The sequence below is a fragment of the Stenella coeruleoalba genome (assembly GCF_951394435.1).
Source record: "Stenella coeruleoalba genome assembly, chromosome: 12".
Lineage (NCBI taxonomy): Eukaryota > Metazoa > Chordata > Mammalia > Artiodactyla > Delphinidae > Stenella > Stenella coeruleoalba.
This window is the reverse complement of record NC_137158.1, coordinates 16,018,063-16,162,241: the sequence shown is the minus strand read 5'-3', so window position 1 is coordinate 16,162,241 and position 144,179 is coordinate 16,018,063. Positions and strand designations below refer to the sequence as shown.

The 144,179-nt window shown below is 42.4% G+C and overlaps 1 protein-coding gene across 1 annotated transcript; it reads right to left on the bottom strand.

The window, feature by feature from the left end:
- Window positions 1-70,508: 70,508 nt before the first annotated feature.
- On the bottom strand, window positions 70,509-124,673 carry SH3BGRL2 (SH3 domain binding glutamate rich protein like 2). Its single transcript, XM_079938604.1, has 4 exons — window positions 124,442-124,673; window positions 94,355-94,540; window positions 77,717-77,797; window positions 70,509-74,755 (listed from the first exon to the last, which is right to left on the bottom strand). The coding sequence occupies exons 1-4, from the start codon at window positions 124,484-124,486 to the stop codon at window positions 74,744-74,746; spliced, it is 324 nt and encodes a 107-aa protein (XP_079794730.1). The 5' UTR covers window positions 124,487-124,673; the 3' UTR covers window positions 70,509-74,743.
- Between the last annotated feature and the right edge of the window lie 19,506 nt (window positions 124,674-144,179).

Genomic DNA, 144,179 nt, shown 5'->3' with positions numbered 1-144,179 from the left:
GGGAAGGGAGAAGACTAGAGTAAACCCGGTGGTGCTGGGTTATAATGGAGGATATTGGTGTGAACTCATGGTTTGTAAAGATAGTTATAGAAATAAGTATGGCATAAATATACGTCAGTGTGTGTGTGTGTGTGTGTGTGTGTGTGTGTGTGTGTGTGTGTACACATGGATTCCAGCTCTGTCCACTGGGGAGGCCTGGGAGCTGCAACATCTCAATAGCAATGAACATACCTGGTGCCTAGACATTGGTTTCTAAACACCAGTCTGTACTCAAAGGAACCAAAGATTCTTGAACAAATGGCTGATACCAGGGCTGGGGCAGAGAAAGTAAAAGCTGATCCCGAACACCTTGTTATGCAAAAAAAACAAGGAAGTGCTCAAATAATGGTGGGGTTATGTATGAAATAGAAAGCCAGCTTAAATGGATTCCCACTGACCAAATCTGGATTATTTGAACATCAAAATAAGTATTGATACTAATGGATTGTAACCTATTGAATAAACTAGGAATCCATGAGTTCATAATGATATGAATGAATGAATGAATGCATTGAATTGAAAGTTTGAAGGAGAGTGGGATACATACAGGGTTTCAAAATACCTCCCACAAAATACTTATTTATTATAAGAGGAAAAAGAGTCACTTGCCTGGTCGACATCCCCTTAATCAAGCAAATAGGCACTAATACGCCAAATTGAAATCATGCACCATCTGACAGAATGAAAGAGAAAACTGCAGTGACGCCCCTGTGAAAGCTGGAAGGGTGCACACCTGAATCTAATCACAAGGAAACAGCAGACTGACCTCCACCAAGGGACATTCTGCTAAATAACTGAAATCTTCAAAAGCACCAAGGTTGTGAGGGTCAAGGAAAATCTGAGGAACTCTTCCAGAGTGAAGAAAACTAAAGAGAAAACTAAATGCAACATGTGATTCTGGACTTGATTCTTTTGCTATAAAGAACATTTGGAACAAGTGGTGAAATTTGAATGGAATCTAAGATGAATGGTGTATGCTAACTTCCTGAATTTTGAAGTTTACGGCTGTACAAGAGAATGTCCTTCTTTGTAGGAAATACATAGTAAATTATTTGGGGGAACTGGGGCATCCTGTCAGCAACTTACTTGTATATGGTTCAAGAAAAAAAAAAATCCTTTGCACTGTTCCTGCAACTTTTCTGTGAATTTAAGATTGTTTCCAAGTAAAAAGCTAAAGAATGCATATAGGAATCCCAGCTTTGTAAGTTACATATGTTGATTTTTGTCCTATAGATATATACTTTCACATGTGCAAAATGTGTGTATAATAATATTCATTGCAACAAAAGATAGTATATAATAAGAACCTCAGTAAATAGAACCTTGTTCTTATTACTGCCACTGTTCAACATTCCAGCCTCCTGCGAGATCACAGAGCCTGAGTGGGACGAGGAGGACATCCTCGTGGGGAGGGGACAGCTGGACCTGAGAAGAGTGTCAGTGTGGGGGATTGGGGCGGCCCAGAGCAAGGTGTCAAACTGAGCACGGTTCTCAAAATCAAGTGTACAGAAACTGAGTTCCCTCTTCACCTGGCCTATTAGCTAAGTGGTACGCTTGACTTAGAATGTACGTTTCAAAAGTTCATCTTGGAACTCATCGTGAAGAGAAGGCAGGAGATCTTGTATCAGTGGTTCCTAGCTCTGGCCACACATTGGAAAGGGATCTTTAAAAATATCCATCCCTGGGACTTCCCTGGTAGTCCAGTGGCTAAGACTCCATGCCCCCAATGCTGGGGGCCCAGGTTCGATCCCTGGTCAGAGAACTAGATCCCTGGTCAGGAGACTATATCCCGCATGCTGCAACTAAGAGCTGGCACAGCCAAATAAATAAATAAAATAAATAAATTTTTAAAAATATCCTTTCCTGAGTCCCACACTCAGAGATTCTGATTTAATTGGTCTGAAGTGGAGTCTAGGCATCACTGTTTTTTGGAAGTTCCCGGGTAGTCCTAATGTGCAGCCGTGGTTGAGAACCACCTTCTGTGAGTGGAATGTACACATCCAGCTCTGAGGACTCTAAAACTTGGCTCTTGGGGTGCTAAATCAGTGTTTCTCAACAGTGTTCATTCGAACTCCAACGTCATGAATTTTCACCACGTCTGTGTGTCATCTACACTATTAAGTAGTTTTCTTCCAATTGACCCTGTTTTTCTTAATTTTATTGTAAAAATAATTTTTAAAAGAATATATTACTTCTCTGTGTGGAAAATCAAGACTGCTTGCCATAAAGAGAAGGTAAGGGTAAAAAGAAATACTTAAATTCCCCTCAAATATTGTTACATTCTTAATATTTAATATGAATGAAACAAATAAAATAAAGTAAGAATGATAAATTGAATCCATTTGTACAAAAAATGAATATCTGCAATACAGTTTCCCTCACGGAATTAAAACTATTTGAGCAGTCATTCATAAAAGGTAGCATTTGGTTGGATTTTATCTAGGTTAAAGTGCAAATGAGTTTCTAGGCCAGTGAGATGATTGGATTTTAAGTTTTACTGTTAGCAAGTTCAGAGACAGCCTACCAACATGTCGTACAAAACTGAAAAGGATGGTAAAGGGTTATGTGAGCGTTGATTTCTAAACCAAATGTTTTAAGAAGCTTTCGGAATACTGCTTTAGGAAGCAACTGTAAATGAGTTCCAGGTGCCACTAACAGACTAGGGGTCAGAATCACTCGACCTTCTTTGTTGCCCTCCTACCGCGACCCCCAAGTCCCAGCCACCTCCACTTAAAATCAGCAGGGCAGGCCCCCAGTCTGGGAAATCCTCGCCAGACAGTTATCTGCTAACCTGTTTTTACATGAGAGTGCACATCTCAAACACACCTCTCTTTCTTTCCTCTTCCTCCTTGGCTTTGAAGGAAATACTATCTCCTGAAATTCAAGACATTCCCTGAACCCAATTTCTAAGGAGACAGCTGTGCCCAAATGGTATTTTTCAATAGGGTGGCCTTTCTTCTCCTGTTTCTATTGCTTTTTTCTTTCCTTTGATCTACGTCCCAACCCTGACTCTGTCCCTAGGGGCCGAGGGTCTCTCTCTGTCTCTCTCTCTGTCTCCCTCTCTCTCTCTCTAATCAAGGTGACTCTCACCTTTCGGACACACAGGGGACCTGAGGAACCCCGCTGGCCCAGGAAAAGCTGCAGTGCATTGTGGGATACACGCTGAACTAGGAGCCAGAAAACTGGGTTCAGACCTCAGCATTTATGGGAGTAGAGAGGAATCCCTTAACCACTCCGATTCTTAGTATTCGCAGGCCAAAGTGGTGTTAACTGAAGACTATTTTCTCTGGCCCACCTTCAAGGCTTTGGGAAGGAGAAAAATGAAATGTATGAAAGCCCTTTGGAAACTGTAAAGTATCATGAAAATGTTAAAAATTACTACTATGAGGAGGTAGAAAATATGTACGCACTACAAAGGCTTGTGTCGTTCATACAGGGACATGTTTGTAGTTTAAGACAAGGTTTCTCAACCTCAGGCATGCTGACATTTGGGGCTGGTAATTATTCATCACGCAGGACTGTCCCGTGCAAGGTAGGACGTTTAGCAGCGTCTCTGGCCTCTACTCGCTGGATGCCAGTAGCACCTATACTGCCCACCCCACTTCCCCAGTTGTGACAACCAAAGATGTTTCCATTCATTTCCAAATATCCCCCACGTGGGGTAGGGGGATGCAAAATCACCCCCCAATTGAGGATTACTACTGTCAAAGTCAGAAGGCCTCCTTTGGGGAAGGTAATTGTTTCTAACAAATTATCCTGAAACAAGCAGAAATGTGCATAAATTATTGGGGTTTTCCCTCTTGAACAGATTTATGATATGCAAAAATTGAAAATGACCATCATGTCCAACAATAACGAGTTAAAATATGATCTGGCACAGCCAGATGACTGAGTTCTGCACAGAAGCTACATTGCAGAGGCACATTCACTGTCAGAATATTCTGTACTGCCTGCCTGTGTTTCCCGTCTCTCTGACAGTCGGAGCTGGGGGATGGGGGCATTCGGGCCGCCAATGATGGAACGGGAGGGAGTGTGTTCTCCCTCCTCCATCTCCCTCATCCCCTTTGGCAGAAACCATGGAAGTCGCGTGTAGAAGTGACAGTGCACAGGATGGAAGCGTTACCAAACCAAACGTGGGTCCGCTCTCCCAGTGCACAGCAAAGCCAATCTACTGACATGGGGTATGGTGAAGGGAAGTACAGAGCTTATCAGAGGCACCAAGCAAGGAGTACAGGCAGCTCATGCTCAAAAGACCCTTTTAGGGAAGAGTGTTTAAAGGCAAAAGTAGGGGTGAGGGTTGTAGGATGCTTGATCAGATTTGGACATTCTTCTGATTGGTTGGTGGTGAGGTAACAGCGTGATGTTTTGGGAATCTCAACCATCAACCTTCTGATTCTAACTGTTCTGGGGTCTATGTGCTTGTGGTCAGCATGCAGTTAACTTCTTCCACCTGGCAGGGGTTTTGGGATCTGCAAAACAACTCAGGGATATGCCTCAGGATATTATCTATGGCTCTTGAGAGGAGCTAAAGGTCCTTGACTTTGTTTTATGGTTAAACTATTATTATTTTATCTTGCTTGACTGTTTTCTTTTGTTTCTGTATTCTTTTTACTTCTCTGATTAAATTTTTCTTTTTGGAACTCAGGGAAGGCCTAGGAGGCTAAAGCTTTTCTACAAACAAGAGGCACAGGACACAGGCTGGGGAGAGGGGGTCTGTCACCAGGAAGGGCCCAGAGGGTCCTGCTTGGTTTCCTAAGCATCCTGGGTCCCTGAATCACTGCTTGGAGGGTAGCTGCTCTGGAGAGCCACTGGGCCCACAGTGGCTTTTTTATCAAGAAACAAATTTTGAGCCACTAAGATGACAGGGTTGTTTACCCCTCTTGAATGGCCTCCCCCAAGTACAAATATTCATCCTTATAAAAGACTGGAAAGCTAGAAAGCAAAATGTAGACAGTAGCTACATTTCAGTGGTGGGCTCATCAGTGATTTATTCACTCATTCATTTCACCAAAGGTTTCCTGAGTCCACGTGCACCAGTGCTGTTACAGGTGCAGCAGTTCAGTGACAAGCATGGTGCTGTCTCCACCTTAGGGAGCTCACAGTCCTTTCATATGACAGAAGAAAGGGCAGGTAAGATAGTCTTCAAACGAAGTTGAAAACATTTGTAAAAAGAAGGTTCTAAACTCCTAAAGGAGAATATCCTACACCCATAACCTGACGAGACAGAAATAACCGGGCACACCCTCCATGTATCTTTGATGGAGCCTATTTTGTACAACTTAGCACAAACTAAGATTAAAAACCCAGAGCCCCAGGACGTTCTGTCACGCTTGAGCAGACTCAGTTGTGAACACGGTTTGTTGAAGGAGGTTTCATTAGATTGTATAAAAGTGACACCTCTGTTTAGGACTAGATGTTTGTAATCTTTCTGCTCTATTTGCTGCATGAACATTCATTATTTTAGATGAAAGAAAACAGAGGAAACCACTCACACTTCCCCAGTGTCTCTCTCATTAAAATTAATTATTTTCCCAGTTTGGCACTCTTTGTTCACAATCATGTCCAGGGAGAGAAACAGGTCTTAGGAAACCCAATTATGTCTGAGGCCGTTTCAGAATCAGATAAAAGAGATGGGGGCTGGGGCTTAAGAAAGGCCTGGCAGGGAATATCATCACATGTCCAACGAGCTGCCATATTAAGAATTCTCCTCCTTGGGATTAATTTTGAAAACACTTTGCCTTAAATACTGGCATTCTCCAGTTCTAATTTCTAAACCTGAAAAGAATGAATTTCATTCAGAAAGGAATAAAACAGCTTTCTGTATTGCTTTAGAGCGCATGAATTTAATTACTACATCAGCTAATAAAGGGATCACAATGCATTCTGTGAAGTATTTTGGTAATATTGTGCACCTATGGGTTTCACTTGTTTTATTTAATGAACCCATAACATACATATAAATGATTCCTTCAAACACAGGGATGTGATTCTCAGCTCCCTGAGGAATGAATATATTGATTATTGTCAATGCATAAACCATACCCAATTAAATGTTTCAGCAGAAACAACCTCATGGAAATGAGGTCCTAACAGCACAACTTAATGTAGTGTATTTTAATTCTCATTTGTTAATAGAACATAAGAGCTCTGCGTTCCCAAACAAAAATGTGTTTAAGATTTCAAAGGAATGGTAAAAATGAAAAATTACTACTCTTACTTGCAGACTCATCTTGACAGGACAGGAGAGTGTCAACACCGAATGAATATCTGAGGAGTCCAAGGAAGGCTCTGGAGAGCAGCATTCCACATGCCACTGCGGCCTTCCATGCATGCTAGTTACCTATAAGCTATTGGTCTATATCTAGAAAACAATGACAACCCCCTTCACTAGGATGTGCAGCTGGGGCAGGTTTGCTGTGATGAATACCCTGGAAGAGGCTTATGTAGAATCTTCTCCAGAGAGAGAAAGAATGGTTTGAGTCCGAGTCTGGTTCTTAAAGGATATTACAGTGTTCAGGTGGCTGGGGAAGACCTCAGGAAAATGGGGGCTGACAGTGAGAAGGGGGGACTCCCTAGTGTTGTTGAAAGCATAAGCAGTCTGCTGTGGACTGAACGCTTGCTTGTGTCCCCCTGAATTCATATGTTGGACCCTAATCCCCAACATGATGGTGTATGAAGGCGGGGCCTTTAGAAGGTGATTAGGTCATGAGGGTGAAGCCCACATGAATGAGATTAGTGCCCTTAGAGAACGGATCCCAGAGAGCCCCTTCAGTCTTCCACCATGTGAAGACATGGCAAAAAGACTATGAACCAGGGAGAAGGTTCTCACCAGACACTGAATCTGCCAGCACATTGGACTGCCCAGAGTCCAAAACTGTGAGAAATAAATGTCTGTTGTTTAAGCCACCAAGTCTATGGTGTTTTTGTTATAGCAGCCTGAGCTAAGACACAGTGCAAATGTACAGTACAAATATTAGCAAGGAAATTTCGTTTTCTTACTTTTCATTACAAGTATTGGCTTATATTTGCTGTAAAATATTATATCTCCACTGTAGAAAATGTAAGTCATATGAATTGGCCAGAATAAAAAATAATTTAGATCATGTATATTCCCATTGTTTCAAAGAAATAATCATTGTCAGTATTTTGGAGTCTGTCATTCCAGACTTTTTCCTGTGTATATATTTGACATTTTAAGGATTTTTTTAAATTTGATTTTTAATTCAGTCATATTTCAATAACATCTTCCTATATTACTATTTATGTATCCACATAAGTTTAATTGCTGCATCCTACTGTTATGAAGCTATAACCTAATTTATATAAACAAGACTACTGACATTTGGTTGTTCCCATTTTTATTCTATTATATGACATTCCATAAAGAACTTTCCTGCATTCCTTTCTCTGTGCATTTGTTCAATTATTTCCTTAATGAGAATTAGAACTGATGTGTCAATGAAATGTACATTGTTTTTACACTTTTGACCCATATTGCCAAACTGTCTCCTGGGGTGAGCAGCCTCCAAGATGGGCCCCAATAATCTTCACTTCTGGTTCTTATGTCCTCAAATGTGTGGACTTGAATGTGGCCTAGATTGACATCTCTGACTAACAACCAGAAAGAACGGATTACCAGCAGGGAGGTGGACACTCCCCCATGGAGCCTTGAGATGACTCCACCCTCAGCCAACCCTGTGATTGCAGCCTTGGGAGAGTCCCTCAAAATACAATCCTAATTGAGTCTCATCAGTGGTGGACATGAGTGTACATTTCTCACACGCTCTTCAATGCTGGTTTTTAGTCTTTGCTGGACTGTTTGTATTTCTTTCATTACTACCAAAGCTTAATATTTAAATGTATATGTATTGCTGATTTGTATTTCTTTTTATTGAACTCTATTCATGTCATTTGCCCATTTTTCTATAAAAAGTTTGTCCTTTTTCTTGAAGATATGAAGAGTACTTTACGTATTGGGGATAGTGCAAATTTCTGTTCCACCCCTCTGCACACAGACACATATGGACACAGACACACACACAGACACACACACACGTTTTGTACTTAAAACCTATTTGAATTCGATATTGTTGTTACAAAAATCTTTTGCAGTTTTATGCAGATTTTTGCATAGTAGATTTCGTTCTTTCTGTCTTTGATATTGTACTCTATATTTTCTTCCAGTAATCTTATAATTTCAATATTTGTAAAAAATCTTAAATCTTTCTAGAATTTAATTTGGTGTAAAATGTAATATTTTTATATTTTATAAATATAATGTAAAATTTTAGGCTTTCCCCACCATAATTAATCAGTTGACCTAATACCATTTATTTAATCATTGTTTTCCCAATTATTTTAAATACTGAGAAAGTATAATCTGCTTTAATATCATATAGGTCAAATCCGCTATTATCATTTTCTATAAAATTTTTCTTAGATATTTTACCTATTTATTCTTATTAACTTTTAAATTATAGTTAATTAGAATTAACATCTTTATAAGGTAACTATCCCCATCCAGGAATATAGCATATCTTCATTTATTCGGTCTTTCTTTGTGTACTTCAGCTAAATTTTAGCGTTTTCTTTAAAATGATCCTGCACATTTTATTCTACAACTATTCCTGAGAATTTTGTTCTGTTTTATTTTGTTATTATTGTGGTTGTGGTGTTGGTGGTTTTGTTGATGGAGTTTAAGCTCCATGAGGGGAGGATATAGTTGGTTGCGCTCATCATTACATTCTCAGCACCGAACACAGCCTCTGACTCACAGAAAGCACTTGATTTCTACTTCTTGAATAAATGAATGAATTAATAAACAAATAAGTGATAAATTGACCAGTTTTTCATTATATTTTCTTACATGTTATTGATAAACACATAGGAAGGCAAAAGGTATGGAAGTTTTACACATAATAATACACAAACGTTGGGGGCTTCCCTGGTGGCACAGTGGTTGAGAGTCCGCCTGCCGATGCAGGGGACGCGGGTTCGTGCCCCGGTCAGGGAGGATCCTGCATGCCGCGGAGCGGCTGGGCCCGTGGGTCATGGCCGCTGGGCCTGCGTGTCCGGAGCCTGTGCTCCGCAGCGGGAGAGGCCACACAGTGAGAGTCCCCCATAACGCAAAAAAAAAAAAAAAATATACAAATGCTATTCACATCTAGAATACCATTAAAAATCTGCAACATGAGAAAAAAGATACTTACAAAAGGGGGAAAAAATACAATCCCTTCTATACAAACAGCTCTTTCAAATGGGAATGATAACACCAGAAAAAGTGGGCGAAAGACATCAGCAGGTAATTCATAAAAGAAGAAAGGCAAATGGCCAATATCTGAATATTTGAAGAGAAAAAAACATGCAAGTGAAAACAATACGAGCTATTACTTGTAAAGTCATGTTGGAAAAATTTTTAAGTTTGATAATAAAATTCAGTTTTGTGACGAGCAGAGAAGCAGATTCTTGCATTCCTGGCAGACAGGGTTTTAAACTGGGACAACCCCTATGGAGGGCAAATGTATGTCAAATTTTAAAATGAGATTATTAGTAGATGCAGTAATTTAATCCTAATTTTATATTTATCTTAATTTACATCTTTAATTTCATCAAAATAATTACACAGGAGAGTACATTTAGAAGAGATTAATAAAACTAACCATCAGGGAACCAGGTGCTTGGATAAATCATCTTGTGTATTTACAACAATCCATGTCATTGTGAAGTTTTTCTTTTATCGTCTTTTCCTTTCTCCTCCTCCTTCCCTTTTCTTTTTTCTTTCGGGCACAAATAAAAAATAGTGTTAAATAAGAAGACTAATAAATAGTGATTGAGAACAGTGAAGGTTTAGTTACTGTTTATATGCCCAGAAGTTTGTTTCTTTAACCATGATACCATCATTAATAATTTATATTTATGTCTCCTCTTTCTGTAGGATATTGAGTCTGCAGTCCTGCTTCTCACCATGACTCATGCACAAATACAGTCTCTCCATTCAGAATGTCAGCTGGAACTCAAGCCAGGGCATTGCCTCAGTGAGCATGTCCAGTCTCACCCAGAGCAGACAGGAGGAAGTAAACCTCCTGTGATCCAAAACATATGTGAAACCTGTACACATTTATGACGATTTTCTGCCTTTGAAACTCCACCAGCTGATTTTCTTCTTCCACTGTGTTTTCCTGACACCTGAGGCTAGACACCCTGGGACTCCCAGACGCAGGAACACCCCCTCTACTCCATCATGGCTCTTCTGATTTGAACAGGTCCCAGAACAGATGCTGAACAGATGCCAGGGATTTTTTTCTCTTCTTAATCGGAGAGACAGATCTTGATTGTTGCTTCCATGTTTCCTCCTCTTCCTCTACAGTAGGGTTTCTCCATCTCAGGAACTACTGACATTTGGAGCCAGATCATTTTTGGTGGTGGGAGGGCTGTCCTGAGCATTGTAGGATGTACGATGTAGTGGGCTTTACCCACTAGATGTCAGTAGCATTCCCCACCCCTGCCAACTGTGACAATGAAAAATGTCTCCAGACATTGCCAAATGGCCTCTGGGGGCAAAAGCTTCCCTAGATAAGAACCATGACTGTACACCCAAAGCGACATGCTAAACACATTTATATGCAAAGCATATGCTAGGTTTTTGGTTTTTTTGGGGTTTTTTTGCTAGGCATTCTTAAAACAAGTAGAGTGAAGGAAGGAAAGGGGAGGAAGAAGACAGGAAGAAAGGAAGCAGAGAGGAAGAAAGAAAGAAGGAAGTTAAGGAAGGAGGGAGGGAGGAAGGATGGGAGGAAAGAAAGAAAAAGATCAACCTAGGCCAACATCTCAAGGCACTCACATTTCAAACGAGACACTACACAGACATAAAAATACACAAAATGCTTGATATTATGAAGCCTAATCCAGCCTCTGTATCCTGACACCGAATTAAATCTCAGAAACAGAGTTTTGGGTGAAGTAGAAAAGAATAGCTTTATTGCTTTGCCAGGCAAAGGTGGCCACAGTGGGCTGATGCCCTCAACACTGTGTGTCCTGACCTGGAGGGGGTAGTGAGGAGTTTTATAGTACTGGTTCACGGGGGGTGTGGTCAACTCGTGGACATTCTTCTGATTGGTGGGTGGTGAGGTAAGTGGGAGTCAGCATAGTCAACCTTCAGGTTCCAACCGGTCTGGGGTCTACATACTAGCGGGCAGGGTACTGTTAACTTCTCCCACCTGCTGGGGGTTTCAGTATCTGCAAAACAGCTCAAAGATATTGTTGTGTGTATCCCTTGATGGGGAACCAGGACCCTGCCCCAAGGCTGCACTATTGTTTCTCTTGACTGTTTGTTTCTCCCTGGTCTGGAATCCTTTCCCTAATTAACAACTGCTTGAACCTGTCCATTGTAACTCAGGAAAGGTCATGGAGGCTGAATGAAGCCTATTTCCTGTAATCAAGAAATGGGAGACACAGAAAGGCTTTTGTGCCCAGGAGCCCCACAGGGACCTGCTCAATATCAATTACGGAATTGTATTTCATATTCAAAAGAAAACTAAGGTCAACTGTCAACTCTTCTCTATCCAAAAGAAAGATAACTCTTAAATTAATACCTTTCACATGAACCCAAGCAGAGAGACGGAGATCATTTCCAGATTTTATTTGCCTTGCAAATTAGTTTAAAATGCAGGACCGGAAGCTGAGGTGACCAGGTGTCCAATTCTAGTAATCCCACCAACGGTGAAGTTTTAACTTTTGTTTCCTCTGAAATATCACTCATCTCTCAGGACTCTGGTTTTTGGAGCATTTTCAAACGCATCAGATACCATCCAAATGGTGGGGACTGTGTAACTGTCCATCCTGAGTACATGTAGATTTTCTTCTCAAGGAAATGATGGCCTCATTTCCTTACTTTTTTCTTTCTATCAGCTTAGCATATATATTTAGAAGGCTCTAATTTTATTCAAGACCATACAAAAAAGTAAGGCACTTCTTATGGTATTTATAGGAGCCAGAGAGCAAAGTCTCTGAGATACAACAGGACGGCGTGGTGGGCTGTGATTCTGGTGCATGATTAAATTGTGCCACCAACTCCACTTGGTTTGACTCAGTCCATAGGCACTGAGAGGCCTTTGGCTTTCCTTAGGGAAAAATAGAGTTGAGGCACTCTCTGATGAAAGGGGCTGGCTTCATGGGTGTGCAACTTGGCCTTGGCTGGTATAATGCTCTGTGGTCACCATCTTGAAATGCTTGCTTTTTTTAACAGGAAGCCCTGTATTTTCCATTTTATTTTTTTAAATTTAAGTATAGTTGATTTACAATGTTGTGTTAGTTTCAGGTGTACAGCACAGTTTTATATATATATATATATATATATATATATATATACTTTTTCAGATTCTTTTCCCTTATAGGTTATTATAAAATATTGAGTATAGTTCCCTGTGCTGTCTTTACTGGTTATTGATTAATATATATAGTGGTATATAAATGTTAATCCCAAATTCATAATTTATCCCTCCACCTTTTCCCCTTTGGTAACCATAAGTTTGTTTTCTATGCCTGTGGATCTAAATATTCATTTATATCATTTTTTTTAAGATTCCACATATAAGCGATGCCATATGATATTTGTCTTTGTCTGACTTACTTCACTTAGTATAATAATCTCTGGGTCCATTCATGTTGCTGGAAATGGCATTATTTCATTCTTCTTTATGGCTGAGGAATATTCCATTATATATATATATATGTGTGTATGTATGTATATATATATATATATATATATATAAAAACACATACCACATCTTTAGGTTGTTTCCATGTCTTGGCTATTGGAAATAGCACTGAAATGAACATTGGGACGCATGTATCTTTTCTTTTCTTTTTATAAATTTATTTATTTTTGGCTGCGTTGGGTCTCTGTTGCTGCGCACAGGCTTTCTGTAGGTGTGGTGAGCAGGGGCTACTCTTCGTTGCGGTGCGTGGGCCTCTCATTGCAGTGGCTTCTCTTGTTGCGGAGCACGGGCTCCAGGTGCACGGGCTTCAGTAGTTGTGGCGCACAGACCCAGCCGCTCCGAAGCATGTGAGAACTTCCCGAACCAGGGCTTGAACCTGTGTCCCCCGCACTGGCAAGTGGACTCTTAACCACTGCACCACCAGGGAAGCCCTGTATCTTTTCGAATTATGGTTTTGTCTGGATATATGCCCAGTAGTGGGATTGCTGGATCATGGTAGCTCTATTTTTAGTTTTTTAAGGAACCTCCATACTGTTCTCCATAGTGGTTGTACCAATTTACATTCCTACCAACAGTGCAAGAGGGTTCCCTTTTCTCCACACCGTCTCCAGCATTTATTATTTGTAGACTTTTTGATGATGACCATTCTGACTGGTGTAGGTGATACCTCATTGTAGTTTTGAGTTGCATTTCTCTAATAATTAATGAAGTTGATAATTTTTTCATGTGCCTTGTATTTTCACTTTGCACAGGACCCCACTGCAAATTCTGTAGCCCATCCTGCTAATGAAGGATGTCTTCTCAGGGGTACTTATAAGCCAAGCTAATGTCATTTATCTCACTTGAAACCTCCAGGGATACACATAACGACATCTGAGCTCTTCTGCTGAACTAAAACCCCCAACAAATGGACAATGTTAATTACTTGATGAAGCATTCTCATTCCAGAGAGAAGGTCACAGTTTGATAACCTCGAGAACCACAGAAGCTCATCAGAAGACCACCTGAGACCAGATTAAAGGAATGCAGGTCCTGCACACACCCTGATCCTCATCAGCAACCCTCCCTTGAACCATTGCTATAAAGCTGCTCACCAAATCTCCGTGGGTTGGGACACACAGTTTTGAAGGCATGAGCCCTTTGTGTCCCCCTCTGCCTGGCAAAGCAATAAAGCTATTCTTTTCTACTTCACCCAAAATTCTGTCTCCAAGATTCAATTCAGCATTGCTGCACAGAGGCCAAGTTTCAGCATCACTACCACCTTTATGTAATTTCTGTTTCTCCTTAAAGGAAGGTAATTCTCAAAGAGCTGGGCCTCTGTTGTGTTCACGAATGTGTCGCCCACACCTGCAACATCTCCACGTTCCTAGGAAACATTCAATATGTTTGTTGGGCTTCTCTGGTGGTGCAGTGGTTAAGAATCTCCTTGCCGATGCAGGGGACACAGGTTCGAGCCCTGGTCCAGGAAGATCCCACATGCCGCAGAGCAGCTAAGTCTGTGCGCCACAACTACTGAGCCTGTGCTTTGGAGCCTGCAAGCCACAACTACTGAGCTCACGTGCTACAACTACTGAAGCCCACGTGCCTAGAGCCCGTGCTCCACAGCAAAAGAAGCCACTACAATGAGAAGCCCGCGCACCGTGACGAGGAGTAGCCCCCTCTCGCCGCAACTAGAGAAAGCCGCGCACAGCAACAAAGACCCAACACAGCCAGAAATAAATATAAATAAAAGTTAAAATATACATATTTGTTTGTTGAAGTAGCCAACGAGTGACTGAGTCATCACTTCTCATTTCCCTTCCATCCAGTTGCCTGCATCACCACCTCCCAACAATGACTCCTCTTTCACAAGAGAGCAGAGGAGAGGCCAGCATTACGGTAGAGAAAGATAAGGAGACTTGCAATAGGGAAGCCACTCCCAGATGAAGGAAACTAGATTCACGTCTCCCTCCACAGAGGTCTTGGTTGAGATTTCCACCCTCCACTTTGCCACTTCCAGCAACGCTTCCTTCAAGTCAGGAGTTGGCGGGAGAGATGTGGAGGCTGCCAGCTCCCAACCTCCTGCACCACCTGTCTGTCTGTCTGTGGCTTCAAGCCCAACACCCCTACACTGCCGAGATTTACGTAAACACAGATTTACGTAAACACAGGCCTCGTCCTCTTAGAAGAGAACAAAATAGGCCAGCTCTTATAAGAGAAACGGGTGGATTGGTGGGGAATTTAAGGCTCCTACCATTTGTAAGTGCAAATTTGTTCATCCTATAAAATTTGCTAGCAGACATTCAGCTAGCAGGCATCCCTAACTTCTTCAGGGAGAACAAAGAATCCTATGGTGCAAAGTATAGAAAATATTCTATTGGCAAAAGTAGGAGAGAAATTTTCTACACTGCTCTGTATAATCCGGCCACCCTTTCAGAAGAGCACAGGGGTAACACGGTTGACCCGGGGATGCCCCAGATGTCTGCCCACACCAGGCCATCTTTAGTTCACTCCCAAAGCTCAAGTCTTGGTTTTGTCATCACTTTGATCTACTCTACCCGTGGCGTCTCAGATTCTAACCCAGATACCCGCTGCTTACCCACAGACTCTCCCTACCTCTCCCACTCCAACAACTCCCACTAAGTCTCCTTTCCTTTTCGACAAGACCTCCCAGTTCCTTCCACCCTCCTTGGGTATCTGGAACATAGGATCACTCCCTATCAGCGGTTTCCTGAACCACACTTTAATTCCTTCAATTTCCTCCCCCGTGATCCCTCTGCCTCACCTGCCCTGCACCATCTTGCCCAAACCATCTCCTTTTTGTCTCTTCTCCTGTTCCAGCGTCCCACGTATTCTAAGGGAGACATTATATGCCAGGCAGCTGACGCTGCTCTCTGTGTGGGATCGCTGGTCCTGACCCCTCCACCAACACCCGCCCCCAACAGCAATACGGACAACTCCGTCACTTCCTTCAAGTCTTCGAGGACCAAGAAGGCTTCTGACGTGAAGTCACAGCTCCCCACCCCACACGTCTGATATCCTTTATCCTGATCTATTTCCATAGCGCGCATCACCTTCTAGTGTTCCGTTCTTACCAATCAATTATGCTTACTCTTTATTTTTAGTTTCCCTCCCCAACTAGAATATTTCCCAAAGGCAGGGATTTTTTTTCTACTCGTTCACTGATATATCCTCATCTCTCTCTTTTTTTTCTTAACTCTTATAATACAAGGCCTCTCCCTCCGCATTCCCCCTTTTCTGCAAAAGCGCTTCACCCTCACTTACTGTTCTCCTCACTTTTGGACACGACATCTGTATGTTTCGTAATGAAACATGGAGGGACACTGGCCCAAGTTCTCCCTAGTTCCTTTCCCTCCTAAAGCATCTACCCACACAACCGCCTTCTCTCCTTTTGAAGTCTGACCCCCCTATGTTCTGCCCTCCCCATTTCTTAGGAGGGAGGGGCTTGCTTAATAAATGTTCTGGCAAATTGGTGGGGTCTGCACCCTGAATGAGGCACACTTCTTTCTGTGAGAAGAACTGACGGAGAGGGGCGTTCCTGCACCCTGGGGTCGGGAGGGAAGCTCTAAAGGAGAAGAGGGCAAAGCCATGCAGCTCAGAGTTTGTGCCACTGAAGCAGGATTCCCGGACCCAGCCAGGACGACTGTGAACGTGTGCTTGGGGAGGTTTGCTCAGGGAGACACCCCTGAGCACAGTGAGTCAGCAGAGGCTCCAGGGGAAGAGGCAGGATCTAGGTTTCCAAATATCTTTCCCTCCTAAGGGAGGGGAGCTTGGCAGCTGCGCAAGAGGTGTGGTGGTGGCAGTCAGGGAGGGGCGGAGGGAGAGGAGCCAGCCGGCAACCTCCCAGGACTCTGGTTCCAACTCGGTGCCACCTCCCCCGCACCCCACCCCACACCCACCCACCCCCACCCCCCCACCCCGCCTCCCCACGGCCACTGGAGAATCAGCACCACCTTCTGGCCACAACAACACAGGCTGCCCCTGCAGACAGAGCTGGCCTCCCCATTCTCTGTGCTTCCTACCACTGTCCAATGGACGCATAGAGGAGGCTTCATGGAGGGGTCAGTGCATGGGCTGATCTTAAACGAGATTCAGGGGCCTTCTTGAAGGATATTCATCACACTGTCAATGTGATGATTTCTTCAGGTCTGTGTATTCATTTCCTAGGGCTGTCTTAACAAAGTAACAACAAACTGGGTGTTTTAAAACGACCACCAAGGAGTGGCTTAAAATGTCTTATCTCCTAGTTCTGGAGGCTAGAAGTCTGAAATCCAGGAGTCAGCTGGGCCATGCTCTGTCTGAAGCCTCTAGTGGAGGATCCTTTCTTGTCTCTTCTGGCTTCTGGTGGTCGCTGCCAATCCTTGGCATTTCTTGGTTTACAGATCCATCATTCCAGTCTCTGCCTCTTTCTCCCCTGTGTGTGTCTGTGTCTTCAAATTTCTTTCTCTTTGTAAAGATACCAGTCATTGCATTTAGGGCCCTCCCTAATCCAGTATGACTGCGTCTTAACTGATTACATCTGCCAAGGCCCTGTTTCTAAATAAGGTCACATTCACGGGGTACAGCGGTTAGGGCTTCAACTATATTTGGGAGGGATAACACAATCAAGCTCATAACAGCCTGTGTGTTGGTGTTTTATTACAATGAGAATGCATGGCTTCTATAATCTGATTCCATTTATATAAATTTCTAGTGAACGCAAACTAATCTATAGCAACAGGAGGCAGATCAGTGGTTGCCTAGAGATGGAGGAAGTAAGAAGAGGTGAAGGGGAGGGATTACAAAGGGACATAAGGAAACTAAGGGGTGATAGAGATGTTCATTATCTTGACTGTGGTGATGATTTCATGAGTGTATATATATGCCAAAACTTATCAAATTATATACTCTTAAGTGCGGTTTATTGTATGCAATTCCATCTCAATAAAACTGTTTTTAAAAACTGTTAAAAAACACGAAAAATTCATTTTTATCCTATTGGACTAGCAAAGATTAAAAAGAATGATAATGGCAATTAAAGATAGGCTAGGAGGGAAGAGGGACTCTAACACTATGGAGGAAGGTGGGATTGGTTCAATGTTTGTTAAAGGCAGTGTGCAAATAAGTTTAAAATTCTTAAATGAGCACATGTACACTTTGACTGGAAATTCCACTGCTGAAAATTTAAATTAAGGAAATAGATGTCCATTGACAGACGAATGGATAAAGAAGATATGGTACATATATACAATGGAATACTACTCAGCCATAAAAAAGAGTGAAATAATGCCATTTGCAGCAACATGGATGGACCTAGAGATTATCATAGTAAGTGAAATAAGTCAGAAAGAGAAAAGACAAATATCGTATGATACCACTTATATGTGGAATCTAATTTTAAAAAATGATACAAATGAACTTATTTACAAAACAGAAATAGACTTACATATATAGAAAACAAATTTATGGTTATCAAAGAGGAAACGTGGCAGGGGGAGGGATAAATCAGGAGCTTGGGATTAACATATACACACTACTGTACATAAGATGGATAACCAACAATGACCTACTGTATAGCACAGGGAAGTCTACTCAATATTCTGTGGTAACCTATATGAAAAAAGAATCTGAAAAAGAATGAATATATGTATATGTATAACTGATTCACTTTGCTGTACACCTGAAACTAACACATTGTAAATCAACTATACTCCAATAAAGTTTTTAAAAAAGAAAGAAAATATTATATAAAGCAACATGCTTTACTTTGGCATTTAAAACTTATATCTGTTTTGATATAGAGAACAAACAAGTGGTTACCAGCTGGGGGGGAGGGGCAATACGGCACGGGGGAGTGGGAGGTACAAAGTATTGGGTGTAACATAGGCTCAAGGATGTACTGTACAACACAGGGAATATAGCCAATATTTTGTAATAGCTGTAAATGGAAAGTAACCTTTAAAAACTGTATGAAAAATTTTAAAATTTTTAATTAAAAAAAGGAAATAGACAAATGCTCAAAAGAATGTATGTGAAGATATTCACTACAGTGTAGTTTTACGAAACAAGTGAAAAATTGGAAACTACTTAAAAATTTTTTTTTAAAGCAGATTATCAAGCAGTATTTTGGTGAGAGGGTGTGTGTGTGTGCACTTACAGAGAAAAAGGTATTGAAGGATCAGAATATAAATACTCAACAAGTGTGCAGTGACAATGTTAAAAGTGGAGTAGGAGAAGGGAGAGTCCATAATACCTGATCCTTACATGAAATCATTCTCACCTCCTTCCCTAACGTCCCCTCATCCATGCAGGTCCTCTAGAAGGCTGGTTCCCAGGCCCTCTCCTGATGGTTCTACCCTAATGGCTTTGCTGAAAAGCTACGATGGGAGAATATGTTTACCCTCCCAATTCTAGGCTTATTTCTGGGTGGTGGGTTTTTAGGTAGTCTTTATTTCTTTACTCTACTTCTCTGTACTTTTTGACTTTTTTGCAACAAAAATGTGTTATTTTTATAATTTAAAAAGTATTTCTAGTCTTTTGATAAGGAGGTGGGTAGGTGTTTCCCAGGCAGATGGCTGGGGGTGGGTGGGGGAGGGCATTCCAGGCAAAGGGAGCAGCAGAAGGGCAGATGGGTTGGAGGAACAGTGGAGAATAGGGTAACATTTTAGGTAAAGTGCACTTGGATCAACATGATGAGAGTTTAGGGATTACAATGAGGAAAGAGGGATGGAGAAATCAGGCAGAGGTCAGCTCTGGGAGGCTTTGTTTGCCGTGCTGAGTTTGCCTTTTTATATGGGTCACAGGAGAGAAAGATTTTAGACGGGAGATAATTGATTGGAGATTGCTTTAGAAACAAGACTCGGATGTATGATTGTAGGAAATAGATGAAGAGGGAGAGGGAGATGAGAATGGATGAAAGTTGGGGGATGACCACAGTATCCCAGGCCACCCTGAGGGTCTGAGACAAGAATAAGGGGTCGGGAGAAGTAAATGGATATGAGAGATACTAAGAATGGGAATCAAGCTAGTCCATTGAGGGGAAAGGGGAAGAGGAGGTGTTTGGCTTGAGTGACCCAGTGGATGGTGGTGTCAATCACTGAATTAGAGAATTGAGGAGTAGAAAGTACAGGAGTTCATTTTGGGACATGTTGGGTTCTGGGTGTCTGGGAGTCCTCCAAGAAGAAGGGCAGTTAGGCAATTCCATGTGCAGATACAGAGCTCATGAGACAGCTCTGGGCTGAAGATAAAAGCGAGGAGTGGGCTGAAGCCATGGGAGTGGGTGGGATGCCCAGAAGGTCATGTGCAATGAGGAGAGAGGAGAACTCAAGGCCAAATCCTAGAGTATTACTTAGAATTCTCTAGTTACAAGGAGAGAAAACAAGCCCAATAAATGCAGGCAGTGGATAACAAAAGAACATATTGGTAGCCTGATGGGTAGGTCACAGAATAGCTGAGTAACCAGGCTGTAGGGAGGACGGGATTGAAGGGAGCTACAGGATCTCCAGGCAGAATTTGTGGCCTGCCGCCTTTGTTATTTCTGGTTGCTATAATAAGAATATCATAGATCGGGTGGCTTAGACAACAAACATTAGTTATTCACAGCTCTGGAGGCTGGAAGTCCAGATCGGAGTTCCAGCACGGTCAGGTTCTGGTGAGAGCACTTTTCCTGAGAAAGAGAAAGTAAGTACTCTTTTTCTCTTTCTGTCTCATCTAAGGGACGTGTCTCTTCTTACAAGGGCACTAATCCATAGGGCAGGCCATCAGGAAGGGCAGGCCATCAGGAAGGGCAGGCTGGGTCTCTCCTGCCCAGTCTGAAGCTGCTGTCTGTGGGCAGAATTTCTTCTTTTCAGGGAAACCTCAGCCTGGGTTTTAAGGTCTTTCAACTGATTGAATCAGAGCCACCCAGATGATCTAGGATAATCTCTCCTATTTAAAGTCAACTGATTATGGACTTTAATCACACCTACAAAACACCTTCACCATAACACCTAGATTTGTGTTTGGTTGAATCACTGGGGGCTAGAGCCTAACGAAGCTGACACAGCAAAACATCTTCACAAACATATTCTAAATATTTAACATACCCTAATCATTATTCCAAATATTTCAGCCAGAACATTCTTTTGAGGTTCTATGCTTACTCTTTTATTTATTTTTTTTTTGCAGAAGAAGACATTAAAACTCTGAATGAGTGAACAACTTGTCTAATATTTTGCAGCTAGTAAAAGGTGGAGCTGGAATTTGACTCAGATAATCACTCTACAGCCAACCAAATGAACCATTTGCCCAGCTGCCTCGTTGGAGCAGAAAAGGAGTAAATACCTAGAAAGCAGAGACCAGCTATACTCATTCTGTATTCTTAGCACCTAGCCTGGTAGATAATAGGGACCCACTTGTTGAGTCAACAGTTAAGGTATAACATTTAAAAGTCTGTGTACACCCAAGGGAAGACCAGTGAAATCCATGTAATGGATACTTTAAACTGCAAACTCCTAAAAACAATTTTCTTAATTTCTGTTTAATTGTTCTTTGGTTATCTAAAGGAATTAAGTGATATTTAGTTCAGAGCTGAAGTTTTAAGAAAAATACTTCATGAGAGTTTTTTTCTAAATTGGCCCTTTAATTTTCTATGACGTGGCTTTATCCCTTTATGCATGACATGAAGCCAGATTCCATATTTAATTAAAATTCAATATTTTTATGAGACTACAGGAGGTATTTTTATGAGTTCTTTTTTGGATAACTAAATAGAACATGTTTAAATATACTTAGTAACAAAAATCAAATTGGGATTTTCAGTATTTAACTCTTTTACTGACAGTAGAGTCAAACAATGAAATTGCAAAACAAATTCTATGTAGCTCACAAAATTTCTTTCAATCAAGAAAAGAAAAACACAATTATTCAGAATTCTGGAAAATCCTGGTGGAAAAACACTTCACAAAAGAAGTGAGAAACGGGGCACATAAATCCTATTGTACTCATGAGACGTCTTTTAAAACTCAATGATAGGCCACTCTCACCTTCTGAGATGGCCCACACTCTGTCTGTGGAGTGTGTCCACTTCTTACCTATCGCTTTGTCTCTCACTGAATTCTTTCTGCAATGAGACATCAAGGACCCGAGCTTCATTAAGTCCTGAGACCAGGGGTGAGATCTCAGTTAAAAGACCGTGGGTTCAAGTCCCAATCTGAGTTACACGGTTTCAGTTCCAGGTGGTTGGTTTCAGTTCCTGGTGGTTATTCTCAGATTACCTCTCATGGAAAATATCCACAGCAAGTATAAATCCTTTAAAAAGAGCCACCCATGACTCTTTAGAAAAAGGATAGGTACTTCCCTAGTGGCGCAGTGGTTAAGAATCCTCCTGCCAATGCAGCGGACACGGGTTCGAGCCCTGGTCCGGGAAGATCCCACATGCCGCGGAGCAACTAAGCCCGTACGCCACAACTACTGAGCCTGTGCTCTAGAGCCGGCGAGTGACAACTACTGAGCCCGTGAGCCACAACTACTGAAGCCCATGCGCCTAGAGCCCATGCACCGCAACGAGAAGCCACTGCAATGAGAAGCCCGTGCGCCGCAACGAAGAGTAGCCCCTGCTCACCGCAACTAGAGAAAGCCCGCGTGCAGCAATGAAGACCCAACACAGCCAAAAATAAATAATATTTTTAAACAACGAAAAATGATAAACAATTAAAATATTGGGTTTGTTTGAAATACACCAGGGAGAACAAAGAGTTGATAATGATGCTCTGAACTGAAGACGGAAAGTTGGCTGTGGGAATGAGGGAGGGATGTGGAAATTTAGGGATTTATTGGCAGTTTTAGGAAGGGCTAATCTGGAAATTAGTCTGTATTCTGGATTTGATACCCTGCTCTCCAAACATTTGGAAAACTCAGGAGAAAACGAGTGCCCCCTGGGGAGAAAGGAGGGACTGGGACCCCACAGACCACAGTTCCTCTCACGCACGAACCACGGAGACGGAATCACGATTGTCCCCTGATAACCCTCCCCATGGTCACCACACATTCTAGAGGAGTCGCGGGGCTGTGGGCGCAGAGCTGCCCAGAGAGGCTCCAGGCTTAAGTCACCGCCTGCAGTGACGGGACAGGACGCCCGGGGTCCCAGCTGCCGACCCAGCCCCGCCACTGCGACAGCCGGAGGGAATGAGGTCTGAACGGTGCCCCCTGCGATTTTGGGTCCGCAAACTCCTCAGTTTACCGCGCTGGGAGGCCCACGTCCCGCCACGGCCGGTTCAGACTGTCCCTCCTCCCTGTCCTGGGACACCTGGCCCAGCACACTCACCATTTCCCGGCTTTGGGCTCCTCCGGCGTCTTCCCATAGACTCCCGCGGCCCCTGCAGCACGTATTTACCCTGCGGCGGACACACCTGAGACACGTAAACGTTGACGAGATTCCAGTCAAAGCGAGGCCACGAGCGTCCACGCAGTTTGCAGAGCGTGGCCCACCCACTTTCCCCTGCTGCGCCCCTGATTGGACAATTCGCAAGCACCCGCCCCCCTTTATCCTGAGTGGCAACGGGTCAGGAGGTCATATGATTGACCAGAACCAGTTTCCACAGGCGGGCGGGAGGTTGTCCTTTCCAGCGACCTTTGCCTTTAAACCACACTTGTCACTGGCCCTAGAGGGACAGTGGCGTCTTCCTCAGATCTTTCAGAATGTGGGGACACAGGTGTGCTCAGGGAATTCCAGAGTAAGATTCTGGAACAACCGACGTCCTTATCCAAAGCAAGCGGGGCGCCCTGGTCAGGCCAACTGGGAAAAGAGGGTTTCCGGTCCTCCACGGGGCAATACTTGGCACAGGCTGTGAGGCCACACAGGATACTGTGACCCTTGTTTACAAACACACTGAAAAATGACCTCACCATGTGTAATAAAGAGTCTGGCTCCAAAAAAAAAAAAACTCAATGATAGCTGATATTCTAGAAGAATAAGAATCTGAAAGAAATTCGGCAGATGAGAGAATCCAAAAACTCTAGCACTTTAGAACTGGAAAGGGGTCTTGGAGATTATCCAAGCCCATCTAGGGCATATGACAGACAGCCAAGACCTAGAAGCCCAGGAGGATAAATTAAGTACAGTGCCCAAGGGCATGGCAGGACAGATCCAATCCTGCCTTGTTGTGAGTCACCCTGCCCACTTAGGACGGCTTCTGTGGGTGGGTAGACAGTGTTGTAGGCGGGTGTCCACAGCTTCTGCCCACTTGCTCGTTCTCCCTCCTGACATAATGCATGCAGTTTCTGCTCCTGTCCGGCACCCTGGAGCGCTCCCTGCCCCTCTCCTCTCCTCCTGCCGTTTTCTTTTTCCTGAATCACCCCTTTCTCCTCTCTACTGAAGCTATGAACATGCACTAGAATCTCCCACCTATAACATCCCCTCCCTTGGCCCTCCACCCTCAGATCAGACCCCTCCTTGTTTTTAGCTTCTCTCTCTCCCTAGGGGCTTTCATCCAGTCTCGTGGCCACTCATACAGTCTTTAGATCACATTCTAAATTTCCATCACCAGCACTGACTTTTACCCTAAATTCCAGACAAGCTACCTGCCAGCTTGACGTATCCATTTGGAGAGCCATCCAAATAGATGTCCCCAAATTAACAACTCTCCCTCATCTCTGCACCAGGTTCTTTAAGCCTATACTAGAAGAATTGGGAGACTCTGCCCCCATCTCTCCTCTCCCCTGAGGCCCCTACTTTAAGCCACCCTCATGTAGCTGGACTATTGCAATGAACTCCTAGCTCTTTCCCTTGCACCAAATCTCTTTCCTTTCCCCACACAGTACTTAGAGGGATCTTTTCTTAAGGAAGAACAGCTGCATAAATAAGACTCTGACATGTTTCAATATAAAGTACTTTGATTACTTTTCATTGCCCTTTGTTCACTGGAATGAAATCTGAACTCTTCACCATGGTCATATCACACTCTATGACATGATTTTCTTTCCTCCAACTTCTTTTTCACTCTTTCCTTCACACACTACACACCCTTTAGCCTCTGCTCTCTTCCCGGATCACCCTTCTCCTCTTTGGCTCTCGGTGTCTCTGACGCAAAAGCTTTTTCTCCTTGCTGGCTTGTCTCCATCTCTTACATGTCCGTGGGCCTGTCCCCAGTGCAGATAAGCCTTTCCCGGCCATCCTTTACATGAAATAGACACTCTCCTCTACCTCCGGACCCAGGTCTCATCACTCTGTTTACTTCAGCCACAGCGATGACCAGGTTCTAAATTTTTCTAACTTGGTTATATGTTTACATTCTAGATTAGAAGCTTCACGAGGGTAGGGCCCTTGTCCAGCTCATTCAGAAACCCTGGAACTGGGGATGGGTCTCGGCAAAGTGAAGTGAGCAGTAAATATTTCCCTGCAGGAATAAATCATTTGACTTAAGCTCATATTAGATTTGAGAGGCATTGTCCTCGTGTGTCCTCTAGAAATTCCTAATATTTTTTCACCAGCACAGCTAGTTCATTTATCTTTGTTTTCTTGCTAACTGAGTCAGAGCTGTTCTGCTTTCTAATCTAAATATAACATTGATGAAGAGGATCAGTTTGGAAGGCAAAATGGAGTCCATTCCCTAATGGCCTAATTTCTTTGAATACGTGAGAACAATATATGAGTATACATGCTCATATATGATATTCTGCTCACCAGTGAAGCTTCTGTTGTATGGTAGATACTGTGTTATGCATTGGGATGTGTAAGATATGCATTTCTATAACTTATATATATAATTATGCATATAGAGAAATATAGACATAGATCAATGTCTCCATTAAATATGAATACAGATACTCTCCCAAGACCCAACTGTTCATCAGAATCAACAAAACGGGTCAGAATCTCAACCAAGCTAAACAAGCTAACAGGATTTGGAACGAGAAGGAAAGATGTGCAAAACGCGTTCTAATCTTGATTGCTCATCTCTCAGTTCCATGTCACAGGGTTCTTGTAAGCATTGGGTGAGATGCCCACATAAGCCTCTTGCCACACAGCCTGGCACAGAATACGTGTTCAGTAAAAGCTTGCTCTTTCCAAGGACAGTTTCTACTCATTGTATAATGGCCTTGCCTTTGTGACTGCTGGGTGAAAGGGCTTGGCCTCTGGAGGTCAAGGAGCTCTTATGGGGGCCTGGATGGTGGGACTGGGGCTGGACAGCTCCCCTCCACCACTTCCAGAGCTGGCGCTGCAACCCCTGCAGCAGCCAGCAGTGCCTGAGGCTCCTGATTTCTCCACATCCTTGCCAACTCTTCCTTTCTTCCTCCCTCCCTCCCTCTCTCTCTCTCTCTCTCTTCCTCTCCTTCTTTCTCCTTTCTTTTCTTTCTTTCTTTCTTTCTTTCTTTCTTTCTTTCTTTCTTTCTTTCTTTCTTTCTTCTTCCTCTCTCTCTCTTTCTTTCTTTCTTTCTTGCCAGTCAAACTAGTGGATGTGAATGGTGTCTCACCGTGATTGTGATTTGCATTTCCCTAATGACTGATGAAGATGTTGGGCAGCCAACTACTGCCCTACCTGGATGCAAATCCTGAATCTTCATTTCGTCCTCAACGTCAGCTTGCCCTGTATAGGCCACATTTCCTTTTACCTCAAATTAATCTCCTAATTTCAACAGTTCTTAGCATCCTCTGTGCCTGTCCTTCATTGATGTTCTTGGACATGGCAAAATCCATGGTCTCTACCTGCCCGTGAGTCTATCTGAACTCCCCATTCTGGCCTTTGTGATCTGACCCATTTCACAATACCCCGTCTCTAGTTAGGACAAAAGTAGTGAAAGGTCTGGGAACAAAGGACAAAGCTGAGAAGGAAAGAAGCAGGCCACTGCCCAGAGTCCCAGAAGCAATTTCAGAGTTTAGGGGTGAAACTGATATGGACAGGATGATTCAGCCTCGGACCCCCTTCACATATTTCTTGTTAAATGTGAAAAGAAAATTACTGAAGAAAGAACTTCAGCCAAGCAGATCACAGGTCAGTGTTTCTCAGACCTGACTGAGCATTGGAATCACAGGCAACACTTTTCAAAATCCCAGATGCTGTACCTCACCTCAGAGAATATGATTCACATGATCTGCCATGAGGCCAGTGAATCAGCATTTGTAAAAATCCCCCCTCCCCACACCTCCAGTGATTTCCATGAGCAGCGTGGGTTAAGAACCACCAGACTAAGGGGAACCCTGATTACGGTCAGCAAACAATAGGAAACCTAGGTGAGCAGAAGTTGCTTAAGTATGATAGCTGCGGTTTGAGAAGAGACATACCCTCAACCTCACAGAAAAATACAAGGGAAAACATCTGGCTCAAAAAAGCCATCAGGGGCTTCCCTGGTGGCGCAGTGGTTGAGAGTCCGCCTGCCGATGCAGGGGACACGGGTTCGTGCCCCGGTCCGGGAGGATCCCACATGCTGCGGAGCGGCTGGGCCCGTGAGCCATGGCCGCTGAGCCTGCGCGTCCGGAGCCTGTGCTCCGCAACAGGAGAGGCCATAGCAGTGAGAGGCCCGCGTATGCAAAAAAACAAAACAAAACAAACAAAAGCCATCAGTTACAATAGAACGTCATGTCGACTCTAGCCATTTTTCCTAGAATATTTCCTCTTTAGAATAAGCCAGGAGAATTTTTCTCTGAATTTTTATCTACTGCCTCACACCATCAGCCCACCGAATTATCTCTATTTTCTTGGCTTATTACTTGTTAATGTTTGGCATCATTCAATACACAGGTGCTGCTGGTGACAGGAATGGGGCAGTTATTTACCTCAAGATGGAGTAATAAGTAATTCAAAATTACTAGATTGTTTTTTAAGTATCTGATCTATGCCATGTGTGGTTTTGAAATGACTGATAATTTCAGGAAAAACTGAGACAGAATCCTGAATTACTTAGCATCCATTTTCCCAGGGTTGCCAGAAATGACTATTTTGGGTCTTGGGTCAATGAGTGCAATACATTTATGAGCAGAGTAGAAACTTATTTATAGATCTCTGTTAGTCCACTTCCCAGTACATGAGCCAGCATCTCTCTTTGGAGTGATCCTGTCTGTATGTCAGCAGTGAAAAGCAAACCTCTGTGTGCAAACCCTTGAGGAAAGAAACGTCTTCCAGTGATTCCCACGCTTTACCACTAGGGGCGCCAAAGAGCCAGTCATCCAGGTACAAAGCCAAGAGTCAACCAAAGAAATTGATGGACGTATTTCACGTAGAATTTGCCGAGTAATTCTGCAAAAGGCCATAAAATGTAAGCAACTTCGTTTTTCCCGAATGGAGTGTTCTCTTTCCCCATGCTTTTTCCCCACAGAGCCCAAGCACATGAAGGCTTAATGCCTTTCTGACATTTTAACAGAATTTCCATACATTTATCTGTTTAAATCTCTAGACTGTTTTAAGTAGCAAAAGAAAGGAAAATTAGGTAGTCTGAAGGAAAGTTCAATTCATCGCAACTTATCTGGGAGCTGTATGCGCCATTCCAGGTATGGAGAATCAGTCCTTCTCAGGGAACTAACGAGCCCTAGCTTCTGCATTAAATTGGTGCCTGCCATTTAAAATTATACACGGATGTATACGTACCTGCATGCGGAGTGCGTTATTTATATGTAAATAGCACATATACCCAGTTTTCCTAAAAAGCAATTCATTTGCTCCAGACTTTAAAATCTGTCTTCTTTACTCGTACTTTAAAAAAATATTTTATCAGAGCCCAAATTTATAGCTCTTTCTTCAATCAACAAGAGAGAGTAGCATGAAAATCCTTGAAGAGATATGTGATGCGAAAATAACATGACTGTTCAATAATCATATCTGCGTGACTGATCCCAAGCTTATGTCTGCCTCCAAATAGCAAGGGAAGGTCAAGTGTCCCCCTTCCCCTCCCCGCCAAAGGGTATTAACGTGTTGGATTCTTTTTCCATTTTCCCTCTTCGTCAGCACTGACATCCAGCTTCCATCACGGCTGTTAGGGCTACTGAGCTGAGCCACATGACAGGGTGTGTAGACCCGCAATGGCTCAGATGAAAACAAAAGCATAAATAAAAGAAATAGCTGCAGTTTCTGTGGGGGAGGAAGGTGGGGTCTGGAGTGAAGGCAAGCTCCCTCCACGGGAAAACTTGGGCGAGTCAGCACACCGACAGGAAGCTCACGCTCCCCGGATGGGAGAGGTTTAGACATCCCAAGAAGAGTTGTTTGATTCGTTTGTCACTTGGTTTCTATTCCACTCTAAAGGATACATACCACTCCTTCTCACCATATTTTTAAAACAATGTCTGCAAATATAGTGGGAAATGCTGGTCAGTGTTTGCTCCAGGGCTGTGTGTATGTATGCATATATATGTATGTGTGTGTGTGTGTGTGTGTGTGTGTGTGTGTGTATACATATATATATGTATAGATATATATAGATATATATATAAAGAGAGAGAGAGAGAGAAATCTGTAAGTCGCAAAGTGAATCACCCTCTTCCTCTATGGGAGTTGTCATGTGGTTGGCCTCAGCAAATACAGTGCATCCATCCAAATTTCCAGGCAAATGTTTATTTGGGATGATTTTTCCCTGTCCACACGCCATGTGGCCCATGCGAAATGGGGCTGTCATGGATGTCATGCATTACAATGAAACGAGCAGGACTTTTCCAGAACTTATAGGTTCTAGGAAGGAGGTAGGAGGCCGAGAGATTTCACTGAGGAGGCCACTCAGCTCCCAGCTTGTTGAGTTTATGAAAACTGAAGGCAATCTGTCCTCTGCGAATGCACTGCGTATGAGCAGAGAAGGTGACTGAAAGGGCCACCAAAACATGTACACGTGTTTAATGGGAATATGGAATTCTCAAGTTAAATGAGAATATGGAATTTATTCTACACCTTAAAGTTTAGACTTTTAGATTCCCTTAAAAATTTAAGTGTATGAACTTAAAAATGGCCGACCACATAAACTGTATAAGCAACTAGTGAGAACCTGCTGTATAGCACAGGGAACTCTACTCAGTGCTCTGTGGTGACCTACCTGGGAAGGAAACACGAAAAAGAGGGGATATATGTATACGTAGAGCTGATTCACTTCTCTGTACAGCAGAAACTAACGCAACACTGTAAAACAACTATACTTCAATAAAAATTAATTTAAAAAAATAAATAAAATGTAAAACAAAAACCAAAGATGGGTCATATAGGAGGTGGCGTCACTTATGGGGGGAATCTCCCTTTTCATATTGTAATTGCCTATACAGTGACTGCAGTGATGCCATGAGTCACGCAGAGGAGGTTTCTATGTGCTGGGGGCTGAGGAGTGTTCTAGGGCGTTGTCTAGGCTTCTCAGTGAAGAATTTGTCCGTGAGAAGTGCAGCCAAAGTTGTGGATGAGCAAAAAAGAAGCACTGCCTGCCTTGGGATTAAATTTTGAGGCCCATGATTTAAGAAAGTAAATTAGTATCTTGTAAAACGGGGTTAATAATACCTACTTCAGAGGATTGCCACGAGGAGGAATACATTTTAAGACGTGGACATATGGTGTAAACTATAAATGGCTTTACAGGCATGAGACTATTATTACTATTTTAGTAGGAGTTCTGGAAGATATAGGTAATGTATTTCCGGGAATTGTTTCATTCCCCGGACTCATGAGATGTGTCAAAAGCCCAGTCTATCTCAAGCCTTATCCTGTGGACAGCCATCTTATCTCTTATTTGTGAGGACTCTCATTCTTAGAGGGTAGATTATGTGACCTAGTTTAGCAGAGGTCTGAGGACACTTAGAGAAATATGATTTTGACAAAATCCAGGAGGAGAACTCAGATGGGCATCTAAATCAGGAAACACGAACACACCAGAACCTTAAAAGTCCTTATGGACTTTGGTTCATGATGGCAAATGAGGAATTGAATTACAGTCTCTGTCTTTCTTGGATCATTCTCAATTCTTCCTAATTATGGCCAATACACTGTCCTGAGAATCTGAAATCTAAAAAGACATTTTTCAAAGACTTCCAAGCTAATAACGGCAATGATAAAATTTGTCTTGCATCTTCTTTTCTTCATATCCTTACAGTTTTTGTCACAAAAGATACAGTGCTCAATACCTACACATTTAGAGAGAAATGAGCCCAAAGATAAAACACTTTTGAAATTGCCTGATTCTTTTTTCTGTAAACACAAGCAAGAAAAGCAATTGCTTAGCCCAGTACAGTCAATACCGTCAAAAGATTTTCCAGTGTTTCAATGATGAAATGCTTTCTGCATATAAAACTCAAATTTAACAATTTCTAGTCATCATTTAAATGAGAAACTTGAGTATGTTAACAATTTAGAAGACGTTTACATAAAAAGAGATCATTTCGACTTGATAATTATCCAGTCCACAAGAAAATCATGGGACACTCCTCTGGGAAATACAGAGCAGAACAAATGGAAAGAAAAAGAAATAGAATACAATGGAAACTTGGAAAATGAAAAGAGGAAATCATGTCCTTTGAAAAAGGATGAGTTGCCCTGATTCATGCAATAACTTTTGGCTAGTTGGTGAGAGAGAATTTTGTGCATGTTGGACCCAGGTACATATTTTTGGAAACAGTTTCAGAACTAAATATTTCTCCCTTGGGGTTCTTGAAACCTTAGGTGATGGTGATAAAGTCAAAGCCCAGAGGTTAATGTCAAAGGGAGCAATCCCTGAAAGTCATGGATCAGACCAGCACAAGCCTAGAAACAAAGGACAATTAGAACACAGACCAGACAGGCAAATGGGGTAGGTTTCCCGCAAACAGCAGTATGGAGACAGGAGTCCATCAACGCGTCTTGTACCAAATGGCCCATGAAGAATCTGAACTTATCCAAGTACAAAAATGAAAGTTTCTATTTTCTTCCAAAAACATCTACTAACTGGGCTCTGTTGACACCTCACTTGCATGCATTCTTCTGGAACGTTGGAAAACATTTATTCATTCATTCAGTTCCCATCTCATTGGTGGCAAACACCATCACCAATGAGAGGACTTCATTAGGAAGTCCTAATGAAAAGTTTTTTGACGAAGACATTTGAAAGCTGCCAGAATGGAGCCCAAAGAAACAATGACATGCTCAGTATTGCAATTTCTGGAATTTATTGTGAAATGGGACCTTTACGAATCTCTGCCAAACTTATCCTTCTGCTTAAGACTTTTCACTACTCTTTGTATATGTATTGCATCGTGTGAAAAAAACTTTTGAAATTAAAATGAATAAAAAGTAGTTCTTCGGGCTTCCCTGGTGGCGCAGTGGTTGAGAGTCCTCCTGCCGATGCAGGGGACACGGGTCCGTGCCCCGGTCCGGGAAGATCCCACATGCCGCGGAGCGGCTCGGCCCGTGAACCATGGCCGCTGAGCCTGCGCGTCCAGAGCCTGTGCTCCGCAACGGGAGAGGCCACAACAGTGAGAGGCCCGCGTACCGCAAAAAAAAAAAACCCAAAACAACAACAACAAAAACTGGACAGGGCTTACCTGGTGGCGCAGTGGTTGAGAGTCCACCTGCCGATGCAGGGGACACGGGTCCGTGCCCCGGTCCGGGAAGATCCCACATGCCGCGGAGCGGCTGGGCCCGTGGAGCCATGGCCGCTGAGCCTGCGCGTCCGGAGCCTGTGCTCCACAACGGGAGAGACCACAGCAGTGAGAGGCCCGTGTACCGCAAAAAAAAAAGAAAAAAATAGTTCTTCAACCAGCCATGAGGGAAGATAGATGGACAACGCTGGCAAAATGTGAATATGCGAAGAAAATTCATTTTGAAAAAAATTAAGGTTTGAAGACAAAAACTGTTGTGTACGGCCCCGGGCGACCCCGGGAGTCCCGACCAGCAGGACAAATCCTTGTGAGTCCGAGGAGGAACCTGTGGGGGTTGAAAAAAGGGGGAAGGGCAGGAGACGCGAAAGAATGGAGGCAAGACAGAATCCTGATCAAGCCTCAAACTTTTATTGCTGCGGTAGCTGTATTTATACACTGCAGAGAAAGGGGGGCGGGATTCAGAATGAGGGAAGTACTTGGCTAATCATCATTGGTGCTGCGTGCGCGGGCTTTCATTTTAGGCGCGAACTTCTATCTCATAAATCAGGAAGAGAAGCAGGGTGTCGGCCATCTTCTAATGGCGAAAACTTCTTGGCTCCCAACATTTCCTCCCTTTTTATTTCTTTTAAGGAGGTGGGCATTAACCGAGTGAGGGAGTAGTGACCTGAATCCTCCCGTGGACAAGGTATGTGTGTCCACACTCATCGGCTCTTGGTATCTTTTGGGGAGGAGAGGCAGAGCCAAAGATAATCTTAGCTACTAAAAGCCAAAAACAATGTTTAGATACCAACCTCTATCATAATTCAGGTATACTCACAGGGAATAACAGAGATTACCTTGTATATACATATATACACGTTTTCCCTTGTGCATGCTTTGCTGCCACACTCAACTCGGTACCCATACCCTCCATCAAAGAGGGGGGTAGGCATGTCTCTGTTTCATGCCGCTCCAGTGGAGGGGCAGCCAGAATCATCCTTTGGTTCTGCTTCTGTAATGGCGAGGCGATGGTAATGTATCAGGTTAAATTTTGAGGCAAGTGGGGAGTGCTTTCAGCCTGTCCAACAACCAGCAAAGATGACAGGATCAGGGTCACAACGGATAGCTCATGTCGTCTCTGCCGCTCTTTCAATATTAGGAGGGTCTCCATCTTTTTCTGAAAAAGAAAAAGAAATACAATCTCAGGGAAAAGGGCCCTGGATAAAATTTATTACTTTATAGAACTTATAGGTCTAATAAGGCGCTCAGGCAACCAGCGTGCTCCACCTTCTTTGGTATTATATACACATGCGGATCCCCTCCCCCAGATGAGGAGTGGATCGGGTCCATGCCATTTAAAGGTCAAAGGGTCTTTCCACATAACTTGTGCATATTGATTTTTAGTTTCTTGATGCCAAAGGCGATCGGTGGCAGATCTACCATTATTATCTAATTGTAAAAAATTAATTACAAACAGGGCATGACTAAGAATATTTTTGGGGGAATTTTTTGTAGCAGTTAAATCATTATTTTTAAGCTTGGAAATGGTATTTTTAAGGGTTTGATGGGCTCTTTCTACTATGCCTTGACCCTGGGGGTTATATGGAATTCCCGTAAGATGTTTTATTTGAAGCCGGGTGCAAAACTCTTGGAAAGCCTGGGAGGTATACCCAGGCCCATTATCTGTTTTAATTATTTGAGGCTTGCCTAAAACTGTAAAACATTGGAGCACATGTGAAATAATGTTTTTTGTGGCTTCTCCTCCCTGAAGGGAGGCATATATAAAGCCGCTAAAGGTATCAATGGACACATGAATAAATTTTAATTTTCCAAATTTAGCAAGATGGGTAACATCCATCTGCCAGATTTCATTAGGTAATAGACCTCTTGGGTTTACCCCAAGATGTGGAAGAGGTAAAAATGTAACGCACCCTGGACAATTTTTTACAATTTGTCTTGATTGTTCTCGAGTAAGCTTAAACATTAAGCGAAGAGTATGTGCATTAACATGATGTAGCTGATGAAATTGAGTAGCTTGAGAAACAGAATCAGAGGTTACGGTGCACATCAGGCGGGCATTTTTATCAGCTAAATCATTGCCCTGAGAGAAGGGTCGTGAAAAGTTTCCCTGTTTTTTGGGGAGCAATTGGCCATTTATATCCGTTTTTGAAAAACATTCTGAAGACCAATGTTTGCCTCTTTTACAACGAGGGCAAACGGTGGTGGGAGGAGCCCGGGATTGATATTGGGGTTGTTGTGGGTTAGCCTTTAATGACTGTCCTTGTCTATGTAATGAACAATTCCGGGCAAAATGTCCAGGTTGTTTGCAATTATAGCAAGTTTTTTGTTGTTTATCTAGGACGGATGTATCTTTAATAAAATCTTTTAGAGCAGCTCCAATCGCAAGACCAACAGAATGGGAGGGACCAATTCCGGAGCACAACTTAATGTAATCAGCCAGGCTACCACCACGATGAGCCCAAAGGGCAGCTTGGCAGGCCGGATTGGCATTTTCATAAGCTAAATGTTTAACGAAGGCATTATCAGTTTCACTATCACCCACTACACGCTCGGCGGCGTCCGTGAGGCGGCTAATAAACTCACAATAAGGCTCTTCTGGTCCCTGGCGAATTTTTGCCAAGGAAGTTGTGGGCGAACCCTTAGGCGGAAGACGGCGCCAGGCCTTAAGGCCAGCATGTTGTATTTGAGCCAACAAACCAGGGGGAAAAGCAGCCTGAGACTCATTGGATTCATAGGGGGGACGGCCAAGTAATTTATCTCGGGTCCATGATCGGGAAGTTCTGTTTTCAGCATTTCTTTGGGCAGTTTCTCTACAATTTTCTGAAAATTCAGTGCGCCATAAAACAAAATCTCCCCCAGAAAGGGTGGCCCGAGCCAGGGTAAGCCAATCATTTGGGGTCAGCCAGCGATCGCTTAATCCCTCCAAGATTGCCAATGTATAAGGGGCTGTGGGCCCATAATTATTGACAGCAGATTTTAAATCTTTTATATGTTTTAAATTGAGGCGGCGATATTTATGTTCAAAAGGGCCGCCCCCAGAAGAATTATGAATATCTGGTCCCTCATCAGGTTCAGGAGATTCTTCTCCCTCTTCCTCTTCCCCTTCCTCACTATCTTCAGCTTGAATTTCACCTTGAGTGGGTAAATTTTGACTGCGAGTAACAGGGAAGGCTAACTTAATGGATCCTGGTTTTTGTCGAAGCGGGGGTTTATTGGGACCGTTCGAGACATTAAAAGAAGTAAGCTCCACCTCAAGGGCCTTAAGCTCCTTTAGGAGATCCAAGCGTTCCCGTTTTTGTTGTAAAACATCTCTCAAAGAGGAAATTTCCTGGGTTAAGGCCATCTTAGCCTGTCGAAGGGGATCAATCAGGGGGGCAATGGGAGCAGGGGCGCTAAAGGCAGGCATCTGATGAGGAGTATTATAAGATGGTGGAGGCTTCAAAAGGGGGAATCCCCAGGGATCATCATTGCGATGATAACGAGCAGCCTGCTCATCGAGAGTTTCCTGATCTTGGGGGGAAAGCTGGTCATCATTGGGATCACCCTTAATAGCAGTAAGGGAAGGATAAATCTTTGGGATAACTTTATCATCTGTGGGATAATGATGACCGGTTTCTGGAATTTTTGGGAACTCTTCATTTGAACCCATATCAATGGTAACGGATGGACAAGCTGAATGGAGACGAGAGGCTGCTTTAAGAATTGTCTCCCCGGTCTCTACAACCTTTTGGACATCGGGGTCAAAAAAATGACCCATGAGAATCTCCCTAATTAAATTCCAATACGAAAATGCAGTCACAGGCACTTTAGAAGGCCCAAAGGTTTGATAATAATCATTTAAACAATTTCCTACACGATTCCAGCATTTTTTATCTATTGTCCCTTCCTGTGGGAACCATGGGCAAACATCAGACAAGAACATAAAAAATTCACGCAAATCTTTTTTTCTAGCCTTAATCTTCCGCATCTTGAGGGAATCCTCGATCCCCTGAAGAAAGAGTTCATGGGAACTCAATTCCTGTCCCATATTTATAGCTCCGCTTACCTTATCCTCAGGTCACGACTGCCGAAGGGCGGCCAGTCCTCCGGGGACCTAATCAAGCTGCACTTTCGAGTAAGTCTCGCGGCGGCTCAGTGGGTGCCTGGCCAGGCGTTCGTAAGCGTGCTACCTCCGTCAGGATCCGTTCCTCGAGCCCCACGTTGGGCGCCAATTGTGTACGGCCCCGGGCGTCCCCGGGAGTCCCGACCAGCAGGACAAATCCTTGTGAGTCCGAGGAGGAACCTGTGGGGGTTGAAAAAAGGGGGAAGGGCAGGAGACGCGAAAGAATGGAGGCAAGACAGAATCCTGATCAAGCCTCAAACTTTTATTGCTGCGGTAGCTGTATTTATACACTGCAGAGAAAGGGGGGCGGGATTCAGAATGAGGGAAGTACTTGGCTAATCATCATTGGTGCTGCGTGCGCGGGCTTTCATTTTAGGCGCGAACTTCTATCTCATAAATCAGGAAGAGAAGCAGGGTGTCGGCCATCTTCTAATGGCGAAAACTTCTTGGCTCCCAACAACTGTAATGTTATTCATTACTGTGCTAGACCAATGTGAAGGAATACATTTTTCCCTTTTTTCAAGAAATGTATTAATATATTTAAAATATATTAAGCCATTACTTTTTACCTTTTTCGGCAATATTTCGTTAATTTTGTATTGCTTTTTTACTAGCATGATTATAGTTACAGAGATGAATGAAGCACTCTTCACTGTTTACATTTCTTTTCTGTCCATTATTATGTACTTGTTTCAGTCTGTGATAATTACTGAAATAATCTTATGATGGGGGTATGAAGAAACTCTTAAAGACCCTAGGTGGGCCTCTAGAGGCACCACTGCTTGAGCCCCTTCCTCAGCCACCCCCTACAAACTTGCATCCCACCCAGCCTCTCCATATCAATCAGGGAGGCTGAGGAGGAAATGCAGGCTTTGCGCCGTTAAAGGTCGATCAACAACCACCGCCCCTCCCCGCCCACCACACACACCTCTAATCATTCCTGGAGCTAGAATGTGGGGTAGTTAGTATCATTTGTTCTCAGAATTTCTTTTATCTTCAATTCTGGAAAACAGGAAAGATTTTGATCAACCCCCCACACCACCACATATTTTTTTTTTAATATACTTTATTGGAGTACAACTGCGTCACAATACCTTGTCAGCCTCTGTCGCACAACAAAGTGAATCAGTCGTATGCATACATACATTCCCATATCCCCTCCCTCTTGAGCGTCCCTCCCACCCTCCCCATTCCACCCCTCTAGGTCGTCCCAAAGCCCCGAGCTGGTCTCCCTGTGCTATGCAGCTGCTTCCCACTAACTATCTATTTTACATTTGGTAATGTATATATGTCCATGCCACTCTCTCACTTCGTCCCAGCTTACCCTCCCCCCTCCCCGTGTCCTCAAGTCCATTCTCTATGTCTACGTCTTTATTCCTGCCACAGGAATAAATGTGGCCCTGCCACTAGGTTCATCAGTACCATTTTTTTTTTTTTTTTAGATTCCACATATATGCGTTAGCATACGGTATTTGTTTTTCTCTTTCTGACTTACTTCACTCTGTGTGACAGACATTTTAAAACAAGTAGGAGATCAGTTCTTGAATCACTTCTTCTATTGAACTTGATTGTACCAGATTGGCATTGCTTAATATGCATATAAAATAATTTTAGTTTAACGGGATCATTTTGAGCCTTTCCCGTAATAAAAATTTTTTTTAAAAATCCTCAACTTTAAGTATCTTATATCACTTAAACTCATAGCTTTAAAATAGAATGGTAGAGAAATTTAAAATATGTGATCATACCCCTTTAATGCACAGGAGAAAAATTCACATTGAATTATCATCTTTGCAGCTGCTGCAATACTGACAGTATTTGCCCGTAATGGAAACTTTGCTTCTATTCCCAGTTGAAAAAGACAAAAATGGTTCTGATATGCACAGCGTTCTTTTGTTTGCAAAGATGTATACTTATTAAATTAGGTTTAAAAACTTGAGACTGTGTGACATAAATCCTCTCTGCAGTTGTTCAGAGTTGCTCTCAGGCAAATCATTTTCCGATTTCTTCATCTGCTTTTGCTTCTCCAGGCTGCAAGTATGAGAGTTTGAGGGAGAATGAGTCTCTGTGTGGTTCCCTCCTGGGAAGAAGGCATCAATGCAGGACCACAAATGAGCAGCCCAGGCTGTGTTCCTTGGTTGATGAGCAAGAAGCCTGGGCAAATGGAAGCCAGCTTTTGTTTCCTTTTCCTCCTGATACTGGTTGGCGATTTAGGGTCTTGAGATCAGTGTGTGTTTGATTTTTCTCTGTGTAAGCTAAGCCCTTCAGGTACAGCCCTCGGAATAACACTGCAGAAGGGGAAAGAGAAAAACAAGATCGTGAAGCTTAGGTGTCTTTTGCTTTGGAAGGGGATTTGTACCTTGCTTAGTGATTTCTTTATAATATACACTGCATGTAATGAGAAATGAAGGCTTTTAAATGTCTGCTCTCCATTTAAAGAGAATACTGGTTCTAGTTCACTGACACAGAGGCAGGAAAATTAGTAAGCTGAGTTCAATCAACATAATTGACGGCTTCCTGAGAAAATCTGTAAAATCATGCATCTTTTATCTTTTAACAAGAGAGGCTATCTAGATCTGATTTTTTAAAAAAAAAATCCGAAATGTTTAAAGACTGAGACTTCAAAGGAATAAAGCTTAATCATAATGGTGACAGTACTGTCTTGATCTATACAGTAAGGCCTTTTAATTTGGGCTACACCACCGGCATTAGGCCATTTCCTTTTTAACATTCTTTGAAATACTGATACTTCAATGAAATGCACTGGGACCTGAAATAAACATTTTCCTGGTTAATTAAGAATGGCTTCCTGTCACAGAGCCCTTGGGTTGGGTGCCTCAAAACTTTTTTTTTAATGCCTGTAGAGTTTGCCCAGAGTAAGGAAACAATTGTGAAACTCTAGGTGCCGAGTAGGAAGAGAATACTGGTTGCGCAAATACTGGTTGTGCAAATTTATGGTTAATGAAGTTGACTGAGCCTGTGACTGGATTTTGTCCTCCCGAAAAGCTTGCCAATCTCATTCTTCTCAAAACTGACGCTGGTCCTTTGGCCACAGGGCTGGGATGAGCTAATCCTCGTGCATTTTCCATCTTGGCAACAGCATTGATCAGAGTGTGTGTCTCTGTCCACGCAGGGCAACTCCTTCCCCGGAATTGATAAACACTCAGAGGAAAAGAAGTTCTTTCTCTCTGCTAAATTAGGACTGCCGGGGGACAGGTTCCCTGCCACAAGATCAACAGGAGAGCATGACCACAAGTAGAAAACTTGAAAGCCAGATGTGGAGAAAGAATCTGGCCCCGGTGATCTCCAGGTCTGTCTCTGGTTCCCAAAGCCCTGCCTTTAGGTTTGGTATCTGCCACAGTAGCTCACCCAGCTACCTGAGCAGTGAATCAGCTAGCTCGCTCTCCCTCTCTCTCTTTTTTGCTTAAAAACCATTTGTTTCATTTATGGTTACCAGGGGGTAAGGGGCTGGAGGGACAAACTGGGAGATTAGGATTGACATAAACACACTACTATATATAAAATAGATAATCAACAAGCATCTACTATATAGCACAGGGAACTCTAGTCAATACTCCGTAATGGCCTACATGGGAAAAGAATCCAAAAAAGAGTGGATATATATAACTGATTCATTTTGCTGTACACCTGATACTAACACAATATTGTAAATCAACTGTACTCCAATAAAAGTTTGTTAAAAATCATTTGTTTCTGCAACTTGCAGCCTCAAAGCCCAGACTCATACATGTACCATTTTTCTGCATTCATTTTTCTTTTTTCAGTTTACATACAGGAAGACTCTTTTTTTGTTTTTCTGATGCGCAGTTATATCAGTTAAGTTAGCTTGAGGAAATGCATAGAGGCATGTAACAACCACTATAGCCAGATACAGAACGATTCCATCACTCCCCAAAATGCCCTTATGCTGACCCTTCATAGTCACTCCCTGCACCCAAGGCCAGCCCCTGGGAACCAACAATCTGTTCTCCATTCCAATAGTTTTGCCTTTTTCAGAACGTTATGTAAATGGAAGCATAGAATATGTAGTCTTTGGTGTATGGCTTCCTTCACTTAGCCCAGGGATTGGCAAACTTGTTCTATAAAGGGCCAGGTAGGAAATATTTAACTTCGTGAGCCTTATGGTCTCTGTTGCAACTACTTAACTCTGATATAGTAGCATGGAAGCAGCCACAGACAACACATAAATGACTAGGTGTGGCCAGAGTTGGCCTGCAGATCAAATAGTTTGCTGATTCCTGACTTAGCATAATGCTTTTGAGTTTCCTCCATCCTGTTGCTGGTTTGTTCCTTTCGATTGTTGAGTAATATTCCATTGTATGAATGTGCTACTGTGTATTTATTCATTCAACAATCAAAAGACATTTGGATGGCTTCCAGGTTTTGGTAATTATGAGTAAAACTGCTATCAGCCTTTTCATACAGGTTTTTGTATGAACTGCAGATTCATTTCTCTCGGGTAAAATACGCAGGTGTAAGATTTGGGGGCTGGATAGTTGTTGCATGTTTAGATTTTTTTTGTTTGGCTTCTTTGGGTTTTTTTTTTTTTTTTTTTTGCGGTACGCGGGCCTCTCACTGCTGTGGTCTCCCGTTGCAGAGCACAGGTTCCGGATGCGCAGGCTCAGCGGCCACGGCTCACGGGCCCGGCCGCTCTGCAGCATGTGGGATCATCCCGGACCGGGGCACGAACCCGCGTCCCCTGCATCGGCAGGCGGACTCTCAACCACCGCGCCACCAGGGAAGCCCAGCATGTTCAGTTTTATAAGGAACTGCCAAACCATTTTCTAGAGAGGCTGTACCATTTTGTATGCCCACCAGCGATACATGATGATTCCACTTGCTGCTTATCCTGGTTAACACTTGATATTGCTAGCTGCTTTTGTTTTTTTTCTTCAATTTTTGCCATTCTAATAGCAATATAATAGTATCTTATGTTTTTAATTTGAATTTCCCTATTGAATAATGATGTTGAGTATCGTTTTAGGTGCTATCCAGCTATCTTGTTTGGCAGAGTGTTTATCCAGACCTTCAGTCCATTTTTTATTGGGTTTTTTGCTTTTTTGTTATTGTTGAGGTTTAAGATTTTTTCATATATTTTGGATACAAGTTCTTCCTCGTGTGTGATTTGTAAATATTTTCTCTCTGTCCGTGGCTTGTCTCTTCAATCTCTTGAAAGTGTCTTTCGCAGAGCAAAATTTTAAAATTTTGATGAAATCTGATTCATCATTTTTTTGTAGTCATGCTTTTGAAGTCATATCTAAGATTTCTTTCCCCAATTCAAGGTCACAAAGCTTTTCTCCTACCTTTTCTTCTAAAAGTTTTACAGTTTCATACTTTACATTTAGGTTCATAACCTATTTGGGGTTAATTTTTATATAAAGTGTATAATGTCAAGGTTCATTTCTTTGTTTATGGCTGGATGACTATTCTTTCTCTGTTGAATTGCCTTGGCATCGTTGCTAAAAATCAACTGGCTATATTTGCGTGGGTCTGTTTCTGAACTTTCTATTCTGCTCCATGGATCCACATGTCTATCTTTTGGCCAATATGACACTATCTCGGTTACTGTAGCTTTACAGGAAATCTTGAAATCAGGTAGCATCCAACCTCCAACTTTGTTCTGCTTTGAAAGAACTGTTTTGGCTATTCCAGTTTCTTTGTCTTTATATTGATATATAAATTTTAGAATCAAATTTTTGCTATCTAAAAAAAATTCTGTTAGAGTTTTGATTAGGATTTTCTTGAATCTATAGATCAATTTGGCAAGAATCTACTTCTTAATGGTATTGAGCTTTCCATTAACACGGCACATCTCTCTATTTAAGTCTTCTTTGATTTTATTCATCAGTGTTTTATAATTTTCAGCATGGAGAAACGGCATATGTTTTGTTAAATTTATAATTATCTGTTTTTTTAAAGGATAATTTCCTATTATGACTAGTATATAGAAATACAATTGATTTTTACATATTAACTTTGTATCTTGTGAGGTTGCTAAACCTACTCATTAGTTCTAAGAGCACTGTTGTAGATTTCTTGGGATTTTTCAGAAAACAATCATGTTATCTTTGAATAATGACAGTTTTATTACTTCCTCACACTTGAAGTGAACTCACACGTCACAACAACCCTCTGAGGTAAGTATTGTTAATATTTTCGTGTTATAGATAAGGAAACCAGAGCACCTAGAGTGTGTCTTGGTATGTCTTGAAGTGTCTTGGTCAGAGTCTACAGCCAATTGGTGGTAGAGCTGGAACTGTGTACTGATCTCTCTCACGCTTAGTACTCTGAGTGTGCTTCGGGATTAGAAAATCGTGTCCTTCAACTCTGGAAAATTTTCAGCTCAAATCTCTTCAAACACTGCTTTCCCACTATTCCATTCTTACTCTCTTATCAAATTTCTATGTTGGCAAAGGTTGTGCAGGTAGCACACTGCACAATTCTAGTGGCACCATTCACACCAGAGGCTATGAGCCTTTAATTTTCAACTCATTTTCAGTCGATTCGTATAGAGTCGATTTTGTCAATTCTCAAAGGACTGATGTATAATTGAGAAATTTCTATCACATGTCTATAAAATAGCAACTACCTATCTGGTGCTCCAGAAAAGAAGATTGTTTCTGATGACAAATTGCTAAGTCATTCAGAATTACCTTGGCTTTTATGGTAATAAAAATAATAATGATGATGATGATTATAATGTTAATGATAATACCTTCCTCATGTGTCATGCTCCACGGTCTTAAAAATGATGCACATACATTATTTAACCAAACTATCTCATCACAATCCTGTGAGATAGTTTGCGAGTATGGTATCATTACCCCCATTTATTACATAAGGAGACCAGATCTTAGTGAAACCAAGTGACTTACACAAGCTCACAAGGTTACAAAGCTTTGAATGGCAATTGGACTCGAGTCTTCTGAATCTAAAACTGTGCTCACAGCACTCTCAAAGAAGTAGTAAAGTGCATAGTAAGGTCCAAGACCAAAGGAAGACCTGTGGAAATCAATGAGGTCTATGGTACCACCCTTGACTTGTCATTACTATTATTATTTACCATAAAATAAACCACATCCAGTAACGTAATTAACTCTGGTACAGGGTAAAAACTTTTGATGTGACATGCAATTGTTTACCATAAATATCACCAGTGGTTTCCCATGACTGAAGGACAGAGTCTAAGCATCATAGCCTTCCACATCTTGACTCCCCCTTAAATTTTTCTGGTCACTTTTCTTATTAACCCTGTTCTAGGCATTATAGTTTTTCAACATCCCTGAACACCTCAAGCCCTTTCAGAGCAGATTTTTCTCTTCTCTCTGGTTTCTGCTTCCTCTGCCCCTCTGCGGAGCCCATAGAGCAGGAAACCACTTACGAAGTTGCCACGGATGAGGTCACCTCATCTGTGATGTCTTTGCCCATTTTCTTCTTTTCTGTGCCTGTTTCTTTCCCACTAAACTATGAGCTCATAGAGAGTGGGGCTAGTTCTTAGTTGTCTGTGAATCCACAGTTCGCAGCACAGGGCTTGGGCCATACACAGGGAGGGCCTAGCATTTTGTGAATGAATGAACTAATTGAAATACAAAAAGTATTTCCAGGTATAATAGTTTTATGAAGTTTTACAGTTTGAAAACCCTTTCATATGTTAATACTTAACCTTTTATTTTCAAGGTCTCTGAAAAATACTAAATACTGCATTAATATATGTCAAAAGAATAATAAATTAACTAATGAATAAATTAGTGGATCATCTCGATACAATAATGCAATACCTCCATGTGTATTTAATAATAACTCTTCTCACATTAAAATTTAATGCAGTCAGTTTCATGTGCAATTAACTCTTAACCTTTACTGACATTTAAATCTATAAGCTCACACATTTAATCTTTAAAATGAATGCAATGTAAAATGCTTAGAGTTTGTCAGGGAATCTGAACAAAAAGGCACGAGCAAACACAGCTTGCCATGTTCGATATTGATTTCATCATTTCTGACCTGGGAATATAAAATCAATGTTTAATATGGCAGCCGATGATGAATGCTGAAGGCTAGATGAGCTTCCTGTGTGTATTCATTCTGACGATAAGCGAAACAAAAGGGATCCATCGTGAATTACGTCTGCGGCAAAGTTGATTAAACCTGCATGCGCAGTCACAGTGTGACTGAAATATCATCGGATCCATGATGGGTTGCCCTTGCAGAGGCTGTTTGCCTTGAGGGAGCAGCAGACAGGCAGATCCCTCGCAGTTCGGTGATTTGACTGCCTATATACAATTTCAGACAAGTGCAACAGAAAATACTCCGAGTAGGGGCAGCCCCGGAAAGACAGCCAAGCCGTAAATGACAGATGGGCTGTTCTCAGAGATGCAAGGCACAGGGCAGTTTGATAAGCCTTAAGAAAGGAGCAATGGACGCCTGGCATTTCATTCCATTGTCAAAGCCAGACTAAAGAAAATCATGTCTCTGCTGGGTTTGTAAGCAGGCTAGGAAGGAAAAATACAAGCAAATATTCAAGAAGAGAAAACTGTAAGAGCACTCTTTTCACAGCTGGCCCAAGTACCATACTAAATTAGACGAGGAATTTAAGAGCTATAGAGGGAGGAACGACCACAGGGAAAGAAAATTCCATCCCAAGGTCGTTTGTGCTGGCCCACTTCCCTTCTCATTCAGCAGATATTAATAAGAATCTTGCTAGGATATATAGAGAATGTAAAGGGAACAGGTCACACCTGTGCTCAGGCAGCCTTATTTGGTTAAAAATACCCTTTATCATTATGGATGTGATTGCAGTTGGAGGTTACAATGAAGAATGTCTGGTTCTTGCTTGAACACATTTTCCCACAGACTCCAGTGAATTCTATAGTACACTAGATTCCATTATTATTATGTCATCTTAGAGACATTTACTTTGGGAGGTGTTTAGCATCTTTGGGGCCGTCAGAATGTTGTTTGGGGAGTGATTTCTCCAAGTCCCTGAGCATTAGGATCTATTTCAGCAGAGGGTAAGAGTTAGGGTTGTTTTCTTTATTTATATGTTCAAATTCGGCAATTTATTCCTATCCTAAGGCTTTTTGTTAATCTGGTATTCTCCCAGGCCATTTTAGAAATCTCTATGAGGCATGCCCATTAAAAACTGAATTATATTTCCTCAGCAGCTAGATAAGGTATTAATTCTAGGTGTCAGTTACTTACAAAGTTTTTTCAGCTTTTATTCTAATATAATCATAAAATAAACATGGGTCCAGATGCTCATAGGCTAAAATACCTGCCAAAGAGAAACTGGGAGGGCAATTTTCCTTTTGTGGGACGCTCTGTGTTTGTGGGTCTTCAGAACAACTGGAGGTAAACATATGAACATAATCACTTCACAAGTTGAACTGAAGGAGGAAATGTCAGCAAATGAATACAATGCATTCTGGGGGTCTTTTGCTAATTTAAAATAATTCTCTGAAATATTATTCTAGGCTTCTTAATGACAAGTGGCCTTTATTGGTCTTGACTATATTTTCTCAATTATTTGGCATTTTGAACAAATACCTCACTTTCCATTATGTTACATGTGTTTAATTCAATTCAATAAACATTTAAAAGCTTCTACTTATACTCTTTTTACCTGAGAAATGTATATCCCAAGGGCCGTGTGCTGGAAAATCTAGCTAGGGCAGTTTCTGGAATCTAAATGTTACACAGGAGTCAATTTAAACATTTTTTCATGAAAATTACTAATACTATATGATAGATTCGAATGTAAAATTTACTTGAATTTTTAAGACAAAACACAAAGAAATTTCATCCTAAAGCAGTCTTGGAGGCATATACTCCTCTGCTATAAGTGGTACATGGGAGAAAATGTGAGAACATTCTATGCAAGATAAGTGATTAGTCACGTAGCACTGAGAAGTACAAACAGTCTAGTCATGTTCCTCTTACTCATCGAGCTTACAATTAGGAGGCAGAAAATACATTCGCAATGAACACAAACAGAAGCTGTGAAAAGACACAAGGGAAAGATCAATTCTGACTAATATAGGTGCCATGTGGGTGTGAAAGTTTGGAAAGGGCCTGGAAATCCTAGCAAAATTCCAACAGGTAGAATGGGGAGGAGGGCGTTCTAGGTGGCGTGATCAGCCTGTGCAAAGGCCCAGCGGCATGAACCAGGATGGAGGATTTAGGAACAAGAAACCATGTTGTGTGGCTAGAATATAAGTACAGGACGCAAGAAAGAAGATTTATCAAAAGTTGTGCTTAAGTATAAACCAATATCCAGTCTTTAAAGGACCCTTCCTGCGAAGAATTAACTTTGTAAAGTGAAAATTATGACCCCATTTATCTGCATAAAGATTGGATTTTTAAATTCGTTTAGATTGGGGCACAGCTGCATATTATCATCTTTTAGAATAGGTTAGGGGAACATGTTTTTCTTCATTTACCCACAGAGAGATTTTTTTTCTTAATTTCCACATACAGTTATGTAGTGCCTACCATTGTCAAGCACAGCGCTAGAGCCAACTGGCAAAGAATGCCTCTCCCCTCTAAAAAAAGGTAGAAAACCTTCTCTGAAAGAAGACTGAGCAGGTGTGCTGTCTTCCTTTTACCAACACATCCTAGCTGAGGCCTGAATTTAAGTGCATGAGAAAAACCAGTCACCATGAGGCCACCAATTACAGACAATAGTTCCCAATATTCTCACAAACTTGGAAGAAAACAAATAAATCACATCATTTAACTCAATACCTGTATTTCCTCCCCAAGAGTTGGAGGATTCCCATAGCGGCCTCCCCTTCCTTCCTCTTCCCCTCACTCAGAAGTGTAGCTTTGGTTTTCTATGAATAATACTGAGAAATTTTATACACTGTGAAAAGGCAGAAATAATGACCACATTTAAAACTTTTCATCAGAGTGAAAAGAACAGCTGTTGAGATGGAAAATTACTTCAGTGCCAAGAAGAATACTAACACTGACCCACTTTAAGATCATAGAATGACATAGAAAGCAAAATTAATTGGGACCTTGTCAGAAGAATTTCGTGCTGCCTGAGGCAGATCGAGAGGGATGAGGTAGAAAGACTGACCAAGCCAAAGCGCGGTGTGCCGTGTGGTGAGTCCTTGTTATGGCCACTACTGCCAGCGTCTGTGTACCAGCTCTCTGGCATCAGGAACTGAATTTTCCCAGTGCTCTCAATGCTATCAGGCTTGAGTGATACAAAAAACAAAAAGCAAAAAAAAAAAAAAACCTTTTATGTGTCAATGTCAATTTTTTAATCTTGAGATCAATGGTCAGCAAAATCCCTGGTCATACATTTCCGCCACAGGAGCATCCCCTCTGCCACCAGGATCCTGGGAAGGATCAGAAGGCTGCCTGGCGAGCGTGGAATTTGGGAGTCAGAAAGCTAAATCACACAGGTCTCAGCTCAGCGCCACAAAGGCAATGCCTGCCCCCTGTTGCATGAGACGAAGGGCCATAGTGATGGGAGGGTGGGTTTGGGAGTCAGTCAGATCTGGGTTTGAGCTCAGAGGGGCCATTTACCAACAATCACCCCTGGAGAGTTAGGCAGCCTCTCTTAAAGCTGCAGTTCCATCTGTGAAACGTTACGTAGTTAATAGCAAAAGCTATCCCTTAGTGAGCACCCCGTGGACCAGGCTGTGTGGCCAGCTCTCTGCAGACTTCTCTCAGCCGACAACAGCCCTCCAAGGTGACTGATGAGGAAACCAAGGCACCGCTGCTCCCTGCAGAAATAGTGACGGACCAGCCCCACTGTGATACCTTGTAACTGTTCCATTTCATGGTGAAGGGCTTGCTCCTTCTGCAGCTTTCTCCTGGCTCCCAGAGGAAAAGTGAGAAAACTGCCTTCTGCTCCCTTGACTCGTGGAGGCGGGGTGGCGGTTTGGGGTCTGGGAGGGAAGCGGGAACTCTAGTTCTGTGATGCAGAGGGAGGAGGGCCAGTGGCGTCTTCCAATCTAGCTTGGGGCTCCTTTTCTCCTAAAATATCTAAAATCAAACACACATCACACTGTGACATATCATTTGATTCCTGTCCCACCCTCCACATCTCCATCTGGCCCATGAGAGCGATTCATATTTCCTTTATTTAAATATTTTACCCTTAGTTTGTGTAATACTTCTGACTTCAGTTTGTTGAGTGCATTAGCACCTCCCACCTCTGTGGTGTATACTCAAGCATCCACTCACTGGCCAGCCCTGAAAGAGGTTGTGTCCAAAGCTACCTTCTCCTTGGCTTCCTCCCCTGGCTGTGGAAGAGCCTTGGGTACCATTATATTTCACCCACTTAACCCAACCACAGGAATTCTGCATTAGCCAGATCGTGTGTTTTTCTCCCATGGGCAGTATGGAAAGAACACTCTCAAGGTCCTTAGCAACATGTATCACACATCCAGAGAAGAATAAACCTGGCCAAGGTGGTATTTAGTCAAGAAAGTTTCTAACCTGGTCTTCCCACCCAGGTTATCAGAATCTTAAGGATAATTACCCATCATTGTAAAATATAGGTTTTATTATTATTCAGGCATGGCAAGGTCAACAGATCAAGAGACATCTGCCATAGAAGAGCTAGTCTGTTATATTTGCAGATCCCAAGAGGAGGGGGCGGGGCATGCCATGCCATGGGGGTCCACACGGGGAAGGACCAGGTTTAGTCAGGAGGCAGAGGGAGCGAGGGGAGAATGTGAGCAACGGCCTTTATTGTAGTTCCTGTGAGAAGAAACGGGAGTAAACTGGTTTAGGATTGACTAGTTTGAATAGTCTCAGCAGACCCTGGGACACAGCGGCTAACCCTGGTTGTCTGGTACCTGACCTTGGGGTGATCAGGGCAGGTGGATAGTGGCCCAAAGTGTGAGAACCTGACAAAGGAGGTGCTCGAGGGATGTGGGCTCTGGATTGGCTAGTCTCCTTAGGAGCGCTGCGCTCACAGGTGAGTCGTTTGCTATCTGCGGGCAGCCCCTCCGGTGTCAGCAAGGTCTCAAGGTGTCAAAGCATCAGAAGTAAGAGGCACGGTTAATACACCAATCGAGATCAATCAGATATAGACGTTAATACTAGAGAAGCTCATTAACTCAACCCTTAATAAAGATCACAAAAGGAGTAACTGGGAATAACTTCATGAAGACCATATGGAATGAGAATTATAAACACATTTACTCTAAATTAGCTCGGGCATAATCCTTCACTACAAACTACAAGCACTCTGCACCGTGGTATTTATAATCTCCAATGTCGTCTCACTACGAATTCCTAGACCCCTTAGCAGCATGGCTAAAGGAAGTTTTTAGTTTTTTGTCTTCTTCACCTCAGTCCTGATATTTCCTCATCTGCTGATCCCCTCTCTTATGATCTCATCAGTCTGTAGATGCTCTTTTTTTTTTTGAGGTACGCGGACCTCTCACTGCTGTGGCCTCTCCCATTGCGGAGCACAGGCTCCGGACGCGCAGGCTCAGCGGCCATGGCTCACGGGCCCAGCCGCTACGCGGCATGTGGGATCTTCCCAGACCGGGGCACGAACCCGTGTCCCCTGCATCTGCAGGCGGACTCTCAACCACTGCGCCACCAGGGAAGTCCCTTCCGTAAGAATTTTTTGTGTTCTGGGTTTGCATCACTTACAGTAGAGAACAATACCATTTCCTGCTGTTGTGCCCTTGTTTGGAGCAGTTGGTCAGAGCTAATTCTCACCTCTGTACTGTCTCACAATCCTTCCAGGTCACCTCTATTCCAGGGAGGAAGGTTGTCTGGTCACAGCGTCCCTGGGAGAGGGCAGCTTTCAATGTGGCACCTCCCTGGTGACTGAAATCTCAAAGGCCAGGTAGCAAAGTCGGGGAAAAGGGAATTAAGATTTGTCAGGTGATTATAATATGACAAGGTCCAAATTGGGTGTTTTATATGTAATCTTATCTTTTAATCTGGAAAGTAGTTATCAATATCTCACATCTTGACCCCTGCACTCCTACCACTTGCTAAGTGACTCAAACAACTAGGGAACACTAGAGATACCTGGTCTCCTGAATAAGCTGGCCCTCTAAAATGCCATCTTGTTTTGAGCCATAATTTTGGAGTGCTAATTTAGCCTCTAGGGTTGTCGATCCAAGCTTCTCCTAGATCCATGTGGATTTGGACACTACACTTTCTGGCAGAATGTTCAAAGTGGCTTGGTAACCATGATTCCAGCTTTGCTATAATACACAGGTTAATTACATCCTTGGGACTGTGCCAAAGTTTGGCTTCATTTCCAAAGGGACTGTGTTTATCTACAGTGATTAAATTAAGTATTCATTGACATTTTTGAAAAATGTCCCAGCACTATTTCCAAACCTTCCTAATCCAGATAGATCAATCCTCTTGTGTACAAACCATCAATATTTCCACAGGATAGTTTCCATATGGATCACCCCCATGTTAACATATTAAAACAGCATTTAAAATGAAATATTTAGCCTAAATGGAGAGGTGTTAAAAACAAAGACCAGCTGTTGTGTCTGTGAACTTGGTAAAGAAACAGCTGGAATCAATATAGCATTTGGACACATGGCTGAAGAAGTGCTTTGTGTGAGGAATATGCCCTTGGGGGAAAAGAACCTTTGCATTTGTGTGCAACTGAAGTGGAAAATAGAAGGGAACCTTGAAAGCCAGGGACTATCTTCAGTTACAGGACAGAAGTGAAGAGTGAAAGCTTTAAATATTATTGATTACAAGGCAGCCATGGTAAACCATGGCATTTTAATTAAATCCTGCACACTGGCAGTGAAAGCCCAGTCCCAACTTGGTGCTAAGTTTTAGGAACTGAGTATTAATAGAACCTCTAAGGGTATCTAAGTGGCCTGTACATAGTAGATTTGTGCTGTCCAGGGTGATAGCACTAGCCATGTATGGCTGTTTACGTTTAAATTAGTTTAAATGAGAAAAAGTTGAAAATTCACTCCCTTGGTCTTTCTAGGCACATTTCAAGTGCTCAGTAGTCACAGGTGGCCACTGCGTTGAATAGTACAGATATGGAATATTTCCCTCATGGCGGAGAGTTTCTTTAGACAGCACTGTATTAGGCATTCAGTAAATCAATAAAATTCAATAAATAAATTGAATGAACAAATGAATGCCCCAAATTTGAAAGGGGATAAAAGGTACCACTTTTGTAAAAAGTTGAACCAGTCCTCTTAAAGAAGACATAATATTTATTTGGGAGGAAAACAACCCAGTGGTGAAGCGATAGAACCACCTTTTAAGAGTATAATGTCATGATTCTATTAGATATGACTTAGACTTGTGACGAATGCCTCCTCTGAAATCTTCAGTAAAGTCTGTTTTATTCAAGAAGGCTTGTGTGGGTAGGGACTTCTCTGAGTTGCTCAGTGAAGGGGCTGTATTTCATAGGAGGGTGAGCAGGATATAGAACAGAAGCCAGACATACGGAAGGAGGAAGCAGGAAGTTGAGGGGGTCATATATCCACCCAGAGCAGACAGGAACGTTAGGGACAGTTTTGAAATTCCACAGGCCAGAAACTGGGCTCAAGCCAATTTTACCTCTAATTAAATTACCCTGGCTGATGTCTAAACTGGCCTTTAATATACTGCATCAGTGGTTGTCAGGCCAAATCTGGCCCACCATCTGTATCTGTGAAGCCTACCAGCTAAGAATCTGTTTTTACACACTTTTCAGTGATTGTAAAAATAAAAAGAATTTTTTCATGACATATGAGAATAATACGTAATTCAAATTTCAATGTTCATAAAAAGTTTTGTTGAAACACAGCCATGTCATTTGTTTACATATATATTGTCTATTGCTGGTTTCATGCTCCAATGGCAGAGTTGAGTGGTTGCAATAGAGACCGCAGGGCTCGCAACGCTTAAAATACTTATGCTCTGGCCCTTTATGGAAGAAGTTTGCCAACCCCTGTACTGTATGATCAATAGTGAGAAAAGGGATCTACCAGATATCACAAAACACTGAGTCCAGGAATGGGTTGCACTAAAACATGGCTGCCTCAAGAGAAACCAGAACAAGAGAAGTTTTTAAAGGATTAGAGACGGTGAGAGGGGTAGAGAATTACTTAACTGGAAAAGACCTCCCCATCAAATGTAAACTGCTAGAGTTTTATTTAGAATGATAGCAGGAAATTGGACAGATAAACAGAAGACTGTGTGACCAATTAATCAGCTAAGCTTTCTGAGTGTCCGTTCAACAGCAGGCAAATGTCCACCTGTGATACAGCAGAGTCCAGCACCAGACCTGTAGCTCATTCGGTCAACAAATGCCTATCTAGTGCCTCCCATGGGAAGGCCTTGTGCTAAAGTCAATGGGAGGGAAGGATGGGAAGTCTAAATGTTGGCCCTTATTCTCCAAAAAATATGTAATCTCCTTGGGGAGATAAAACATATTAGATTATTGGTGATAATCAAGTGGCAAATGGGAAATTCTGGGAACAAGTTATGAACCCATTCAGAAAGGAATGAGCTGCAAATTGGCAGAAGTAGTCAAGAAAGTCCTCCTAAAGAAGGAAGGAAGGAGTTGGGTTGGAGCTTGAAAGCTGTTTGGGCAGAGGGGAGGGGAAGAAAGGCATTCTGGATGGGGTAATGGACAAGCAATGGCTTGGCATTGAGTGGGAGAAAAGTACTCTCCAGAAAATGGGGAGATCTGCCAGGCTGAAGCAGGTGGGTCTGATGGGGAGAAGCTGCAGACAGAGAGGAAGAGGGCAGGGACAGGGGTTTGGGAAGGTTTTTGAAAGCCAGGATGAAGGGTTTGCCAGATTGACAATGGAGAAACATAGTGTGCCTATGTAAGGAGAAAGGATAAGAAATTGGTATTTTTCAAAGCTATAGCACAGAGAAGAGTTATAAGCACAAAGGAAACAGACAAGTCTGATGATATTCTAGTAGGAGAGAGATAAGCGGTAAGACTGCGCACCTTAGACTTTACAAGCTGGGAAAGAGTCCTAACAGACACATCATCTAGAGCTTCTGAAGACAAAATACAGGAGTCCAGGAATAAAGGTGGAAACTGTACAGCCAGCACTGTGAATTCAGGCACATCACGGCGTGGCCAACCGCTGGCCACGTAGCCAGTGGCTTTATTTGCAGAAGGATCTGATGAGCTTCTAAAAAAGATAATGAGTAGAAGCGTTGGCATAAACAACTGGCTCCTTAGAAGGTGTCCTAATCAACTGGGGAGACAGAGATGCCTCTTACCCTCTTGAACAAAGGATTAGAATAAAAAGGGAAAGTGGCTCAAGACGGGAGAGATTCAGAAGACATTTGGTAAAACCATCAACCCCGAATGGGGAAAGGAGAGACATTCTGAGTGGAGCCCTGAGTAATATTCGTATTATCTCCTGACACAGCTTTCACAGAGCTTCTCTCCAAATTCCTGGACAGAAAAGAGTGGAGAAAGTGTAATGCTCAAGAGTGAGTCAAAATAAAAAAAAAATCTCTACTATTAGGGAAGCTGTTGGAAGCACACAGCATAGTCACCATCTTTTTTTTTTCCCATCTTTTTTCTTGACCATTTTAGTGTGGCAACGATTAGAGTGAAATCATGGCTATGACACCGACCTCAGTGGCTGATAGGTGGCCACATTCTCACTGGTAATGTTGAGAAACAGTAATCAGAGCCATGAAACTTCGAGAAGACCATCATACCATCATAAGGGATGCTCAGTACACATATGAAGGTCCATGACCCCCGTCTATGAAAATGATAAACAGAGCCTGAGGACTTCCATTTCAGAGATGTCACTAAAATGGCTAGTAGCAGATGCTACTGTTCTTATACTGCCCTTAAGAACCAAGATTTTTACCATTTAGTTTGGTGACCAAACCTAAAAATCTTGGTTCATGCAATAAAACAAAATTATCTTATATAGATGGAAGACTAATAATTTTGTTAGTTTTATCAACAGATTTAGCATTTTATATGGTTTTTACTAGGAGTCATTGAGTCCCAGTGGTGCTGGGACTTTGGGTGTCCCAAAGTGAGCCCTGATTTGAGCAGATCAGACTGGCTTGGGATGAGTGACCCAAAGGCCAGGTTCATCTAATATGGAGGTTCTTGTCAACACTGACCATAAATGCACTTATTGTTTGCATGAGAACAAAATGACTGGAAAAATAAATAAATAAAAATTATTCCACAATTGAGATGGCTTCTTGTAGGTATGAAATAGAAGATAATCAATTATCAGATGGACCTGGCACACTTGAGGAAACAAGCTTGTTAAAAAATTAGCAAAAACTTTAAACCACTATTCTCTGATGACCAGAATTAATTGTCTCTATGTATAAGTAGATTTAGTGTGATGGTGAGAAAACATAGACTATATAGTTTTATATTTAAGAAGGTGTCCAAAACATCTAAACCTTCTGCTAATTAATCTACAACTACATGACTAACTAGAATCAACAGGAATTGACAGCACTGAAATTGAAACATGTTTCTAGACTAATTTCTGTAAAATAAGGTGATTATACTGCTAAATGAACGAAATTCTATGAAAAATAAAGGGATATAATGATCTAATTTCACATGATTTATTTCTAACCACAGAAAGGGAAGGTAAATGGTTAAACCTGAAAATAAAATGTAACTGGTTTATTGTAAAAGCTCTTACATTTTCTATTTAAAAAATAACTTCCAGAGTAAATTCTTCCTGTTACATTTTAATGTGATTCTTTAGGCAATTAGAATTGATTATAAAGCTCTAGGAAACTCTTCCAAAAGTAAAGGAAAAGCAAAACTTCAAAAGGAAAGACAAATTGCCAACTCATAAAAAATTGTTTGTGTACCTTTCAAATGAAAATAAAACATTTACATGTCTGGTTTCTTCAAAAGGTTATTTTAAAAATCATGAAGTGCAGGTCTGTTCCTGCAGTGAATACTAATGAATGGTGAATAGTTACTCTGGTGCTTTCTCCAACTCCATAAATTCAACAATGGTGCAATGTCAAATTAAAATAATATTTTACTCATCTACTGGGAGCACCACCTCCTGAGCCCTAATTAGAGGGTGATGCATAAGACATTTTTTGCTATCATATTTGGAGCCAAGATGCTGCCCAGGGCATACACATTCAAATGCAAAGGAGAATGTATTTTGGGTAATAATTAATCTTGATTATTAAATGTCTCTCTCTTCTCTGCTTAAAATTGAATCGCTCTGAGAGAAATTTTTATTTTTTATTTATATTGGAGTATAGTTGATTTACCATGTTGTGTTAGTTTCAGGTGTACAGCAAAATGATTCTGTTATACATGTTTATTTTAAAGAAGTGTTTATTTTAAAGCAGAAAATCAGGAAAATGAAGGTAAATACAACCAAGTTCACTGTTTATGGGGTAAAGATATACTTATAGATGGAATTTAAATGTAAAGCACAGATAATTTTTTAAATTTTTGGCTGCGTTGGGTCTTCTTTGCTGTGAGCAGGCTTTCTCTAGTTGCAGTGAGTGGGGGCTACTCTTCGTTGCGGTGCACGGGCTTATCATTGCAGTGGCTTCTCTTGTTGCAGAGCACAGGCTCTAGGCACACAGGCTTTAGTAGTTGTGGCGCATGGGCTTAGTTGCTCCGCGGCATGTGAGATCTTCCCAGACCAGGGCTCGAACCCATGTCCCCTGCATTGGCAGGTGGATTCTTAACCACTGTGCCACCAGGGAAGCCCTTAACATGTGTTTGAATTTAAATGACTACCAATTTAAAACAAGTAGATACAGTAACAGGTCAACATATATGAACCCCATGGTAATCATATATCAAAAACCTACAATATACACACAAAGACTAGAAAGAAAGGAACACAGGAATACTACTAAAGAAAATCATCAAACCATAAAGGAAGAAAACAAAAAGAAGAAAAATGAACAGAGAAGACTACAAAAACAACTGGAAAACAAGTAATAAAATGGCAATAAGTACTTACCTATCAATAATTACTTTAAATGTTAATGGACTAAATGCTCCAATCAAAAGACAAAGTGTGGCAGATTGGATTTAAAAAAAAAAGACTCTTCTATTTGCTGTCTACAAGAGACTCACTTCAGCGCTAAAGACACACACAGACTGAAAGTGAAGGGATGGAAAAAGATAGTTCATGCAAACGGAAGTGCCAAGAAAGCAGGGGTAGCAATACTCAGATCAGACAAAATCAACTTTAAAACAAAGGCTATAACAAAAGACAAAGTAGGGCATTATACAATGATGAAGAGATCAATACAAGAAGAGGATATCACACTCATTAACATATATGCACCCAATACAGGGTCACCTAAATATGTAAAGCAAATACTAACAGACATAAAGGGAGAAATTGACAGGAATACGATAATAGTAGGAGTCTTTAACACCCCACTTACATAAATGGACAGATCATCTGATCAGAAAATCAATAAAGCAACAGTAGTCTTAAATGACACAATAGACCAGTTAGAATTAATAGATACCTACAGGACATGACACCTAAAAACAGCAGAACACACATTCTTTTCCATGCATGTGGACTGTTCTCCTGGATGGATCACATGCTAGTTCACAAAGCAAGGGACAACAAATTCTAGAGAATAGAAATTACATCAAGCATTTTTTCCAACCACGATAGTATGAAACTAGAAATCGATTACAGAAAGAAAAATGGGAAAAGCATAAATATGTGGAGAATAAATAATATGCTACTAAAAAACCAATGGGTCAGTGAAGAAATCAAAGAGAAAGCAGAAAATACCTTGAGATGAATGAAAATGGAAGCACGACACTCCAAAATCCATGGGATGTAGCAAAAGCAATTCTAAGAGGGAAGTTTATAGCAATACAGGCCTTCCTCAAAAAACAAGAAAAATCTCAAATAAATAGACTAGCCTAACACCTACAGGAGTTAGAGAAAGAAGAACAAAGCCCAAGGTTGGCAGAAGGAAGGAAATAATAAAGATCAGAGAGGAACTAAAAAGAGACCAAAAAAAAAAAACAAAAACCCATCTCTCTGTAGCTCATGGACTGAGAAGCACTAAGAAAGTACAAGAACTTGATGGAGACCCACTCCTACTTCCACCCCCGGTTTCTAATGCACTAAAGAACTACACCCGGGAGTGAAATATGGAGAGGTAACAGGAGGCCTGGGGCACAGAGAGTTTCCAACACGCTGTGTGGCATGAATGGCCAACTGAGAAGCTATTAATTATGTAAGATAATGGGTAGGTTTAACTCCATATACTTGCTGTTAATGAGATAGCACTAAATTGAAGACACTCTTAATGACCACAGTTTGAAAAAGAGTCACCCTGTCTCCATCACTTATTTCCAACTTTCTTCTCTGCTTTCCTTCTGTAAAAATCTTCACAGAGCCTCTAATACCTCTGATCTCCATTTTCTCCAGTTTTCTTCTTATTCCTGGGTTCCCCATGCTTCTGTTGGCTCTTATAAGATTTTTGCTGAAGGATTCTTCTTTTCAAGTGGCTTACCTGCTTCCAGGAGAGTCCTTAAAATCACACCTGCTACTACAAGTCCACTTGCCCCAACTTAGATTTTTTTCTCTAGTGACTCCCTGTAAGCGTTCATGGGTCCTGTTCCATTTCTAGTGACTATCTCCCAAGTTCAGCAATTCTTTCTTATATTTTTTCAGCATATAAATAATTAAGGAGCTCACCCCAAATTTCCAAAATATCAAATCCATAGGATATACTTGAGTGTTTGTTTGATCTGACATTTCTTTTTTTTTTTTTTTTTTTTTTTGCGGTATGCTGGCCTCTCACTGTTGTGGCCTCTCCCGCTGCGGAGCACAGGCTCCGGACACCAAGGCTCAGCGGCCATGGTTCACGGGCCCAGCTGCTCAGCGGAATGTGGGATCTTCCCGGACCGAGGCACGAACCCGTGTCCCCTGCATCGGCAGGCGGACTCTCAACCACTGCGCCACCAGGGAAGCCCTGATCTGACATTTCTTTGAGACTCTTCTCTCTTGCAGCTTTCCATCCAATGCTTTCTCCTGGCTTTCCTACTTCTCCGGGTGGTCCTTCATTTTCTGTGCTCCAGGACTTCTTACACTATCTCATCACAGCCACTGTGCTGTCCGATGGTGAATTTAAGCACCTGGGTGTTTCACCTGCTCCTCAGACTCACAGTATCCAAAAGCAGCCTCATTATCTCCCCTGTTTTGTTAAACTGCATCCATCCACCAAGCCAGAAAATGTGGGTGTCACCCTCCCTCTCCCCAACTGCTAATGAGACATCTCCATGGCCATGAGCCTAGTCCAAGCCCTTATCATCCCAGAATTAACTTTCTAATTGGTCTCTCAGCCTCTATTCTTCCCAGCATCACCCTTCCCCACACCCACTCTTCTCCTTTTACTGCCAACTCTGTAATTTTCTGAAAATGCAAATATGATTCTTTGACACTCTCGCTTTCTTTCAACACTTCAGTGCCTTCTAGTCTCTACAGCAGTGCTTCTCAAACTTCAACGTGACCCTGAATCACCTGGGGGCTTGTTAAAATGTGATTTTGGGGCTTCTCTGGTGGCGCAGTGGTTGGCAGTCCGCCTGCCGATGCAGGGGACACGGGTTCGTGCCCTGGTCCGGGAAGATCCCACGTGCCGCCGAGCGGCTGGGCCCGCGAACCATGGCCGCTGAGCCTGCGCGTCCGGAGCCTGTGCTCCACAACGGGAGAGGCCACAACAGTGAGAGGCCCGCGTACCGCAAAAAAAAAAAAAAAAAAAAAGTGATTTTGATGGGGTCGGTGTATGGCTGGCTCCCCTTGCTGCTGCAGCCTTTTGGACCACACTTTGAGTAGCAAGAGTTCCAAGTTCATGTCCAAATCCCATAGCCCCTGACAGTCTGGTTTCTGCTTAACATTTCATCTGCAATTCCTGACATTGCCCAGGAATTACCTGTCAAACCTCTGGGGCTCCAAACCTTCATTCCACCTCAATCCAGGGACCCTCACGGTTTTCTAGCCACATTTCCCACTTCTTTTGCCAGCCAGTGAAATAAGCACCAGCTGAGGATTAGTCCATATTCAAAAGATAAAATCAAATTTCCATAATAGCAAGGCAATACGCGTTTTACAGGCTCTTTAGTGTGAAATGGTTCAATAATATCACATTTGTTTCCAATTTCTTAACCATTCACCTTTGGGTCTTTACCATGGTAATCTTTTTTTCTTAATGAAAATCTCACTAAAATTTTCATGAGGCCAGTGGTAAGAGGACAAAACTATATTGAGTCTTATGAAAAATATATTATATATCTTCCTCTAGATACTGTCTTTTAATATTTTCATGAGATTATCAACTGCTTATCTTCATTCTAGCTTTATAGCTTCTTTTTCTTTTATCGTTAGAAGTGGCTGATAAAAAGGTAGATTAAAATACATTCGGCTGTTTGACCAGAGTTGAACAAAATTTCCTAACACCCTGAATACTGGGAAGCAATGTTTGCTTTTTAAAATTTTTATTGGAATATAGTTGATTTACAATGTTGTGTTAGTTTTAATTGTACAACAAAATGATTCAGATATATATATATTTTTCAGATCCTTTTCCATTATAGATTATTACAAGATATTGAGTATAGTTCCCTGTGTTTTACAGTAGGTCTTTATTAGTTATCTATTTTATATATATACTAGTGTGTATATGTTAATCCCAATCTCCTAATTTGTGTGAGAGAAAATCAACCTCCTTGTTCCTTGAGCCAGTACAGAACCTACTGTAGAAGAAACACCTCTTACCACATACATAGTTGAGCTGTTAGGTTCAGCCTCCTCTCCCACCATGTCCAGCAACACAACCCAACATATTATTAGTCATGCAAACTGCTGAGCTATTTTTACACATTCCTGTACTTTTGCATATGCTATTTGCTCTGCTTAAAATTCCCTTTCTCACCTCTGTAGCTAACTCATCTGATCTTTCAGAACTAGGTCAAACGTCACCTGGATCAGGAAGCCTGAGCTGCTGATGGCCTCAGCTGAGACAGCTTCTTACTGAGTTACCTATGAGGACCGCCATTTGTAATGTGGAAAATCTGATTTATTTGCATGACCCCCGTTCCCACCCCATTAGAGGCAGAGACCTTATATCTCCTGTGCCCGGCCACAAGAGTGTTGAATTACATGGTGTTTGTGGTGGGCAGAAGAATGCCCTCTCCTCTCAAAGATGTACATGTCCTATTCCCCCGCACCTGCTTTCCATTGGTAAAAGGGACTTTGCAGATGGAACTCATGATCTTGGAATGGAGTTTATCCTAGATTGTTATCTGGGTGGGGCCAACGTAATCACAAGGATCCTTCTCAGAGGAAGGATGTAGGGTCAGAGTTGGGGAAGGAGAAGTGAAGTGAAAACAGGTTGAGTTATGCAGCCTGGAGCTAAGGCCTCTGGAGGTGGAAAAAGACAAGGAAATGGATTTTCTCCAAGAGCCAACAGAAAGGAATGCATCCCTGCCAACACCTTGATTTTGGCGGCTGAGACCCATTTAAGCACTTCTGACCTCCTGAACTCTTATATTTGTGTTGTTCTAAGCCGCTATGTTTGGGTGATTTGCTACAGCAGCAAAAGGAAACTAATACAGTGCTCAACCACTGCTCTTTTCAGAATACAGGAAGAGGAAAATGCCTCGGGGCTCACCTCCTGACCTGACCAAGATACATTTCACACCCATAGGTGTTCCGCCCCCACCCCACCCCCACCCCCGCATGGCGTTCTATTGGCCCAGCTGGGTCAGGGCTGGGAGGGGATATGGAAGGGGCTCCCTACGCTATCACTCCACCCAAACTCAAAGTCCTGCATCACGAAGTATTTTCTATCACCTACTGGTGCGAGGCCCAGCGGTTGGTGCCGTGGGGAATCTTATTAGGTCTGTAGTTTAAGATTCTCGAGAACTCCTTGAGAACGAGTACTGCAACAAGGTAAATTCAAGCAAAACACCTCTGGCGATCCTCCGCCCTCCACCGGGTCTCTCCACGCTCCCCTCCTCCCCCAAGAAGACGGGACCGCCTACCTCCTTGGAGAACCCAGGTTTCCCCACCCACTTCGGTAACCTTATGAGATACTGCAAAATTTTCCCCTCCCAAAGCCTTCATTTCCAACGTAACGTATGTAAATATATACTGAAAAAGACCTTTTTGGAAAGGTAGATTTCCTTTTCACAGTTATCTTCATAGGTCTTTGAATTGCTATGGCGACGTTATTAAGATGCAACACGAAGTCCACTCTGTAACTTGCAATCAGCCATCGGGCCTCTAGGTGTCGCCACCACCCAAGTCCTGTTATCAGAGGCGGGGGCCGGCCCTGCACCTACGTGCTAGACGTTCAGTATTTCAAATTATCCAGGAAAAAAAATATGCATATAATACACATTATATATAATATATATTATATATACAATGTATATATTTGTTCCTATATTATATATATAATATATATTTTCTTGGCCTAGATTTCATATATATGTAAAGAACATTGGCTTTTTCCTCCATTCCATTCCAGCTCTAGTTTTCTGTGCAAAATTCAAGCTAAGAGAGTAAATGATGTACCTGGCTACTTTTAAATTTTATTCTTTTATTCTGTTTTCCACATCAGCACTGGAAAATCCTGGACTTTCTTTGGCTACCAGAATATTCATTAAAGATGCACCGCGTTCCACAGACACACACACACAATTCTTCTCATACAACATGGTGTCAGTGTTTTCTCTCCCTCTGGATTCGCATGCAGTTTTGGAGACTATGGTGAGTTGGTTTTCAAAGAAAGTGGAAAGCAGCAAACATGGAAGTGAGGACGCATTTAGAGTTCCGGAAACACGCTGAAATTTCACTAGTTAATCACTAACATTTGGTTCTTCCCCATTCTGAACTCTTACAGCTTATAAATGTACATATGTGGTATTTGGAATCTGAAATAAGAATGCTGGGTGGGAGAATTCAGAAGGGTTCACAAGGGTCGAAAGTCTGCTCTCCAATTCTGCTCCTCTGTGATCTTACGAAGTTTTTCTCTAAGCTGCCTATTCAGAAGATGTGTCCGTCTTGATTTCAAAACATATGACAAACTTTTACAAAAATCATCACTTCAGTTGTTCAACTTTTTCTCTTTATGCTAGAACCGCCTCCTTTGTTCCTGTGTCCTTATATATGCCATAGCATGGCTACGGCTTCTGCAGCTCTACCTGTCACTCTCTCCCCATGATTCTCCTTGGTCCTGACTCTGTAGTTATTGCACTTTACTTCTTATGTCTGCTGTAGGTCACATTTCATAGGGTAGGACAAGTCTTAAATTGAATAACTGGAAAGAACATTCTGTTTAAAGATATTCCTTGCCTCTCTTTTTTTTTTTTTAACTAAGATTTGGTAGAGCTAAAAATTGAGACAAATCTCCACTAAGATATATATGTATGCATGTGTTTGCATATACACACATACACATACACATAAATAAACGGGAACTTTCTAAGTCTTACATTTCAAATTTAGATCGTCATTTTCTGGCAGCTTTGAATATAACCAAAGCTATTGTTAGGCAAAGAACTTTGACTGTAATCAAGGTTATTGTAAGACAAGAGAACATGCTGTTTTTATCATCCACCCCCTTGCTCTACCCAAGAAAAATACTGAACAGCAGTGAGCTCGTATTAAGGGCTGTATCTAGTTACTGCTAAACTGGCAGGTTTCTGTCAGGCTTCTAAAAACAATTCGCATTGATTTTTTGACTTTGGAGCTAAAATTAATAAGGAGCCCAGGAAGGCCATGGTTTTTCCTTGAACAGAGAAACAACCCAAAGGCTATGTTAGTGAATGAATTGGCTGTGCTAGTGAAGGGTTGTTGTTGTTTTTTTAAGTACGTATATAAAATAATAGCAATCAAATTGAAAAAGTAGGGCAAACTATTTTATATAGGATGGATAAATAACAAAGTCCCACTGTATAGCACAGGGAACTATGTTCCATATCCTGTGATAAACCATAATGGAAAAAAATATGAAAAAGAATGTGTATATATATATATATATATATATATGTATGTATGTATATATCTGAATAACACAGCATTGTAAGTCAACTATACTTCAATAAAACAAATTTTTTTAAAAATTGAGGGCTTCCCTTGGTGGCGCAGTGGTTGAGAGTCCGCCTGCCGATGCAGCGGACACGGGTTCGTGCCCCGGTCCGGGAAGATCCCACATGCCGCGCAGCGGCTGGGCCCGTGAGCCATGGCCGCTGAGCCTGCACGTCCGGAGCCTGTGCTCCGCAACGGGAGAAGCCACAACAGTGAGAGGCCCGCGCACTGAAAAAAAAAAAAAAAAAAAAAAAAAAAAAATTGAGAAAGTGGGTAGTTACACAATAAAAGTAAGTATCAAATTTTGGTCTGCTTCCATTGTAAGCCAGCAGTGACCCTTCCACTTGGCCACTGGGGAAATTAGAATGTTTCCTTAACTAATACTTTTGTAAAATAATAAAGTCCCCAACCTCCCTGGCGTACGTATTCACAGCTGACAAGTCTGGGCTTGTGGGTCAGGGTAATTAATTACCGGAACTAACACCGACGTTACCATTGATTTACAGACACCTGTGAAATCTAAACCATAGAAACTAAGAATTAAAAGGGTGCAGAGGCTGCCCGGGGCAGCTCCTCTGCGCCACAGAAACCTTTTCTACACGTGGGCTTGGTGGCACGACAGTGACATCCACACCATAAGCTCCTAAAGAGACAGAGCCACACTAGAAGTTACTTTTCTATTCCCAGCAAAGTCCAGAAGGGTGCTGGTACTCTGAACATCTATTTGTTACTCTTGATTTAGTAAACATGTGTTGATGGTACACAAACGCCTCCGATGCCGTTGAGAAATCAAAACAGAAAACAAGCATTCCAGCGGCACGCCGAGAAAGGCACTGGGAAGGAACAGAGAATCCTGTACTAGTCATCTTGTGAAGCCAATTGCTTTCTCAGTAAAATTAATTTTTCTTTCACTTCAAGCTCACTTAAAAGTTAATAAAGAAGCCTAGCTGGCGGGATCATCTGTCTCTTCATTTACCCATCCGTTTAATCACTAGCCACCATAGACTGAGTCTGGGAAAGCACCTAATCATTGGATTTAATTGGTTCTGGCGCCTACCGTTTCCTAATAACCTTTTCTGCCTTGTCTTCCATTAGAGGTAGATTTTTTAGGGTGAGTAAATAGGTCAGATTTCACAGGGTTTTTTTTTTTTTTTTTTCAATTTTCTGTTTGCCACAGGAGTAAATTAAAAACAAAAAGAGCTAATAGCTCTGTTCTTTATGGAAGTATTTGGTTCTTGGTATTTATTATTTGGGAATTCAAGAGAAATTCTAGTGCTAGGCTAAGATTCACAGGTTGGTGAATATCCTCTAAGGAACAGATTACATGAAGAGTCATTTCTAGAAGCTTTAGATATATTCCTCAGCATCATGCTTTTTCCTTTAAATTTCAACAGCTTTATAAAACTGGGAACCACAAAGTAAGGCTGACTGGAAGTCAAGGTTACATCCTGAGCGTTGCATCTTCCCCTAACGTTTATAGTTGTGACAAGACACTCACCAGCTTCGTTAGCAACTTAGTTGCTAGCTTCCCACAACGGATACCTGTTAGCCAGGCATCCCTACTGCTTGTAATGCAAATTTTCACTTCAACTACCTACACTTCACAAAACATGGCTCATCCTTTGCTCTTAATGAACATGGCTAATTCCAGATGAAAAGTCACTAAGAGAATCCTTTTATGATATGTGGCAGCTATCACTTTATTGTGTCTTAGCTCCAAATTCAGGCCCCAGCGCACGTTCTGTAATGATGGACAGAACTCCTTTAAGCATCTTTCCTTCACAGTGAGCCCGATGTTGCGTTCTCAGTAAAGAGTGCTGGAGGGACACTGTAGGACCAAGGGGATGCTCCTGTGGGGCTGCTGCGAGATGGGTCAGTGGTGTCGGTCTGATGGTGCTGCTTTAACTCGGGCCCCCAGAACACCTGGTGCCTCGGGGACCTTGTAGCTCTGACCTGGCCTGGTGATGACCAACCTCCCTGCAAGCGCCCTTGACATAGACACACATGCTTCAGGCCTCCTGCCAGCACTGGCACCTCATCTCCATCTGCAAGCACCTGCTGGCCAGGGCTCACCTGGCCCCGCCTACACTCTGGGGTGCCGGTCGGGAGGGTAGGTTGGGGTTCGCTTCCTGTTGCCAAGCAACCGTAGAGCACCACTGCCCTGGGGGAACTGTGAACCTCTCAGCCAGCCAGTAGGCTGTAACTACAGCAAACTCTGAAGCCCAGCCACCCTTCCTCCCAAGTTTGTCCTTCCTTGGGTATTCTTCAGCCCCAGGGTAAAATATAGTTTTCTTATACCTGGGAGTTACCCTTTCATCAAAGTTTAATAATTCTTGATATTTAACTTCCCCTGTTTAAATCACCATGGGGTGTGTATCTCCTGATTGGTCACAGCCTAATACAACACATTTCCCACTTAGCAACCAGTAGTTGTCAGCAGAAAAGACATAAGGCATCAAAGTTACCAGTGATACCATAAGAAAAAACTAGACTTTTCAGTACATGGCCATATAACTAATTATCAAATAGACTACTGAACACACACTGACAAACCATGTATTTCATTTGACTGTAGGGTCAGCTTTTATCTAACAAATTTACTGTATCGAAGTAAAAAGAGGACATATAAGTAATTCCTCTCTCTTAATACAAAACTGACCCAGACCAAATAGTATAAGATAAGAAACACCCAAAAAAAGCAGCTTCTGAGATACTAAACAGTACACACTTATGCTCACGGGTAAGGTACAAAGAATACTACATCACACAAACGTAAATATCAATACAGGTACCAACGTAATTATCAAAAAACTCCACACGATGGTCTTAATACAAGATAAGAGATAGGGATCTGGTTTTTATAACATATTTGGGTTTAACTGGTGATTGGTGATTATGCCATTTCTGAAATAGGAAAGGGTTTACTCTGTCCTTTCTCAGAGGTTTACAGGTAAAAGATACAAACCAAGGTACAAAGAACAAAACAACCAAAAAAACCCACGACTTATTAGCATAGAGTTCTTGGGCTTTGGCTGGACAGCTTATTCGGTGACTTATGTCACCACGCAAAGGATGCTGTTCCAACCAGCAGAAAATTAAAATGTAAATTATAACAATAGCATATTGAAAATACTACCCAGTAAAGGGCCATTTGCAATGAGAATGACTAATAAAGTTTTCAGTAACACTGGAGGAAACTTAAAATCCATTCTGTTAAAATGACCCAATTTTAGGAAGATAGCTGTCTCCCTGGGTAGGCACTACTGTCACCCACATTCCCCTTTCATCCACTTGTCATTTTGTCTGCACTACCTGATTCCAGTAATACCTGTCCATCCTCACTGCAGAGGTAACTGTTTACATTTTGGGGCTCGGGTAAAGCTGTCCCTAGAGAACTGGGTCACTCTGGAATGGTCTAAGAGGCAGCCTGGTCCCTAAAGGAGTCAACGATAGGGAACTGGTTTCCTGCTGTCGTCATTCAGAAACTGACCACAAGTCTGAATGCTGTGGTCATTTTACCTGCTAAATATGTAACCGCTAAAAGTTCTGTTTGCCCAGTCAACTTATGACTAGGATGGGAAACCTGTCAGTATTCGGTTTCTCATTTATGACTGGGATCCAGTAGAATAAATATTTCTTAGGCCTGTAAAACAGTACAGGAAGGGAAGAAGCAGCCGGAGTCCTTCCTTCTGGTTGCCAATCTGGAGAGTAAAAACATTGCTGTTGTCATCACTCTGTTCCCCCGTACATGTTGGTTAGGCTGTGGCTAGGAGCGGATTGTGTAAGAGTGGTTTATCCCCAAAGACAGGCAGGGAGAGAGAAAAGGACGCGTCTGGACTAGGGAAACGGTGTCGATGCTGAATTGGTGGTGTTTCTGTCCCGGCTCTCGACCTCAGAGTCATCTCTGAGCCTAACTGTGGACTGTCCTAGAGCCCATGTATTTTAACCTGGTGATAATATTAGCACACAACATGAAATGGATTGACAGGGAGAAAATTAAGAGAAAAGTATCATCCCAACTGAACAGATGGGAAAATAGTATCAATAAGCTAAATCAAATTAGCATGAAAAATGTGTCTATCATTTATCTCAAGTTGTTCCACCCATTCCCAAAGGCTAAATCCTTCCTAGGTGTGGTAGCTCATTAAAATGACAAATGAAGAGCCCCAAAGCAGCATGCAAAAGCAGCTACAGGAAACACAGATGGCTGGCATCTCTTGGTTGGCAAAGGCTGTACTACAATCACTCTTTTATTTCAGGCAAGGGTCCCAAACTAAATCATTCAAAGAAACATTCTACCACTTAATGAGTACTGTTACCACCAATTGTTTTCATGATCAGAACAATACAGGCCTTCCCCCCAAACTATTTGGCTAAGAGAGTAGCAAAAAGAAAATGGTTAAAAACCCTGGGCAGGGAAAGGAAGCTATTCTCCCTTAATATTCACATTCTGTTTTAATCTTTGGCAATGAGACCAGAATGAAACTTTTAAAAGCATATTATCCATATATTCTTTCGAGCTCAAATGAGTTTTACAGATACAGAGAACTAACATTTTAGGAAATCTAGGACAAAATCCTATTAATATTCATCACTGTTCTGCAGATTATAGATGGTATCTGTGTGATTCATTGAAGTCCCTCTTTTTTTAAAAAAAGAACAAACAGATAAAGGCCACCATGACTTAGTTGGACCAATTCAACAGGGGACATCAACTTTACGTGACAATACAGGAACGAGAGGCTGGACACAGAGAGATGTCTCATGTTACAAGGCACACACATTACTCTTCTTATTCCAGGAAAAAAACTCTCCCCCTTCACGACAAAAATGCTTCAAGCTAGGGGGACAAAAAGCAAAATGAGAAAAGCATTTATCCTTGGCATCAGTATTAGAAAATTATATTCCAGAAGAGGTTCACATTTCCTTTCATATAACAATTAAAAAAAGGAGATATTTTGCCAAAATGCAAAGAAGCATTTAAAGGTATTTCTTTCTCTACTGGAAATTCAGGTAAAGAGGCTGGAACAGAACTGTCCAAGAGAACTAGAACGCAAGCCATATACGTAATTGAAAATTTTCTAGTGGCCACATTAAAAAAAGACAAAATTAGTTTTTAATATTTAATTTAACCCAATATATCCAAAATATTATCACTTAAAACATAACCAATATAAAAATTAATAGATAGTTTACAGTTTTCATACTAAGTCTTCAAAATCTGGAACATATTTCACACTCACGGCACATCACAAAGTCAATGAGCCACGTTTCAAGTGTCCAATAATTCTATGTGGCTTGCTGGTACCACGCTGAGCAGCGCTGTTCTGTACTACAGAGCTTTCATTTCCATTACATTAATGATGATAGATATTTGCACTAGAGCTTTTTCAGTGGAAAGTTTGGTTACAGTGAGTTTTATCATTATAGAACCCAAAAGGATGTATATTGCAAGAGTATGGACCGCTGTTTTAATAAAAAGGTCTAAATCTTTGTGCCATTCATTACAAGCAGTACCAAGTTTTCAGTTAACATGCTTTCAAATGTCAGGGTCCTTGGTCTATTAAAAATGCTGTCCCCTGATTAGCAGGGGCCTCAGAAAAGAAGACTGCATTGTAGTGTCCTGTTCTTATACCTGCCAAACAGTTTACACACATGAAAACATGCTACTACCACAACATACTGGGTTATAGTCATATGATGGTCACATTTCATTCAGATTAAGAATTAGTTAATTATGAGTATAGGTTCAGTCCAGTCTCCTATAACTCAAATAAATCATTATGCGGGGGGTGGGTGGGGAAGTAGAAAAGAACAGCTTTATTGCTTTGCCAGGCAAAGGAGGCCACAGCAGGCTAATGCTCGCAAAACTGTGTGTTCTGCAAATTAATCATTTTTTAAATGTCCTTTTAAGTATAACATCATTTTGGCCTATCGTTGTAAGCCTGTTCTATGTTAACATAGTAAGGAAATGTGCATATATAAACATGCAGTCTGTATAAAGATTTCCTTCTGGTTTAATTCTGTAGCAGAAAACCAAATCATGACATTAATTTCCTACCAAATAACTGGAATTGATGAGCCTTGAAATCTCTTCAAAGAAGGAACCCTTTGAGAGCATAGAGAGGTTTCCAAGGTATATCTTCTCCTGGCTGATACGCTGACAAGGTGAAAATTAGCATACAATAAAAACACACAATATCTGTGTTTAATTTTATTTTCTCCAAATAGAATAAAGTTTCACATGCTTTTTTTCATAATTCTGGAAATAGTTTCAGAAGACTTCCACTCCAAATATGGTTTCTCTCTAATAGGTGAGCATTAACCAGGAAAAGGTTAAGTATAAAGAACTTTTAAAAATTAATAATTGAAAAAAAATAAAATATTCACTTATTTAAAAAAAAAAAATTGAAAACACACCACCATAGAAAAAATGGTAAAAGACACAAAGGGGGATTTCCAGGAAGAAACAGTAATTCCCATAGTAAAAACATGTTCACCTTATTAGTAATCAAATATATGCAAAATGAAACCACAACGAGATACACACCTCAGCTTGACAAAACTTTGAGTCTGATGATCTTAAATGTCGGTGAACATTGAGAGTACCGGAAATTCTAGTACACCAGTGGAGTGTCAGTTGGTACCATTACTTTGGAAAACAATTTGGCCTTATCTGTTCAGGTTGACGATGTGCTTTATTGCACGTGTGACACAGCAATTCTACTCAAGGTATACATCTACTTGTGTATGTGCACCAGAAATCACATAGAAGAATGTTTGTAGCAACATTTCCTTTCTCTATTTCAAAGAAAGATGTATTTCCATATTCAGCAATAGGAGAAGGGAAAAATTGTGATATACGACAAAATAATACTTAGCAGTGAAAATAAACAAGCTAGGGCACTTGTTTCAAAATGATTATGCCCAAATGCAATGACCATAAAAAGAAGGTGACAGAAGAACAGAGTTTAATTCCATTTATTAGTTTTTAAGGATATGTACACAAAGGTAAAATAATAAAGGACAGGAAGGCTATGATCAACATGGCGTTCTGGATGGGCTCCCGCTATCAAACAGGGACGAGACAGGGTCAGGGAGGGAGCACACAGAGCCCCAAAGGAAAGGCAGGCGGCTGGTGGCAGACACACGGGGGTGTGTTTATTTTTCTTTATATGTCAGTGTATATATTATATACGTGTGTGTGTACATATTTATTCTGTTGCTGTAGGAAATCATTTAAAAAATTGGACTGGTTGAAACATACAAAGAAAAAGACTATACAGCACGTTTCAGATGACGAACCATCGCTTGGAACACTGTGAACTTACCTGTTTCTCAAGTCACTGCCACTGTCACTGCTGCTAATCCTTCTCCGTTTCTCTCCTCTTTGAGGGTGGAGACTATTGTCCTGCTCAGACAGTCCCTGTCACATTCTAGGGGTTCAACACACGCTGATTAATGGGATGACCAAACTAACCTGGCCTGCATTTCTAGAAAACTAGGAAAACTTTGAAAATCTGGGTTACAAGTGGGTGGGGATTACTTGGCTTCTTTGGCTTCACAATTTAGTGCATTTCTGGAAACTGACAGCCTGTTCTCTTTATCTCCTCCTTCACCCTCCCTCATCTTGGTGTTTAAGTTAGAAATAGTTCAGCGATGGGCTTAACCTCAGACGCTGCCTTCAGAAACGTCTTCTGCCTTCAGGGGTGTTTGCAGCAAAGGCAGCCCTGCTATTAAGGGCTGTGGCTACACTGTACTTTTCTCCTGCACGAAATTAGGGAAGGGAATCCACAGCCCATCGCTTCATTGTACTCAAGAAACCACCTTCATCTATTTGAACCAACCAGGGAATGAGTGAGTTAACGCCATCCTTCGTCCTGGTCACTGTCTGAGATGATTCTGCAGTCACCTCCAACACACACACTTACACATACACACACACACACACACAAACACACAACCACAAGTGTGTCTCCTCAAGTACTCAAATGATCCGTCTGCATTTTTACAACGAATCTGCAGCTTTCAGGTACGGGGTTCATGATGGGAGCAGAAATACAGCATCCCAGCTAAACAAGAAGGTTTCAACCAAACACAGAAGCAAAATTAGAAAAGGTGTAAGAAATGGTCGGGAACAAGCACTCCATTTTCAGAATGTGTTTTCTGTAATTTATTCCTCTTTAATGCTGAATATAAAATCTGAGATTTCACCAATGCCTTTAGAGACAAATAAATGCATACAAATGGAAATCTAAACACAATAATTTTGCAGATCAAAGTGGGCTCTGACACTTTAGAAAAGATGTAAGCATTTCTAGAAAAAGCAAAACCCTATACAGCAAAATCAAATTAAAAAACAAAACAAAACAAACCAGAAAGAGGCTTTGGTACCTTTCAACAAGGAAGGACAAAAATAAGTTTAGTTCGTTATTAAATTCATGTAATATAAAAACATCTATGTGGGAGTGTTGAATAAATCTATAAAACAGAAACAAATCTAAAATATATTAGAGCCTGAGAGAAAAAAAAAATCCTCCTTTTCTCCTTTTTGATTTTAATAGAATACCAGAATGTGGAAAAACAAGTACTTCCCCAACTAAATTTTCTTCTGGTCTGCATATACCTAGCAGGATGGCACTCTCTGTATTTTATCTCATTTTAAAATGGGATAATTTGATTTTTAGCAGCACATTTTCTTTGCCCCAACAAGCCTACTACAGGAAATAAAAATTCTGTCTTAAAATGCTTTTGATATTACATCTATGTCTGCAATTCCCATCCACTTCTTTCCTAGATTTTTAAGACTATGATTATTCAGATCTAAAGGCAGCTAGTTAAAGAAGGGATAAAGGGCTTCCCTGGTGGCGCGCTGGTTGAGATTCCACCTGCCGATGCTGGGGACAGGGATTCGTGTCCCGGTCCGGGAGGATCCCACATGCCGCGGAGCAGCTAGGCCCGTGAGCCATGGACGCTGAGCCTGCGCGTCCGGAGCCTGCGCTCCGCAACGGGAGAGGCCACAACAATGAGAGGCCCGCGTACCGTAAAAAAACAAAACAAAACAAAACGAAAAAAGAAGGGATGAAGAAAACCATTACAGGTTTGGAATTCAGCTGGTAAAACACAAGTAAGGACACAGTGCAGTCCCAGAGGGCAATACCTTAGGACTCTGCAGAGCCTGGGTACTGAGGGAAATGCCACACAATGTGTTTCTAGCTTGCTCATAACAAGCACAATACCAGGTGAAGCTGGTCTCTCCTATTTCTTTGCTGCTCCCAAAAAAAAAAGTGGGGTGCGGTAGATGATCTGTAACTGTGGTAAATAATTTAGCACTCCTATTCATCTAGTCTGTTTAGGACAACCATACTGGGCTTACCACAACCAGAGTAATTCAGAAGTTTTGAGACAAACAATTCTGAGTAGCTTTCTTGGTCTAGCAGGTATTGAATTGATCCTACAACCCCAAGACTCAATCTTACCAAGTTGCTTCTCGGTAGTCACTGGCAAGAGTAGACAAAATGTAAGTTAGACCATTGCAACGTTAACTTTTAAAAACTGCTGTATCTTAAAAAGAAATTCTAAGTCTTCTTAGACTTTAACACGATATCCAGTTCAAAAACATTTCCTGGTTAGTCCCTGGGATTTATCAAGTGGAATTTGACCTGGATCGTATTTAATGCCAACTAAGCAGTCATAGCCATGATTTTACAGCAGCTTTCCTTGCAGAGAAAATGGTGGATCATATATCTGTTCCAGTCATGTAGGAATCAGTGGCATGCTTTCCTTCTGGTTGTAGTCCTGGGATGCAAATCTCAGGCTGGGATGTCAGCTTTAGCATTCAACAAGTTCTTTAGAATAGGAGGGAGAGAGAACACAGGTGACAGGGACTAAATTCTTCTGTTCTTTCCATTTCTTACAAACTTCCTGCTCAGAATCAAAAGGGCAGGTCCACCATCAGGACACTGAGAATAGCAGAATATCTTAGGCAGCACTCTGAATTTATTCTATTCAAGACTATTCCCAGGTTTGGCAACTAAAAACTCTAAAAAAATGTGAGCAGGGACAAGGATGCAGAAAAGAAGCCTTTGCCCTAATGAAGTCGACGGGTTCAGTGTTTGTCAGTACCCACTCCAAAGGAAGGAGAGATTTCACATGCCAAGTACAATTCAGAGTGAGTCTCTGACAGCCCCTTTCTCGTATGTACTCTGTTCTGAAAAATCACTGGTGTTCATATATGGAATGAGAACATGTATCTATGTTACTCTGAAAATCCGGAACTGTGCATTGGCCAGAAATATGAACTGGCAGTGTCAGAGGACCGATGAAAAGTAACACAGGAAAAAAAATTAAAGTGTGCAGCAATATTAGTATCTTTTAATATGCCTCATCAATCAAGGGTTCACAAAATATATCTAACCGAGATCTTCCTTTCTCGAAAAATACAATCCCTTTGCAAAATATATAAGCAGCTATTAGTTGGGGGAGCTGCGTTTAAAAATATATGTGCACTTACGCATAATAAGTTGCTAGAGCTGAAATGCCTTCGGGTACGAGTCAGATAATGTCCCTATAAATTAACTATCAGTGCACCTTTTTAAAGATATCTTTTAAGTCATCTTACACATTAGGTGAAACTTTTCCTTTGTAAGAGATAAGCATTTTTTTTTCCAAATAGCAATTCTTTTCATCCCTGTCAACTGGTTCTGATGACACATTGTTGCAACAGTGATTTCTGGAAACATCTGTAGGGGTTTGGAGGATTTAGGGGGGGTAAGAATTTCCATTACCAAAAGGAGGCTAGAACATCTAAGTTTTTCCTACAGTTATGACAAAGCACTGGAATAGTGATGCCTGTGAATCTGCAGCAAAGATCTTTAGCCCTTTGTCAACCAACATTGCTTTTTTTCCTTTCTGATCAAAATATTCTAAGAGCCTGGCAGACTAATTTCAAGGACACCACCTAGGCGGCCTGAAGAGAAGCAGGTCTGAGCAATCCTGGCATCAACTACAACCCAGGGCAGATCCAGTACTTTCTCTCTGATGGTGCCACCTGCTTATCACTCAGTTATTCAGGAGGCACACCTGTAACAGGTGACAGTACCTCCGGGTGAGTGAGGCAACTGCAGGCAATTCTGAAAACAAGGAAAAAACCCACCACGGGCCTGATTTGGTTTAAAGCACTCATGCAATCCCATTAGACCCATGTCTTCCCAAAACACCTTTTCCGTGGCAAGCAAAGTTACTGATAATGCATGTGGCTTCTGTCACAGTGATGCATTAGGTAAGCAGGTGTGTGCTGAGTACCAGGGGCGCTCCAAAATGCATCTCCGTCCTCTTCCGCTTGTCTTCGCTAAGGTTCTGCCTATTTATTTAAAAAAAAAAAAAAAAAAAAGCCAGTTATTGCATTGTGCGGGCAAGAAATTTCACCCTGGCGGTGATATTTTAAATGTCAGGAACAGAGATGTTGGAAATCACAAGAAATCACCGCCATGTGATGGATAAGAGCAAATAAATCCTGGGTTCAGGGATCAGAGCCCAGAGTTAAGTCACACCCACCTGACCTGCCAAATATAAAAGTGGAAAGAAAGCCACGTGTTTTCAACAACTGAGGAAACTCCTCTGAGGTACTGTTCCACTCACACCTGCGTGAGTGGCGTGGCCGGGGGTTACCTTACTCAGGGGCCCTGCGGAGGGTGACCTGAGGGGACGAACGGCACTGGAATGGCCATACCTATTGGTAAATAGCTGATACCCCTCTCCCCCAAGTGCTACCATGATCCAGCCACTGGATGGCTGACCCCTGGCATCGGCTGGGAGTGGGCCTCTGAGACCTGCTCCCTGGCTGGTCAGTGCTCAAGGTTTACTGGTGGTTGCGTATTTTCAATATCACCCCTGAATGGCAGGGATCCGAAAGCAGAAACTTCCATTTCAGGCTCTGCTTTGAATCTGTTACGATAAGAAAACTGATGATTTTCTACCTGAAAAGTATTGGTGAAAAGGCCTTCTTTTCTTTTCGGTAGGTACCACGGTGGGCTCCAGCTGGCCACAGAAGGATGTGGGACCCCCTCCCCCCCCCACCAGGGCTGCAACAATTCAAATTCTGGAGAAAAGTGGGAAATCTGTATTTTAAGTATCAGCAACCCACCTGAAGTCTTTAAAAAAGAGTCCGTGCAGGACAAACACATCCAGAACCAATGTGGCCTGCAGGCCGCTATTCTGTGGCCTCCTACCCTCCTCTGCCCCATCCACTTTGCAGAACTGCCCAGGGTCTAGAGTTGGGTCTGTGAATGTTCTTTTCCTACGGACCTTCTCTCCCCTCACTGTGTGAGAGCAATTAGATGCTAATGGAGTCTTTATACGTCCCCTGGCAGGCCTGCTCGCCTGGTCTTTCGTGTGTGTACTGCAGAGAGGGTAGGAAAGGAGACAGGAAAGGGGGCTCCATCTTTTGGTACATCACACCCGTGAATGCTCCGTCTAGGCCTTAGAGGGTAGACTGTATAATGAATTACTACCAAGGTACAAAATGACTAACTAGAAAGGGGGAAAATGCTGACTCGCTCTTAAAGATATTTGCACTTCTTTCCTACCGAGGTGAAGTATGAGTTGCTATTAACCCTTAAGGCCCTGAATGGCTCACGAGAGGGGATGGCACACACACCGGCACCGTGGCCTTCCACTCTGGTTCCGTGGGCCCCTGCTCATGTCTGACTGACTCAGGTGCCTGAAAGCAGGGGGCTGAATGGGTGGAGGTGCCTAGCGCTCTCACTGACCGTGGAATGGTCTCCTGCAATCAAGCAAACCTCAATGCCATCAAGACCAACTCCAATCCCATGACCGTTAAGTCATGTGAGAAGGCATATCCTACAGGTCACAGGTTTCCTGAGAAATTTCTAAGAGAATAAGTATTTTCAAAGAGTAAAAAAGTCAGCCCGAAGCCTCTCAAAGGAACCTACATCTTCAGGGAAAATGAGAACAAAGATGGCAAGCACGCAGTATTTTTCAAAGGTTTTTGCACAGACGCTGGTGTCCGCTGGATTTATGCATCCGTTAGACTGCTCCCACCCCAGTTTTTTCTAGTTCTCTGAAGATAAATCTGGATGGTTTACATGTCTTTGCACGAAACATGTTACAAAAATACTTTCATTTTCCTAAGTATTGCAATGTTCCATCTTTATAAAGATAGTTTTAAGCGCCTTTAAGGGTTTTCTGTGTGGGTTTTGTCTCTTTAAAACATGTGCACAGAAACCACCCACAAGCATCTGTGGACTTACTGATGTATAACAAAGCATGATTTCACGTCGGCGAGGAACTACAGGTGCTGTTGTATAATTTTTATTATTGATAGTCTCTGTCTTCCTCCCACAAGTGTTCCAGAAACGGCACAAATCCTGGGGAGCCTCAAAAGACCTATTACTTACAGATGTCAAAGTTCCCAGCAATGTACTTTCATTTCAATTCAGTGTTACAAACAGAAGCTTTAGAATTCAGTCTCAATTTGAAATACAGTCAAAACCTCAATTGCTATGTATATAAAGATTGCAAGGAAATACACCAAAAATGTTTATGTGGTTTTCTCTGGTGACTTTTTATTTTCTCCTTTGTACTTTTTTGCATTTTCCCAATTTTTCTACATGAGCCTAGGCTACTTTCATAATCAGAAAAATATAGTATTTCTGAAGTGGAAATAACAATCAAAATACTGCCTTATTTAATAAAGAAATATTATTTTTTATTTTGAAAGCGAATCCACGTGCTTCACAAAGTTACCATAATACATATCATCTATAGCTCTAAATATTAGAAAAGTTTGAGCCTTTTACATTTGCTAAAAGACATATGACACAATAAAGTGGCTTCGAAAACACTCTGATTAGTTTAGGAATTGCCCTTTTTTTCAAGGTTGACCATTTGTTACTGCAAACCACGTCCCTTCCAATGTAAAAGGCTTAAATTGCAGACGACCTTAAACACATGGCTTTGATTCTATTTCAAAAAATGTAAAGTAATGTGAACTTGCACTTTAAAATAAAAAGCACCTACTGTTTTTTGCTACCTTAAATTTTTCTTGGAAGAAGGAGATATAAATTATAAATAAACTGAAGTTTAAATAAAGATAAAACTCTAATATACAGCAACAATTGAAAATGGGAAAGAAAAAAAACTGGCTTCCTTGTGTGTCTTTATTTACCCTGAGCAGTCCTAACTGTGTATTTGAGAAAGCAAAAACTGAAAATTTAGGAGACTAGATACGCACTCCTTCAACCTCAATCCCTAAGAAGAACTCAAGAAAGATACATTTTACAACAAGAAAAGATTGACCTACCTTTGATGCCAACTGTGATTTGAGGCCTAAGAATGAAAAGACTGTGTTGCTTTCCTTGGATTCAAAGAAACTGTCATAATCCTAGAAAAAAGAGAAGGAGAAAATAAACAAAAGCAAACGATTGTATTTGGTGCTGTTGACAAAGTCTCTATGTAAATAAAAAAGGTACCACTACTCCATCCAGGCCAGGGAAAAGGTACATAAATCTACCGGATTTGCTCTGTTTGAGCCTCAACATTTGAGCATGCTGATGAAGGTAACAACTTTTTAATCCAAAGTCTGTGGCAGGATTAAAATGTAAAACATTGAGGACAGAAACCAAATCAGAACATGCCCCCTCGAGTGTCAAACTAACATTTCTTTGTGTGGAATCACTCTGACAAGGTTTTACTTAAGCATTTCAATCTGAAAGGCTGCCTCCCAATTCCACTCTTGATGCTTTGTTACCTAGGGCTTAAAACAAGAAAAAAAAATCACTGTGTAAACAGAAAAGCCATAAAGGTCTCCGTGTGTCAAAGTTGAGCGCTTCTATTCTGCTTTTGAAGTTTTCCACATTCCTTGAGACTGTCTTCAGAGAGAATAAAAAGATCAAACAAAAACCAGAGGAAACTATATTCTCTATAACATTTATCTTTACCTCACAGAATCATTTTTCTCCTCCTTGTTTCAGGAGAGAAGCCATTAAGGAATTCTGGCCAATGTGTTCATCAGTTGTTTTCTTTTCAAAAGCTTGCATGTGTTAATACTATTGGACATAGTTGCTAAGGCGATGTGAAGCAGTCTTAAAATTGGAGAGAAATCCCTTGGATAATTTTAGGCAGAGAGTAAACAGCACAGGCAGACAATGATGAGAATCACCTGTAGGCAACTGCTTTGTGCTTAGCGCCAGAGCATCAGCACATCCTTTAATCCCAGCTACCGCCCACCAGGTTAGAGACTCGCGCAGAGCAAAGAAATACGGTACCCAAGTTTGACAGCCGACATGTAACAAAGCTGAGATTTGGGCCCAAGTTTCACTGGTGTTGAAATCAATGCTTTTTGTATGCTATGATGCTTCTTGCCCAAGAGGAAACCAGGTATGGGGTACCCTGTATATCAGAGTCACTGAGCCCTCACGAACCCACTGCTGAGCTGGGTCAATAGCATGACAAATACTGGTGAAACCTGTTTAGGAATCTGAACGAGAGTGGATGACTTAGAGTGGAGATCTGCTTCTTGCAAAGCAGGCCTCAGCTGAAGAAAAAGCTTTGAATTATTTGACTCTCTGTAGAGACTCTCTTGTCCAAGCGCTTTAGCAAGTTGAGCCTCGTGTGGTTTGAAGGCAGCTTGATTGCAGTTCCCGGTCATCTCAGCCTCAGGCCTTGCGGGCACTGCTCCTGATCCTGAAGCGGTCACTCCTGCTGTCATTTCGGGTCAGCCCTGAGGCCAGTCACCTGCAAAGGGAGGCCTTCCTTGACCATGCCGAGAAGGAGCAACACATCTGAAGGGGGAGGCTCAGCAAATACCTCCTTGGAAAATGGCATTTTAGCCTGAAACGTGAAGAATGAATAGAATTGGCCAAGTAAAGGGTTGGGATAGGAGCCTCTGAGACGGGAAACAGCACCGGGGAAGAGCAGAGCTGGCAGATGTGACCGGGATCAGCAATGTGCCAGACTCTGTAAACCCAAAAAACGATTTTGAATTTTATCTTAAGTACAAAAGGAAATCACGGACGGGTTCTGAGCAAGGGAGCAGAATGACCTATTTCCTTTAAGAAAATCTCTGCGTTGACTGCGTGGGGAATGGCTCAGAGAGAGGGCAGCAAGAAGAGAAGCAGGGACAAGGGTGAGGAGTGCACTGGGGGAATTCAGGTAAGAGACGGAGGCAGCCTGAACCAGAGCCACTGTCATAAATACAGGATAGGACAGACTGGAGATATATTTTGGAGGATTGATCATACTCAATAGTGTAATTGGTGTAGAGGGTTAGGGAGAATTAAGAATTAAAGCAGCTCTCGGGCTTCTCTCGGGCTTCCCTGGTGGCGCAGTGGTTGACAGTCCGCCTGCCGATGCAGGGGACACGGGTTCGTGCCCCGGTCCGGGAAGATCCCACATGCCGTGGAGCAGCTGGGCCCGTGAGCCATGGCCGCTGAGCCTGCACGTCCGGAGCCTGTGCTCCGCAGCGGGAGAGGCCACAACAGTGAGAGGCCCACGTACCGCCCCCCCCACCAAAAAGAATTAAAGCAGCTCTCGTACAACTCATCATCAAAAAACAAACAACCCAATTAAAAAGAGGTCAGAAGACCTGAATAAAACTTTTTCCAAAGAAGACATACAGACAGCCAACAGACACATGAAAAGATGGCCAACGTCGCTAATCGTCAGGGAAAGGCAAATGGAAACCACAATGAGAGATCACCTCACACCTGTCAGAATGGCCATCATCTAAAAGACCACAAATAACAAATGTGGTCGAGGGTGTGGAGAAAAGGAGCCCTCATGCACTGCTGTGGGAATGTGAATTAGTGCAGCCACTGTGCAGAACAGTGTGAAGAGTCCTCAGAAAACTAAAAACAGAACTACCGTATCACCCAGCAATCCCACTCCTGGGCACATATCCGAAGAAAACGAAAACATTAATTCAAAAAGATTTATGCACCCCAATGTTCACTGCAGCATTATTTACAACAGCCAAGATACGGCAGCAACTTAAGTGTCCATATCAACAGATGAATGGAGAAAGAAGATGTGGTATGTATACACAATGGAGTATTACTCAGCCATAAAAAAGAATGACATTTTTTCCATTGGACTTGCAGGGTATTATGCTTAATGAAATAAGAGAGAGAAAGACAAATACTGTATGATATCACTTATATGTGGAATCTAAAAAATAAAACAAACTAGAGATTATAGCAAAAAAGAAACAGACTCACAGACATAGAGAAAAAACTAGTTGTTACCAGTGGGGAGAGGGAAGGGGGAGGGTTAAGGTAGGGGTAGGGGATAAAGAGGTACAAACTACTATGTATTATAAAATAAATGAGCTACAAGGATATATTGTACAGCACAGGGAATATAGCCAATATTTTATAATAGCTATAAATGGAGCATAACCTTTAAAAACTGTGAATCACTACGTTGTACACCTGAAACATTGTAAAAACTATATCTCAATTAAAAATTTTTTGGAAAAAAAATTTAAAGCAGCTCTGAGCTTTGTGACTTGATGGGAAAGACCAGAGAAAAAGCAGGTTTGAGGGTAAGGTTGGAGTTGAGTTTTCAAATGTTAAGTTTGAGAAATTGTATGAGACACTGAGTGAAGACGATCTCAATGGGGCAGTTGGAGGTTCCGACTGACTCTAGGTATTACAGGTTTCATAGAAACTTATGGAAAATTGTATAACTTTTAATAAGAAAAACTATGTCTCAATTTGATGTAGAATTTTAGGCAAAATCCCATGAACTGAAAATGTTGTTACTACTATTCTTTGTAACAAAGACAGTTCCAAATAATTGAGTAGCATTTCATTGACCTGGGCTCAAGAAATAACCCTGTTTGACCCACACCTTCTCTATCTGATCGTTTGTTGTTTATATTCAATGTGGTAACAAGAGGAAGAGAGCTAAATTACAGCCAGCTTATCTCACCCTTTTAGATATCCACCATATGAAAACTGGTGTACCTGTTTCTCTCTACACCATATTCTGCCACTACTCGGGCTAAATTCTTTCCCTAGGGAATCTCAATCGCAGCCACGGCTCTAATTAAACTCAGATCCCCAGCTCTGATTCTCCTCTCAATTCTGGTTCCATGTAAGCAACTAACTGTTCATAATAGACTATTAAACATAATGGGTCTAAATCGCAATTCATGCTTTTCCTTCCACCCCACAAGCTGGACCTCTCAGAAGCCTGGCACCACCAGCTAACGGGCTCTACCAGGCAGAAATCAAGCATCATAGGACTCCTCTCTTCCCTCAACCAGTAACTACCTTACATATCCCTTCAACCTCTCTGTTTTTCTACATCAGTCTCATTGCCCTAATCCAAGCTAGATATCTGCAACGGCACCTCAACATACCAACCCCTCTACAGTCTACCCTATCTCCCCCCACCCCCCCGAATCATGCTCAAGTGAGGACAGACTGATCCTTTAAAAAGGCAAATTTGATCATATCATCCTCTGCTTAAGTCCTTTCCTTCAAGACTTCTCATTGCTCCTTGTGGGAGAAGAGGGGTCTTGACCTTCTACCTGCACCAACCACTGTCTGGGTCACAGCTTCAATTCTGGGAAACTGAGTGGTATATACACTCAGTCAACTATAGATGAGATGTCCAGCAATCTACTAGCTGAGTTATGACCTTGACCAACTCCTTTAACCTCCTCAGACTGCTTCTTCCTTTCTGTATCAGATACGACCAAAGTCCCTTGAAGTGCCAGAATTCTAAAAAATAATGGAGCATTCAGTGGAGTTGCTCTTAAATGGGCTGTTAGCTGTGTCCAGATGTGAAGTCCAGCCTATGTATTCCAGTTCCTAGTGATACCTGTTCGAAGAGCTTACCTCTCTCTGAACAGAAAACAGGTTTAACCAAATAGGAAAGGGAAAGGGCAAAAGTGAGAGAAAAAAAACTAAGGACTAGTCAACAAAATGTCATCCCTGTTCTTGAATTCTGAAAGGGCTTTACATGTTTCTACCTGATAAATAATCTCTGACGTCAGTGTGAAAACACAAGAATGAAAAAACTAATAATATAAGAAATAAAAAGTGAGAAACAGTGCCTGACTCAATGTCTATAAATGCAGTGTGAATTTTACTTTAAAGACGGAAGTGCTGGGACTTCCCTGATGGTCCAGTGGTTAAGACTCCACACTCCCAATGCAGGGGGCATGGGCTCGAACCCTGGTGCGGGAACTAAGATCCTGCATGCCGTGCGGCGAGGCCAAAAAACAAAAAAACAGAAACAAAAACAAAACAACAAAAAAGGAAGTGCTAACATGAAAATAGAGTGCATGCGAAAGATCAAAAGGCAAGTTACGAGACTTAATATGTATAATTCAGGTTGCAGTGTTTATATTAAAAACCTTAATCTTAAAATGATTACAATTCTCCAAATCACAAAGCTGGAAATAAGGTCAACTTTCACAAGCGAGCTTCATACATATAAAACAAAACAGAGAATACATACGTGTAGAGAAAATTTGTAAACCATCCATTTAACCACACTGAACCAAAACTGTTCTCATAAATGTTAGTCACCAACAAAGGTATTTAGAAATGTCAGATATTAAGAAATCTCAGAATGGCAACATTTCTTATTTATATAAAAAATTCTCTTGAACTGTATTTCTGTCATAAAAGTTATAACCATTGTTTTTAGTTTATGACCCTTTAACTCAGGGCCACATCACCATGGCTGGGGGACTTCTTACCGAATATTAAACTGGATGCTCCCAACAGTTTAGAAATTGTCACCCAAGGTAATTAACTCCCAAAGTGACAAACATAAAATTTGGTAATTAACTTTAAAAGCAATCATTTTGAAAAGTCAACGTGAGAATAGTACCTGACACACACCAGGCAAACTGGGGGATGAGTCGTGTCTGCTAATTGATGACCGACATGCCATGTTTTAGGTAATCTCATGCTAATAATGTAATCTGATTAAATCCTATTTCTACTCGATTACTTACTGATTTAAAGAATTATGTAAAAAATTTACTTTCTGACATACAAAAGCTTTTGAATGGCCTGATGAATCTCAAATTGTAAGAAGTTAAATCATCTTCTTTGTCATGTTGACGCAAAGAGTAGATGATTGATAATTCAAAATCTAGAAGTTCTGAACACCCTCTTTTAGAGGTAATAAACTAAATACTATGATGTGAAATAATATGAGTAAAATAGTATTAAGAATCTTAAAATCACTTTCTATTAAGATAGAAGTTCTCTTATATTCTGGCCTTAGACATTCCCCAAGAAAAGAGAAAGATCTGCTTCCTTATCAAATTCATTTCAGTTATCAGGCTTATATTTTAAAAGAAACAAACCACACTAGAGCTCATACTGCAAACGTTAAAAGCACTGTATTTTAAAAACTCACTATAAAGTTTCTAAATGGGCTTGTTGAATTCCTTATAGTCAAAGACACTCTCTCTGAAGTGTTTGCAAATACATGTCTGCAAATTGAACACTGTAAGACAATCAACCTCCTGTGACTATAAAATATAACGATCAGTTAATATCACCTTTGGAGGAGAGTACAAATACATAAAGCATATTCAAGAAAAAAAATCATTCAGTTTCAGAAGCTGGAACATTTTTAACTACATTTAAAACACAGGCTGAAAAATTCACTTTGTTTCTAGTGCCAAATGAAAAGAAAAAATTCTGGGTTACAAAGATATCAGCATAACTGAGCACTGTTACTAATGGAATATTTATCTAAATGCTACAATTTTAAGAAGAATAAAGCAAGCTAAATAGCTGTTAAAAAGAAAAAGGAAAAAAAAAAGGCTTCCATTACCTACACTTCTGTTTGCATTTAAGTGAAAACCAATGTTAGAGACATTTATAAGCTCATGATAAAATCTACAACAGGTAGAGCTCACAGTAGTCTCATTCTTCCACAGAGCTTACTTAAGGACATTACCCGTTCCTACGGTTAGACTATTATGGACTGGACAAGCATTTGAGACAAAGGCCTAAAGTTCTTTGCCCTTTTCGCGTTCCCTCAGAGAACAGCGAGGAAAACCCACAGTAGCCACTCTGAAAAGCTGCATCGCTTCCCACGCTAAGTCGATAACAAGTGACAGACCCATATTATTTCTACATGCCAAGGGCCTTTCCAAACAGAAGGTTGCAGGGAACAAAAACAACACGTGGCCCGCAAGGAAACGGTGGCAGCAAGCACTTCTAAATGAGCCAAAGCAAATGTGGTTTACCCCAAAGGAGAAATTAAAGAAAAAAATTCCTCCTAAGACTACAAGAGCTACCGTTGCTGCTGCAAATGGGCAGAGACTCCTTCCTCCTGAAATTTCTTTCAAGCCTGAGGGTAGCCTCTGAGCAGAATTTTTTGATTCCGTGGTTAAGGACCATTAATGCTATATTCCATTTTGTGAAATCTTGATAGAGGAGGAAAAAATATTTGACAGCTCCAATCCCGGTAGGATCTATAAGGTGTAGCTGTCTAAAACAGCTTCATTCAGCAATTTTTAGGCCAAATACCAAAAATACGAGTAAGTCCAAAGCTGAAGATTTAAAATTCCTAACACATTTAACATTTCTGACCATTCCGATACGAGATGGCAGAGCAAGCGAATACATCGACCCAAGCACCCACTGAAATCGGATGGGAAACAATTTTGTGCTAAACACAGGAAAAGCAACCAGCAATAAAAGTTTAAGAAATACTCAGAGGAGTAAGTGAAAAGGCTAAACTCAATTAAGAAAATCTCATAGGAATTTAGTAAAATAGGATTATACGCCTTCCTCTGTGACCACTCACAACTAAGCAGTTTTGTAGAGAATATTTATATGTTTATAACAATATAAATGTGGTATATTTACATAGTATACAATAGTTACTATAATTACAGATGAGTATGTGACTGTTATAAACTTTAGCAATGCAGTGTGTGCGTGCACATGTGTGCAAGTCAAAACGGGGGAGAAATGAGAGAAGCTATAAGAATGCAAGTTTCCCCTCTTCCAAAGAAAAAAGTAAATACTATCTAATTTAAAATCAAGGAATATAGGGCTTCCCTGGTGGCGCAGTGGTTGAGAGTCCGCCTGCCGATGCAGGGGACACGGGTCCGTGCCCCCGTCTGGGAGGATCCAACATGCTGCGGAGCGGCTGGGCCCATGAGCCATGGCCGCTGAGCCTGCGCGTCCGGAGCCTGCGCTCCGCAACGGGAGAGGCCACAACAGTGAGAGGCCCGCGAACCGCAAAAAAAAAAAAAAAAAAAAAAAAAAAAAAAAATCAAGGAATATAGCTATTAGTCTATGAAACACAGAGTGGTGGTAACTTAAAACCACAAAGCAGAAACTCATAAAAGAGGCTACATCTTGGAATCTGGGGGAGACTGACTTTTCACTTTGGACCCTCCCGTCAACAGACTTTATTGTCTTAACATTGATATTAACATGGCCTTAGTGTTTTAACAGTTTTGTTTTCTTTTCATTAACTTAAACTGTGTAAGGTTCAGAAAACAGGAAAATTTTAACAAAAGGGAAACCGCCAGTTTGGATATTAGTTAAGATACACTGCTAAACATGCAATTGGGGTGCCCTGAAATTATCTGGACGAATACTGAAATATTGAATATTTCAATATTCAGAGCACAAACCATAATTTTCATGAAAGACATGTCCTAGGGATTCATCACTGTAGAATACTGAGACAAACATCTCAGTACGGTGAAAATGGGAGATTAAACATTTATAGACAGAAGAATAAAAACTAGGGTTATATAGAAGAGATAAGACTGCAAAGAATATCTAATTAAATTGCTATGCTTCTGGGCATCCAGCAATTAGCGATAAAGAGAATTGAAATCTCCCTTCCCCACCACCCTTTCCTAGTATCTGTGAGGATGCCGCATGAGATCACGTATAGTAAAACATCTGAAGGAGAAGATTCTCCTTGATTAGATAACTGATCTTTTAGACGGAAAACCTTGGAATCCAGATTTTCAAATTCAGATCACAAGTTTCCTGAGAAAATTCTACCTGTGGGGTAGGCAAGCTTCTAATAGAGGTGATTTACCGAAAAGATTTCATTGTAAAATTTAGAAGAAGGTTCAGTAAGCTTGCTTTTGAGACATCTGGCTTTGAGTTTTATTAATAAACAGGAATGGAAATGTTCAGAACCTTGACAAGGCGAGACCCAACAGAATGGGTGAGCTACCTGCTTGGCTGAAAGTACGCGGAGCTATTCACCCACTTCTAGAACCAATTTTTGTTAAGGATGTTCTGTGTTCCCAGCTTCCTGATAGATACCAGATACTAAGATATATATGCCACGTAGCCTGCTGAGGGTCAGTACAAGGAACTCAGAGACCAGCGGAAGGCAAAGGCATAAAAAAACATTCTGTGAACTAAAGGTCATAATAGGAGTAACGACACGCAGGTTTGCTGGGCATGGGGGAGGGGGAGGAATAACCAGAGTCCTAGTTAATTAGAGAGAGTCAAGAGCAAGGCTCGTGTGAACTGAGCTTTGCAAGGGAAACAAAGACAGAATTATGTAGGAGGTAAAACTTACAGGATTTGGTGACCAAGGGAGTATCGAGATGAGGAAAATGGGTGTGGGGTGACTTTCAGGGCTTTGCCTTGAACCTACATAAATAACATCCCTACTTTAGAGACAGACCACATCTCCCGTGGATAATGAAAATTTTTGACTTTAACTTTCCTTTTTATTTTTCTTATGGACTCTAAACAAAGTTCTATTAATTACTGCAGACAGTTGGACTTCAACATAGGTGGGTGATGATTACGTTAGTTCTAATAATCCACCCAGGGAAATAAGAGGCAACCTCTAAAAAATTAGTTTACAATGACATGGAAGCTATTTTTGTTGGAAGAACAAAGCAGGGCACAAAATGGTATATACACTATGATCATTTGTGAATTTTGGTAGTCGTGGAGAGTCCTGGAGCCAAACCCCTAATCGCCTGCAGATACCAAGGGTATGTGTATGTGTGTGTGTTGTGTGTGTAATCTTTTTTTTTTTTTTTTGCGGTACGCGGGCCTCTCACTGCTGTGGCCTCTTCCGTCGCGGAGCACAGGCTCCGGACGCGCAGGCTCGGCGGCCATGGCTCACGGGCGCAGCCGCTCCGCGGCATGTGGGATCCTCCCAGACCGGGGTACGAACCCACGTCCCCTGCATTGGCAGGCGGACTCTCAACCACTGCGCCACCAGGGAAGCCCTGTGTGTGTAATGTTGTTAAAAATACAATTATATGTATGAGGCAGGAATTTGTAAAACTAATAATTAAGGGAGTTGGTTCTTCAGCTTCACAAAAGATCCCCAAACACACTTAAAATATATTATCCAGAGACAATCTTCTCAAGAGTCTTACATGAACACTGCACTTGGGAACAATACAACTGCATACATTTAGGTATTCTTGTGGTGTGCTTCTGAACCTCTACCAATGGTTAGAAAATGCTAACACATCTTGTTTCCTTTCATACCTAAGAAAGAAAAGGAGAGGATACTCCACAAAGAACCACTGCTGGTCATTTAGCTTTTCTGTGCCTCGTGAAGATTAGTCTTAACCTGTCTGTCGTCTACTTTCAGGCTCCATTAACCTACGTAATACGGGGAAAGGCTGCCATAGCTGGCCCCCAAATCATCACTTAAACAAAACTAGTCAGTAGCTTTAATGTAATCTTATTTGGCTATAGCAATACACCCAATGCTTGGGTACAAATTTAAGATTCTACAAGTACCATCTAAAAGTGCAAAAAAAAGGAATTCAATAGTTTTAAAATATAAATAATTTTATAAGTTGCCTCATGGAAAATAATCAAATGGTTATTTTTCTATAAAAGTCTGCCCCCTGTCTCTCAGCTGAACTGTCCTCTCTTCATTAGATAGGACTTTACATGAGTAGCTCCAGCCACACATTCTACCTCACTTCACCTCTCTCCCCACCTTCACCCAGAGCCCAGTTCTAAGTATTGGCCAAACACGCACCAGCTCATCTTGATTACCTGAATGGTCATTGGGTTCTTCCCCCTTGATGGCAAATCCACAAACTGGTTAATGTGACCCCAGGCAAATAAAATTTGGCTGCATTCCCATTTCTAACTACAAGTTTTTTTTTTTTAATAAAATGAAAGAGTTAATAAATTCATTCAGCAAAGTTGCAGGACAAAAAAACAACACATAAAAATCACTTGTGTCTCTATACACTAATAATACACGATTGGAAAAGGAAATTAGGAAAATAATTCTATTTACAATAGCACCAAAAACGCCCACCAATCTTAGGAGTAAACCTAACCAAGGAGGTAAAAGACTTGTACACTAAAAACTACAGAACATTGCTGAGAGAAATGAACGGAGACACAAAAAATGAAAAGACACCCACGTTCATAGACTGGAAGACTTAATATTGTTATGATGTCAATGCTACCCAAAGCAATCTAAAGATCCAACATATTCCCTATCAAAACCCTAATGGCATTTTTTGCAGAAATAGAAAAAAAAAAAACAAAACTCCTAAAATTCATACAGAATCTCAAGGGACCTCAAATAGCCAAAACAAGTTTGAAGAAGGACGAAGTTAAAGAAATCATACTTCCTAATTTCAAAACATATTACAAAGCGACAGTAATAAAAACTGTGGTACTGGCACAGACCAGTGCAACAGAATAGAGTCCAAAAAAATATAAACCCTCACATATATGGTCAAATGATCATGAACAAAGGTGCCAAGACCACTCAATGGGGAAAGCACCGTCTCATCAACAAATGGTAACAGGAAACCTAGATATCCACACTCAGAAGAATGAAGTTGGACCCTTATCTTATACCACACACAAAAATTAACTGAAAATGAATTAAAGACCTAAACCTAAGACCCCAAACTACAAAATTGCTATAGGAAAACCTAGGGGAAAAGCTTCATGACACTGTATTTGGCAAGTAATGATTTCCGGATATGACTTCAAAAGCACAGGCAACAAAAACAAAGACAGACAAATGGGACTACATTAAACTTAAAAACTCTTGTTCATCAAAAGATATAATCAACAGAGTGAAAGGCAACCTAAGAATGGGAGAAAATACCTGCAAAATACATATCTGATAAGAGGTTAGTATTCAGAATATACAAAGAACTCTTACAACTCAACAGCAAAAAGCCAAATAACCCAATTGAAAACTGGGCAAAGGACTTGAATAGACATTTCTCCAAAGATTATATACAAGCTCAACAACACTAATCATCAAAGAAATGCAAATCAAAGCCACAGTGAGATATCACCTCACGCCCATTAGCATGGCTACTCTCAAAACAAAACAAAAACAGAAAATAACAAGTGTTGGCAGGGATGTGGAGAAGTTAGAACTCTTGTACACTACTGATGGGTTTATAAAATGGTGTAACCACTATGGAAAACAGTACAGCAGTTCCTCAAAAAATTAACAGTAGAACTACGATATGATGCAGCAATCCCACTAATATGTACATATCCCCGAGAATTGAAAACAGGATCTTGAAGAGGTATTTGCAAACTCATGTTCATAGCAGCACTATTCATAATAGCCAAGGGGTAGAAGCAACCCAGAGTCCATCAATGCATGAGTGGAAAAACAAAATGTGATATATATATACGATGGAGATCTTAAAAAGGAAGGAAATCTTGTCACATGCTTCAATGCTATAGGCTAGGTGTTTGTATCCCCTCAAAATTCATACATTGAAATGCTGATGCCCAAAGACCTTTGGGAGGGGAGTAGGTCATGACAGCAGAGCCCTCATGGATGAGATTAATGCCTTTTATAAAACAGGTCTGGGACTCCCCTGGTGGCGCAGTGATTAAGAATCCACCTGCCAATGCAGGGGACATAGGTTCGATCCCTGGTCCAGGAAGATCCCACATGCTGTGAAGCAACTAAGCCAGTGCGCCACAACTACTGAGCCTGTGCTCTAGGGCCCGCAAGCCACAACTACTGAAGCCTGCGTGCCTAGAGCCCGTGCTCGGCAACAAGAGAAGCCCGCGCAAGAAGCCCGTGCACCACAACGAAGAGTAGCCCCTGCTCGCTGCAACTAGAGAAACCCCGCACACAGCAATGAAGACCCAACGCAGCCAAAAAGAAAAAGAGGACTGAGAGAGCTCCCCTGCCCCCTTTACCACGTGAAGATACTACAGGAAGTGGGCAATCTGCAACCTAGAAGAGAGCCTTCACCAGAACCCAACCCTAGTGTAACCCTGATCTTGGACTTAACTCTGAGAAATAAATTTCTATTGTTGGTAAGTTACCCGGTCTGTGGTATTTTGTTATAGCAGCCTGAACGGACTAAGACATACCAGATGGATGCACCTTGAGGGCATGATGCCAAGAGAAGTAAGACAGGCACAAAGGACAAATACTGGGACTTCCCTGGCGGTCCAGTGGTTAAGACTCTGCGCTTCCACTGCAGGGGGCATGGGTTCGATCCCTGGTTGGGGAACTGAGATCCCGAACGCCTCACAGTGTGGCCGAAAAACAAAAACAAAACAAAGAAAACAAAGGACAAATACTACGTGATTTCACTTTTATGAAGTCTCTAAAGTAGTCAAATTCATAGACATAGAAAGTAGAACGATGGTTATCGGGGGAGTGGGGTGGGGGGAGGGGACAAACAGGAGTTATTTAATGGGTATAGAGTCTCAGCTCTGCAAGGTGAAAAAGTTCTGGGGGCCTGTTTTACAGCAATGCGAACACACTTAACATTACTCAACCGTACACTTAATAGTGGTTAAGATGATATATTTTATGATGTATGTTTTTACCACAATAAAAAAATTTCAAGAAAAAATAAGAAAAAATATAAAGAAATCCATTTTTTTTTTCTTCTGAATGGGGAGGGAGAAAAGAAATGGGAGGAAATGTTTTCCTTTTGTGTAGATATGTGTGTTTTTATTTCTAGTGCATTCCACACATGCCAGTTCCACAGAGAGAGAGAACAGAGTTTCAACCTTGAACGTGAGGATCTGAGCTTTCTAAAATGAGAAAAGCCTGTAGGCGTTGGGATGTTGACCTTTAGGAACCCGTTTCCAGAGAAGAATCGTGCTTATGGTAGGACGCTTCAGGGAAACAGCAAGAACAACCAGTCTGCCCCAAGAAGGGTTCTTGCCTACAAACAACTGAAACAGACACTGGCAACTTAAAAGGAAAAGAATGTATAGCGGGGAGCTCACAGAATCCACGTTAAGCCTGGAGGACCAGTTCAGAAAATAGGAGGAACTTCCATGTCTGGGGAACCAAGAACACACCTAGGCCACACCCCAGGATCAGCCTGCTTAGGACACCAGCCATATGGTGTCCAGCCACCAGGCTCTGCCTGGCCCCATCACCCCTGGACACTCACTGAGCCACCTCCAACTGATGCTGTGTTTCGGCATCATTTCCTCAGTGTCCAAATCTGGGGTGGGAAGAACTGATTGGACACGCCAGGGAGCTTCCATTCGGTGGGGAATTCCTCCCAATAGGCAGGATTTTCATGTGCTAAAGGAGAGAGAGAAGGCAGTTGTCCACACTGGTTAGCAAGCAGCTTAGCAGCTGTGTATGTCTCACATGCCTAGCTCATCCAGTTTAAAACAAAGTAGTAAGTTTCCAGCCAATTCCAGGAAACAGGAGAATCTTCATGCTTACTGGATCCTGTCACTTGCAATATGGCAGGTTTCCACAGGTTATCCAACCAGATACGACCACTCATAAACCACTGCCGGGCAATGCAAGGTGCACAGAAGCAGGTGGGATGCACGAGGCCATGGTTCATTGCCCTCAAATGTTTTTGCTTTTGTCAAAATCGAATTTATTTGACCTTGATAAGAGCAGACACTGTCTTCAAAACTCCTGCCAGAACAGACTATAGAGACAGAATGAATACACCAGCACTGCTGTCACAACTGCCATGGGACCGACACTGCTCAAGCAGCCATTTATCTGGCACAGTTTGATCAATATGGACGCCTCTAGCCAGCTCCCGGTCTACCTGAAAAAACTTCCATAGACTCTATAAGGCAAAGATACACAGAGATTCAGAAAGTCACAAAGAGGTGGAAATAAAGGGAAGGAATTAACTTTATTTCACATCACGTTCTTTTTTATTCATTGAATACATTCTTCTACTCAAAGGGCTCTGAAGACTTCGGCTTTTATGGTGATAGAGCAAAGATGTCTCTGCGTCCTTCCTCTTAAGAGGTCTATCAAACAACAAGGACTAAAAAAAAAACAGCAACAACTCCACTTTTAAAATAAACTTAGGAGATGTCAACAGCCCTGAACCATGTATGCAGGAAGTGGGTAGAGCAATGGAGAGGGAAGTCAAGAGCAGAGGATGGTCAAACCTCAGTGTCTGCAGAGGCAGCAACAACAAGAAATAAGCTGCATTATTATATAATAAAGGTTATTATTTTTGTGGAATTATTTTACATCATGATCTCATATTAGGGAAAGTATATGGTTACCAAGAGTGTATTCCATTCATGATTACAGAGTCTAGAAAATGTACTTTTGTGCCTGCAGACCAAAATAAGATAATAGATGAAAATGTGTGTAAACTGTACAGTTCAAAATAAAGCTATCAGTCAAACAGTGCTAGAAAACTTAAAACAAAAATCCATTGGTTCCCTGTTCCTCCGACTTGGCGGCTGTGAAAATGCCTTTATTCTGGTCTTACAGTTGAATGGTAGTTTGGGTGGGTATAGAGTTTTAGGAGTACTTTAGAAACAGTGACAAACATCCTGGGAAGTGAGATGGATATGATCGTCCTTTGCTAAAGATGAGAACATTGAGATATAAAGAGATGCGTGACTTTCCAAAGGTGTCAAGCCAACATAAAGTAGTACCAGAACTCAAATCTGTGTCTAGTGCCAGGTTCGGTTTTCTCTTCATGACATGTGAAAACGCTGGGCACAATCTTTATGGCTTTATGTTTCAGCATTTCATTCTGCCTCACGTTCTTGGAGAACTGTTTCACTGTTATCCCTCTTCTCCACCCTAACGAGCACCCAGTTATTTATTTCACCTTGAGCATCTCTGCACTGTAGCCCCTTCCCCTGCTCCTGGCCATCCTTAAAGGACTGCAGTTCAGGTCTCAAAATAAACACGGACTTACATACTTAAAGCTACAGCAGAAAGCAAATCCTAACTACTCATTAGAGAGACATTTCTCAATGTTTTTTCTGAACCTAAGAAGTGAGAAGGAAAATAATTAGTCGAAAGTGGCTTCATCTTCTCAATGCCACCTGCAGCAGGAAGGCATCTGATGTATTTTAGTTGTTCATAACGATCCAGCTGGCTCATGATCATAAAAAAGTGAAACTCTGGTTTATAATCAGCCATTAGCAGTTTTTTTACACTACAGGGAGATAAAGATTCCAGAATAATTACCGCTTCCCCTCTGCCCCCCAAAATGTGTTAGTAAAAAAATATGCTTTAAAATGTAGAACACAGTAAACACACAGGTACGCAGCTTCCCTTCCCACTCCCTTTTCCCAAAGCAAACAGGAAGGCACAGTCTGTGACCTTGGACTCATACACCCTCTCGACTTCACCCTCTGTTAGACCTGTGGAACTGACTAGGTACTAGGTAAGGAGGTCAGTCTGCATTGAAAAAAACCCAATTGCACTCCAGATGACTCTGTTTTTTTTTTTTTTTTTTTTTTTTTTTTTTTTTTTTTTGCGGTACGCGGGCCTCTCACTGTTGTGGCCTCTCCCATTGTGGAGCACAGGCTCCGGACGCGCAGGCTCAGCAGCCATGGCTCATGGGCCCAGCCGCTCCGCGGCACGTGGGATCCTCCCGGACCTGGGCACCAACCCGTGTCCCCTGCATCGGCAGTCGGACTCTCAACCACTGCACCACCAGGGAAGCCCCAGATGACTCTGTTTTGAATCAGACAAAGAAATGATGTGATAACAATCATTTGATACTTACTCCACAGTATCGGTTACCATTAAATATCTGAGGTGGCAGAGGGTTGCCCTGGGCAGGCTTCTTCTCTAGGGGGATGTTCTTGTACATCCACTGCCTCTGCTCTTCTGACATCGTGATGTCCACCTCCTCAAACTCTATCTTGTTGGCTTCCAGAAATCTAACCACATCCTGCTGCTTCTTCTTTATCTGCAGAGAGAAGACAAACACATAAGGAGAAATGCCCCTCCAAAACCAAGTGGAAATATTTCCAATTTGAACTAGATTTGCGTGTTCATCGTCAGAGGCCACTGAGCTAAAAAAAAGAGGTGATTTTTGCAGACAGCACACACTGTCCACTCCCTGGTGATCCAGCAGACGTCTCAGCAAGTACTGACACAGTGATTTCTCCAAGAATTCTGGGGCACAACTCCGCCGGCCTGGGAGGGACAGACGAGGTCTGAGGTGGGAGATTCACTTAGTTCTCAGGGGGCCATAACTACCCACTCCCAGCCCCAGGAGTTGACATTTACAGTCACGAAAGCCCTGTCTGTCCCCAACCAACTGAAAACCACAGAAAGCCCATCTGAGATGTCGACACTTCATTGATTCCTGGGAGCGGCAACAGTTTTATTCCCCTCAGCAGCTTCTTTCAGATATGCCACAGGTGTAGCCACTGTCGTGAGAGCATCCTTTCATCAATTCACAAGAGTAAAACGTTCTCCACTTCCAAGGGGAGAGTAAACAACAAGCACCATCCCACTCTGAACTCTCTTTCTTAACCCTTCTTGTTCCCCTGATGTTTCATCTTTCCTTCTCCAGTCCCTAGGGGTCAGGTATGCTCTTGAAGAGCTGCAAACACATCTGCAGGTTTTCCAGATGTTACCAACCTTCTTAACTGAAGGTATGTATGAACTCATTGAGATGCGGTGACAAGATTCAGGTATCTTAACCACAGCATGTAAAACCTGAGAAAACAAGTGTGCTTTTTCTGAACGATCCTGGGAAATCTGCAAAAACAACAAACTTAAGTGGTGAAGTAAATGTTATAATGGCCAAAGAAAAGAATCATTTTGAGAAGTGAAGCAGCTAGAAAGACCTCTGGACAAAGAAAATAAAATGCTGAAGAACAAACTTACACAGACTGATTGTCCCAACCAATCTCCTCCACCCCACCTCAATCCGACTGCTCCCCAAAAGCCTCAGTGACATGTGTCTCTGATCACTGGGTTCAAGTCTATGAATGACTAATGATGCAATGTCATAGTTAGTATGGACAGAAATAAAAGGCTGGCAAGAAAGGACACCTTTTAAGCGCAATAATATTATAAAAGGAGAGAATTACTGTATGGTTGTAAATCCAAGTTGAAAATGATATTATCTCCATTTCTTGAACTAAGCCACTTCTCACGTCTGAAAAAGTTAACTTTTTCTCCTCACTCATACAATTTCAGAACATATATTATTTTGTAACTTCGGTATGCAAAAAAGTATCATCCATCCTACTTAACTTCCCCTTACAACTCTACCAGGTAGAGTTTATCGACCCTGAGGTTGAAAGCGTTCACCTATTTTGATCCAAGTCCTAGTGTGTGTTCTTATCAAGACAATCACGTCACTGTCCTAAAATCCTTCTTCTTCTTCTTTTTTTTTTTTTTGCGGTACGCGGGCCTCACTGTTGCGGCCTCTCCCGTTGTGGAGCACAGGCTCCGGACGCGCAGGCTCAGTGGCCATGGCTCACGGGCCCAGCCACTCCGCAGCGTGTGGGATCTTCCCGGACCGGGGCACGAACCCATGTCCCCTGCATCGGCAGGCGGACTCTCAACCACTGCGCCACCAGGGAAGCCCCCTAAAATCCTTCTTTAGTGGGTCCCCACTGGCCTTCGTAAAGCAAACAAAAAGTTACCTACAATCCTACTATCCAGATGGCCACTGCCAAAATTTAAATAGAGGAAAGGGTCTGGATTTAATGTCCATATTTGGAGCTCTACATACCCAGCACATTTCAACTGTTCGTGAGCATGATCAAAAATGAAACTTATCCACAGTCAAACCTTGGTTTTCCATATATAATGTACAGACATATAACGTCCACCACGACTCCAAAATGTGGATACTTAAAGGCTCGATGTGAGGATGAATCAAGACATGCACACAGCTTCTTCACTCCCCCCACCTCCTGGCCATAAACACACAGGGACACACACACACACACACAGGGTATTTATTGCTCGACTATAATCCCCTACAGCTCACCTGGTCTTTCCTTTCACACAATCACACCTGGTAAAAAACTGCACCTTGCCCCTTTCACTGAACACTAAATGTATCATGACCACTGCCCTCTGTCATTGAAAAGTTTTCAGAAGTATGAATTTTAATATCTTCCTGTCAATTCCATCATGTAGATGCGCAGTTAACTATTACTCTATTGTTGAATACTTGGCATGCTTGTAGGTTTCACCACTAGAAATAATATCATCTTTATATATCTTTGATGGTATCGCTCAAGACTACTTTAGGACAAAGCCCTGTGAATGAAACCCAGGTGAAAGGGCAGAGCTATTTCTCAAACTCCTGAAGGACTCAGGGTAAAACTGTCTTTCATCAAGGCCACCTCAATTTACATTACCATTAGTCTAAGAGTGTCCATGTCTCAACACCCCTCCTCCTTATAGCCAATATTTGAAAGTTACATCGTAGACTATTAAAATTCAAATGACATGAGGTGATGGATGTTAATAAACTCATTGTGATAATCAATTCACAATATATACATACATCAAATCATTATGCTGTACACCTTAAACTTATACAAGTGTTGTATGTCAACATTATATCTTAATAAAACTGGGAAAAAATGGTCGCTGTTTTAAGGAAAAAACTCAAATGCATCATTATACCCTAACAACGCTCAGGAAGCAAAGGACAGTTCCTCACCGATACTGGTGATGGCTGATGATAGCGTGAGGAGTGAAATGTGAGTAATTATATCTGTATTTTAAGAGGAAAGCAGGAGAGGCATGACCAGCTTTGTGTTTCAAAGAGATCACTTTAATATTATGCAGCTTAAAAAGAAAAAAGGAGAAATTCTGTAAGTACTGTTAACACTGCTATGGAAAGGTCTCCAAGATGTATACATGGGAAAAAAAAAAGCAGAACTGTGTGTAGGCTAGGCACATTAAAAAAAAAAAAAAGGAGAAAAATAGGAACACTTTTGTATTTACTTGTATTTTCATTTTTTAGAAAAATGCTTGAAGGTTTATATAAGAAATTAACAAAAGCGGTTGCCTGGGGAGTGAGTGGGAACTGGAGGATGGGGACAAAGTGACAGCAAGAGTTTTCACTCTATTTTTCACTTTGTAAACCTTTTGGAAAAGTGTGAATGTGTCAACATTCAAAAGATTGAAGAGAAGAAATTTAAGAGAGAAAGAAAGCCTCCCATAGAAAACAACCTGGAGGGGGGCAGTAGTCCATGGCCATAGAGACCAGGGGCATTTCGTATAAATCAGCAGGACATGAAGCTGGACTTGGAGCGTTTCGTCACTTGCTGGCCTCCCTGACTCCTTACACTTAGAAGAAAGGCCAGATGATTAAAAAGAAAAAAAAAAAAAAGAGCTACAAATCCTTGTTCCCCCACTTATTTACTGCGTGAGTTTGAGCAAGCTACTTAATCTCTCTATGCCTCAGTTTTTCCATCTTTAAAATGGGAATAATAGTATTACCTGCTTTATTGGATTATTGTGAGGGTTACAGATAAATTATGTGTAGCTTACAATATTTATTGCCTGGCACATAACAGTGCTGTATAACGTCTTAATTATTATTGTTGAATTTGTTATTTGACATCACATTAAAAAAATCTTTCAGAATGCAGTGTCAGGGAAAAGTTCACTTTTTTGAGACAAGGTGAATCAAATTATCGTATTTTGCTTTGCTTTTGTTGAAGTTTAGAAATAAATTTAGCACATGTTCAAAATTTTTAAAAATTAAAAAAAAAAAGAGCTAAGGCCACAGAAAATTAATACGATAGCAGGTCACCCAAATAAACAAAGGGGAGAAATTGTGCTCCAGAGAAGGAAGTTTCAAGGGGATGTTTGTGACATTAGCCTCAGGAAGGAAGATGAGTCATGGCAGCAGGGCTGTTTTGAGATTTCCCAGGTGACCGAGGCTGGAACTGTGGAAGCCCAGGGATGAGCGGCAGGGACAGACCAGCGCAGGAGGTAGGACCTGGGAGAAGCCAGGGTCGTAGGTAACGGAAGGGCTTCCCTCGTGGCAAGAGGAAGCCGTCAAGGGCACTGCACAGGCCGGCATAAACCCAGGGTTCAGATAACAATAACATATACCGTCACTTCCTTGACACAAAGAGTTTTATTTACGTTTCAACCCTTCTGAAACAAAACACACCTTGCAATCAATATCAAAAGAAGTTTGGGGAGAGAAATTTGTGGAAGAGAAGTAAATTGTGGGGTGACAGTCAAGGCCTTCACCCATGTCAATTTAGCCATGGGTGACGGTACCTGTAACTCACGTGACTGTTTTTTTTCTTCAAACACACTTAGAAGCCATAGCAGATAACGCTATTTATCCAGTAGCCCATCTCCCTTTCTTTCTTAATAACCGAAGCCTGATTTTGTTTTAGAAAGCAATGTGCTCAGCTATAAAAACTTGTTGAGCCAGCTCCTCTGCAGCTACGGGTGATCACAGAACACAGTGCTGGCCAGTGAGATGTGAGGCGTCTGCTCCTTGGGAAGGCTCCACCTAATGAATGAAAAGACAAAGCCCATTTTGCACTGGGTCACTCTTCTCCCTTCTCTCTTGCAGAAATGCACCCGTGGTGCCCGGAGGTGCAGAAAGCATTTGGCAATTGTGAAAACCAACACCATATGCAAGAATGGCAGTGGTCAAGCAGAATGACAGGAACCTGGGTTCTTGATGACATCTAACAGCTGCCACACGAGTCTTGTGCAGCCCACTCTAAACCTTATTAGACAAATAAAACCCTAATTAGTTAAGCCACTTTTTAGCAACTTTTCTAGAGCTTGCATCCCAATGCAATGCTACCTGGAAAACTCTTAATTGCTACATAAAATGTCTTCGGCAATACTGTAGTATGACGGATTGAAAATAAAAGCTATTATTGCACAGCAGAGCCTAAAAATAAAAGCTGTAAGACATAAATTTCATATAAGTGAAATGAGGATCTGTCACTGGATAAACAGATGAATTTTCATTCCTTTTCTTTGTGAAGCAACAGCAAAGCTGTTGGACCTAAAACAGGCAGATATCTGCAAAAGCATGAGTTGCATTCCATCTTATCTTTCAAACGTACACCATTACACGTCATCCAAAGCAATTAAGGGGAAAGGACACCGTTAAATCTCTTGGGCTCTATTGCAGGGAGGCCCACAGGCCAATTCTAGCCCAGTAACTGTGTTTTTATGGCCCACAGCCAAATATAGTCTTTATCTTTTTAAGTGGTTGGGGGGAAAAGAAATCAAAAGAATGATAGTATTTCATGACATAAAAATTCTATGAGATACAAATTTCCGTGTCCATAAGTAAAGTTGCATTGGAAGACAACTACATCCATTCATTTACATGTTCTCCCTGGATGCTTTCGTCCTAGAGAAATTAGCATAATTGAGCCATTGTAACAGAGGCTGTACCGTTCCCAAAGCCTAAAGTATTTAACAGCTGCCCTTTTCAGAAAAAGTTTGCCAACTCCACGCTAGATCACAGATCTTCATTTCCGGCTCAAAGCTCACTTTCTCAGTGAGGCCTTGCCTGACTATGCGATTTTACACTTTGACCAGCCTCCCTCCCCCAAAACTCCCGATTCCCTTTCAATGCTTTATTTTACCATAGCACAGAGCATCTGACATACTGTCGTTTTACACATTTGTTTGTCCACCTCGTCCTGCTAGGACACAAATTCCACAAGGGCAGGGGATTTTTTTTTTTTTGTGGTACGCGGGCCTCTCACGGTTGTAGCCTCTTCCGTTGCGGAGCACAGGCTCCGGACGCGCAGGCTCAGCGGCCATGGCTCACGGGCCCAGCCGCTCCGCAGCATGTGGGATCTTCCTGGACCGGGGCACGAACCCGTGTCCCCTGCATCGGCAGGCAGATTCCCAACCTGCGCCACCAGGGAAGCCCTCCTGTTGTTTTTGAGCCACCCAGTCTGTGGTATTTTCTTATAGCAGCCCAAATGGACTAAAACAATAAACCTTTACCCTTTCAACTCCGGGGCCCTGCAGGACCCAGATCCGCTGAAGCCCCAAGCCCTGACGAACCGGCCCCAGTGATAAGCTGTCTGGGCTGGTGCCACTCAATCTGCTGATGTAGCGTGAACACTCAACGACCCACGCAAATCTTAGTGAAGACACTGGTAGCTTTCCCTGGCAACCTCCTGGCTCCAGGCATCCCTAGGGACTGGATCAGAGGCCAGGCTAACTAAATTATACTGCACTTGACTTACACTTACCCCCTATTCTCAGGCACTGAGTGCAAGTAAACTTGCACTTCTCTACTCTCTCTCCGCGTAGGATTAGTTCTTTCCCAGAAGGCTGCCAGTTAACTTATGTAATTAAGCAGCCCCTGCCAGATTCTTCCAGACGCTTCCAGACGTGTCTAATCATGTTTGAATTCCGGGGTGAACACAGCGGAGGCTGTACCTTGGGACCTTGGGAGTCCCTAGTAAACAAAGACATTATCAATTTGAATAAGATAGGACTTGTTTTTTTTTCTAACTGAGATTTAACATGAGCAATTGTGGGAAAGCAAGTGTAAAGACAAAGCAGAAAAAAAGAATGAAATAATGCCATTTGCAGCAACATGGATGGATCTAGAGATTATCATACTAAGTGAAGTAAGTCAAACAGAGACAAATATCTTATGATATCACTTATATGTGGAATCTAAAAAAAATGATACAAATGAACTTAGGTACAAAACAGAAAGAGACTCAGACATAGAAAACTTATGGTTACCAAAGGGGAAAGGGAAAGGTGGCGGGGAGGGATAAATTATGAAGTAACATAACATACATCTATATATAAAATACATAAACAGCAAGGACCTACTGTATAGCACAGGGAACTCTACTCAATATTTTGTAATAACCTATATGGGGAAAGAATCTGAAAAAGAAAACATATATATTATATATATATACACATATACACACACACACACACACACACATATATGTGTATCTTGAGTCGCTTTGCTGTACACCTGAAACTAACACAACATTGTAAATCAGCTATATTTCAATTAAAAAAAAAAAAAAGACAAAGCACAGATGGCAGACAACAAGAAAAACTGGAAAAAAAAGAAAAGTATGTATTTTAGAGTTAGACTGTCCTGGTTTTAACCCTGGCCCTGTCAGTCGAGTAGCCTTGGAGATATTACTACGCTTCTCTTTTGGCCTTAGTTTCCAAATACGTGAAATGGACCCAGAATCTTCTTTCACAGATTTATTGGGAGGATTAAATAAGAAAAGAGCTAAACCGTAATAGGCACTGCTCAGTTGTTTCATTCATTCAAGCATGTTTTCTTTCTTTGCCCTAGACGTGGCCTTCTGCAAAAAATATAAAGTAACTTCATAGAACTTTCAAAGGCTTTAGGTATTGGATGTAACAGTTCTTCATTTCACCTCCTTTCACACTTCAAATACACAGTTTTCTTTCTTCTGACTTGAGGCAGATGTAAGGCTGATTTAGGGCCTTTTATGTCTGTCACAAGGAAAAAATCAAAGGCAGGCAGAGGAAAGAGGACAGAGAGCACAGATTTTCTTATAACTTTCTAAGACTTACAGAGGAGGCGCTGGACTAGACTAGGAGGGGTAGGGGGCCCGAAGACAACTCCTCCTTCCAAATAAAAAGGGAAGAAAGGTCTGATGATCTCTTCTGGGTCAAAGACACACGAACTTCCAAGCAATTGAGTAGGGTACCTCGAAGATCTATCATTCCATGGCAAATTCTTTAACTAATACCACACCGTTGGACTTACTAGGCATTACATTCTCATAAAGAGGATGTAAATGGCAGGCGATAGACTAGTTACCCCAAGCTATTCACTATGTCTCCTGTGAAGACTAGAAAGTGAAAGCCCTGTGTTCCCAGCCACCCTTGCAGCTGGGAAGTCACTGACCCAGAGCCCACTGCTAAGCTGGGGGCCAAAGTCCAATGGGTGGAGCTTCTGCACGAGGCTCTGCTCTCCTGCTGAAGCTAATGGATCAATACCAGGGCCCTTTGTCCCTGCCCTTCCTCCCTCTTCTTGCTTGGAACCTTGGTGTGAGGGCTGGAGGTGCAGGGGCCGCCTTTCCACCATGAGGCAACAAGCATCAGGAAAAGGCCAAGAGATCCCAGAAATACAGGCCCTGGACAAATCAGTCTCCAGACTTAACCTGGAGAGACCCAAACACCTCTGTTCATCTAAGTTCACGTTCCTCAGGTTCTCTCTTACCTGCAAACGGACACACGCCTCCCCTAAAACACCCACATATGTTTCCTTTCTGGGAAGCAGGACGGGGTGTAGAAGAAACCCCAACAAGCCATTGGCTCACTGGCAACATTCAAATGCTGTTTAACTCAACATGAGATTACACGTAAAGTGCTGTGTCTCTGGTGTCTATTTCAGTCTGTCTTACTAGAAAGCAAATACCAGGCTACCAAGCTGAAGATAACAGTGAGAGAAGCTGTCTTGCAAGAGATTGAAACTTGAGTTTTAGGGAATCAGAGTGTCAGAAAGAGCAACTGTGAACTACAGGGCAATTTTTGAAAGAATCATTATTATATGTGGTAAATTAAAGCAATACAATTTCAGTGATGGGAAACATTGTGCTTTTTTGTCTGTATATCATTAGCACAGCCCCTGGTAGTTACTAGGCACTCCATATGTTTGTAAACAAATAAACATTATTGAGCTTGAATAAATACTTTTAACATATTTTTTTTTAACCAGTAAATACTCTGGATCCTGTTTTCTTAACCAACTTGCATTGGCTTCTTTTTTCCATGTTTATAATGTTAAGTCGTCTTTTCAATTAAAAAATAATAATATCATCCCGAAGTAATTATTTTTTATATTACCTTCCAAGGATTCAACGTTCAGAAGCAGACTTTATATGGTTGTCATAATAACATACACATTTTGGGTAGAATGTTTCGGTTGTATTACAAATATTTTCTGCTTTTGTAATCTTCATAGTTATCTTATTGCATGCATGGATTCTATTAAGTATTTAACTCTAAGGTTTAGAACATTATCCAACCATTGGAAATTTAAGTATATTCTAGATATATTTTTCTTTTTTAAGAAAACAAAGCTGTTTCAAACGGGCTGACATTTTTCATGATGACAAATGGTATCAATAGTAGGCTACCTAACAGATACTAAAACACACAGAGATGCTCACACGTACACACACACCTTCTTTCTTGATTTGTCCCTTCAAAGTGAAGATGATACTTTATCAGGTAACTATGTCACAAAATGGATTTTAGGAAATGTTTGATATTATGATTTTGTTACTGAAAACAATGCTTGTTGCCTATAAAAGTTGTCACTACGAAAACCTAGAAACATAATTTTCTAATCTACTAAAAATCTTTCAAATGAAAAATTCCAGTGAGTTTTTTTAATGTAAAAATCTAACATCTTTCAATTCGTTTTCAGGAACTAATTGACATCAGGCAAGAGAGTAGGATTTTAACTACAGAATTTTTACCACTTTTGCGTTATTGATGGATGGGACCAGAAAAATGATTATCACTGTCCTTGAATTCTAATGATGCTTATCCTCCATGTGCATATCCTTCATAATCTGCTTTCTCTTGATACTAATACTTTGAAGACATCACATACTTCCACATCTTCCACTGTCGCCTCTATGGAGACACATCTAAAATGTGCATTTCAAAATCGGCCTCTTTCACAAGGGCCAATCCAGAGCGCCAAAGCCTTTCTGGAAATGTATGCTTAAACGTCCCACCATCACCTCCGACTTCACTGCTAAAACAAAACAACAAAACAAGGTTTTGTTGTCATAAGATCAACCTAGCAATCTACCTCCTTCTCCTAACTTCCCTGTTTCTGTTAACAATACATCACTGTGTTGCTGGCTCAGCATGACCACAGACCTGCCTGTGAGTCCAACACTTAACACTGTTCCAAAAATAACCTACCTAAGGAAAGCCTTCACACACACACACACTCACACACACACACACACACACACACACACACACACTCTCTCTCTCTCTCTCTCTCTCTCTCTCTCTCTCTCTCTCACTCTCTCTCCCTCTCTCTCCCCCTCTGTTTTAGATGAAGAGCCTCTCCTATCTCAGTTTGGTAGGTACTGGAATTGTGACTTTGATGTCCTCGGGGGGCCCTGGTTCATCTGTGACTTTTTCCACGACAGTTAGAACATCTGATGATGATGTCAAGGGCAGTGGCCTGATCCCTAGAGGGGCCACTTCATTTTGATTTGTGTTCTAGTTCTGGACAACCAGCAAGGGATGGATCTGTCACCTCGGGCAAGTTACTTCTTCTATCAAAGCCTCAGTCTCCTCATCGGTGAAAGGCAGATCAGAATTTAGGGCAGACGGTGGTGATGAAAATTAAACGACGTAATGTTCTTAGTACACGGCACATAGGGAAAGAGCTCAACACACATCAGTCACTATTATCATTACACTTTTAATTCGAAGGCCACAGACCTCATTGGCTATTCTGTTCTTTGGCAAGCTTACTCTCCTGCCAATCACTGAGGACACCTGGGCCCAGTACAACGCCATTCCCTCAGTGAGTCACTCATTTGTTCACTCTAGAAGGACATTCTGAGGGTCGAGCAGGTGTCCAGGCACTGTGCTAGGCTTAGTGGGTACACACCTGCCTCTGCCTTCCTTCCGCTCGCGCCCAAGAAAGCTGGGAGTTACAGGGAGTCAAAGTACTGACAGTGCCCAAACTATAAAACTAGGTAACGCAGAGAGGACTGATAAAAAGAAATGTTCACAGATTGAGATATGGGGAAGTCATTCTGGCTTTCCCATGAGTTACATTGAATTTTATGCTGACTAAAATAGACTGTGGCCTATCAAACATACATTGTACATCTGTTTTAATTACTAGAGGACACATTGATTAAAAGTAAAGAATGTCCGTGTTAAAAATAGAGATTAAGGGCTTCCCTGGTGGCGCAGTGGTTGAGAGTCCGCCTGCCGATGCAGGGGACGCGGGTTCGTGCCCCGGTCCGGGGAGGATGTAAAGGGAGGATAAGGCTCCCTTCCCAGGGGCCAAGGCCATGCTGACTTGCTAGGTACTGGCTGGAATGTTCTTTTTCTGAAATCTTGAAGAAATGTAACGCTGACTAGTTTCATGTTCTTTGTTCTGACAAGATATAAACTGTGCTGGAAACCCTGCTTCTGCAGAGCAATTTCTCAGTCACCTGGGAAGCTGGCTTCCGGCTAGTCCTCAGTTTGGCTCAAATAAAACTCTTTTCTGTTCTTACGATTGATTGTTGATTACTTCCATTGACAGGATCCACTCTCTGGGAACATACCCTTTGGTAAACATGGGCTTCCCTTTAGAGACGAGCAGGATTGCTACCATGCTAGCACGTATTCTGCCAGGCTATATCCTCACGCCAACCCTGTCGTCCTCCCATCCTGCGAGGCAGGCTAGGGCAGCCTACAAGTGATGAGGGCAGGACGGGGTCTCCTCAGGCACATGCTGCACAGAGCTCGTCACAGCAGAATGCGCCTCAACTGCCCAGGCCAGACTCACCAAACCCAGGAACAGACAGGCACTGTCCCTTGCTGTGTGTTCACAAGAGTAACCCTTTTGACTTTCCCGTCTCTGCTGCATACAGGGACTGAGAAAAAGAATGCTAGAGGTGGGCTCCCCTGGTGGCGCAGTGGTTGAGAGTCCACCTGCTGATGCAGGGGACGCGGGTTCGTGCCCCGGTCCGGGAGGATCCCACGTGCCGCGGAGCGGCTGGGCCCGTGAGCCATGGCCGCTGGGCCTGCGTGTCCGGAGCCTGTGCTCTGCAATGGGAGAGGCCACAACAGTGAGGCCCGCGTACCGCAAAAAAAAAAAAAAAAAAAAAAAAAGGAAAGAATGCTAGAGTTAAAACTAGAAAGTGCGGGTGGGGGGGAGGGAAGGACCAGGAGATTGGGGTTAGTAGATGCAAACTATTATATATGGAATGGATAAACAACAAGGTCTTACAGTAGCACAGGGAACTCTATTCAGTAACCTGTGATGAGCCATAATGGAAAAGAATATGAAAAAGAATGTATATATATATATATATGTGTGTGTGTAACTGAATCACTGTGCTGTACAGCAGAAATCAACACAACATTGTAAATCAAGTCTACTTCAATAAAATAAATTAGAAAAAAACAAACTAGAAAGTGGAACAGGGAGAACCACAGATGTCAGGCACGTAAAGAGGAATTAACAAGCGTCCCCATGGCTGTCCTCTGGGACTAAAAGACCTACTGTACAGCACAGGGAACTATATTCAATACCTTGTAATAACTTATAATGGAAAAGAATCTGAAAAAGAATATATATATGTATAACTGAATCATTTTGCGGTACACTTGACATATACACGATATTATAAATTAACTATACTCCAATATATAAATAAATAAGTAAACAAGTAAATAAAGAAAAAAGGAAAAAAGAAATTGACTGGGTCTTTACATAATGGCTTCTGTTAACTAAATCATCTCCATATGGTCCACACGTCCTGTCCAAGTTCTATTTATTCTTCAAGGTTCAGCCCCAAAGCCCACACTGCGATCAACTATGCCTACCCAGTGGTTCTCAGCGGGGACAATTTTGTTCCCCCCCCAGGAAACAGCTGTCAACGTCTGCAGGCATTTTTGGTTGTCACCGTTGGCAGGTACAACTGGCATCGAGTGGGCAGAGGCCAGGGATGCTGCTAAACACCCCGTGATGTACAGGACAGCCCCCCAGAATGTCAACAGTGCTGATGCTGAGAAACCCCTGACTTATACCAGCCTCAGCCCTCCCAGATCCTCTTTTCATCAAACTCCCATTATCCCCACGGGTCACCGCCATTTAGTGATATACAGCCTGGCGCTGTTGATAGCAGTTGCGAGTACCTGTGCCTCTTTCCCCAACTTAACTGTCAATTCCTCCGGCGGATGAAGACCATGTGTGTAGCACATCGGTGTTCCCCCGGGACTCAGCAGGGTGGCTCCGAAGAGCTGCTCGTCACATACCTGTTAGTTGACTTGTCTCCTTTCCCACCTGCTTGATGCAATATAAGCGGCTTTAACTAATTTCTCTATCAACTCATGCCATAAATTGCTTTTACTCTGCATTTTGAAAAAAACAAAAACGAAAACAAAACAACTTGTATTACTTGGCAACGCGAAGCCATAAAAAACATGAGCAAAAACCTGGAATGAAAGATGTGGGTGGTTTGATGTTTCTGTTTTTACAGTCCCTGTCAAGATTACATGTTTACTTCCTTAAAGGAAAAAGTCAGCCAAGTATAAAATATGAACTTAAAATGCCGCTCTTTTGCAAGACTATCTATGAAAATTACATACTACTGTTCACACACATGCTTCCTGTTAATTAGAGGATCGTTTGTAGAAAAACCTGCTCCAGCAAAACTTGCTGTAATAGTCCAAACCCTCTGCAGTAATGAGGATACCCTGCTGAGGGTGGTATTTTCCACCAAGAACGACAGGACTGCAGCCAAAAGCCATGCTTTTATCAATGGCCGGAGGTGCTGCCCTGCAACAGTGTGTTTGGAGTATGTTCTTCCCAATTCTACGCCAGTCCATTCTCAGATGTGCGAGAAGAGATCCTAAGAGGTGATCTAGAAACTATATCTATTTACATTTGACGAATAATATGGGGACGGCAGATTGTTCTCACAATTACATTTTTAGGGGGATCATATAATGAATTAGTATTTCCATAGTGGGTGCACACTGATGCCTCAGAGGAAGTCTGGGCCTTTTCACCCACATCCCATGGACCGGTCCCGTCAGCTTTCTCTTCCCTCCTCGGGCTACTGAGCCAGGCCGGTCAGTGCGCCTTGGGTGCTGAAAATTCCCATTCAGCTGGACACTCCATTCTGTTCAGATGCCACACAACCGCCCCCAGGAGCTTTCAAAGCTAGCTTGAATCTCTGCAAGCTCTCACCCTTCCTACAGAGGACCCTGATCCCTGCAGCCCAGATAAGACAGTCTGTCTTGAAGAGTGACTCCAAATTCTGGTGTCTCCACCTCAGATTCCTCGTTATCTTCAGCCATGTCATTTCTGCATTCCGTCTTGACTCCAAAGAGTCAGTAGAGAAGTTAACAAAGAATGAGAAATTAACACAACATTGTAAAGCAACTATACTTCAGTGAAAAAAATATTAAAACTGGAAAAAGAAAAAAAGGAATTAGAGAGAGAGCAGAGAGACGCAGCACAAAGAAAAACCAAAGTCTCTAAAAGGTCAAGGAGGCATGGTTCACTCAACAGGTTTTACAAGACCTTGTGGAGACCTCGCGAGGCTGTAAACGCCGCCCTAGTAACTAGGGGAACGTAAGTGACAAATCAAGGGCTCCAGTGTGATGCAGTGCATAGTCGTTGGGGAAGGGGGTGGAGACAGGGCTTGTCAACAAGTAACTTGCATAGAAAACTGGCAGTAACACAGGCGTGCCCACAGGGCCAGGGCAGCCCAAAGGCAGGTGCTCCGTGGGGAAGGTGCCCGGGATGGGCGATAAACGCTGCAGCTGATGTGGAAGCAAGGAAGAGAAGCACAGCATGAGAAATATAGAAAGAATATAAAATAAACGGCTCCTAAGATGATGAGGAAAAAGAATCTACAGCTGTAATATCGAAAGGTAGAGAGAAGGAAAAGTGGGAGGCCACATGGGCACAGAGTTAAGAGCAAGTAAGTCACTTTCTCCTGGGATCGGAGAGTGAGGTCTTCCATATAACTGAAACTTGGCCCTTTAAGCACAGACTTATTATTATCTTGTTTTAAACTACTTTTATTTTAGAAATCTTTCTGAAATGCACCACATGTGTTCCTGCATTGTTCAGCAGGGTACATCAAACCAAAATGTGCCAAAGCCGATCTGATCTGTTCTGGACAAGGCATCATCCTTCCGGCCCATTTTTGTCCTTTGATGGGGTGCACTGACATTCTCAGAGCCCACTTACAAGAGCCCGCTGTTTTATTTTATGCCAAGCAGAGCCCAAAGCTGTGCTTCTGGAATTCTCCACTTCTGCTTTCAGAAGGTGGCTGTCCCTTCTCAGAGCTTCCCCTGGTGATCCCTCAGCGGGGCCCAAGGCTGCAGGGGCCTACTGCATGCCCAGTCTTCTGGGTGAGGTCCTGAGGTCAGCTCCCTGACCCCTGCTCCACTGAAGGGAGAACAGCTGACTGCCTCTCAGAGGTCTCCCTGCTTCCTCCCAAATGAAGGTTCTAGAATTATGATATCTGGATAAGAGACGTAATACTGTAATAAAATTATCCCTAATAACGTAGATTCTCCATGCCACTTATTTACAAAGCAGCGAAATAAATCATGGCCCTCGCAGCCTTTCTGTTTTCCAATCAGACTTTCGTCCACTACATACTCCACTCCAGTCCCGCCTTGGCATGGTCACCAACTTTTATTAGCTTTTGTTTTTGATGTGGAAGCTACAGAAACAATATTTCTTCTCCACGTGTTCAATAAATACAACATGCCAAGCTCTCTAACAGCAAATGTGGGGCAGTGTGTGATAAGATGATGAATAGGACCTGACCGCAACGAGCTTAGAACTTGGCATGCAAACCACCTGGGTACAAAATAATTGTAACCAAGGGTGAAATGCGCTGGGTGCCAGGAAAACAGTTCCACATCCTGGAGGGCTGTGGAAACAGCATCCTCCCAGTTTGGAGGGCAAAGGACGGCTGTCTTCATTGGGAAATATTATTGGCATGGGCTTCAAAGAAGGGAGGGGACTCTGACCAGTTTCAATGCAAGGTTGGCACAATCAAGGCAAAGAAAGCAGCATGAGAAAACGCACAGAAGGCGTTTTAAACCAGGGGTTTAAAGAAGGCCTGGTGTGTGTATACAGTGGTCTAAAGAATAGTGAAAGAAAATGCTGTGAAGGTAGGTCAGATTCGGATCAGAGGGCCCAAGATGCAAGGCCAAAAGGTGAGGCCCCGAAGGCAGAAGCTCTCAGCAGCCAGTGAGGTCTTCCCACACTCTCTGAACCTAACATGCAGACTTAACCTTGTTAGAAGGAGGACGCTGTTTTCCCTCCTTTAATGGAAAAGGAATTTAAAAAGGTGAATAATTAATCATCTCATCTCGGTTAATTATCTCTTAGAGCCAAGCTCACTTTTAAAATGTCACTATGGAACTCACTATAGAGCATGCATGTGTCATGCTCTCACTCGACAGGAAATGCACGCCAGGGGAAAAGGAATCATCTAGTCTACAACAAAAGGCAGCATGGGTACACAAGTCAAATTCATTTCTTTGACAAAAAGAGAACAGGGGGGCTTCCCTGGTGGCGCAGTGGTTAAGCATCCACCTGCCAATGCAGGGGACATGGGTTTGAGCCCTGGTCCGGGAAGATCCCACATGCCGTGGAGCAACTAAGCCCGTGTGCCACAACTACTGAGCCTGCGCTCTAGAGCCCGCGAGCTGCAACTACTGAGCCCATGTGCCACAGCTACTGAAGCCCGCGCACCTAGAGCCCATGCTCCGCAACGAGAAGCCACCGCAGTGGGAAGCCCGCGCACCGCAACGAAGAGTAGCCCCTGATCGCTGCAACTAGAGAAAGCCCGTGTGCAACAACGAAGACCCAATGCAGCCAAAAATAAATAAATAAATAAACTTATTAAAAAAATAAAACAGAACAGGAAAGATGACATCTGTTCTAGTTCACAAGCCAAGCTCAAACAAAATATTTTGGAAAAAAAAAGTCTCTCAATTTTCCACTGGAGGCTTTTATTTAAGTGACACTTTCTAGAATCTTGAAAACAGCCACCTTCCCCATTTAAGAGGTGCCATCTTTCTGTCTCGCTCAGAATATGCCTTCCTTTGCCCTTACCCAGATAAATATATCTGCCCTGGAGACTTACCTACAGGATAGATCATTCGTTCTAGCACTGTATTCCCTATGGCTCTGTTTTCTGTGCTCTTCTTCTCACTCAGATGATTAGCTACTAGGGGGGGAAGGATCATGCCATATATTCTGTCCTAAACATGGCTGAACACTGGGCAATAGAAGGTACTTATGAACATATGGGAATTGATTAACTCAATTAATTATAGACACACACACACACACACACACACACACACACACACACACATCCCCTAAAGACTCAATTCTGTCATACTGGTCTAAGTGTGGAAAAAAAGAAAAAAATTAAACAGTTAAAGCGAGCTCTTAAAAATAAAAAAGATCTAAACCAGTTCTTAAGAAACAACACCAACAGTACTAGGCAGTAGGGAAATGCAAATCAAAACCATAGCGAGATTCTACCACATACCCATGAAAATGGCCATAATCAAAAAGACAGACAATAACAAGTGTTGGTGAGGAAACTGGAACCTCATCCATTACTAGTGGGAATGTAAAACAGAGTAGCCGCTTTGCAAAACAGTCTGGCCGTTCTCACAAAGCTAACACAGTTATTACCATATGAAACCACCAATTCCTCGCCTAGGAATATACTCAAGAGAACCAAAAACACATTTACACAGAAACTCCAACACAAATGTTCACAGCAGCATTGTTCCTAGTAGCCAAAACATGGAAACAACCCCAAATATCCCTCGACCGATGAATGAATAAACAAAATGTGGTATATTCGTACATAGAATATTATTCAGCCATACCAAGAGACACAGTGCTGATACATTCTACAACAGGCCTGGACTCTGAGAACACGTGCTAAGTGAAAGAAGCCAGACACAAAAGGTCACGTATTGTATGATTCCATTTATATGAAATGCCCAGAACAGGCGAATCCAGAGATAGAAAGTAGATTAGTGGTTGCCAGGGACTCGGGGAGGAGGGGCTGGGGAGTGCGACTGCTCGTGGACACGGGTTTCTTTTTGGGGTTGATGAAAGGAGCTAGTGGTGATGGCTGCACAACCCAGTGAATCCGTGAAAAACCACTTAAACAACAATTTAAAGGGTTATGGTATGTGAATGATCTCAACTAGAAAACAACAATCACATGATGAGACGCCTAAGGCCCAGAAATGCAAAGTTTCTTGTCCAAAGACACAAAGCTGATTAAATGGCATCTCCAGAACCAGATTTCAAGTCTCCCGACGCCCAGGACACCGTTCCAGGAGAATCAGGACAAGTAGTGTAGACGCGAGGCAGCTAGTCCTTTACTAGCTCACGCCTCAGCAGAAGAGAAAGATGAACTGAATGATCTCTTCTGTTCCTTCCAGTTTTTGCGATCTAAGTCTTATATCACATCGTGAGCATCTCCTCTCCGCTACTGGTGACGAGAGCAGGGGTTCTCAGTCAGGGAGTTTACCCCTCAGGGGACATGGGAGAACGTCTAGAGACATTTCTGGTTGTCGCACCTGGGGGACGGGGTGGGTAGAGACTGGGCACGCTGCTCTCTGTCTGAAACGCACAGGGCAACCTCCCACGACAGAGAACTATGCAGCCCAAGATGCTGACGGCGGTGCTGCTGACCAACCTGGGCTTAGGGTATGACCAGCTTCATCTCCAACCTTTCCAAAGAAGCTCCAGAGCATGATGACCTCAAGCCGCAGTTCTGAGATTACAGACTGACTGGGAGGCTGGCAGAGCAGAGACAGGAAATAGACACTTTTCACCTCCCATAATAATTAGCTTCCACAGAGAGTCGACTATTCAAATGCCCACAGGAGTCCGGCAGTTAACAGAAAGGAATGCAGCCAACAAACACCTAATAACCATTTGGGACTATTCTGTCTTTTCCTCCACAGAAAAACTCTCACTGGCTCCCGTTCTTTCTGAAACATATAGAACCCTCTCAATACACTCTCAATCTAACCCACTTTGGATAGACACAGGCGCCCAAAAATACTTTCTAACATAAGAAAAAGAATAACACGAGCTCAAGAACAAATGGCTCAGAGTGGGGAAGGTGGTGGGAATGGTGGGGGGCTGTGGAGACCCCCGGGGTATACGCGCCCATGAAGGGGCCACCACTAGTCAGCTTCAGTGGATCCATGCCAGGATGGAGATCAAAAGGTCTCCAGATGTCTCAAGAAGAACGGGAAATCCAGATGATGGGTAGGGGTGAGAAAGACATCTCCCAGGATTTTAAAATCTTTGCTCAAAAAAATTTTAAACACTGTTAAGTCAAAAACAATGGGGTTCCAGCCTCTGCAACCAGACCGTGACCTCTTAGCTCACACTAATCCCAATAAACAATGTCAGTTTCACAGTTTCAGGTCTTCCTAGGGACATGTTCCATCGAAGGCAGGACCTATTGTCTGATTATAAGAACAATTCTTTTTCCTTCATTAAATCTTGATAGTTCATTTAAAGTTGAAAATTTACCAAAGACCAGAGAATTACTGCTGACTTAAACTCATAATATGATCGATGGCTGCCATTTCTTGAAGCTCCAACAGCTTTACAAATGGGGATGCTGAGAGCCAGAGGAATAAAAAGGCTTGCTAAGCTACCCTGCCAGTTAGGGAACCAGAGGCATCATTTGAACCCAGCTCTCTCTGCTAGAAAAATCTCTTCTCTCCACTTCCAATGGCTACCACGCCAAGTTACTGTAAGAAATACAAATACCAAACGCAAAGCCCTGAGTACTTCCTGCACATGCTGTGAACAGCAGTTGTTACTATTATTATGAAATATTAGCTTTCCATCTCAACGCATACTCCTCATAGCTTTTATCAGAGTCTCTGAAGAAGCAAAGCTATTGTTTTCACAAGCCCTGAGGACACTGTGCCTAAAAATTACCTGCTGAGTGGAGTTCAGCCCCTTCCCCCCTCCTTAGCATGAGTTCACACACTGTTATCCCAGCCAGCTTTCTGGGTCGGCATGACCGGGTCCTCACTGATCTCCGATCAGGGGCCCTTCTGGTGGGCAATGTGGTGTCACAAAACAAGTACCACACACAAAGTCAGAAGACAGGGGCTCGAATCTGGTTTCATGGAGCTGAATGATCCTGGGCATGTTACTTAACAACTCTGTGCCTCAATATTCTCATCTGTAAAATGGGTATAATAGACTGCAGTCTGTAGGATGATTGTAAGGATTAAATTACCTGCAGAAAAAATCCTCCCACATTGCTGGCCACAGGTAAACACTCATTGTTCACCTGACTTTTCAATGTCCAAGGCTCGGCACAGTGGGCAGGCTTATCCTCGAATCTACCTATTCCAGTGCTTTTCTCCCTCTCCTGTCTCGACCACCTTTTTCCACAAAGCCCCTTATCTCTTTTACCACCACCCCTGCCCATCTGCCAGATTTGAAAGAACCCTGCCTACGTTTCACAACAACAAACAAGGTTCGGTGTTCAGTTTCACAGTCAGGATAATCACTGTCTTTTCCGGGAAGTATCACTCATTTTCATTAACCACAGAAATCCTGCCCTTTCTCTGCTGCCACCTCCTCACCCCATATTCGAGGTGAGATGTTTGCAGAGGATATAATCCATCAATTCAACCCACTTCTCATATTTCTCTTCCCTCTTACAGATTGAAAATATTCTACATTCAGTTACATGAATTTGAAAGACAGAGTCCAACTACAGAGTCTAAGACAGGGCTGGCAAGTATGTGGATAAGCCCTGGTCTTCCCTCCTCCGGGGCCAGAGCAGACATCAACAATCAATCACACTGTGTGGGGGGCTTCCCTGGTGGTGCAGTGGTTAAGAATCCACCTGCCAGTGCAGGGGACACGGGTTCACGCCCTGGTCCGGGAAGATCCCACATGCCACGGAGCAGCTAAGCCCACGCACCACAACTACTGAGCCTGTGCTCTAGAGCCCGCGAGCCACAACTACTGAAGCCTGTGCGCCTAGAGCCCATGCTCCACAACAAGAGAAGCCACTGCAATGAGAAGCCCGCTCACTGCAGTGAAGAGCAGCCCCCGCTCGCCGCAACTAGAGAAAGCCTGCACGCAGCAATGAAGACCCAATGCAGTCATAAACAACAACAAACAAACAAACAAAAAAACCACACTGGGTGTTTTCCAGCTGATCCCAGACAAGGCTCCAAAACCCCTCTCCCAGCTCTGCAGGCAGCCACCATTCATCAGACAGGGCTGCCATTTGGGATGAAATCTACTTGCCAAGTTTAGGAAGCCTTACATCAGATGAGGACTCTGCAATCATGGACTGTGTACAGCAAAGGAAGAGTGCCCATTTGCATCATAGTAAGCACTTTGTGGGCTGTGGATAAATATGGTTTAGTGACTGTGCACAGCATGCTGTGTCCCTATAAAGTGTTCAAAAATTACAGAAGAACTCTAAGTGGTTTGTTGGGGAACGGCCTCAAATTGTCATGTTCTTATTCAAATTTTCAGTTGAAAACTCTTTACACTTGAATTTACTAAAAATTCTCCAAACATTATATCAGCATGCATCCTTGGTAAGCATTATGTACTGTATGCAATACTTTGATGATTAAAGATCTTGTACAGTTCAGGGTTATAATTTTTTTCATGTTTTTACTACTGCTATTACTACTGCTGCTGCTGTTAATAACGATATAATAGAACTAATAGATAAAATGCACCGCGTGCTTTCTATGTACCTGGCACTGTATGTGGAATACTTCAGGCCTTCGATGCTCACAGCGATCCTACACAGAAGGTACCACTGCTGTCCCACTTTTACAAATGAAGGGGCTGAGGCTCCTTGCCTAAGGTCGAGTCGCTCACCAATGGCAGACTAGGATTTGGACCAAGCCCCGCCCTAACCATGAGGCTACGCTAATGTAGCCAACGTGCTGCACTGGGTGACATCTCGCCAATGGTACATAATCCAAAGATGAGGCAGAAGTAGGTGCATGGGTTGAATGTAAACTGACTCCAGAATTAAATAAATCAGTAGGTATTCAATCCAAAGACCTACTTTGGCTAGTATGTAGTTTATCATAAAATGACAGTGTAACCCAAACCTCCTGTCAATTGGGGATCCAGGCTTATGGAAATGGCCAATTTCCAGTCAAAGGAACTATCCTGATGAACATGATTACTAAAGAAGAGAACCTGGAAGCTTCAATCCACACAGGAACGTCATGAATGGAGACCATACTCCCACTCCTTGCGCAACCCACAGAAGGAAAACTAACTCAAAAGCTATGTTGGCTGTGTTGCTTTGGGTTTTTTTGTTTTGCTTTGTTTTATTTTGTTTTGTTTTCACTTGAACTTATTTGAAATCGGATGGTGGTCATAAACTGATTTAAGTCAGATATTATAATCACAAACTCTTTTCCCAACTTAAGTTGCATACAGGTGGTGTATTTTTTTATTTACCTTTTTTTATATTGAAGTATAATTGATTTACAATGTTGTGTTAGTTTCAGGTGTACAGCAATGTGATTCAGATATACATATATCTATATCTATTCTTTTGCAGATTCTTTTCCCTTATAGGTTATTACAAGATATTGAGTACAGTTCCCTGCACTGTACAGTAGGTCCTTGTTGGTTGTTTTGTTTTTAATATCGGATTGGTGTGTAGCAATAGCTGCTGACTTTAACTACATATATTTGCATTTACCAAATGCCACTGAACTGACCTGTCCAGCAAGTCACCTCTTACTCTTAGTCCTCCACTCCCAAGCCACTAGAGCCAAGGTGACAAAAAGCCATTTCCAGATCTCGGCTATCCATCACCAGTAGGAAATGGAAAATGCATCCTGACGTAGTAGAACTCTCTGCCCGCAGTCACAGCCAGTGTTTCCTTTCCGGCTTTGGGAGCTCTGAGGTAATATTGGCAGGGAGCACACAAAGGTGCCACAAGAAGGCAGACACACCCTGATACACACCACTCCACTCTCAGGGGTCAGTTCCAGGAAACCCCCTTTCGGGTTTTGCCAGTTACGGAGCCAACCCAAAGGAGTCAGGTCCCCTCAGAAATACCAATCAAACTGTTCCAGAGTCTCCCAGGGGCCATACCAGCCTAAAAGTCCCTGGGATTGTAGGTCGGGGCCCCCTCTGCCAGCATCTAGCTCAGCTTTCAGTCCTACAGCAGAGTTGTCATGAGTCCAGAAGGGAAACATTCCATTAAGTACTTTTCCTCAGTCCATTAGCGTTTGGGAACAAAACAATCAAACATAAAAGAAGTAACAACTCTAACCTTAAATTACCACAGCCCAGTTCCTGGGGGACTAGCCTGTGCTGGCAGATAAACTCAGATAAGCCTTTTCAGAGGACAGAGGGAAACCACTGCTTTAAACTAGATGCTCAGTTGCAGCTGGTGTCCATTTCCAACCTCTGACTCCCCTGTCCCACTCTCCCAGCCACACCAACTGCCAATCAAAACTCTGGCAACGGTAAGTACTGATCCTATTGGTCTAAAAAAACACCAAACAGAAGGTTTCAGTGACTTGTTGTTAAGCTACAACAAGAAAGAGGGCCCAAAAAGAGAATTGTACATGATCAGGAGTAGAGGATTTCCCTCACATGTTAAAAAGCACTGGCCATTTCTGAGAAAAAATAACTTTTCACTACATTTCTCACCTGGAAAGCTAAGCTCCTTTTCGGCAAAATGGATAAACAGAGTAATATAAAATTGATCACAGAAAAATAGTGAATACAGGAATGTGATTTAAATGAGAACTTAAGTTTCTAAAGAACTCTGCAGCTAAACTAACACCCCTGAAAGCAGTACCTGCTGAAAACCTGATGAAACCTAAAAGGGTCTCCTTCTGAGTTTAGAGTTTGGAAGGCAAATTTTAAAAAGATTAACCGTTGGCAGCTAAACTAATAATTTCTTGATCCAGTTTTTTTCAAATCTGCATTTCAAAATTTCATATATAATGATCGCTAAGCCATACTAACTCTTATGTTAAAAATGAAACATTCACTAAGAATCTAGAACTTTTCTATTCTGTCACCCATTTCTAACTTTACTGAAAAAAAAAACCAATTCATTTCAGAACTTTTTACAAATTAAACATGAAAAACCTGAAGAAGAAACATTCTTTAGAGTTAGTATCTCACACTGCTGCCTGTAGAATTGTTGGGTTTTTTCACAATAGCTGTTTTCTGCTTTTGATCAAAAAATTGAAAAATACAGAAATAAACAAAGCTCAATTAGGCTTACACTCCTGCGATGTGGAAACCACCTCATACTTTTATAAATAGATGTCAAAATTTAGTTTCCTCAAATCAAATGAAATATTTATTTAAAATGTCCTAATGCACATGGATTTTAAAAAGTCCCTAATTTCGTAAAGGAGTCCATGCCCTTGATTATATTTACAAGTTTAAAGTATCACAGAATGGAAAAAAATATCAAATTTGGGAAATATTAAGATGAACTAGAAAAAGTGAGGTCAGGTCTTCACTTGGAATATCGATAAATCTCCCTTTCTAGCAATGGACCTTAGTATATACATTGACTATAATTCCATACCCATATCTGACTTTAAGATTCAGGAAATTCGCCCATAGTCTTTCCAATTAAAGGGGGGAAATGCCATCAATTAGTCCTTCTATTTCAACTGTCAACTTGCATGCTGTTATGGGAAGTGAACTGTGTCCCCCTAAAAGATGCTGATGTCCTAACCCCCGGTACCTGTGACTGTGACCTTATCTGGAAATAGAATCTTTGCAAATGATCAAGTTAAGATTAGGCCAATAGGGTAGGCTGAAGTTCAATATAAAAAGGGGAAATGTAGACACAGAGGACACACACACACACACAAGGGGAATGCCATGTGTACATAAAGACAGATATCAGGGTCATAATCTACACGCCAAGGGGGAGTGCCAAAGATTACCAGCAAACTGTCAAAAGTTAGGAGAGAGGCACAGAACACAGTCTCCCTCACAGCCCTCAGAAGGAACCAAGCCTGCCAACACCCTGATCTCGCCTTCTAGCTTCCAGAACTGTGAGACCAATTTCTGTTGTTTAAGCCCCACAGTTCTCGGTACTGTGTTAATGGCAGCCGTAGAAAACCAATACACAAGCCTTCCCAGCCTGACGTTCCCTTACAACTTTGTCCTTGCACTCCCAAGTTATTCCTGTCTCTCCTAGTTATTTCTTATAATGCTCCTGCCACTTCCCTAAACTCCCTCCCTCCCCTCCCCTGCCAATGCCCTTCGGCGCTGTTTCTTGTCAGGGGTACCACTGGCATTTTGCATCGGGCAGCTCTTACAGGGGACTGTCCAGCACACTGCAGGATGTGGAACACCCCTGGTACTTTCATTCCGCCAAGGGCCCATAGTGGAGAAATGTTGCTCTAGAAGCTTTGGAGCCACCTGCCTGCCAGACTTTGACTCAGGGTCCCACCATCTACTGTGTATCATCTCAATCAGGTCCGTTAACTTCAGTCTCTCCATCTGTAAAATGGGAATAAACCTTGCCATGTGACTCAGGACTGAGTTAAAGATCCTAGCAAGCCCAGGCTTACCCTCACTAGCTTTTTTTGGCATTAGAGTCACTGAGGAATTGATGCTCACTCTGTCTTATATGGTCACATCCTGACTTTAATCACCTCGGAGCTCCTTTCAGAAGCTCCCTTATACCAACGAAGCTTCACAATGCATTTTGATCATTATCACGGGTCTGACCATTGCATGTTTACAGCAGTCATACGTCACACAAGGCAAAGCATGGGCACGCCTTTCTACAGCTAAAAACGAGCGTGACAACTCTGAGCACAGTTTCTACATGTTTCTCCTCCACTCCCACACCCACCTGAAAACACAGTTGCAGCCGTGGACAAAGGTCCATGTCTTCCAACTCTGCTTCCAACTCTGCTTTCTTTGTACCTCTTCCTCCCGGTGATGGTCCCCTCCAACATCCAGGGATCTACTACTTCTGTCTAGCTCATTTCCCCTTGTCCCATGGAAACATCCCCCAAGCCAGCATCAGCCCTTCATTCTCCTTGATGAAATGGTTTGCAACCCAAGTCTTTGGGCTGTGGAGTGTCCGCACTGATTTACACCATGAAGGCAGAGTGTGTGTCTGTTCTGCTGACCATCATACACCTGACAGCACCTAATAGAGAGCCTGGTACTGCACAGGTTTTCAATGATTGATGAGAGCATGAGTCAATCGAGGCATGAATGAATGTAGGGCTGAATGAACGTACAAAGGGATACATTCAGTAGTCAGGAGACCTGGCCTCCACTTAACCCTCAGCTCTGCATTGACTGCCATTAATGACCTCAGGGGAAGTCATTTAATCTCTAGGCCCAAATTTCCTTCTCTGTGAAATGACGTGGTTGGACTTCACTAGAAAATCTCTTTCTGTATTCTTCCAGCTCTCACAAGTGAGCCCAAGAACTTTTCACAAAGAGTGACACACTTTACTTCCTTTTTGAGAAGTTTTAGTCAAGGCAAGCAGGATGGTAAAGATTCTCCTGAAATCACACACCAGGGGTCTCTCCCTGTCAGACAGCACCTTGTTCCCAGGGGACAAAAGGCTCCAGACAGCACGCCAGCTGCAGATCCTGAAGACACCTCTGAGATGTGGAGTACTCTGGAGTTTGTTAGCACCGGCTGCTTTCAAGGACTCAGGGTCTACTCCGTACTCAAAAGGTCCACAGGGACCCCAGGTGCCTGTCCCCTCCCACCTAAGGTTCCTCCCTTTCCAGCCTGAACAAGATGGGCTCAGGCACTCTCTCCCGGGCTCCAAATCCAACTCAGTCCCTCTCTCTGCCATCTGCCTGAGGCTCCCACATGCATATTTTATGATTTCTGGCACATTTCCTCCTTATCTGACATCCTGCAATGCATCCCTCCACCGCCTATATAATTTCTATCTCTGGTAAAGAATGTTCCTGAAAGAGGCATGTGTCCTTGGGTTGTACTTTATTACTGGTGGTTTCACCTTTCCTATCTTATCTCCCCACCTGATCCCTACCTGAATTCCTGGAGGACAGAAACCACACCCTCTGCTCTCCTCCAATTCCCACAAGACCAAGGACAGGGCTAGGCAAGGAGCAGACCCTTAGAAAATGCTTGTTGAGCAAATAAAATAATGAATGAATGAAATAATCGACTGATTTCAATGTTTTTACATTAAAAAGTCATATCAATACATTTCCTGGATAAAGTTACCAAGACCTCCCCTTCTGGGTATACAACCAGAATAAATTAGATTTTAAAACGGCACTCCTATGACTACACTATTTTCTTAGGACTGAAATAAAGTGCCCTTCTCTATGATATGAATGACAGCAGCACGATTAGTTGCATAAGAAATCTGATTTTCAAGTAGCCGTAGCATAATAATGCGGCATTGCTTTTATTTCCTATAAAAGCTGATTTTACTTGGAGCTGGGGAAGAGAAAAGGGCAATCACCCCTTCTGTTAATTATTCTAACTACCACTGTTAGGTGTTGAAGCTGGAGAGTTCAGGCAAATCAGAACAAGATATGAGAGTTTTCCCCAGATAGATTGTTTAAATCTATTGTTGACTGGGGCAGAGCATCTTTTTTGGAAATTCCTGGGACTTACTTGGCCACGTCTACTTCTAGTCACATTCCTTCCTTGTGGTTTAATCCACTCCAGCTAAAACCAAACTGACTTGGGAATCACATTATTCATTCTCCTGTGCACTTGCTGGTCATGGTTGGTCACCGAATGAAACAGAGCCAATGGTCAATGCAACACCGCTGGAGGGAAAACACAGCTGTGCCCTCACAGCTCAATACAGCATAATACCATAAGCCCTAGTGAGCCTCTTCTGCTCAACAGCTGACCTAAACAACTTCATTATCTCTTAGAAATCACCATTCTTGCATAGAAGCATAAACTTACCCTCACCCAAAGTATTGATGTTACCTAATTACAGAAAAACTCTGTACTGATATAGGAGATAAATTTACAATTGGAGGGACTCAATGACTGAGACCCAAAAAGATCAGGTACTTTAAAATACATAATTAGCATTTATGGGCTGTACATATGGTATGTGATAACAGAGTATGTCTTCCAGCTGAAACGGTATCTTGTTGGAACACAGACTACCGGGTGTGTTAGTGAGGGGACCTGAGCCATCCCAGTAAAACACCAGAGGAAAAGAATAAATTCACTTTGATACTAACATGTATATTGTCAATGGGAAAGAAGTCATTATAAGGATTTATCCACATTTACCCAACTAATTAATTCAAAGCACTTTAAAGCTAGAGTGCAATGCTGAGTTATTCATCACAACCCTTCATTCTATGGACAAGAAACTCCAGCAGAGGTGAGGTACTTCAACCAAACTCACACCACTCGTCAGAGCCTTCCTCAAAACTGGGGTCTCTCAGGTCTAGCTTCATGTGCAAAACACCCAACATTAAATTTAAAAGTTAAAAAGGCACATAGCAGGCAGGCAATAAATATTTGTTAATGGAATTGAGGAAACAGAGATGTGGGGTTCCAGAACTCTCTTGATATACGACCTTCTTACAGGATAAGCCAAGTCATTACCGTAAGTTTGACTTGTCCAACATCGCTAGCGTAGGCTTCTTAATACATAAAGCATCCCTTTTTCAATCAATAAAATGCTATTGCAACAATTATCGGAGCACGCAAGTTGATGGTGAAACCAAAAGCTTTGTAGCACTCTTAGGAAGAAGTGAATTGGAAAAAAATCTATCCATGAAACAGTATGGGTTTCCAAACACATGAAGTGCAGCTTCAGTGCAGACATCTATAAAAGGCAGGTATGACTAAGCAGCCCCAAATAATAAGAAACACCAAAACTATCAGGAATGTGGGGGACCAGGGCATGCCTGCATACAAAGATAAGTTGGAATTTCCCATCTATTGTAACTAATGCAAAAGGGGGCCTTTTTTTCTATTGTAGGGTAATTCCTTTTTAAATAAAAAACCTCAGTGTTGTGTTGCAAACAACATTTTCTTCCTTCCATCTCACCTGCTTCAGAAACAAATTTGGGGAAAACATGGTTGAGTTGCTGGGCCTGCAACCAACTGGCCAGACCAAATTTTAAGCTATCAGCATTGCACTTTCTGATGTATTTGAATCTGTATCTCACCAAAGAGCCTCTTAAATCTAGAGTTTTACTCTTAGCTAAGGTAACCAAATCTTAATAATCTAATCGTGTAGAACATATTGCTACCTGTCTTATTCAGTGGGCTATCAAGTATATTACTGAATTTTTCCCTAAAGTCTGACATCTAGCTATGTAACTTCTTCCTAAAAAAAAATTCAAGAATATCGACCAAACAAAACAGCTTAAAATAATGAAAGAGACCACAATTTATATATCCCCAAGATGAAACTGAGCACAGCATTACTGGAGAAAAGAAACCAAACGCACCACATTTTACATATAGATGTAAAAATATTTATAGTACCCGAGGCCAAAAAAAAAAAGGACAAAACAAAAACCCCTGGCACGACAGGACAAACCTGGTTTACTGTTCTCTCTGCGCAGGTATAAAACTGAAGAAACGTGCTTGGTGGCGGGGCACAGAGGGTGGAGAGCAAGTTCTACTTAAACTTGTTCCATTCAGGAGCTAGGTTAGCAAACCAAGCAGCCTGACAAGCTCCCGTACAACACAGAACCGGGCTGAGTGTCCCAAATCGGCAAGAACTGACACCAAGGGAAGCGGGACCCCCGAAGCTCTCGGACCACCCATCCCCAAATCCCCGAGCCACTCAACTGGAGCTGGGGGCTTCCCGCCGACTCCATTTTCCTGTCTCCGTCTCAGGCCGTGCAGGGTGGGCACGTGGGTGAGTCCGGGGTCCCCCACCAACCTTGGCTCCCCGCCCTATTCATTGTCCGAGGATGATGGATCACCTGCCGGGCGCCGGCTCCCGCCGCCGGACGCGAAGCGCGCCGAGACGCACCGGGGCGGGCGCCGCGCGCCTCCCGCAGGATCGGCGCCCTGCTGCCCCTACCACGCAGACCCGGCCCGCGGCCGGTCCCCTACGTGCTCACCGCCACGAAGCCCGAGGAGGAGGCGATGAACACGCGGATGACCATCCTCTCGCCGCGCCGGGACTGACCGTCGGCCCCCCGGAGGCTCCGGGCTGGCGCGGACGCAAAGGCAGAACTCGGCTGAGAGCCTCCGCCACCGCCACCGCCACCGCCGGGCACAGCGCTCCGGTCTGGGAAGATCGCAGGGATCCGGAACCCTCCCGCCCGGTCTGCAGATAAAAGCTGAGAGCTTCCCAACCGCCGGCCAAGGTAGAGAGGGGGGGCAGAGGGGAGGGGAGGGAGCCGGCTGCGGGGCGTGATGGGAGTTGTAGTCTCCGCAGCTCCCTGGGATGGCGGTGGACTGAGCTCTTACCAACCGCCTCCTTGCTGCGCGTCGATGCCGGTCGCGCGCAGGTGGCTGGAAGGCCACCCGAGGCCGGGAAGAAGCTATGACGGGGGTGCCGAGGATCCTGGCGAGACGAAGGGGCAAAAAGAAAACTAGGCAAGAAGAGCTTGGTTCAAAGTCCGAGCTGGGGTTTCAGTGTTGTGGTTTACTGGTGTGGAGCATCCCCTCCCAGAAACGTCCACAGACTTAGTGGTGACGCGGAGACCCATCGTCTCCGGGTCTCCTGCCCGCCCAGCAAGCCCCAGCGACTCGCGGCCGGCGGGGTGGGGCGGGCCGGGCGCTCGGGGAAGTGGGGACGGAAAGGGCGGTGGGGACGCGCGCTCCTCTCTTTTCCCAGCGGCTCTGGAGGTGCGGAAAGGTGATTCTTTGCGGGGTAAATGAGAGGTTTTCTTTTTCGGTAGACGCTGAACATTAGAAACCCAGGTGAGAGCACAGCCGATATTTTATTTTTCTAGCAAAACTGTAATTGTAGCAGAAAAAATAAATACCAAGCGAAATTAGAATCGTACTATCAGCATCGGGAATCAGGACCCCGCCCGCCCCACCCCCTCCCCTACACAATGGCTTCGCCTCTGTGCACCTGATATTTACAGTTGAGCCAAATCTGTGCCTTTTTCAGACCTGCTGCACATTCCAGCGCAGTCTCCCAGGAGGATGCTGTTAAAATAAAAAGCTTCTATGTAGTTGCTAAGAGTTTAGGAATAGTTCTTCAGCAAGTGTTTTCTGTTTCACGAAAGCGCAAGCCTCTCGCAGCTCCGTGAAAATGAACCCGTTTTCCCTGCAGTACTGTATTTACTTTCTTCCTTGCAGCAGGGGAGTTTTAGCAGAGTTCTGGGAGCAATGTTAATTAATAGTTCTAGAAACAAAGAAATTAGATGATGAGGTCTCCGGCTCTTTGGTAAAATTCTTGCACAAACACTAATCGTTTTGGAGCATTTGTTTTTTAGAGCGATTTTGAATATTTCAAGTGTATAACCGTCCCTATTTATCAGAAGTCATGTCTGTAGTATTCCATTTTTTATTTAGTACAGTGACAGAACATACAATGCTAATGGGACTTTATTTCTTCTTACTATTCAACAATTTTAACTATAAATTTTGCTGGCTGTAGATAATCTCTCTCTGCAGATTTAGTTTAATTTGGCCACCGTAAACGCGGAAATGAATGTTTATTACTTTTACAATAATTTTCTTAAAGGTAGATACCGTATTTCCTATATAAATGCAACTTTATAAAAGTCTCAATTTCTTTGGTTTGGAATTATTCAGCTTTGAGGATATGGTTAAACTCAACAAATGAGAACTCAGAGCCTGTGCTCTAACTGGTACCAGAGTGGGTGAAAAGCTGAATAAGTCATTTCCTCAGTCAGCAGAGCACCTGTTGTCTGCAAAACAAAAAGTCAGGTACAGAAATAGTGACAGAATGAGATACACTGTACCAGTAGAGTGTTGTATGGATATAAGGGAAAGCGAGGGAAAGGGTGGCCTTCTAGAAGAGACTTTAAAGGTGAGTAGAATTTCTGCTGGCAGATAGAAGGGATGCAGGATGGAAAATGCAGGGTCTATAGGAGCAGCAAGGGGTCCATTTTGCTTCAGGAAGGAAAATCAGGGTCCTAACAGGGGGCAATGCTGAAAATACAGCTTTGGTTGAATGCAGCAAGAGGCTCTCACCGGGTTGTCTGCCTAACTCCCTGCCTTTTTCTGGAATCTCTTCCTCAGCTTTGATCCAAGAGCTTGTAGGGGTGGTTTCCCAACACGCCCCTGGTTCATAGAGCAAGACCCAGAGCCCTGGCCACAGCTGATAGGTTGAGGGGTGAGCGTCTGAGCCAAGCAAGGCCAGGCAACATCTCTTCCCTAAGGATTTAAAATTAGGACTAGGGCTTCCCTGGTGGCACAGTGGTTGAGTATCTGCCTGCCAATGCAGGGGACAGGGGTTCAAGCCCTGGTCTGGGAAGATCCCACATGCCGCGGAGCAACTGGGCCCGTGCGCCACAACTACTGAGCCTGCGCGTCTGGAGCCTGTGCTCCGCAACATGAGAGGCCACGACAGTGAAAGGCCTGCGCACCGCGATGAAGAGTGGCCCCCGCTCGCCGCAACTAGAGAAAGCCCTCGCACAGAAACAAAGACCCAACACAGCCAAAAATAAATAAATAAATAAAGTTTTGAAAAAAAAATAAATAAAATAAAATTAGGACTGAGAGAGAGAGAGAACGCTTGAACTTCATCTTGTGACCTGGAAGCTCAGTGCTTTCAGAAGCCCTGTTCCAACGTGAGAACCACAGAAGCTGAGGAAGGTAGTCAACAGGAAGAGAACAACAAAGCAGGGGCGTGGAGGGCGATGGAGATGTTTCAGAGAATCCTCAATGCTTTAGCCCAGGGGCCCTAAAACTCTGGCCTGTGTGTCAAATCCAGTTGGTTGTCTGTTTTGTAAATAAAGTTTTATTAGAACACAATAGTTTTCCTATTCTCTCTGGCAGAATGCCAAAAAACATATGGCCTGCAAAGCCTAGTACATTTACTCTGTAGCCCTTTTACAGAAGAAGTTTGCCAGTCCCTGTTTATGGCTCAGCCTGTTCCTGTATCCCTGCTCTGGAGGCCTGTGTCATAGTCCTGTAGTCAAATCATAAATTCCTCATCTTAACCTAAGTCACCCCAAATAGGTTTCTGTTTTGTGCAACCCAAAGTGCCTTAAGAAGGTTGTACTTAATTTGTAAGCATTCTGAGGAAGAAAAAGATATGATCAGAACTATACTTTGAAGACTTCCCCAGTGCTGCAGTGGTTAAGAATCCACCTGCCAATGCAGGGGACACCGGTTCGAGCCCTGGTCTGGGAAGATCCCACATGCCACGGAGCAACTAAGCCTGTGCGCCACAACTACTGAAGCCCTCATGCCACAATTACTGAAGCCCGCGCACCTAGAGCCTGTGCTTGGCAACAAGAGAATCCACCACAATGAGAGGCCCGCGTACCGCCAGGAAGACCCAACACAGCCACAAAAAAAAACTATTTTAAACAAATTTGTTAAAACCAAGTCTTTAAAAAAAAAAAAAAAAAGAACTGTACTTTGAGAAGATTACTCTGGTCATAGTTAGCTCTGTTTTTTGGACCCTCAGTGAAGAGGTTTATCCTTAAAGCTTGTATTCAGGACAAAGTGTTAGCAGTGCAGGAACCCACAGTAGCCAGTATAGAGTTGGGACCCAGAGAGTGACAGAGAGTAGAAAGCAATCTGGAACATAAGCTAAGAGTCCAAGATCACCACCAGGGTATCATAGCACAGAGAGGATTCCGTGCTGATCTGACAAGTCAAGTCTGCAGATAGAGCAGGTGGCTGAAACTTAAGACAGAACTCAGAAAATGGAGTAGGTCATTAGGCATCATGGAGGCTGCTCCTGCAGAAATCGATCCCTTTTACAAGTCGTGATAGAACATCTGGCGAGAGTGGGTTTTTTCCTTAGTTTTATTGACATGTAATTGATATATAACATTGTGTAAATGTAAGGTGTATAACGTGTCTTTTCCTGGCAGCTACACAATCCCGGCCAGAATATCTATGTAAAGCGCAGATAGTAAATCCTCTCCCTATAGGGGTCAGGCAGGTGACATAAATGAGAGAGGTGGGGTAGGTCCAAGTGCACATGTCTTCACCGAGAGGACTGTAGCAAACTGGACAACACTGCTCAAAAAGACAGATTTTTGTCTAAAATATTCTCATCTTTCAATATTGACTCGCAAGTCCCATACAGCCCTAGGGTTCTCCAGGTTTCTCCCTCCAACGTAAATAAAGCTCTGAGCCTGGTGTTTGGCTCCAGTAAAGCCACAAGAAGCACCGGGTGTTATTATAATAATGGTTTGTTATCATTGCTGACCTTTATGAGAGCATTTCCAGCAGGAGGGCAGAGGCAGAAGCCACATCGCAGCGATAGCTAATGAGGCAGTAGGGGGAACGATCTAGTCTTTTCTAATTGGAAGTTGAGGAGTAATAAGAGAATGAACAAGGACAGAAGCTTGCAGGGGAGTCAGGGAACAGAAACATTCTTCTTTCAGGTTTATCTACAGATTAAATGAAGAGCTCTCTGAAACAGTCTGGAGTCCCCCAACTGTCCAGATTTTATTTTTAGAGTGGCATTGAATCTGATTGATAATTCTGTTTTGTCGGGGGTGCCTGTCCTTAACAGCACTTAATCCAAGACTGTCTAGCTCCCCAAGGATTTCACTTTAAAAAAAACCCCACACATTTATTTATTTATTTTGGCTGTGCCGGATCTTTAGTTGCGGCATGCATGCGGGATCTAGTTCCCTGACCAGGGATTGAACCTGCGTCCCCTGCATTGGGAGTGCGGAGCTTACCCACTGGACCACCAGGGAAGTCCCAGGAATTTCACTTTTTAAAGAATGTCAGTCACCACACCATGCGTGTAACATCCCTGCCCTACTCCAGGCAGTAGCTCCCCTGAAAGCTCAATGAGCACATTTGGCTGTTAGTAGGCGACAGATTTGTGGGAGTGGAGGTTATAAGCCAAAGGGCAGGGGTAGGGCAGGGATAGGTCAGAGTGGTTAAGGAACGGGCCTCTGAGTCAGACCTGGATTGATGTCCCAGCTCTATGAGCTTCCTTAGGCAGTTTAGGTAACTTTCCAATACCTCCCCTTCCGAGTTGTTGTTGGGGGCTTAGTGGAGAAGATGTAACTAAAGTGCTATTCACACAGTGCCTGGGACACAGTTGGGACTCACAAAGTATTAGCTGTTACGAATCACGCAAAGTAAATCAAGGAATGGCCTTCATTTGCATAAAGCATATAAATCCTGTAAATATTTCTGTCTCATGTCTGTGATTTGAACTTGCTAAATAACAGGGATCTGGTTTGTATGAGCCTCTTGTCCAGTGCCATGTCCTGTTAAAGTACTTAAAATCTTTTTGATGTTAATGAAGTTTAGAGACCATACTTAAGAGAAAAGGAGTATTAGTGAAATGAAGCAGCAATAAAGGCAAGTAAGGCGGCTTGAATTTTGTAAGAAAATTCATTCGCTGCTTTTATGTGGCTTCATCAGGCCATTCTGTCTATTCTTAATAAAATAAAATCTTAATTGACAGAACCATACTAAGCAATCCCTGAACCGGATGGAACTTTCAGCCGTCATGTTTAAGAACTGGAGGCAAATCGTAAAGCAAGGAATTAGGCTTGAAACCAACATTCAGGACATATTCTTTTTTTTTTTTTTAAAATTGAAGTATAGTTGATTTGCAGTGTTGTATTAGTTTCAGGTTACAGCACAGTGATTCAGATATATATATATGTGTGTGTGTGTGTATATATATATTATATATATATATGTATATTCTTTTTCAGATTTTCTTCCCTTATAGGTTACTACAAAATGTTGAGTAGATTTCCCTGTGCTATACAGTAGGTAATCTATTTTACATACAGTAGTGTGTATATGTTAATCCCAAACTCCTAATTTGTCCATCCCCCACCCCCTTTCCTCTTCGGTAACCATAAGTTTGTTTTCTATGCCTGTGAGTCTCTTTCTGTTTTGTAAGTAAGTTCATTTGTATCTTTTTTTTTTTTTAGATTCCACATATAAGTGATATCATGATATGATATTTGTCTTTCTCTTTCTGGCTTACTTCACTTAGTATGATAATCTCTGGGTCCATCCATGTTGCTGCAAATGGCATTATTTCATTCTTTTTTATGGCTGAGTAATATTCCATTGTATGTATATATACCACATCTTCTTTATCCATTTATCTGTTGATGGGCCCTTGGGTTGCTTCCATGTCTTGGCTATTGTAGATAGTGTTGCAGTGAACATTGGGGTGCATATATCTTTTCGAATTATAGTTTTCTCCAGATATATGCTCAGGAGTGGGATTGCTGGGTCGTATGGTAGTTCTATTTTTAATCTTTTAAGGAACCTCCACACTGTTCTCCATAGTGGCTGTACCAATTCACATTCCCACCAACAGTGTAGGAAGGTTCCTTTTTCTCCACACCAGGACATATTCTTGAATCAGTTCACATTCAATCCAATCAATAGGGTTCCCTATCCTCTCTGACAGGAGAAAACACTTTCATTTCCCCAATACCTTATTCCCACTAGAATCTGAAAAAAGTTAGGAGGAGAGAGGTGAATGCACAAGCCATCTTGGAGCACTATATATATATATTGGAACTATAACAAGGAAGCTTCGAGGTCTGCTGGTAACCACAGGAAGAGCTAAAAACCTTGCATGCAGTTAATTTCTTGCAGCTGTAGTCATTCAGTGTGTGTCACGTGCTATGCTAGATGCTGAGGACTCAGCACTGAATCAAACATAGTCCCTACTGTTGATCTCGGAGAGACAGCAGTCAGCGGTCCTGAAGAGAGATCTTAGTTCCTTGCCCAGGAGCTGAACCTGGGTAGCCTGGATGAAAACCAGGAATCCTAGCCACTAAACCATCAGGGGTTAGAGGCTAGAAGCAAGGTTCCCCTAGCTCTTACCCCCATTGAAAGCAAGAATGTTTCAAGGAGGCAAAAACTGTAAAAACAGGTACAAAGTTTATTATTAGAGACACAGCACATTGTATGGGAGAGCATACAGAAAAGCAGTTTATTTATTTAAGTTTATCTAAATCAGAAGCTAGGCATCCTCTCTAAGGAGGAGCCCAGTAAAGTGGTGATTTGAATCACTTACATAGGACAGTCCTTCTGAGTCTTTGTTTACCTTTGGCCAATTACCTTGTTTCTTTTTTCACACCTGACGAGTCCTAGGACCCTCCTTCCCTAAGATGGGTGAGCAACTTTTTGCCAAGATGGATCCCACCGCAGAGGCCTGTGGGTGCATGTCCACACTTATTATGGGGCAGTGCCCCCTCCCTTTTTAACCCCCAAGGAACCTTCCTGCGCATGTGCAGACAGGGAAGTGTTCCTTGGCCTCAGGAGTGGTCATCTTATCTCTTTACTTCAGCAGAGCTCAGCTTCTGCCACCAGCTTTGTCCTTGGAGTGTCTGGGTGAGAACAAAGCTTCAATTTTACTCTGCTTGACAAACACCAGCTGTCTGGCCCAGGGGCCCATCTATCTATTACCTCTCCCTCATGGAGCTTATGACTTCTCAGGAAGACGAAAACTCAACAAGAGTATGCTAGGTGCTTGAAGGAAAGGACTATTTTTATTGTTTTATTTTGTTTTTTAATCTTGTAGGACTCTCCTAATCAATTTTTTTGCAGATACATATATATATACACACACACGTGTGTGTGTGTGTGTGTGTACACATCTCCCCCTGCCCCCTCCAAGATTACATTCCAGATCAAGAGATGACGTCACCATAACAAGATAAAGGTTAAAAGTTGATATTGTTTAAATAGTTCTCGGCAAATTAGATGAACTCCCAATACTCTACAATATTTTGATTATTAGTTCAGTACTTTATAAATGAATGCCATATTATAATAAACAAAAATTTACATTTAGGTTGTTGAATTTTGAAATTATTTTGATTCCTCATGAATACATTGCTAATGAGTTTTCAGTTCATTATAATTTCTCATTATGCTAGGCATAAAGCCATTTAGAATAATTGCAACAGAGCAAGTATAAGAAAAAGTTTATATATAGCTTCAATTAGAGTAGATGGAAAAGTCAGGTTAAGCAAATATAAAGTGATGTTGTTGTAGCAGTTATTACTTTTTATTATTGCTTTTCCTATGATTTTGAAGGGCCTACTCAATGGAAATGATGAACATTTGCTTTTAGTACTTCTAAATACCTTGAGCTATAATGGTTTTGAGAAAAACAATGAGCTCTTCACCTTTAAATTTCTCCACTCTTTCCTAAAAAGTAAAATCAAAGGGCGACAAAAAATATAGAGCCCTTTATTAGGTTACCACTTCTTTTCCTCAGTTTTGCATCCATCTCTAGCCAGTTTATTCAGAGCAACTTAAATTGCAGCCATCACTCTATGTTGGTCTCCACTGCAATGAGAGCTGTCGGGTTTAAATAGCATCTTTTTAGAGGGAAGGCATTTTTGCATTAAGTGGAATTCCTTTTAACACCAAGGTCAGGGAATGAGACTTCTCTGTGAATGCACTCACTGTACTGGGAAGCTATGATCTGGCCCAGGTATCACTAAGTTTATGACAAAATGAAGGACTTAATAATGAAGCTCTAGTCCTTCTAGTGTTAATTGCTTTCTGGTTATAAACCAGACATATCTGAAAAACCCATTAAATTCTTCTTGCCCTGAAAACAATGTAGTGGGAATGCCTTATTTTACTTGAACCACAATTTACATTTCCCAGAACATGTAGCTTTTTATTTTTTTAAAGATTTTATTGGAGTATAGTTGATTTACAATGTTGTGTTAGTTTCAGATGTACAGCAGAATGATTCAGTTATACATATATTCGTTCTTTTTCAGATTCTTTTCCATTATAGGTTATTACAAGACATTGAGTACAGTTCCCTGTGCTATACAGTAGGCCCTGTTGGTTATCTATTTTATATATTGTGGTGTGTGTATGTTCATCCCAAGTTCCTGATTTATCCCCCTTCCACATTTCCCCTTTGGTGACCATAAGTTTGTTTTCAGTATCTGTGAGTCTGTTTCTGTTTTGTAGATAAGTTCATTTGTATCATTTTTTAAAATTAGATTCCACATATAAGTGAATCATATGATATTTGTCTTTGTCTGACTTACTTCACATAGTATGATAATCTCTAGGTCCATCCATGTTGCTGCAAATGGCATTATTCCATTCTTTTTTATGGCTGAGTAATATTCCATTGTATATATGTACTTCATCTTCTTTATCCATTCTTCTGTCGATGGACATTTAGGTTGCTTCCATGTCCTGGCTATTGTAAATAGTGCTGCAGTGAACATTGGGGTGCCTGTATCTTTTCTAATTTTGGTTTTCTCTGGATATATGCCCAGGAGTGGGATTGCTGGATCATATGGTGAACGTGTAGCTTTTAAAATCTTTTTTTTTAATTATTTATTTGATTTATTTATTTTTAATTTTTGGCTGAGTTGGGTCTTCGTTGCTGCACGCGGGCTTTCTCTAGTTGCGGTGAGCGGGGGCTACTCTTTGTTGTGGTGCGTGGGCTTCTCATTGTCGTGGCTTCTCTTGTTGAGGAGCACAGGCTCTAGGTGTGTGGGCTTCAGTAGTTGTGGCACGTGGGCTCAGTAGTTGTGGCTTGCGGGCTCTAGAGCTCAGGCTCCATAGTTGTGGCGCATGGGTTAGTTGCTCCGCGGCATGTGGGATCTTCCCAGGCCAGGGCTCGAACCCCTGTCCCTTGCATTGGCAGGCAGATTCTTAACCACTGTGCCACCAGGAAAGCCCCGAACGTGTAGCTTTTTAAAAGCCAATCTGTTCAGTTCGGTTTATTTGTTGAGCACCTGCTCTTTATTAGCAACTTATCAAACTTCCTCTCTTAAGCAATGTGCATTTCTTTAAATGTTTAATAATTATTAAGAAATCATCTCTCAGGACCATAAAATTATGAATATGTCTTTGTAGTTCCTGAGATGCATAAGCTGGATAGCTGTTCAGTAGAGGGGATATTATACGATTTTAATTCCATACCGCTGATATATATCAAATTCCTACTAGGTACCAGGCACTCTACTAGATGCTGGGTATATGAAGATTCATAAAAGAGTGTGTGCATTAGAGGTGGAATAAAACAGTTTTAGCACAAACTGAAGTCCTGGATAGAAGCACAAAGGCCAGTGAGTGGGTGGTTATGTGCGAACAGTGCAGAGACATGGAGTATGGGTCCTTGGAAAGGAATCTCTGTAGTATGATCTAAAGTTTACTTGCAATATGTATCATGTCTGTTCCGGTTTTAGTAGAATAAGTAATATTTTGGTACTTAAAAATCTCATCAGTGTCTATTTTCCTACAGTTTGCTACATTTTGCCTTTGTTCCTCAATCAAGTGTAACAACTGTGTATGTGGAGTCAAGGTTGAGGGTGGGAGGTGCTGAAGCAGACAGAATTCAGTGGTACTGAATAGCAGCCTATCAGCCCAAAACAGAAACAGGCTTCTTGTGTCCAAAATCCACTTCTGTTCCCATAACAGTTGACATACATGCAGCTGTAGGTTTGGCTAAATCTAACAAACTTGTCGCAGCAATCGGGACATTTGATGTGAAATATTACATAACAAGAAGAGGATAGGGAGGTGAATCCAGGTTTATCACCCCAATTCAGCAATGTCCTCAAAGCCCAGGACGCTTTCCACTTTCCAGTGCACCATCCTCAGCATAGTGATGTTCTTCCTTGGGCTTGTTGCCTCATGGTTGCAAAGTGGCTGCCTCAGCCACAAGGATGGCATTGTCATACTATCATCCCAAGTAGGAAGAAAGAAGAGGGCAGTCAGAAAATATGCTTTCCTCTTATCACAGAGGAAAAGCTTTCCCAGAAGCCCCCCAGTGGGTTTCTCCCTAAACCTCTTTGATCAGAACTGGGTCACATGGCCAAGGGAGGCTGGGAAAGTACATATCAGGAAGGAGAGTGCCAGAGGCAAGATGGGTTTAGGTCTTTATCCCCAAGGATTTTGGGGTGGAGGGTGGGCATATAGCCAACCCAAACTACTGGGGTTCTGCCAGGAAGGAAGACAGGGTGAGTGGCAAAAAACAGTAACTGTCATTTGCTCGGTGTGACCTTGGGTAAGTTAATTAGCATCCTTGCCTCAGTTTCCACAGCAGGAAAACTGAGTTAATTATAAAATCCAATTCCTAGGCTTGGGGTAAGAATTAAATGGCATAGCCCGTGCTAAGTGCTTGAATAAGGGCCTGGTACATGGTAAGCATGTGTAAATAATAGCTACTAATAAAAAGAGCCACTGTATTTCCCAAAGTTCTTGATTTACAACCCACCTCAGATTCTTTGGATAGCACCATGTGCAGAAGATACACAAGTGGAAAACATGGTTTCCAACCCTGAGAGGAGAGTTTTTTCCACCAGACGTACATCTGTAACATAGTTTAGACACGTTGTGCTCTTTTCCTGCAGTATCTTCCATTCCTCTCCTCTCTTCCCATTCTTTTCTTGCTTCTCTTCCTTACTTGCTCTCACGTCTACTCGTCTCTCTTCTTTGCCCACACATGCTCCTTTTCTCTCTCATGAGCCCCTTCCCTTCCTTTCAGGCCAGGAAATCATCATTGCTTTGCCACTGCTCCTGACTCCAAGGCTGAAAAGGATGTTGACCGTCACACAGGGCTCCAGATTCCTATGAGACAGTTATCCTCCAAAGACTAATAAGTGATCTATTCAGAGCTCGGTTAATTTATTCTGCGTGTGCTGAAGCTTAAGTAATTCACAAGCCAGGCGACAGGCATGCACCTAGCATGCGTGGATTAGATGATAAACACACGTCATTGCATTAGTTTCTTTTTGCCATATTACTCTCAAAGGTCAGAATAAAATTGTTGTAGGGAAAGGCAAAAAACTCTTAATTTAACCAAAATGGTTTATCCACCTTTTTTTTTAATGAATAGGGCAGAAGTAGGACAGATAACTTAAGAAATGAACTTTGAAAGAATATATTTTCAAAAGAATTACCCAGCAAGAAAGAAAGAACGTTTGTTTATCTCAAAAAAAAAAAAGGCAGAACCTGGCTCCTGTGAGACTGATGAATGGAACACAGCAGAAAAAGAAAAGGAGAGAATGTGTGTGTTAAGAGTTTTGGAGGGCTTCCCTGGTGGCACAGTGGTTGAGAGTCCGCCTGCCGATGCAGGGGACGCGGGTTCGTGCCCTGGTCCGGGAAGATCCCACATGCCACGGAGCGGCTGGGCCCGTGAGCCATGGCCGCTGAGCCTGCGCGTCCGGAGCCTGTGCTCCGCAACGGGGGAGGCCACAACAGTGAGAGGCCCGCGTACCGCAAAAAAAAAAAAAAAAAAAAAAGAGTTTTGGAGATGAGCACGGAAAAAAGTCAGCCTAAAGAAAACTCACGTACTAATAGTTAAAGCTCTTCTGAGAAATCTGAAACATTAAATTTGAAAATGGAAGTTCCAGCTTCAGTGTGCAGTAAAATCTTTCTTCAACCAAATGGTATGTCTTTGGAATAGTAGTAAAATCTTGTGTTTGGTTTTTCTTTCTTTTTTTAATTGCCTTTAAGTTAGCACAAGAGGGAAACGATTCCCATTTGTACCTACTAGAGAAGGGAAGGGAATAAACCAGACGTTAAAACCAAGCTGTGTTAAAGCTGCACCCTCCCCTTGTTCATCACACGTCAGCTCTCCATCTAAACAGGAAAAAGCCCAGGGTGCCTGGGGCTGGATCTGAGGGAAAACGGCTGAGCTCGGCTCCTCGTTATCCTCATCTCCACCAAAGGGAAGTGGGTTGATGTAATGACTCTGTTGGGAATCAACCGCACCTGGGTTCCCAGCCTCCGCCCCATTGGAAAACCTTAGCAGACGTCAGGACCTCAAGTGCCTACGAGGACCAGAAGGGCATGAACAAAGGCAAAAAGAGCCACCAATAAGATAATACGAGCAAAACCGCTTGTTTTGAGACTAAATAGCAACAAAAGTGTAGGACTGCTGAATCAAGGATGCAGTAACAAAAAAGAATGGGGAAGGTACTTAAGAACCAAATGGATTCTCAGGATATGTTGTTAATATCATTAGGGAGGAAGAAAACAAGGCACAGAGCAGTAAATACAGAGTGCTTTCTTTAGTGTAAAAAGGGAGAGGAAATCACATGTACAGTTAAAAAGTATCAAACCGGGCTTCCCTGGTGGCGCAGTGGTTGAGAGTCCGCCTGCCAATGCAGGGGACGCGGGTTCGTGCCCCGGTCTGGGAAGATCCCACGTGCCGCGAAGCAGCTGGGCCCGGGAGCCATGGCCGCTGAGCTTGCGCGTCCAGAGCCTGTGCTCCGCACCGGGAGAGGTCACAACAGTGAGAGGCCCCGTGTACCGCAAAAACAAAACAAAACAAAAATCAAACCAACAGATTGATAAAATCGTTGGTTACCTAGAGATAGAGAAGACGAGGGGTAGGTGGAAGGGGATATGGATAAGTATAGTTGAATTCTTTAACTCTATTTTTATGTAATTTTGAATTTGAGCTACATAAATGCTCAAACATGTTTTACCTGTTCAAAACTAAAATTTACTCACAAAGAAAATAAAAGCAAACCAAATTTGAAATCAAACCAAAACAAGTTACTCTAACTATAGATCATATGGATGACATAATATATACAGAAAAATAGTTCTTTGGAGTGACATTGGAACACAATATTCTTATTGCCCATCTTTAGTTGAATATATTCGAAGGACAAAAAGAAATACCTCTTCAAAAAAAAATCTAAAATTCACCAAGTAATTTTCTGCTATTTGCATTTTAAATCTACTTTATGTCTATTGTAAACTATAGCAAATTAGTAAATATGTAAATGTTATTAGAAACAGATATGTTTCTATGTAAGAGAAAAGAGGTACAATGTAAAATTTTAAAAGTTAAGAAAAGCCATGTAATATTAAATTTGAATTGAGAGTATCAGTATGAACTCATGATTTAAATACATTTCTTAGCTTTAGCCACTGAAAGAGCTTACAAGCAATGATAGTACAATGGCAATGAGTACAATAGCTCCCTGAGTACAGAGATCTTGGATTTCAAATACTGTTTTTCAATAAAAGATCCCAGCGTTCCTTGGAGAAATGGCTAATTCTGGATCTGGGGTGGGAAAGTACAAGGTGAGCCCAGGACCTTTTCTTGTGCCAAAAAGCAGGGAAGTGCTCAAAGAACGATGGGGACATCTCAAAGGATGCAGGAGCCAGCCAGCTTGAAGGAGCTTCCTCTGGCCAGATTTGGGGCAATTTGAGCACCAAAAATGAGTGCAATCGATCATAAAAGTAGAATTAATAAAAAAGCCACAAGTCTGTAGCACTGTTCAAAGAAAGACAGAAAAAAACCGATTTGCCACCATCAAAAGTGACCGTAGCAACTCCTTATTCTGAAAGTTAGCAAAGAGAAGGAGGCATTTACCTTTCCTTTTTAAAAGGAAATGTAATTCATCCCCAATAGGTAAGGAAAAGGTCTTGTTTATAGAGGTATGCCTGCAAAGAAACGAAGGAGAAAAGAAAACTTAGAAAATCACCAATTTGCAACTATCAATTGAACAATATATACAATTAAATATCAATGGATGTGTATATTATCAAGTACGGAACAGATGATCCACACCCTGCCAAGCAGATTTTCAAGAGAATCCCATCCTTACAATGGGAGAACCTGTGGGCTATCACTTTAGCCAAGAGATCATATTTAGCGTCATATTCAACCTAGCATTGAGTCTCCTGACTGAAATGATATGAAGTACAAATCACCTATGAAGTATCCCTGCCAAAGGTGTTTAACAGAATTCCAATCCAGTCTTTAGACCCAGCTTCCAGTTTACAGGAAAAATCAGGGGAGAGAGTTATGTAACACCACAAGGAAACAGAGAAATCCGGAATATGGGTTATTCTACCAGACTTTGGCCTGGACTCTTCTAAGAAAAGTCAATGTCATAAAACAAAACAAACATAGCAAAGTTTGAGGGGCTGTTCTTGTTTAACTTGCTTACCCAAATACAATGAGTGAAACTTGATTGGATCTGGGTTCAAAAACACAGGCAAAAGCTACAAACGCAATTGGGGACAAGGAAATTTTAATCTGGACTGGCTATTAAACTTGGATATAAATATGGAACTATTGTTAATTTTCTTAGGTGTGATAATGGTTTATGCTTATGTAAGAAAATATTGTTATTCTTAAGGAGATGCAGGATGAAATATTTAGGGGTGAAATCTTGAGATGTCCATTACTTCATTTCAAAACTTCATATAGATGATAGATAGCTTGGAAGAGAGATAGATAGGTATGGAAGAACCAAATATGTCAAAATTTTAATAATTGTTGAATCAAGGTTTTGATATTTCTCATAATCAAAAGTTGGGTGAAAATTCATATTTGAATTGAATAGAGTAAGAGACGATGTCTGACCCTTAGTAAATAGATACTCCATGCATTTTCTTTTTGCTTCCCTGGGTCACTGAACAGAGCTTCCCAAAGTGACAAAGGCAGCATGTGAGAGGTGGAAGGGATCGTGGAGATCATCTGTCCAACCCCCTAATGTGACCATCAGGAAGACGAGGTCTGGTCCCTGAGTGCCAGTGGCTGGTGAAGATTTAGGACCACCTCCTTGAAGCTTTGTCGTTCTTCCCAGTAAAAGAATGAGCTCTGGGGCTTCCCTGGTGGCGCGGTGGTTGAGAGTCCGCCTGCCGATGCAGGGGACGTGGGTTCGTGCCCTGGTCCGGGAAGATCCTACGTGCCGCGAAGCGGCTGGGCCCGTGAGCCATGGCCGCTGAGCCTGCGCGTCCGGAGCCTGTGCTCCGCAACGGGAGGGGCCACAACAGTGAGAGGCCCGCGTACCGCAAAAAAAAAAAAAAAAGAATGAGCTCTGGAATCAGGAAGTCGTGGATGCCAAGACCCCGTGTGATCTCAGGCAAGTCACTTGACATCCCTGAGGTGTATCTTCTAATCACATCCTCCTAACAGGATAATAGTCTAGTCTCACATAGTCATCACGAGGATGGAGTGAGAAAAATGTGTACGAAGAACCTTGGGTAGAACTGTCACAGAGCTGAGAATCCCAGCAAACGCTGGTTCTTATTATTCTTGCCTCTCACTCCTCAGCACCCTCCGTGTCTCTCCTTTCCCTGCCTTTTGCTACAGTCGCCCTTCAGCATACGTCTCACCTGGGCTTTCAAGGGCAAGGCCGGGTGCAGCATCACAGTTCCGGTGGGCTCCTGCGTCTCTCCGTGGCTGTATGTGCCCTGCCATCTGTCCTGAGCTGCACGGTGACATTGTGCCAAGGAAACGTCCTTAACAGCTCTTTGGGCCTCCTGCTTACCAGCACGGCCAAAGAAGGTGGCTTCAGCCCACATGCTTGTAAAATAAAACCGTGAAGAAATCATGGGTGGCTTAAAACAGATTTTGTAAAAAGAAATATAAGATGTGAAGAAAAATATAAATCCAGAAATCCTTTGATGGGTACAGTTTGTTGTGTGCTGTAGCTCACAAACGGGGAGACAGTGGCTCTTTTTTTTTTTAATATCTTGATCCTCATTAATTTATTTTCAGATATGTTTTAACAAAGATACTATTGTTCCTATATCATTCATAATTCTCCCAAAGAGCAGAACACAGAGCATAGAGCATCCAGTTCTCTATGTAAGAGAACATACATATATGTACAGTCAAAATTAAAATTGATATCTCTCTTAATAAATTTAAAAATATAATGCTAGAGCTTGCCAAACTTTTTGAAATGATTATGGCATTGACTTAATGATATCTTATGATATTTACATCCATATCAGTCCTAAGAAATGTTTTGCATATGCACATCCCTGTAAGTACGCACTTGGAAGAAACATGAGTGTAACACTCCTGTTTCTTATTTAGCAAGATAAGTACCATACTTGGAAGTATCAGCAATTGAATCCACGCAAGAGGAAGGCTATTGTCATTGAAGCTAAACTGTGCTACCACCGAGGTCTTAATTCTTCCCCTCAAGACAAAAAGAAAACAACAGACTTTACTTTGCAGACAAAGTAAAGTTACCTGCCACATGATACAATCACCCAACCCCTAAGTTTGTTGTTTTTTTTAAATTGAGACAATGGTTCTTGAAGTCTAAATAAATAACCACAACTTGTGGAGTGTTTAATAGGTATCAGTTACTGCACTGGGCATTTTGCAGGTGTGATCACGCTTAATCCTCATGGCAGCTCTTTTAAGAGAGATATTATTCCCCTTTTACAGACGTGGACATGCAAGCCCAGAGAGATGAAGTGATTTGTCCAGTAAGCTGAAGAGCCTCATTTGCATCTGGACCCCATGCCAAAGCCTGCACTTTTATTAACCAATAAACTCCACCAGCTGCAGAGTCATCCTGCCCAGAAGTGGCCTCACGGAGGTCACCGTAGCGATAAGGTCCACTCAGCTGGACTCTAACCTTTATTTTTTCTAAGCACATCAGCCAGGGAGGACAGTCCAGGTGTAAACTCATGACCTAGTTAGTCTAGGCCTTCTTGCGAATTGTCTGAAACCCAAGCCTCATTTGAGCCCCTTGCCCTCACCCCAGGAGGACGTGATCCCCTCTGTGGAGGTCCCGAAGTTAAAGCAACCATGGGCCTCATGGCCTCCCGCGCAGTGGGGCGGCACCCAAGCAACCCAAGAATGTCTGAGTGCTGGTACCGAGGCCACCGCGCCCGGTGGACATTAATAACGAGTCCTCCGGGCTGCCTCGGCCAGAGCCTGAGTCAGTCCCTTGTACAAGCAATCTTTAGGCTGAGCCCTGAGAGGGGACCAGGACTGGAACACCCTCCCAGGGAATGAACTTCCAGGCCACCTTGGGTCACTTCTAGGGCTCTTTGTGTTTCTGCTGCCCGAGTCCCACCAAATCAGAAAGTGGTTTTAGCCCTCCTCTGCTCCAGGGACCTGCCTGCTACCTCTCCTGGGTTACAATCCCAGCCCTTCCTAAAAACTGCCCTTTCCATCTCCTGGGGCCGCTGACCTCCATGACCCAGGAAACACATACTTCATTTCCATCAACAGACCTGACTCAGGGCTTATCTCAGTTTCAATCAGAGCTTTTTCTATACGGTGTGCCAGTTAGGTACTCAGAAGCTCCCCTGAATCCTTCCTGGAACTAGTTGGGTGAGGAAGTAAGTATCTACTATGTGCAAAGCTCTGCGGTAGGTTCAGGTCAGAGAGGGGGATGCTTACCACCCAGCAGAGGGTGAGACAAGGCAGAGAACATGACAGCGTGAGACCCAGTGCAAATGCTGTAGGAACAAGAGTTGGAAAACAATAGAAGACGAAAAACCTCTGGCTGTCAGGGCTGAAGAAAGATTTCAAGGAGGCTGTAGCATTTTACAGCATTTTGGAGCCCCAAACACTGTGTCGGGGAACAAAAACAAAATTCGTATCTCGCCCACCTTATCTCTCGCCTTACCCATGCATGCATCCTGCATTCCAGCCAGGCTGAACCGTTTGCTTGACCCATAATGTTGTCTATCAATTTTCACCTCCAACTCTTTGCTCTTTCTACCTGGATCACCTCCTTCCTATCCACAGTCTCCAACTGGCTAAATCTAATCACGTTTCAAGACTCATGTCAGGGGTCATCATTTTCAGAATGTTCTCCATGAGGTCCCCCCTAAGAGACTCCCACAGCAGCATGTGTCTCTCTTTATCATTGATGGTTATTAGCATGGCTTCTGGAGCCAGGGTGTCTGGCTGTGATTCCTGGCTCTGACACTTACCAGCTAAATTGCCTTTACCTGTTTAAGAGGGCTGAGTTCGTACCCACATAGCACGTAGAATAGTGCCTGGTCATAAGAAGCACCAAACAGATGTTAACTATTATTAACTACTATGATTCTGCCACCAGCAGCAGCATGGCGTATATCACCCTGGATTTTAGTTCTTTATTTGTCGGTCTGTCCCAAGATGAGGATCTTCTTGAGCACAGGATTGTGTATTATATACCTTGGTATCTTCCACTCCTCATGGATTCTCTTGCATGTTAGTAGCATTTAATTAATTCTTGCTGGGATTGGAGATGGGTGACTGGAGAAATGAGATGAATCTGGGCAATTCCATAGGATAAGACCTGGGAACAGTGTCGAGTGCTGGTACGGTCTAAGGCATGACCTTGTTTCAGGTGATGCAGTTACAATGGGGGTCATCAGAGTCCAGGGAGCATAGAACTGTGAATCCTGATGTTGGATCGTCCAGATGGGTTTTCTCATCACCAGGGCTGCTATCAGGAAGTGCAAGGATGTCCTAGGAAGACAGGAAGTCCAGGCATGGGATGCTTGCTTCAGATGGGAATGTGGCAAGGGTTGGAAAGATGCTGGTACAAGGGAGGAGAGAAGGTATGGCATTAAGAGGAGAGATTGCCTCTCCCCTGCTCTCCAGCCCCACTACATCCTCAGTGCCCTGGCCACCAGTAGTTGAAAACATAGACTTTGTTTGTTAGCTGCCTATTTGAAATGCTTCTTGGGCTCCCACAGCTTGTGGAGTTTGTGTGAGCACACACACAGCTTCATGCTGGCGCACTGGCTCACTCACCTCTATCCCCCCCACTCCCTTATCCTTACTGACCTCCCCTACATCCTCTTTCAGCCCTCTTTGCCTTTGAATTTGCTGTTCTCTCAATCTATTTGCTATGCGACCTTGGATAAGTTACTTCATTTTTCTGGGCTTTCTTTTTTTTCCTCCATATAACATGGAGAGGTCGAACTGTCATCTCTATAGCAGTATTTTTAAAACTTCAGGTCATGACCCATTAATGGATC

Coding starts and splice junctions, on each gene's coding strand:
- SH3BGRL2 (XM_079938604.1), bottom strand. CDS start 124,486: ATGGTCATCCGCGTGTTCATCGCCTCCTCCTCGGGCTTCGTGGCG. Junction 94,541..124,441: donor CCTCCTCGGGCTTCGTGGCG/GTGAGCACGTAG, acceptor TTCTCTCTGCAG/ATAAAGAAGAAGCAGCAGGA. Junction 77,798..94,354: donor ATGGTAACCGATACTGTGGA/GTAAGTATCAAA, acceptor TCTTTTTTCTAG/GATTATGACAGTTTCTTTGA.